The 139214-nt window shown below is 36.7% G+C and overlaps 17 protein-coding genes, 2 long non-coding RNA genes and 3 pseudogenes across 26 annotated transcripts; 8 read left to right on the forward strand and 14 right to left on the reverse strand.

Moving 5' to 3' along the window:
• Positions 1 to 2489: 2489 nt before the first annotated feature.
• On the reverse strand, positions 2490 to 4395 carry LOC137725228 (CBL-interacting serine/threonine-protein kinase 12). The gene is made up of 2 exons (XM_088693819.1): positions 2694 to 4395; positions 2490 to 2591 (listed from the first exon to the last, which is right to left on the reverse strand). Exon 1 carries the CDS (start codon positions 4190 to 4192, stop codon positions 2714 to 2716), a length of 1479 nt encoding a protein of 492 aa, XP_088549945.1. The 5' UTR covers positions 4193 to 4395; the 3' UTR covers positions 2490 to 2591; positions 2694 to 2713.
• A 3858-nt stretch (positions 4396 to 8253) lies between these two features.
• Positions 8254 to 10072, reverse strand: LOC148696575 (uncharacterized). Its single transcript, XR_015962287.1, has 4 exons — positions 9836 to 10072; positions 8900 to 9666; positions 8662 to 8741; positions 8254 to 8441 (listed from the first exon to the last, which is right to left on the reverse strand). It is a non-coding gene; the product is annotated as an uncharacterized LOC148696575 (long non-coding RNA).
• Positions 10073 to 10587: 515 nt separating this feature from the next.
• Positions 10588 to 11345, reverse strand: LOC148696576 (putative glutathione peroxidase 8 pseudogene; annotated as a pseudogene).
• A 4162-nt stretch (positions 11346 to 15507) lies between these two features.
• LOC137726381 (calmodulin-binding receptor kinase CaMRLK) lies at positions 15508 to 18907 on the forward strand. The gene is made up of 2 exons (XM_068465302.2): positions 15508 to 17242; positions 17958 to 18907. Exons 1-2 carry the CDS (start codon positions 15817 to 15819, stop codon positions 18614 to 18616), a joined length of 2085 nt encoding a protein of 694 aa, XP_068321403.2. The 5' UTR covers positions 15508 to 15816; the 3' UTR covers positions 18617 to 18907.
• Positions 18908 to 20789: 1882 nt separating this feature from the next.
• LOC137726369 (uncharacterized) lies at positions 20790 to 24645 on the forward strand. The gene is made up of 7 exons (XM_068465289.2): positions 20790 to 21812; positions 22186 to 22425; positions 22776 to 22977; positions 23345 to 23476; positions 23651 to 23751; positions 23847 to 23965; positions 24151 to 24645. The coding sequence occupies exons 1-7, from the start codon at positions 21453 to 21455 to the stop codon at positions 24215 to 24217; spliced, it is 1221 nt and encodes a 406-aa protein (XP_068321390.2). The 5' UTR covers positions 20790 to 21452; the 3' UTR covers positions 24218 to 24645.
• Positions 24646 to 29385: 4740 nt separating this feature from the next.
• LOC137726187 (nucleobase-ascorbate transporter 2) lies at positions 29386 to 33779 on the forward strand. Of its 2 annotated transcripts, none has more exons than XM_088693817.1 (13): positions 29386 to 29837; positions 29943 to 30040; positions 30507 to 30683; positions 31074 to 31174; positions 31264 to 31339; positions 31464 to 31523; positions 31697 to 31881; positions 32141 to 32237; positions 32315 to 32460; positions 32535 to 32626; positions 32719 to 32796; positions 32987 to 33147; positions 33271 to 33779. In XM_088693817.1, the coding sequence occupies exons 1-13, from the start codon at positions 29747 to 29749 to the stop codon at positions 33481 to 33483; spliced, it is 1575 nt and encodes a 524-aa protein (XP_088549943.1). In that variant the 5' UTR covers positions 29386 to 29746; the 3' UTR covers positions 33484 to 33779. The 2 variants fall into 2 exon arrangements, with proteins under 2 accessions (XP_088549943.1, XP_088549944.1); XM_088693818.1 differs by having other exon boundaries at positions 33059 to 33147.
• Positions 33771 to 37187, reverse strand: LOC137725159 (uncharacterized; annotated as a pseudogene). Its single transcript, XR_015962285.1, has 3 exons — positions 36766 to 37187; positions 34429 to 36437; positions 33771 to 34333 (listed from the first exon to the last, which is right to left on the reverse strand). The product of XR_015962285.1 is annotated as an uncharacterized LOC137725159 (transcript).
• Positions 37188 to 42141: 4954 nt separating this feature from the next.
• Positions 42142 to 45487, reverse strand: LOC137722347 (O-fucosyltransferase 8-like). Its single transcript, XM_068461332.2, has 10 exons — positions 44758 to 45487; positions 44571 to 44660; positions 44376 to 44475; positions 44214 to 44284; positions 43995 to 44083; positions 43733 to 43853; positions 43514 to 43657; positions 43083 to 43417; positions 42736 to 42976; positions 42142 to 42655 (listed from the first exon to the last, which is right to left on the reverse strand). Exons 1-10 carry the CDS (start codon positions 45145 to 45147, stop codon positions 42347 to 42349), a joined length of 1890 nt encoding a protein of 629 aa, XP_068317433.2. The 5' UTR covers positions 45148 to 45487; the 3' UTR covers positions 42142 to 42346.
• A 966-nt stretch (positions 45488 to 46453) lies between these two features.
• Positions 46454 to 51605, reverse strand: LOC137723222 (uncharacterized). Its single transcript, XM_068462386.2, has 6 exons — positions 50863 to 51605; positions 50637 to 50708; positions 50462 to 50533; positions 49995 to 50354; positions 47399 to 49411; positions 46454 to 47096 (listed from the first exon to the last, which is right to left on the reverse strand). Exons 1-6 carry the CDS (start codon positions 51434 to 51436, stop codon positions 46729 to 46731), a joined length of 3459 nt encoding a protein of 1152 aa, XP_068318487.2. The 5' UTR covers positions 51437 to 51605; the 3' UTR covers positions 46454 to 46728.
• Positions 51606 to 52826: 1221 nt separating this feature from the next.
• On the reverse strand, positions 52827 to 58575 carry LOC137723232 (uncharacterized). The gene is made up of 6 exons (XM_088693805.1): positions 57944 to 58575; positions 57385 to 57445; positions 56904 to 57274; positions 54699 to 55463; positions 53456 to 54625; positions 52827 to 53360 (listed from the first exon to the last, which is right to left on the reverse strand). Exons 1-6 carry the CDS (start codon positions 58458 to 58460, stop codon positions 52972 to 52974), a joined length of 3273 nt encoding a protein of 1090 aa, XP_088549931.1. The 5' UTR covers positions 58461 to 58575; the 3' UTR covers positions 52827 to 52971.
• A 6578-nt stretch (positions 58576 to 65153) lies between these two features.
• LOC148696577 (uncharacterized) lies at positions 65154 to 65344 on the reverse strand. Its single transcript, XR_015962286.1, has 2 exons — positions 65242 to 65344; positions 65154 to 65211 (listed from the first exon to the last, which is right to left on the reverse strand). It is a non-coding gene; the product is annotated as an uncharacterized LOC148696577 (long non-coding RNA).
• On the forward strand, positions 65254 to 68885 carry LOC137724454 (shaggy-related protein kinase eta). The gene is made up of 12 exons (XM_068463196.2): positions 65254 to 65372; positions 65836 to 65925; positions 66114 to 66173; positions 66260 to 66532; positions 66608 to 66682; positions 66802 to 66858; positions 66955 to 67095; positions 67201 to 67251; positions 67325 to 67420; positions 67647 to 67730; positions 68008 to 68109; positions 68277 to 68885. Exons 1-12 carry the CDS (start codon positions 65358 to 65360, stop codon positions 68367 to 68369), a joined length of 1137 nt encoding a protein of 378 aa, XP_068319297.2. The 5' UTR covers positions 65254 to 65357; the 3' UTR covers positions 68370 to 68885.
• A 514-nt stretch (positions 68886 to 69399) lies between these two features.
• LOC137724453 (Leucine-rich repeat protein kinase family protein) lies at positions 69400 to 73640 on the forward strand. 4 transcript variants are annotated; one of them, XM_088693814.1, is made up of 12 exons: positions 69406 to 69521; positions 69663 to 69706; positions 69820 to 69952; positions 70242 to 70313; positions 70777 to 70920; positions 71032 to 71103; positions 71194 to 71253; positions 71406 to 71488; positions 71567 to 71713; positions 71798 to 72136; positions 72484 to 72875; positions 73090 to 73640. In XM_088693814.1, the coding sequence occupies exons 3-12, from the start codon at positions 69831 to 69833 to the stop codon at positions 73408 to 73410; spliced, it is 1752 nt and encodes a 583-aa protein (XP_088549940.1). In that variant the 5' UTR covers positions 69406 to 69521; positions 69663 to 69706; positions 69820 to 69830; the 3' UTR covers positions 73411 to 73640. The 4 variants fall into 4 exon arrangements, with proteins under 4 accessions (XP_088549941.1, XP_068319295.2, XP_088549940.1 ...); XM_068463194.2 differs by having other exon boundaries at positions 69402 to 69706; XM_088693816.1 differs by lacking the exon at positions 71567 to 71713.
• Positions 73641 to 77779: 4139 nt separating this feature from the next.
• LOC137726702 (RING/FYVE/PHD zinc finger superfamily protein) lies at positions 77780 to 80637 on the forward strand. Its single transcript, XM_068465637.2, has 2 exons — positions 77780 to 79242; positions 79990 to 80637. The coding sequence occupies exons 1-2, from the start codon at positions 78500 to 78502 to the stop codon at positions 80207 to 80209; spliced, it is 963 nt and encodes a 320-aa protein (XP_068321738.2). The 5' UTR covers positions 77780 to 78499; the 3' UTR covers positions 80210 to 80637.
• Positions 80638 to 81365: 728 nt separating this feature from the next.
• On the forward strand, positions 81366 to 83207 carry LOC137726109 (large ribosomal subunit protein uL5). Its single transcript, XM_068464979.2, has 5 exons — positions 81366 to 81506; positions 81607 to 81714; positions 81822 to 81864; positions 81969 to 82164; positions 82833 to 83207. The coding sequence occupies exons 1-5, from the start codon at positions 81504 to 81506 to the stop codon at positions 83029 to 83031; spliced, it is 549 nt and encodes a 182-aa protein (XP_068321080.2). The 5' UTR covers positions 81366 to 81503; the 3' UTR covers positions 83032 to 83207.
• Positions 83208 to 83322: 115 nt separating this feature from the next.
• LOC137726107 (Rho termination factor) lies at positions 83323 to 85108 on the reverse strand. Its single transcript, XM_068464978.2, has 3 exons — positions 84688 to 85108; positions 84020 to 84331; positions 83323 to 83736 (listed from the first exon to the last, which is right to left on the reverse strand). Exons 1-3 carry the CDS (start codon positions 84788 to 84790, stop codon positions 83387 to 83389), a joined length of 765 nt encoding a protein of 254 aa, XP_068321079.2. The 5' UTR covers positions 84791 to 85108; the 3' UTR covers positions 83323 to 83386.
• Positions 85109 to 86815: 1707 nt separating this feature from the next.
• LOC137726361 (receptor-like protein 51 pseudogene) lies at positions 86816 to 88409 on the reverse strand (annotated as a pseudogene). Its single transcript, XR_015962288.1, has one exon. The product of XR_015962288.1 is annotated as a receptor-like protein 51 pseudogene (transcript).
• A 2746-nt stretch (positions 88410 to 91155) lies between these two features.
• Positions 91156 to 96983, reverse strand: IRX1 (cellulose synthase family protein). Of its 2 annotated transcripts, none has more exons than XM_088693820.1 (13): positions 96617 to 96983; positions 95979 to 96055; positions 95829 to 95883; positions 95593 to 95743; positions 94796 to 95062; positions 94195 to 94540; positions 93906 to 94043; positions 93659 to 93784; positions 93358 to 93570; positions 92981 to 93245; positions 92693 to 92892; positions 92202 to 92555; positions 91156 to 92017 (listed from the first exon to the last, which is right to left on the reverse strand). In XM_088693820.1, exons 1-13 carry the CDS (start codon positions 96792 to 96794, stop codon positions 91430 to 91432), a joined length of 2958 nt encoding a protein of 985 aa, XP_088549946.1. In that variant the 5' UTR covers positions 96795 to 96983; the 3' UTR covers positions 91156 to 91429. The 2 variants fall into 2 exon arrangements, with proteins under 2 accessions (XP_088549946.1, XP_088549947.1); XM_088693821.1 differs by having other exon boundaries at positions 95829 to 95880; positions 96617 to 96898.
• Positions 96984 to 97961: 978 nt separating this feature from the next.
• On the reverse strand, positions 97962 to 101247 carry LOC137726312 (Transducin/WD40 repeat-like superfamily protein). The gene is made up of 11 exons (XM_068465224.2): positions 101010 to 101247; positions 100818 to 100914; positions 100675 to 100736; positions 100520 to 100582; positions 100358 to 100417; positions 100225 to 100281; positions 99956 to 99998; positions 99344 to 99421; positions 98659 to 98977; positions 98446 to 98590; positions 97962 to 98371 (listed from the first exon to the last, which is right to left on the reverse strand). Exons 1-11 carry the CDS (start codon positions 101109 to 101111, stop codon positions 98282 to 98284), a joined length of 1116 nt encoding a protein of 371 aa, XP_068321325.2. The 5' UTR covers positions 101112 to 101247; the 3' UTR covers positions 97962 to 98281.
• Positions 101248 to 102570: 1323 nt separating this feature from the next.
• On the reverse strand, positions 102571 to 103378 carry LOC148696578 (uncharacterized). The gene has a single exon (XM_088693230.1). The coding sequence runs from the start codon at positions 103283 to 103285 to the stop codon at positions 102773 to 102775; it is 513 nt and encodes a 170-aa protein (XP_088549356.1). The 5' UTR covers positions 103286 to 103378; the 3' UTR covers positions 102571 to 102772.
• Positions 103379 to 108983: 5605 nt separating this feature from the next.
• Positions 108984 to 109900, reverse strand: LOC137723268 (uncharacterized). Its single transcript, XM_068462426.2, has one exon. The coding sequence runs from the start codon at positions 109837 to 109839 to the stop codon at positions 109132 to 109134; it is 708 nt and encodes a 235-aa protein (XP_068318527.2). The 5' UTR covers positions 109840 to 109900; the 3' UTR covers positions 108984 to 109131.
• A 27686-nt stretch (positions 109901 to 137586) lies between these two features.
• On the forward strand, positions 137587 to 138481 carry LOC137723303 (uncharacterized). The gene is made up of 3 exons (XM_068462467.2): positions 137587 to 137739; positions 137833 to 137979; positions 138077 to 138481. Exons 1-3 carry the CDS (start codon positions 137653 to 137655, stop codon positions 138347 to 138349), a joined length of 507 nt encoding a protein of 168 aa, XP_068318568.2. The 5' UTR covers positions 137587 to 137652; the 3' UTR covers positions 138350 to 138481.
• The last annotated feature ends 733 nt before the right edge of the window (positions 138482 to 139214 follow it).

Here is a 139214-nt window from a genome sequence, read left to right on the forward strand (position 1 = left end):
CCTGTGGCGGTCAGTCACTACCATTCCTAGTAGATTCGCATGCGTAATAGATCGGGTAAAATAGTTAACTAATGTTTTTGCCAGTAGATTCTAGATTTCCAATCTTAACTATATTAAGTAATGTTTAGTTGTTTGTTTCGATCTATTTATGTAATGGCAAACAATATATATAACATCTCGAAAGTTTCTCCAACCAAATAAAAATAACTACTTAAAAAAACACTTTTAGTTATCTATCAATCGGGTTGAATACAAAAACTTGATTTTTAAAATGGTAAAGTTGTTCGGTTCCTAACCTAATTCAAACTACCAGAGAGGGAGTGTGACGCACATCTCTAATCAGCCAATTTAACTAGACCATTATACGCATTTACCGCTATTGGTATTATTTTCTTTGTCTTGTAATCAAAAGGTGAGTATAAAAACTAGAGATGTGATGGTTTAGTGTTCAATGACCAAGGCTTTTGATTGAGAGCTCTTCCACCGTAAAACACAAGATTTGAACTAGTCAGCCTCACTCTCCACCAAGTTTCAGTAAAACCCAAAAAAGCAGCCGACCCTTTTCCATTTTCTTAGCAACGTTTATTTTTGTCCATGCAAACAAGATGATTATCCTAATACTCTTTGTAATACGACTTTGTGACCGGCTTTCACTTTGTACGGTGAAAAACAAGGAGGCCCCAGAAGTCAGCCGAACCCCAATGCCGACAAGAAGTTGTTCATCAGCATCCATGGTGGTTGCCAACTTGCCACCACAAACAAACGAGATAAAAGTGGCAAAGTTAAGGAAATTAGTAGAAAAAAGGCAGGGGCTCCATTGGCAGGTGCATCAATATCATGTCGTTTTGTCAATAAAATACCCTCCATTTCCTTGTTGCCGGGAGCATTTTCGCGCTCTCTTTTTCTTCTTTTATAATATTTTTTTAATTCTTAAGCTTAATTGAATAAATAAAGAAAGAACCAAAGAACAAAAACAAGAGAAGTGCATAAGAAAAAACTGGAATATGAAAATCATTACATTTTTGGGGTGGTATTATTCACGTACATTTTTTATCTTTCACACATCCCTTTTAACTTCTGTCCTTTGATTTTCATTAATTTATTCAATCCGACGGTTGAAAGCTGAGAAGAGTGTGAAAGATAAAATAGAAGTGTGTGGATAACAACACTTTAAAATAACCTCCACTTCGTATTGCCATGTAAGGATTTTTTGACGTCACATGTTGTATACAATCACATGTTTAGTCAATAAAATAAAATCAAGTGATCATACATGAATGTATACAAACGGTGATAGGACAAATTATCTCATTATCTTTCTCCATTCAAGTATAAAATCCATGACATTGATCATGAACTGCACCTGCCTTTTTCCAATCTCATTCATTCAATATCCCCGCCACTTACTCAACACATCAAACAAACAACCACCTTCGATGGTGCATAAAAATGCAGATCCAAAGTGGTCCATGGCTTCAAATCCTAACATCCTTTCTATCCACACCATTTCACCTAATTTGGGTGATGAAACTGACCTCTCCACTTCATTGCAGAAAATAAAAGTTTGACCTAAAGGTGCAGCCAAAAGAGGAAGGGAACTGGGCAATCCAACAAAATGCGACTCAACTAGGTCGAAACCAGATGCCTATATAGGGATAGTGTGGACAAAACATCCGCCACAATGGCGTATCCAGTGTACGCAAGTCTTTCTCGTGTTTACAGAGAGAGACTTACCCGAACTCAACGTTGTTAACTCAAGATTGCAGAAAGCATCAAAGAGTGCAAAATCAGTCGCAAAAACGAAATTATCTATATGCATAGGTATGCAATGTATTGCTCAACTGGACGATTAGATTTAACTGTTCAAAAGATGAAACCATCGTATCTGACAACTTAAAAGATCCCACAACACAATGTATGCAAAACATTAATGCCAATGTTTTAAAAGGCAAAGGCAAAGCCAAGACGTTTCACGGATACACCCGCCTAGGCGAAAGTCTTGAGGCGTGTGACCTAAAATTATTAATATATATATAGCTATATATAATGTAATCCACAATACAGTCGAAATCAAACATTATAGAAGAATAATCAACAATCAAATAAAAAATTTCTTCACGGTAGGTGAGAAACCCTAACCTTAAAAATAATAATAATAATAATAAAAAAAAAAAAGCCCCAGCTGACGCCTCAGGCGCTTAGGCACGCCTCGACCATGCTTAGGTGAGTTCAAGCCTACTCCCGCTGGACAGAGGCGTTTTCCTCACCGCCCTGCCTCAAAGGTTGCCTAGGCGCACCTCAAGGCTTGTTTTTTAAAACACTGGTTAATGCATTGTAGAATTTTTGCGCAAAAATAGTAACTACTCATTTAGGAAGGACAAATGTCATCAAAATCCACTGCAATTATGTTATAAGAACAAAAGAGTATTGTTTTGGATTTTTTATATCATATACACTCATACATTCAGCCACCACAAACACATCCAAGGTATGAATTGAAATTTTGTATTCCATTCTCTGTAATCTAATCTATAGCTTTCTCGATACAAGAACAGAGCATACATTACATAGCAAGTATCTAACAGCTCCACCTAATTCCCAAAACAAAACCATAAGAAACTGAAAAAAAATCAATGAAAGATGAACCTTTACATTAGCCTCAGAAAATCAGAAAACAAGGGATTGAATCGTACCGATTTCCCATTCTTCTTCCCTACTCAGTATCCGAAGGTAGATACGGAGCGGCAGCGGCAGCGGAAGCGGCAGCACCGGCAGCATTCTCCTCAATCATCAAGTTCTGCAACCCCGGTCTCAATTCGGTATTACAAAACTGCTCGTACTCAGCTCTGTCCCCTGCTTTCTTCTTAACCTCCAACACCACCAACTTAGGCGTAAGTTCGAATATCTCAGCCGCAATTGTCAATGGCCCCTTAACACCTTCCCTAGACCCTTCCAAGCTCACTCTGCAATCCTTCTTCCTCACCGAAAAGCTCACAACTTTCGCAATCTCCTCCAATTTCGATATGATGGTCGAAACAGGGGCGCCTGACACAAACCTCGGCTCCTCTCCCCGCTCCTCAAACAACCCGGACAAATCAAACCCGGGGGAAAACGAGATTATATCAAACGCATTCAGGCTAGCCGGTCTGGGTAAAGATGTAATCTTTCTTCTGGTCTCAAACTCCGCCTCAGATTCCGACATACAATCTGAAACAGAGCTCACATCACTAAACCTGTCCTCCTCATCATCATCAACAACATTGCAGAGCCGATCATCGTGATCAATGTAAAACTTGATGTGCTTAAAACCCTTTTTAAACCACCGATTCTCCATAACCTCCGGGATTGTAATCCTCGACTCCGGATTCGTGTCGAGAAGGCGGGTTAGAAGCCTAACAAGCTCGGCACTGAACCATCTGGGGCATCGAAATTCGCCTTTGTAGATCTTCTTGTACATCGCCATAACATTCTGGTCATGGAAGGGTAAATATCCAGCCATGAGCACAAACAAAACAACACCACAAGACCAAATATCCACCTTCGCGGCGTCGTACCCTTTCCGGCCCAAAACCTCCGGGGCGACGTACGCCGGCGTGCCGCAAAACGTGTGAAAGAGACCATCTTGTCGAATTTCATCAGAAACCGCGCTCAACCCAAAATCTGAAACCTTGAGGTCTCCGTTCTCGTCGAGCAATAGGTTCTCCGGCTTCAAATCGCGGTGATAGACGCCGCGGGCGTGGCAGAATCCGACGGCGGAGACTAGCTGCTGGAAGTACTTTCTCGCCACTTCCTCCTTCAGCCGGCCCTTTGCGACCTTGTTAAAGAGCTCGCCGCCGCGGACGTATTCCATCACGAAATAGATCTTGGCTTTCGTGGCCATGACCTCGAAAAGCTGGACGATGTTCGGGTGGCGAACGCGGCGGAGGATCGAGATCTCCCGCTTTATGTGAGCGATCAAACCGCCCTTGAGGATCTTCTCCTTGTCGATGACTTTGATTGCGACGCTCTCGTTGGTTTTGACGTTTTTGGCGAGGTATACTTTGGCGAAGGTGCCATGGCCGAGGAGTTTGCCGATTTCGAAGCGACCAAGAAGCAGAGCAGGGCAGTTTTTGGATTTGCTGGTTGTGCGGGTTGGGCTTGATGGGGTGGAAGTGCTGCCGTGGTCGGTGGTTTTGGGGTTGAGGTCTGCCATTCCTTTGGGAATGGACGGCCGGTCCTCTCTCTCTCGATTTCTCAAAGTAGGGGTTTTTTGTGTTATTGTTTTTATTGGTGATTTGAATGATTGAATTTCTTAGGCTTTTTGTGGAGTTTGGGAATTGTTGGGGATGTGGGTTGTTGGTTTGTTGGGAGTTTGTAATTTTGAGTGGTGGGTGTAGAAAGCAGACGTTTTATATGGATTTGGAGACATGGTTGCTCTCATAGGGTAGCAGTATATACCCTCGACCCCCACTCCAATATTTTGCATTTTTTCTATTTTTGTTTTTATTTTTTTATAGCTTAAATTTTAAAATTTAAATATGTATGCGCGGCGGTTTGGGGTATACCGCTTAGGCACCTAAGCGGGTCTGGACAGATTAGGTGGATTTAAGTAAATTTACTATATATCATATAAATGAGTGTCTACTTATAATTTAAAAACATATAATTTTATTAAAATTCATAAACCGCAAAATAGAGTGACATAGATTACAGCATTAGAAGATAATGAAAACATGATAAACAAGCATACAATGTGTGTTCATCTAAATATTCAATAAGTCTCTTAAAATTATTGAAAAAATAAATAAAATGCAAAATGAATGTTATTTATTTTTTGTCTGAATGAGAGTCTGGACCTAGGTGGGTTTGAACGGTCTAGTCGCATTTCTTAATTTTCAAAAACCTACAAATTAATCGGGAACGATCTCCAACCACCTAATGCCTAGACGGGGCTAGGCGGGAATTTCATTGTTGTCTTTTTTTTTTCTTTTTTTCTTTTTTTGTTAGAAAAGGCTAAAGCTTTGTTGTAACGAAAAAAAAAACGTTAAGTTTTTGGTAGCAACCGACCCAAATTCCAAAACGCAATCGCATGTCAAATGTTTCCCTCCTACAATCGCATGTGACAAATATATTCTCACAAAACAATAGGAGTCTATTATATTAATAAGTTGGTGAAAGATACGTAACAATATTGTTATATAACAAGTTAAAAGAAATATATCATTTGATGGGAAGTAGGCGTCTCTGAAATAACCATTCATTTACTGTCAAGCATCACATTGCAAGTTCGCAAATTGAAGTCTCAAAAAGTCGGTACCGTTATTTCACGCGGAAGATTACGAGTCAAACTTTTATCGGAAATGTTGATATACAACTACAAACTTTTTAACTAAAAGAGAAAATTATTTACCAAAAAGAGAGATTCAAATAAATAATAAAAATGCCTACGGAATTTGCTCAAAGATCAAAGCAGAACATGCTAAAAACATAAGAGCGGCAACTTCCATGGTGAACGCCTCAACCTAAATTAATTTGAATCATATTATTGTTAATTGATTGTCATACTACGTTAATTTTTTTTTTTTAACATAGATAATATCGTTTATTAAAAAATATAAAAACATATATTAATCTGGTAGATATACATACAAAGTTTAACGACTCTTTCTGTGTTGGAACAGTCAATCGTCTCAGGATCCCTTCAAACAAGATCTAGAGGGAGACGTGAGACCTGGCTAGCGCATATCCAACCAAGTAATATCCAACCACCTTCTGGCTAACTAGTGTGTTTTACACAATGATGCTAACTATGTCACACCTAGGGCCTAGGCAATCTATTTCTTACGTAATTCATAAACGATTAACTTATAATAGTGTCACAAATGCGTGGATGTTGTTATTGTGATAATATGTGGCACAATACGATGACACAACCTCATCATGGGATGAATGTAAGACTCAATATCTATATGAAAGAAATGCTAAAAAAACTCTCAATGTGAGATTATGAACTCTCTGTCACTTCACGTTTTTACACAATATTTTATACTGTTGGTACAAAAATTGTGCCAAAAACTTGAGGTGAGGAAGAGTCTATAGAGAGTCTCACGTTTGAAAGTCTCCTTAGCATTTCTCATGTATGTGATTAACACTACTCAACTAATTGTATATTAATTAACCCTAATTTGTCTCATTTACTTGTTTCATGTTTAAAGAGTACTACGAATTATTGTGTATCGTAATTTATTTTGTACAATTTTGTAAATCGACCACTTGTGGTTGGACATAAACATGAGACGAGTACACATGTATCAATCTAAACATGACTTTGTTTGTACACGACATATTGTAAGTAAGTTTCACACCACTTAATGTCTTAGACAAGTTATTTTTCTTTGATACAAGTAACATAGATGCATAAGGGTACGCTTTAAAGTTTAAACCACTTAAACTACAAGTACATTGCTAAACAATTTTCAATGAAAATGCTAAGGTGACAATCTTTTTAATTATATCACAATTATAAACCACCTTATGTGACAAGTGATGTGGCATGCCAAGTCCTTTAAAGCAATCCAAGTGTATTTTAAAACTTTCAGTCTCCTAATTAAACTAATTACAAAGCATCTCTAAATAAGATGTTAAAACTGCTACTTTGACATGCAATAGTAAAAAATCTCTCAAACCGAGCCTTAAATTTCTTACATGAAGTTGAGTCAATTGAAGGCAAACCCTTTGCTATCATTTTTTTATATCTGATGTCAAATTGATTTAATAATTGTTCAATAGGTGTGATGCAATTCATAATGAACAAATCATGTTGTGTGTTATAAGTATTTGATTAGTTGTCTCAATAATTAAACCGTACAAAGAGATGGAAAAAATTATATACTGACATTTTTATTTAACATATGTAGACCATACCTAATTATAAAATTATAGAATAACATTTTGTCTCAATACTTCAATAAAGCAAAAAATTGTATAAAATGTCAAATTACCACATAAACTATCAAATATCATAGATTTTTAGTCAAATTATTACTACTCTAATTGAGTTAAAGTTAAATAAACGTTGCTACAATTTTCTCTTAACTAATTACATCGTCACCGTGTAAAAATTAAATCTGGTCACGTGCTTTTCTAAGCTTCAACTGCATGGTATCGTTTGCTGCCCGTAGTTCTAGAGGAATATACAAGGGGACTTATTCAGCACGGCACGACACACGATACTCAATCGACGAATTTGAAATAGGGAAGTTGACGACTTAATGATGAAGTAAGTCATCTTGATGGTCGGCGCTGATTTACACATCTACGGCACGCAGCTGTTACAGAATCTTCAGCATTGCCGCGTCTTTGACCATTTTACCCTTTTATTTAATCATAATGATATTGGGCCTCCATAATTTTATGATTGCAGTCCACGTGAGTGGAAGCCCTGGGTAGGGTGGTGGGGAGGGTTTTAGCCGTCCATGATGAAATATTCAAGTGGGTAAAGGAAAAAAGGTGCCACCCATCAATCCATGAAAAATAATTTATAATTACCGATGAGGGTTGGCTTAGTTGGTAAGATCCTTGTTTTGTTTGTCGTTCTGCCAAAGTTTAAGCCTTGCTACTAGCAGTTTTCGTTAGTGCACGATCTGTAAATTCTTACCTAAATCCATACCAATGACAGCTAGTACCACTCGTAAGTCCCTCCGACTCAAAGTTGTGGGAATACCCTAATGCTGATGGTGAGAATAACCAATCTCTTACTAAAATTTTTGTACCAAAAGAAAAAATTACAAATTTCGGTTACCAAACTCTTAGGGAAATAACTAAATATTTGAAAATTAATAGCCAGATATGTAGTATAATTCCTGCAAGACAGCTTCATGACTACCGGGCATTTCTTCTTTTTCTATAGCTACCGTCAACTAAAAGAAATACAAATTATGTTTCTTGTTGGATGAGCCCAGCTTACAACTTCTAGCAGATCAAGTGGAATCTAAAATGTGAAGGTCCAACGAGATTCTTTGACATCAAATGGCCCAGGTTTCAAGCTCTAGTTTTCCATGAATGGTAACAATTTACTTATATACGATCAAGTTTCCTTAAGCTGAAAAACGTGAGCGTAGCTACATTAGCTGGATGGATGCGCTCACTCTACGTGCTCAAGTTCAATTCTCATCCTCGCTGTTTAGATTAATTTAAAGTAGAAAGTAAGTACCATATTAACAAAGTAAAATATACAAAATACATACGATGTTGAATTGATTGCTATGTCGAATTAATATGCTAAGCACTTGCAGTTGCTGAACAATTTTAAATGAGCAGAAGTTAGAGCTCCAAGCTTCAATTGACTGAATAAAAAGTTCTGCAACATAGCAGAAGAAGAGGATTTTTCAGGTTATGTCAGGAAAACTATTTGCAAAACAAGATGGCTCATCTTCTGGTCTACAGGCTGGGAAATGTTCTTCCTGTCCAACGATACGAACAGACGGTGAGAAACTGATCAGCTAGGTGAAGAAACAACTTGCTAAAACAACAAGAGAAAATTTTATGCAAGCGCACGTCCAAACTGTGATACTTCTTTCATGTAAGGGGCGGATCGAGTATTTGAAATGAAACATCTCAGACATGAATAACGCAAACACAAGCTGGGAGAAGGGAGAGAGAGGAAGAGATTTAGGCACAAACCTGCAGCCTTCTGGCTCGGAGAAACCGTACGACTATTTGATAAGGCGATAAATGATCTTGGGAAAATGCTGAGGTCTCCCCTATTAGTTTTTCCCATGACAGAAGAAGAAAGAAACAGAAACAAAACAACAAAACAAAACATTATAAGTCTACAAGATTAATTCATAATTCTTGGAAACAATTTGCTATAAATAACAGTGTAAAGGAACAAAACCGACAGTAGAGCAACAACACAAACCTGAAAATCCAGTCACGCCACTAAAATCGCCAGGGCTTATACAGGAATAGAACTTAGAAAATTCAAATTCATCCATCTTTAATTTCTGCATGAAATAAAGGAAAAGATTTATAACTCAATCACATATTAATACAAATTATTTAACTTCTCCATGACCAAAAAAGAAGGCAAGATGCAAATATTCAACATTGTGTGGTACTGGTTTTTACAGAAAGAGGAGCAAACAAAATTGTGAGAGATCATCAGCCACAATTTGGACTTTAGAGCTACCACCCTGTAAATCATAGAAGAAACGCTTGGAGTCGGAGGACGACATTTTGTTCAGTATTTGCCCTAATGGAGGGAGAAAATTAAGTTATTGCTCAATTCAACAAAAACATAGTGAAATTAAGTGGCAAAAAATTAATCAAAATTTCAACCCTAGGTAATTATCAATGGATCACACATCATGTTGGTTAGGTCAGTTGTGTGTCCGTCCCTTTTCACCATGTTCAAATCGATTTTCCCCGCAAATAGTAGAAGTTTAGAATATCCTCTAATAAAAAATAACTAGTTTTGATACCATCCAAGGATACTGTGATGTTCTCTCTAAGCTCCCCCTTGTTGAGGCGGCCTCCATACTCCTTTATGTAATGAGCGATCTTCATTGAAGCAGAGAACCCATTGCGATGCTTATTAGGGTTTGGTTTATGATTCGTCTTCTATTGCTCGGCAGCTTCTCTCTTCGCGGCATTTTGAGGCCTCACGGTGGACTTCATCTCTTTGCCCTGTGTAAAATCTTATCAAATGACTGAGAAGTAGAATTGGCCAGAATAATTGTATTGATATTAGTCTTCTACCTTCACACAGAGATCGAGTTCCCTATATACAAAAAAAGCAGCTAATCCTGCACTACTGCTATACAAGAAAGGAAGCAAAAATATACAGATAAATTACTGATTGGTTGAGAAGATTGTGGTGGCGGCAGCGATAATGGCTCCTTTTCTGATGTTGTAATCTCAGAGATAAGGATTTTGAGAAGAAGGTTAAGGTGGTGGATGATACGGTGGCGTTTGGCCACGCTCTGGAGGTGGCGGAGCTCTTCCAAATCCAACGTCAACTCCTCTGCCATATTTCCTCCCTCTTTGATGCTACAAGTACGAGGTTGAAGGTTCACACAGCGGATGGATTCTGATTAGGGGTTTTATATATTTTTTGTCACGTTCGGTTTGTGTCTGCGATTAGTAGGGGTGGGTTCAAAAAACCGAAAATCGAAAAAAACCGACAACTGAATCGGACCGAGGTCGAAAAAAACCGAACCACTAAAAAACCGAACCGAATCTGACCAGTTCAGTTTCGGTTTTTGAGGCTCGGAAACCGAACCGATATATATATAATTTTTTTGAATATTTATAAATAGTTTAGTCATACAATCATAACAAAATAGAACCTGTTGCCAAGTTGGTTTCAGTGAAACTTTACAAGCAGGAGGCTCCAGGATTTGTGAGATTATTTTTAATTTTTTAATTTTTTTAACAAAACCCTTAACTGTAACGCCGCCGGTGTATGACTGTAAGTTGTTGTAACCCTAACCCTCCTCCTCCTTATTTTTCATTCCCCTGAGCCTCTTCTCTTTAGACTCTCGTTCCCTCCCTTCCCTGCCTTCAGTTCTTCTTCTTCAGTTCAGAGTTCTTTCATGAACCCTAGGCCTAAACCCAGTAGTAACCCTCTCGCAGTCTCGCGCAGCCTGAGGCCCTGAGCCTTCTCTCTCTCTCCAGTGATTCATTAATAGGGACATAGTCACTTTTGGGAAAAGCGATTATTGCCTCAGAAGTGATTATAACCCCTTCTAATGACAGCCTGAGGCCCTGACCGACAGGTTTCCCCTGCTGGTCAACAAGAAACTTAGCAAAGTTCCACTGGATATCGTCATCGAAGAATCCCCATTTGCCTAACTTCAAGAACTTGTACAACGGAGCAGTATTAAACCCGTTTACTTCAATCTAACACAAGAACAAAAATGGTAAATTTAAAAGTGTGCAATAATTACAAAAACGTCCAAGAACACATCTACAACTCTTAACCTACAAAATTCCTAACGGGAGTTATAAATAAGCACTGATATAGAACAATTATACATATATGAAATTCTAGAAGTTTAAGTTTGTTAGCATGCGCATAGTTACAATGCAGTTGTTCGTCGTTTTACAAAGACAATGCATGAGGCATCCAGTCGAACAATCTTCTGGCTTGCCTAAAAGTCTAATATGTTTACACTGTTGGAACGCAGATGCAACATAACCTAGTGTTTCGATTCTGAATCTACCTTGTTAAAAATAAGGAATGCTGTTTTGAAACGAGTGCAGGCAAACTCTTGAATCTGTTCATTACTTCCTGGTTCCTGAGCAGCAAACTGGTTGCACGGAAATGCCAGAATCTCCAAGCCTGCGCCGCACCCCTGGTACATGATACAAAGGAGAAGAAGTAAAGAGAATAGTAGAAATATTTCTGTAACCTTTTGACCTAGTAATTGAGTTTACGACGAAAATGTTTTTTCATATTACAAAACTGAAGGAATTCTTGTTCTTCTCGTAAATATTAGACTGTTGCAGAAGCAAAACGGAATAAATTTAATTACTAGAAGAAAAAAAACTTCATCGATCGATGGCAGCTCAAGACTAAATTTTCTAGAAACCTGGTTGTTACAGTTAAATTTTTTAATGGTTGTTAAAATGGCAGGCATGAAAAAATAACATCAGCTCAGAATCCATACCTTTAATTGAACTTTGATTATAATTGAACTTTGAATTGAATGTTTATTTTCATTGTCTTTGAGACTATGATTATATTAGAAATTTGGAATGCTTATTTTGAGTCTTGACGATTATGTTGAAATAGGACTTATTACAAAATGGATGCAAATTGTTTTCATATATTTTTTTAAGCTACTTGGAGAAAGAAAGAAAGAAAAAAAATAATAAATAAATAAATAAAAAACCGAACCGAACCAAACAGTAATTTCGGTTCGGTTTCCGGTTTTCGTAAAAAACCGAACCGAACGGAACCGAACCCACCCCTAGCGATTAGGGTTCAGTATGTGAATTGCAGTCGTAGTGACAAAGAAATGGGTCGGGCGGCAAAATTCATAATCCATGTAGAAGGCCCACTTTCCACATAAATTCGTGTCCATGAACAAGGAGGGTCCAAGATAAAGTGTCATCCTCGTAACCCTTGTACCCGTGCAATTCCTCATCGAATTTCCTATATCCAAATTGGTTATAGATTTCCCCAGCAGAATACAGTTTCACTAGAAAAAAATGTACATTTTCAAAATTCTTTGTATTTTGAAAATTTTTCATAATTAATTGAAAATTGTGATAAAAATTCAATAGTGATTTATGAAAAAAAAAAACACTAAAGTTAATTAGTATTCATTGGTGATCTAAAATATCTCACTAATTTTCGGGCTAGTTTAAAATGTTTTTTCAATATTCACTTGTGCTTTTACTAAAAATTAATTTCAAAAATATTTTCACCAAAAGTGTTTTGTCATTTTAAAAAGCATTTTCAAACAGACCATATACTAAAATAAAAAAATAGAGATAAAATGGAAGGTGTGAATTAGGGGATAGAAATTGGGCTGATAACCCATGATAATCAAAATTATAACCGAATTATATACCTGAAACTTTTCTACCGCTATCAAATATTTGAAGCCACAAGTTTGAATCACTCTCTCTACTTCATTCATGTACTTGTAAGTTGTAACGTCAAAGTCTTAGTATGGGCCATGGGTCATACCATATTGTCCAACTTGATTAGAATTATGTATGAAGAAAAAATGTATATATAATTTGATGTTGGAGTGTCGGGTTTGTTACCTTAATTATGTTTAAAATATTCCCAGATCTTGGTTGGTTTTTGATAATTCCAAACGTTGTGTTAGTTGTCATTCGATGGAAGTTTGGTTTGGAGTTTCGTGTGGATTAGGTGATACCTTGTATGCATATAATAAACTTGAACCTCCAAATGTTTCAAGTATAATCTATTTTATTCACCAAAAGAAGAAACTCCCAGCAGAAGTGAGCCAAATATCACGTGCCAATAGAATTTGTGAGTGGATTAAGTTTGCTTTTGCCGCCTTCCAAATCCACAGGAATTATTCTGTGGACATCTTTGATGCAGAATTTGCAGAGTGCAGTAACTATATAAGTTTGATTAATTGCACTCCACTTCCTGATGTCTTGTTTCAAATGGGAACAGGTATTAGCTGGTGTGGATTGAAGAGGTAGTGGAATCAGATCACATTTGCAGTAGTTTGAAATTACCACAGATTAGGACTCGTTGACGGAGGTCAGAGGCTGGTTTGACTAGGGTTTTTGGGTCAAAGGTCGATGAGTGGCATAATTTTGATTTGTGAGTGATATTCATATATGATGATGAAGTATATGTGAATTTACTATCCACCCAACATTTGATGCAAAATGTCTTCAATCTACAAAATGGTTCTACATAGGATTGAGATTATTTCTGGATTTCTATTTTCGGAGCAAATAGTCTCGAAAATTTGGCCATGAGAGAGAGAGATCAGAGCGTGAGTTTGTACTAGTAGTGGGCTAGTGTGATGAACTAATGAGAGCTGCATGGTTTAAATTAAATATCCGGATTTCCAGGTTCGTTTACTCCAAAGATAGAGATCCAGAGATGATGTCATTCCTAGTTTCATACTTCACATCATCAAATATCAGGGTGGCACTATAAATACAGTCATGATTTTCTTGGCAAAGTATGTGCTTATCAAAACGAATGCAATGCGTTGTTCTTTGTTTGTTGTGGATTGAAAACCTTATTTGACAAACCATGCATGCGTGCAGTATAGTCAGGAAGGATATTAGGGTAATTCGCTCGGCATGTGGGCTTATCCTAGCCCTTCATGCTTGTTCCCGCGTGGCATATCAGCAGAACATCCCAATTTTGACAAGAAGCTCTCTAATCCAAAATCTTCAAAAGGCCAAATATTCACTGCAGCCTGAGATTTTTGCCACTTCCGTTGAAATTTGCATCCCCTTCTGGACAAAAAAATTGACCCTCTGTCCCTCTCACTTGCAAACCTGTAATTAGCTTGCTCCCACCAATCCTCTGTTCCCCACCTAATCCTGCGCTCTAATTATTTCATTCTTAGAATATTACGTACAAGTTATCATAAATGGTACAGTTGACGCGGAGTGAAGCAGCAGTACTTTGAAAGATTGCTGTACTATTTTGTTGGTCATTTACAAATGTTCGTACTTAATATACGATATTTATAGCTTAGAAACATCGTAATAACCAAGCTGGTAGTAACAGAAAACCCGAAATTATTTAATTTCTGAGAGCTTTGGGTTCCCAGGTGGCCAAGTCTTTTTATCTCGACCAAAGAGTCCCCTCCCCTCCCCTGCTAATTGATTTAAAAGCACCAATGACCATAAGCTCATATTTGGCTGAGGATAAACGAATCCAACCAATACAACAGATGACCGAATATTGCCATTAAAATAAGAAAAAAAAAGAGGCAAAAGAGCAAGTTCATATGAAAACCTCTGTCGTTTTGGAATTAAACCGTGCAAATGAAAGAAACTTCGCAATCACCGCATCAGTGACCGGCGATATTTCAAGTCAGACTCTCGAAGTCGTCAGTCAACCAACCAAATCCAAACGACTTCCATTATCCATCAGTTTTTCTTCAACTGTTACAGTTGCTCACCGCGTTAGATTTCCCCCTCATACTTAAACACCTTTTAGCTGTGATTTGAGATTAATCAAAATGGATATCTGACAATGCTAGTAAACGAATAATGCTAAAGAGATCACATTTATATTTGACGATAAGCTCTAAAACGGTGGTATAAAAAGGTCATACAAATAAATATGGTCTCTTTAATATTTTTTTTGTAAGTATTTATGTATAGGAGAAGCTTTTCGAAATAGAGTTCTAACTGTTTTTGACAAAAAAAAAAAATTAAAAAATATTTTTGGTCATATAAGTGATATTTGGAGAAACACTTGTCAAATACTTCTTAAGAACTTTCAAGTTTTTTTTTCTTTCAAAAAGCACATGAATTCAACATATTTAAATTAAAAACTTATAGTAAAATCACTTATAAGCATAAGTGTTGGGGTCAATACAATTTCTGTTGATGAAGCTTTAGCCTTAAGAGATGCTTTGTGGACTGTAAAAATGAAAGGCTATACAAATGTGGATGTCGAGGGAGATTCAAAGTTGGTCATTGATGCTATAACCAGGATTAGCACAACACCTTGGGGGCTGAAGAATATTATTAAAAACATCGAGTGGCTGGCAAATTCGTTTGATTCAATCTCTTAGGAGTATGTATTTAACGAAGTAAATTTTGTGGCCGATTTTGTCACTAGTGTATACTTTAAAATTACAAACCTATGTATTTGGGATAAGTATTTGCCGTCTTTGGCAAGTAGAGCTATCATGTTTGATTGTATTGATACTAATTGTAACCATGGTCATTCGATCTAATTTATTTTATTTTTTTTTGAGGAAAAAAAAGGTGTTTTCTCATAATATAATCCTAAATGAGCCCTTAAGGTGTTTTCTCTCACATTCATTACATCAAGAACGCTTTGTTTCGAAAACTTGTCCTTGTAACAGGCTTTTTCTCTGTAGAAGACTTCTTCCGAATAGCATAGTGGTCCTATTTTTTCTCGTGCTCTCTAAATGGACATTTCCATCTTTACTTGTTAGTTTAGCTTTTGGTCAATCACCACACTATACTAACTCCCCTTAACATTTACTAGGCCCCCAGTTTCCTCCATTACACCATTTCATTTATTCATTATATTCTCTCACCCTCTTTCTGTTTCTCTCTCTCTCTCTCTCCTTCTCTCATGGAATTCGAAAATTAAAGCCCAGTTTTGCAGGGGAACAAATGAGAATCCTGCTTAGATATTCACTTCTTCTGGTGCTGATTGCAGCAGCAGAAGCAGAATCCACCTGCAACAGCACAGACCAAGCCCAAATCTTCAAGGCATTCAAATCAGTCTCCGGTTTCAACCTCTCCTGGCTCCAAAATTCGAAGCGACCCAACTGCTCCAACCCAACCATCACTCAAATCAACCTCCCCTCCAGAAACCTAACCGGAATAATCTCATGGAAGTACCTCAGAAACTTGTCGAATCTGCAGGCCCTCGATCTCTCTTCCAACAATCTCAAGGGCTCCGTCCCGGGCTGGTTCTGGTCCCTCCCGAACCTGGTCCGAGTCAATCTCTCCAAGAACCGGCTCGGAGGGAGCTTCGGGCTCGAACACACATCCGGAAACGGCTCAGTTTCTTCGGTCCAGGAGCTCAATCTCTCGTATAACCGGTACACCAACTTGGGTCAGCTGTCTGGGTTCCCGAACCTTACATTTCTCGACCTTTCCCACAACGATTTGGGCACTCTGCAGCCGTCTGCTTTCTCCAACCTCAACAATTTGCAGCACCTCGACATCTCCAGCTGCAGAATTTCTGGGAGTCTAAAACCCATCTCTGTTTTGCACGGATTGAAGTATTTGGACATTTCGGACAACAAAATCAACGGTTCTTTCCCTTCGGATTTCCCTCCGCTAAAGGGCCTGAAATTCCTGAACATTTCGCTCAATAATCTCACCGGCCGGGTCGGACCGGAAGAGTACCAGAAATTCGGGAAAAGCGCTTTTATCCACGCCGGAAAAAACCTCACTCCTTTCGACAGTTCCAAAACCAAAGCCCCAAGCTTTCACACTTCCAATGCAAACCCACCTCACAAAACCCTCCAAAAACAAAAACCCATGACCCAAGAATCCCCCCACAAAGAACCCAAGTCGCAAAAATCCCATAAGATTCTTGTTCTGAGCTTATCCTGCGCATCCGCACTTGTAATCCTTCTGTCCATAAGCACGTGCGTAGCTTGCATATGCAGGAAAAAGTACTTTGCCAAAAAGCACAAATGGGCTATTTCCAAACCGGTTCAGTTAGTCCCGTTCAAGATCGAGAAATCGGGACCGTTCTCTTTCGAGACCGAGTCGGGGACGTCGTGGGTCGCGGACGTCAAGGATCCGACGTCGGCTCCGGTGGTGATGTTCGAGAAGCCGTTGCTGAACTTGACGTTTAAGGACTTGATCGCTGCAACGTCGCACTTTGGCAAGGACTCCCAGCTCGCCGAGGGAAGGTGTGGGCCCGTCTACACCGCCGTGCTTCCCGGCGACCTCCACGTGGCTATAAAGGTGCTGGAGAACGCCAGGGACGTCGATTACGATGACGCGGTGCAAATGTTTGAAAATCTTTCGAGATTGAAACATCCCAACCTGCTGCCTCTCTCCGGTTACTGCATTGCAGGTACTGCGCATTTCACACACTCACTCTCTCACGATAAATTTTTAGTTGGGACGAAAACCAAATGGTATACCATGTGTTTTAACAAGAGTGATAAAAAATTTTATTTTTTAAATTATTAACATTTTAGCACATATATCATATTATTTATATAATGACATGTTGTGGAGTATTATGTATAACGATCGGACTAAAAAAAATCTCTCCTCTCTCGCCCGCCGGCACCAGCCGGTCGGTCATTGGTTATCTCACCAAACGACATAAATGCGACACACGGGTTTTAATTGCAATGTCGTAAATGACAAGGGTCCGTACGTACGAGAGACTGTTTTGTCACCGTCGTCACGTACAATCTAATTTAGCACACATGCTATTGGTATGATTTTGTTCATAAATTTTCACGTGTTTACTGAAAATTTGTTTGTCCTCGCGAAATTTAACAATGTACCGGTATATAAAATGCATTAAAATATTGAACAAGTAAATTGTATGTCGCCCAATTTAAATATTGAACAATTAAATTGTATGTTGCTCAATTTAGAGGTTTAAACAACGGTGCATCTCATACATTGACGTTTAGGGGCTAAGTTCATGTCATTCTTTTTCTTCCTCATTTTCCTAATCCGGTTTATTAGATCATAAGTAAGTACACATTTCACTTAATCATATTTGAAACTAACTAAACATGTCATTAAACCCTATATATTTTTCTCTACAGGGAGAGAGAAGTTGGTATTGTACGAGTTCATGGCGAACGGGGACTTGCATAGATGGTTGCACGAGCTGCCCACCGGGGAGCCCAACGTGGAGGACTGGACTAGTGACACGTGGGAGCAAAGCTTTGTTAATGGAGCCTACTCGCCGGAAAAGAAAGGGTGGCTCACGCGCCACCGCATTGCGGTTGGAATAGCCCGTGGACTGGCGTACCTCCACCAGGCGGGGTCGAGCCCCGTAGTCCACGGTCACCTCGTAACTTTCAACATATTATTGGGTCCGGACTTCGAGCCGAGAATAGCCGATTTTGGTTTGAGAAGTATCGGGAGTCGGCGGGAAATTGGCGGCGGAGGTGAAGGCAGCGGTGCAGAGACGGATGTGTATTGTTTTGGGGTGGTGTTGATGGAGCTGTTGACGGGGAGGATGGGGACGGCGGAGACGGTGGTGTGGGTGAGGAGGATGGTGAGGGAAGGACGTGGTTTGGACGCGGTGGACGAGAAGTTGAGAGAAAGTGGGCAGTTGGAGAGGGAGATGGTGGAGAGCCTGCGAGTGGGGTACTTGTGTACGGCGGAGTCACCTGGGAAAAGGCCCAGCATGCAACAAGTCCTGGGTTTGCTCAAAGACATACATCCCAGTCCCACTGCCACTGTGGGCTTTGGCTGACTTCACTTCATTTCACGCCCCGTGAAACTGCGTGCAATTAGAAAATTAGAAATGAAAATCGAAATCATTTTTCATTTTTCGTTTTTCTTTTAGAATATCCGCGGTGCAAAACTCTGCTGCACATTCATGTTTATTTTTAGCCTTTATTGTCAACTGAAGAAGAATAAAGAAAGAAATAAACATAAGTGTGCTAAAAGAGAAAAAGAGTGCGGATGTTATTTCTCATGTCGTTTTGCACTATTCTGGATGTACATGTTCGCTTCAGTGCTTATAAAAAAAATGACTTATGCACGTTCAATTTCTCATTCCGCTTATTACTGTTTGCTTTTATGCGTTGATTTATTCAATTATAAGTTTAAATAAATATGGTGTGCAGAAAGAGAGAAGAGTATCGAAAATTCCTCTTATAAATAAGGAATACATGGTGCTAATATAAATTCTTTTTCCTACTTCCAAATCAAGAGTGAATGAATGGGACCACGTTTTGTTGTCTCAAATTTAAGAATTGTATAATCTTTCTTTTAGAAGATAGTGATGTGAATGCAAAAATCAAAAGAAAAAAATAAAATAAAAAAAGTTTGAGCCCATAAAAGTATGGAGAATGGGAGAGATGGTGGGGGGAGATGTTGAAGTTTAGGTGAGCAGAGAATCCCACTTATTGCTTGTCTCTTGTGAAGGATTCTCATCACCACCACCTCCTTTTCCCCCTTTCTTTTTGTTTCTACCTGCGACTCTGCTTTATTCGTTCATCTTTCTGGTGATTTATTATTTTAAATTTTCAAAAGAAAAAAGATAAATTAAAGAAGATTAATGAGACGTACTTTATAGTCGGATGGGCAGATCAGATACCTCTTCCTATGCATGAAATATGACAATTACGTGTTTGGTTTTGCAGGAGAATTTTCTAGTGGAGGGATGTTTGGCCGATGCCAATTGGCTGTATGTTTAATCTGTACATGTTTGGTATTGTTCAATGATTTTCACACGACGATGTTCAACGTTTTTGGCTATTTATGTCTGCAGAATCAAACCCGTGTGCTCCTTTTTGAGGTATCCTGTTATCATATGGAAACGCTAATTGAAATGGTCCATACATTGCATGTGTGAGCTATTGTCATCCATTAATGAAAGTGAGTCTCGTAATTTAACAATAGTTAACAACTCCTACTCGTTGATAGATGTTAATCTCATGCCTTATTAGCAGTTAACAAACAGACATGTATATTAACGATTATCGCTAACACAGTTCAATTGAAAATCCATGCGATAGTTAATATTGCATGTCATGGTTAAAGCAAAAGTGGAGATATTTCTGAGTCAGAAATGGTGTACAGGATAATAAGTCGTCATTGTCCAGCTTGATTAGTTTGAAGTCATGTCCTTGGAACTCCAATACCGGGGTGGATCTCTCTCCAGTCATAGCAGTGCAGGTAAAAGTAGAAAAGTAAAAAGCTGAGGTGCTCGTCCATTACTTATCAGTCATGATTAAAATCATGCATGTCTGACCGTCATCCCTAATGTCAGTTGCAACTTGGAAGACTGGGAAAGCTTGTGGGTGCATGCAAGGCGTGACCATAGCCAGCACAAGTTAGAACGAAATACACAAAAGCGAAAGATAAATTGTGTTTTCTAAAGCAAGACAACGATGGAGAGAAAGAGAAAGCTCATCAAGAATTCCGTGCCCTTTTTGGTGTCTTCATAATGAACGCTTGTTTGATAAGAGTACACTGTTATAATGACGTTCCGTGTCAATAATACAAGAATATGTGTTCGTTTTTTTATTTTTAAATATCTTTTCATCATTAATACAAAACGTCACTATGATAAGAGTATTGTGACACAAGTTATCTCTTTGCCTAGACTCATCATAATAATTGGTCTAACGACACTCGATCAACGAACACTTGCTATATACTTGGTAGAGTCCAAGTAACCAAATGTTTGAAACGTTAATTTCGTTGTCACATACATCACATCATCGTTGCCTCAACGATACGGCAAGAACAACGTTCTCACATGCAACCACAGGCCAAGTCTACTTCATGTAGACATCACAATCTCGCATGGATTAATTTTAGACGACACAAATTTGAAGAGTATTTGTGAAGTTTGGGTCGCATTCTTACCTTTGGATCATTGGATGTCAACTCTTCTCCTCATGCATGCTCCACTCAACCATACACATTGTCTTGTGGTATTTGGTTTATTCTTTGCTTGCAAACTATGTTGAGAGCTGAACTTTGGTGTCATTTGTACTTAAATTCAACTTCAATAATTTGCACAATCATTGACGTCCTTGCTTTTACTAAAGTATGATTATTCGAATAATTCAAATTCTCGACTTCCCATGTGTTCATAAACACAAATGAAGTTAAAATAAAAGAAAGGGGGTTAAATTCCACCTTCTAAATCCAAATATCAATATATGAAATATCATGTGTAAACTCGACTAGGGTGACCAGTTGATTCCACTCCATGTCTTCTTTTTTATTGCGATCCGTGACTTCCTCTGGTGACATTTGAATTTAATCCATCAAGGTAATGATTGAGTGTCACTAAACCAAAGAAAAATCGACCAAAAACCTTCGCTTCCTTCACTTTCTTTTCCTTATGTACCCCACCTTTCCCAGCCCTAATTCTTGTGGGCTTTGATAATGAGATAAGGCCCAATAATGTCATTAAGGCCCAAGTGAAATTGAACCAACAGGCTCCACTGCAATTTGGGTTTTTTCCTTCCGCCAAATCATTTGCTTTGCCAACTTCAAAAAGTTAGTTAATTAGTTAGCGCAAACCCAGAAACCCTAAATCCCTAATTTATCTCTGCTCCCCAAACCCCATGGCATCGAGGAAGAAGCAATCCGATGCCATAGCTCTCCTGCTTTCCAATTACAACGACGAAGAAGAAGATGAAGACATGGAGGACGTTGAGCAGCACAACAACAAAGAAGAAGAAGGAGATGATGAGCGACGAGAACGGAGAGAATTCGACGATTACGGTGAGCTGAGAGGCTCGGGAGATGCTGCAATGGCGGATGTGGATGGAACGGTGGGTGGTGAGTCTGGGAACGATGATAGCGCACCGCCGAATGCCGGGGATAATGAGGTGGCTTCGGATGGTTTGAATAGAAGAAGAAGAGGGGCGCTTACGATTGTGGACTACGGGCATGATGAAGTTACTATGTCTCCTGAGCCTGAGGTATTCTTTTTTTCTCTTTTTTTTTTTTTTGGTGGAAGTTTCTTTATTTCTGAGAAACTGAATGAAAAATGATTTGGGTATTATCATGTTCTTCTGAACTTGATTGATTTTTTAATGTTAGAGTCGGATTCTTGTTCCAGTTCGATTGAGAGTGCGCAGTTCATGTTTTCAATTGCAAAGGATGATACTTTGAGTTTGAGTATTCGAAAAGCAGTAATCATGTTAGGTTTTGCCCTGCCAAATGTAGATCTTTTCCTTGATATTGGATATTGAACAATGCTCCGTGTTTATTCATACATAATTAGGGTGTTTGGGAGTTTGTTATCATTGCTGACCTTATTAGTATGTTGTTTTGGGTGATGCTTGATTGCAGGAGGGTGGAATAGAAGGGATTGGTCGTGTTCCTGGTGATTTCCATGATACGACATCTCCAGGAACAGTTCGCACTCCACAATTATCTGAACCGTCAAACTCTGACACAATGAACGATACTGTACTTGAATCTGAGGGTAGACATGCTGCTGAGGCTGTTGCAGAAGAGCAGAAAGATATTGGTCCGTTGGATAAGTTTATCCCGCCACCGTTAAAAGCAAAGTGTTCAGAGGAACTGCAAGTAAGTTCCTTTTAGATTCTGATTTCCAATTAGGTTCCTATGGGGTTATAGAGTGTAGAACTGTTCATCTTGGAGATAGCCTCTTGTTCTTGATATTTTCAGGATCAATTGATAAAGCCTGATCTAATATAACTTCTTAAGTCGTATATGTTGAGCTTATTGTTCTATGGTTACACAACGTTTGTATTTGAATCTCGGAACTCTTTTGAGGCTTTGTCCTTTGCAAGCATCCAAATCCAATAATTTGTGGTTTTCACTTTGTAAAGATGATGCCTGTGTGCCTTTTCTTCACTTGACAAGTCATTTCATGTTGTGTATTTGTTTAACTTTTGAGTTTCTTCTTACTGCAGAGGAGGATAAATAAGTTTCTTGAATACAAGAGAGCTGGGAAAAGCTTCAATGCAGAAGTACGTAATAAGAAGGACTATAGGAATCCAAACTTTCTGGTGCATGCAGTGAGGTATCAAGATATTGATCAGATAGGGTCTTGCTTCAGTAAAGATGTATTTGACCCTCATGGATATGACAAAAGTGACTACTGTGATGAAATAGGTTACTCACAATTCTTTCAACTCTCTTTCTGTGTATTTCCTGTCATGCATCAGTGCGCTGTTTAACTTGTAACATTGTATATAATATTTCGTATTTCACGTAAGTGCATTGTCAAGTTAACTATTATGGTTAGTGATGCTTTTTGAAATTTTCTCTGATAGACTATTTCGTATGTAGAGGGTGGTATTCAAGAAATTTTAGTAGGACTTATGTATTCTAAAAATAATTGGATAATCTGCTGCTATCACAAATACGAAATTCATGGACTGTAATGAAGAGGACACTGTCATGTTTTTCTGTACAGAATTTTGTTTTCCAACCCTGTTAGTCTTTCTTCTGCTTATGTTTTGTATGTTTTGGTAAGCAGAGGCTGATATGAGGCATGAAATGGAAAGGAAAGAGCAAGATAGGAAGAAGAGTCAAAAGGTTGAATATGTTTCTGGAGGAACACAGCCTGGAATAGCCGGTGTTGCACCTAAAATTAACATACCTTATCCAGGTTTGAAGCAAATTTTAATTTTAAACTTGGGTAGTAAAGATTGATTAGGCATGTGCAATTCCACACAACTTTATCACCTGAGCCAAGGCCTTGGCCCATCGGCTTAGTAGTTAAATCCTATCTTTCTCTTTCATTTTATTCTCGTAAGTTCTCTTATACCGTGTCATTCTGCAGGTGTTTCAACCATGGCTGCTACTGGGTTGAACTCCTTACCGCCTGCAGCTGATGTTATCCCTCGGGAGGGTAGACAGAACAAGAAGTCAAAATGGGATAAGGTTTCAATCTATGGATATGAACTATTACTTCCCTATAAATTGTGAGAGATATCAATTGATTGATCAACTGTTTTAAATGACGTTACTTCTTTCAGGTCGATGGTGATCGAAAAAATCCTCTTCCCTCAGGACTGCAGGATTCTATGTCTACTGTGGGGACTCACGCAACACTCTTATCTTCTGCCAGTGCTGGTGCTGGATACATGGCTTTTGCGTATGTTTTGTTAACAACTTTTGGTCTTATTTTACTCATCCATCGTAAATTCCTTTCCTATTCTTAGTGACCATCATGATAAGTTTTTGTTTCTTTTTTCCGTCCATTTTAAATTTACTTGTGTTCTTGTGTTGCCAATCCTTTCCGACTTCTCACAAAATGACCACTTCGCTCTAATTTGGCAGGCAGCAGAGACGAAGAGAGGTGGAGGAGAAACGATCAAGTGAAAGGAAGTTAGACCGACGATCTTGAGCCGTTTCTTATATTTCTTCCTAGCAGAGGTAAAGTCATGGAGAGAAGTACAGCCATCATATACAACAGATTTCAAAATTTCAAGAGGAGAAAACGACTCCAGGCAGCACTATTTACGCCTAGATGCACTGCAACAGGCCTTGTAACTTTTGCTATCGATTTTACATGTGCATGTTCGGAATGATAATCCACTTGATAGCACACAATTCGAGGGAGCTCAAGTCGAATTTTCCTTGGATAGAATCCAACTACAGAGGAAAGAATCGAGTCGACATGATGCAGTGGCTATAAAATTGTAGTTGTTGGAGTGTATTACGGTTAATTTCCACCGATTAAGGGTGTCCTTAGGACCTTGTCTCCAAGAATCCTACAATATTTGCGTACAAAAGTTAATGATGTCCAGTTTTCGGTCCCTTTTTGGGGCCCTACCCTTTTTGACTCCCCGTCTTTTATCAAGATAATTAAATCACAAATTTTTAGGCTAATATACATTACTAGTCACTTAACAAATTGTGTTTTTTGGTACCAATATTTAGAGTTTTGGTTGCATGCAAAAGTAAATAATCTTAACCACTTGAGTTGCAAGTCTTAGCTGTGTGTATTATCTCTAAATTGTGCAAGTTTCCGTTGTGTGTATTATCTCTAAATTGTTAGGGAATGGACCGTAAGAGGTCCATAGTAGAGTTATCAGTTAACGAAGTAAGATATGAATAAATAAAGTAACCGATAATAGTCACTTTAACAAAGATTTAAGGAAGGATTGGTTATTAGTAAAGCGATCCATTTGTATCGTCTTTTCTTGGATGTACACATCACCTCTAGATGTACATTCCATGTTCTAGCCGAAAGTAGTCCCTTATGTGCAAAGATAATGCAAAGCAAACAAGTCAGTGAGGACAACCCTACCTCATCTCATCTCTTTCACACTACGCCTGGGTTACAAGAAACTTTCTCCTTTCACACAGACCCATTACTTTTGTGGTTGACAACTGATTTGACATGGTTGTCATTTAACTGGCATCCTACTCCCATTATTCTACAGTCGTTCTCTTTTTCCTTGTAAAAGTTGTAGTTCCATTGGTTGGTTTTCCTCGACGACTGAGAGACTAGGCCATCGTCAAAAGTAACCTGTGGACCCTTTCGACAAAATCATCCATGCCTCCACTCGTTCTTAATTTGTTCTTAAACCGTGCTCGACCTTGACTCTCCTTGTACAAAGGATGCTTTTGTTTGCTTTGACCAGGATAATCATTCTTCTCTTGCGATTTACTTATCATTATGTATGTAGGCTTCCTTTACATGCTTTAATAATACATATGGTTACGTCATCAGATTATGAACCTCAACTATCCATGCATGAATATTTGAGCGATCAGTATCTCAAAAAAGAAAGTAGATTAAAGTGAGCTTTGTGGTGAGTAGATTAAAGTAGGCTTTGAGGTGATTATACCACTTGAATGGATATACATTTCCTGGCGTCAAAGCTATTTAAGCTATGTTGCGCAAACGCAAACACAAATAAAGAGATACGCGACAATGATAGTAGGATCTAGGATGGGCTTGGGGTAGATTCTAGGCTTTATATTTAATAAAAATGAAAACTAATGAAAATAATTTGAAAATTTTGAGTTTTAATGATAAGGACAAAATAAAGGTAAAGTGAATAGTATCATGATTGACTTTTTAATGTAAAAATATAATTTTACGTTAAATTGAACAGTACCGAAATTTTTTCGTTAAAGTTCATTTTATAAAAATATTTACATGATTCATGTTTTAGCATATTCTCTAGATTCATGTTTCCTAGATAACATATATACAGATGAGTCCATGACCAAGGACATATATATATCCTTTAGATAATTCCTCGGAAGTGGTGATTAAACATACAGCTTTTGTTCTCCTTTTTACTTTTGGAAAAAATGGCTTTAACTTTGCATATGCCTTGCTGCTGGGTATGTCTATGCAAATTACACTCCGCGCAAAGACAATATGTTCTGCAATCTTCACCCCAAACCGTGAGGTATTTATATCATTGACAACTGACAAGAAAAGTAGAAAACCACGTGCGGTGCTTGCACGCATGCATGCCAGATGTGCTCTGAGGAGATGCGAAAGATGCAGTTGCATAGGGTTCCAAATTTGAAAAGGCTTTCAAAATTTGTCACATAATATTTATATGTAATAATATTATATTTAAAATTACATTTGTTATGAAATAATGTTCTATATTCAAAAATTGATTTTGTTAGCACTTTAAAATCTTATCTTACACTCTTTATAAGCGTAATATTTTTCCTTTCTAAATATAAAAATTTAGAATACAATAAGAAATTTTAAGTGCCAATAATACACCATAAAAGACGGTATTTTTTTCAATATTATTATGTAATAATGTTACATATTCAAGTGAAACTTTAAAGTTAGAGTTTTTGAAGTTTGTTTTCTTGTTTGGTTGTTTAAGATTGAACTGCTTGTGATTGTTTAGTGAACGTTATATTTGTAGCTCTTTTTACTTATTATTAATGGTATTTTTAAACTTGCAATCAGTGAGTGCTAAACTTTGTTTTGATTTAAGTGATTGTCTTTTAGCGTCAATACATTGTCCTACATTTGTTAAGACTATCTTAAGGAGGGGAGCTTTTATAAATTTCGCACAGGACCCTCAAAATCTTAGAGACGCCCCTAATGCATTCTATTGCTAACGACAATCGTTTACGCATGCAGCTGGTAATTGTCATCAGTCCATACATTGCAAGATCTAGTCACCAATGTCCGTGTATGGATAACTATCCTAGTAACATTATCAGAAGCGAAGAATGTCACACATCAAAAAGTTAAGGAACCTTATGATTATTAAACGTTATTTAAGATTTCTAATGTGTTTTTGGATGAAATCTCAAACTTTTTCATAATATTAGAGTAAATTGTCTCACTTGACGGTGACGCACTTCACACGTGAGGAGGTGAACCTTGAACGTATGGCTTATATTTCTATATGTATTCTATAGGGTCCTTTTCTTTCTGAAAGTTGATTAATGGTGGTAGGGTTTTGGGTCTGGGGAGGTCAGTAGAAGGTGGTAAATACAAAGGAGATGATAGATGTAACCCTTTGCTGTATATACAGCAGAGAAAAGGGAAAACTCGAACTGTAGGTACAGGATATGTATTACGTACATACACATGCACAGAGTGCATTATTAACACGAAAGAGATGACAGATTGATCAGTTGGGACTCCCATTTCCAAGCTGCTTGTCTTTCTTTCTTAGCGTAGTGAAGTATGAAGTATGATTATCTTCCTTCTTAGTTTTTCTTATCTTTCATCTCTTTTTATTTAAACGGTTGCGATTACGTTACGTCTATATCTTGTTTTGAATTTTTTATATAAAAAATAAGACAAAAGGAAAAATATGAGATGAATGAATGAAAGAAGATGGTAATAAAAGAAGAAAGAATCCTACTCGGTGAAATATTGACGTTGGAGATTTGGAAAAGTGTCTTCGCACGTTGAGGTCTAGTCAGATTACTTCTTTCTTTAACATAAGAAATTAGCCGACTGCATCTTCACGTACAAATACTTTGTCGTACTACTTCTTTAACACGATAAATAAACAAAACAAAAGGGCTTTAGGATTTGTTTACAGTCAACAAGAATTTTCGTTTAAACATTTATTTCCCCTATTATTTGGAATAATTATATCAACTATGGTTTCTTATTTAATTAGATTCTACTTGTTTGAAAACATAATTAATTGGGGAGGTATAAGTGTTGTTTTTATATTTTTCATCGCGTACTCATCACACACGTAATGATAAATATAGCACAATGAGATATATACAAGGTTAAATGGTTAAAATTTTAATTTGTTAGCGTTTTGGATTGTTGTTTATGTAACATATAATATGTTTTTGGCAGTGTTAACCATAAGATTATGTATATGGGACCATAAAATTGCAAATTAAAGTTAAAGTTTTATTTTCATATATTGGTGCGATCATTTATTTTATGAAGGTCCACATAGGTGTCACATGAGTTTCACATAGACCCTACATAGATACGCATAATTATGGGAATGAGATCCAGTTCGGATTTCTGTGTCTAGAGTTTGAAAATTGTTCAAAAGAGAGAGAAAGAGATATGGGTCGTTCAAGTTTTTGGGTTGTTGTGAAGTGTGCTAATAGGATGAGCTAATGAGGGTCGTAAGATTGAAATTAAATGGTTATGATCTCTCATTTCGCAGGCTTAGGACACAAAAATTTGACGCTAATCTCAATCCATATTTATTATATATTGACAAATCACATCCATGCAATTTCAACAATACATTGATTCTAAGAATATGCAATCCCACACATAGAACTTTGTCTATAACTATTTGCTTGAGATAGTGCGATGAGTCATGTGTTTTACACTTACTTTAAGCATCACACATTATACACCATGTATACACGGAATGAGTGTGAGGGAAATATGTAATAACCTAGCTAAAAAATAAAATTGACAACATTGATAAGAAAATATTCAAATTAACTAGACAATACTAAGGGTAGTCGTACATGCACAAATTGACAACTCCTAACGATTGATGCAATGAGGCTCCAACATACATGATACATTTACTATTAAGAGTCAAACATCGTGTATAGGCGACTAACTGAGCTCAAAAGGTCATACCGTGGTTTTTTCTTTCATTCTAAAAGTTGTAAAAGTCCAAAGTACTGACCCAACTCAAAAATTCATACTGTGATTTCTTTTTCTTTATTAAAATTCTAAAAGTCCAAATATGAACTCAAAAGGAAAAGTTATTAGTTTTGCATTAGTATGTTATTCATAGTTATTTTTTTTATTAAAATATGTAAGAATAACTCCTAAGCTTATCTACGCTTTTTCTCCTTTTAAGGATAAAAATTAGATTTGCAAAGATAGGATTAAGAAATTTCATTTATTAAAACAACAAACAATTTGAACACTAATTTATTGTTCTACCTTTTTAGGTAATTAGAATTCAGAATAATTAATAAAATTAGGTTGTAAAAATGTTTTGGGAACAGTGTGGCAGGCAACGGTAACATCCAGTTTGGAAGTTCCTTAAAGGGCAATTTCGGAATATGATAAATTTAACGGAAACCTTTGTTTAAAACCTACCAAAAGCAGAGAGAGAGAGATATAAACCCAAAAGGCCACAGCAAACTCAACAGTGGGCGCCAAGTGCACATTTTTTCTCCTCTCTGTCACTGCTTTCCAAATCTCTCTCCTCAGCATTAAACTCTCTCTCTCTCTCTCCTCCCTGCCTCTATCCTCTCTCTCTCTCTCTCTCTCTCTCTCGTCCTCCTCTGCCTCCATTGTCATTGACTTTAATCTCTCTCTTTCTCTCTCTGTCTGAATTGGTACAAGTAAATTCCATTTTTGCATTCATTGAGCAAAACCAAGAGAGGATTTTCTCCCAAATCGGTGTTCTTTGATACATTTGGTAAAAGTCCTTTTGGTTTTAGAAGGAAATTAAGGGTTTTGAATTGGGCAGAAGCCATGGCAGCTCCTAAACCAGAAGAGATAAGCCATCCAGCAATGGACCAACTCCAAGGCTTAGAGTACTGCATTGACTCAAATCCCTCTTGGGGTATGTTTATTTTTCATCATTTCTCAAACCCAAATCTCCAATTTTTTTAGGTTGGGTTTTTTTGCTTTCCCAATTTTGGTTCTCATTTTTTGTTTCTGAAAACAGGGGAAGCAATTGCTTTGGGGTTCCAGCACTACATTTTGGCTCTAGGAACTGCTGTGATGATCCCATCATTCCTTGTTCCTTTGATGGGTGGTGATGATGTGAGTTGATTTTACATACCATCTTCATTGAATTCTTATTTTTGTGGCCTTTGTTTGAAGAGAAATGCTAAGGCGACTCTCTCAAAAGTGAGGCTCTTCGTGGACTCTCTGTCACCTTATGTTTTTGACACTATTTTATAATGTTGGCAGTGGCACGAGTTAGTGTTAAACTGTGAGGTGACAAAGAATACATCGAGTCCCACTTTTAAATGAAACCCCCCTCTTGTTTGATTAAATTCAAGTAGATTTTCAATATTTTTAAATCTTGCTAATTTCTTAAGAAATAATAGTGTAATTTCACATAGCAAAACTGGTCAAGATTGATTTTTATTTTTATTTTTATTTGTGGCATATATATGGATTGATATGGATGATGAATGTGCTCCTTATTTTACTCACATAGCAAAAGTGGTCAAGATTTTATTTTATTTTTATTTTTAAGGTTTGTGTATTTTAAATTGATCAGGGTGACAAAGTGAGAGTAGTGCAGACTCTACTTTTTATTCAAGGAATCAACACCCTTCTACAAACATTGTTTGGAACCCGATTGCCAACCGTAATTGGAGGGTCTTACGCTTTCATGGTCCCGATAATATCCATAATTCATGATTCACGGTTGATGAAGATTGAGGACAGTCATGCGGTAAGTTCAATTATTAGCTCACTTGTGCATTTGATTTGGTTTTGTGCAACTAGAAATGTGTGTTATTTCGTTGATAACTGATAGAAACTGCTCTGAGTTCTTTCGTTGACACTTGATAGAAACCAACCGAGTCCATTCTTTCCCCTGCACGAATGCACGAATAAATGTTTTAGTCTTTTAGATTTGAAGAATTGTGACTGCGAGCGTGCGCTTCTGTATACATGATTTATTTATGAATTTCATGTAGTTGTATTTAGCTGCCAATTACTTAGTTTGCATTCCTTCATGATCATATTGTAGAGGAAGTTTCTCAAACTGCTACCTTGCTACTAATTTGGCTGTTTATGAAACTTTGGATACAAAAGCTAATGACATTTCATGTATCTCTAGAGATTCCTTGACACCATGAAAGCAGTCCAAGGTGCTCTGATAGTAGCTTCAAGCATACAAATTGTTCTGGGATATAGTCAAATTTGGGCCATCTGTTCCAGGTACAAATTTGATCTCCATATCAACAAGCAAGTTTCAATAATCTTCTTTATTTCATATTTAATGAGGGAATCTACATTACTCCGTATAGGTTCTTCAGCCCGCTTGGAATGGTTCCGGTTATTTCCTTGGTGGGTTTTGGCCTGTTTGATAGAGGCTTCCCCGTGGTATAGTGAAAACTACCATTGCCATTATTCTCAATTATTAATTTTCTCAAGTTTTGAAAGATGAAAGCAATTCTCTTTCCGTCTCACTTATTCCAGTTCCCTGACTTCACTTAATACCTTTCAGGTTGGAAAGTGTGTAGAAATTGGCATTCCCATGCTTATCCTTTTCGTAGCTTTCTCTCAGGTATTACTAATGTTCCTTGTGTAATAACATATGATATGCTCTGTTTAGTGCTTACGGAGAAAGGAAAGGGCAGATGTTAAGAAAGTAGCTTTGTATAAAACCATTATGGTGTACTTGTTGAAATTCATACAATCTTCTTAATTGTGCTGTGTTTGTCCTGTTGGTGTAAACAGTACCTAAAGAACTTCCATGCAAGACAGCTACCAGTTTTAGAACGATTTGCTCTTCTTATATCAATCACAGTGATATGGGCATATGCACACCTCTTGACCGCCAGTGGTGCATACAAACACCGCCCAGACATAACCCAAGTCAATTGCCGAACTGACAGGGCCAACCTCATTTCTTCTGCTCCATGGTTGGTACCAAAACTAGCTTTTAATTGGTTGCACAGTCTGCATTAACTTGCAAAAGAAATGGTTAAGATATATTCACCCCACCCAAAGGTTTCTGTAAAGTGCACTTGAAAGTACTCAAAATCACGGTACCAGAGTAGCTTAACATTTAAAAGCGTCTTTGTTTCACCTTTATCGTTCAATTTGTAGTGCATGGAAATGTGATACTGTCATTAGGGCACATTCAATTTTTGAATATTTACAATTTCTCCTCCTAAACAGGATAAAAGTACCTTATCCTCTTCAATGGGGTGCCCCAACCTTTGATGCTGGTCATGCTTTTGGAATGATGGCAGCTGTTCTTGTTTCATTGATCGAGGTATAACCCAGACAGACTTGGATGCCACTCAAGAATAGATGATATAAGTCAACGTAAACTAATGCTTACTTTTACAGTCAACTGGAGCATACAAGGCTGCATCGCGTCTAGCAAGTGCCACAATACCTCCAGCTCATGTTCTTAGCCGTGGAATTGGCTGGCAGGGGATAGGAATCCTACTTAATGGACTTTTTGGAACGTTGACTGGCTCAACAGTCTCTATGTAAGTAGTGACGCTTCTTGCTCTCGGATATCCACTTGATGGAACTGAACTAATTTTTTTCGGAAACATTACAGAGAAAATGTGGGGCTTCTTGGGAGCACTCGTGTTGGAAGCCGTAGGGTCATTCAAGTCTCAGCGGGTTTTATGATATTCTTCTCCATGTTAGGTTAGTCCTGGACAAACATATGATTTTTTGTTGCCTAGTATCACACTTCCAATTCGTCTTCCACTTTTTAACTCAAATCATTGCTCTTGCAGGTAAATTTGGAGCTCTGTTTGCATCAATACCCTTCACCATATTTGCTGCTGCATATTGTGTATTGTTTGGTCTTGTCGGTAAGTATCCAATTTCACTTTCACATTTATTTTTAGATTTCTTCACCATATTTGCTGCTGCATATTGTGTATTGTTTGGTCTTGTCGGTAAGGATCCAATTTCACTTTCACATTTATTTTTAGATTTTATTGAGCAATTTATCTCAATCGTTTATCTGCATCCAATTGCCAATCAATTATGTGCTCTCAGCTTCGGTGGGGTTATCCTTTTTGCAATTCACAAACATGAACTCGATGAGGAACCTCTTTATTGTTGGTGTAGCGTTATTCTTGGGTTTGTCTGTTCCTGAGTACTTCAGAGGATACACTTTGAAGGCTTTTCACGGTCCTGCTCATACCAATGCAGGATGGGTGAGTTACCCTTCTTTAAACCTCAGAGTCTTTTTCTTATACAACGAAAAATAGGTAAACTTAAGTTATACCTATTTAAGGGGATCATCATTGTCACTGACTTTCTGTTTCTTTGATGTGCAGTTCAACGATTTTCTGAATACCATCTTCTCCTCATCTCCGACTGTGGCCTTGTTTGTTGCTGTTTTCCTGGATAACACACTTGAGTACAAGGACAGTGCAAGAGACAGAGGAATGCCATGGTGGGTCAAATTTCGGCAATTCAAAGGGGACAGCCGCAACGAGGAGTTTTACACTCTCCCTTTCAACCTCAACCGATTCTTCCCTCCATCTTGAAGTGGCACCGTTAGTAGTCCATTACCCGAAAAGATGGTTAGAGGAAAAACATCTTTTCCCATAGGGATTAGATCAGTTAGGAGCACAGTGGAAGCAAAGCCAGACAATGCTCATACATGTTCTCTGAAATGCAGGGAAATGACAACAGTGCTTCTGCTGCCCTATAATTTTAATATTTATATTTTGACTCGGATTATTCGGGTTTAATCCAATATGTATAATTAGTTCAGTTTTGTTCATCCTTTCTTGGTGTAATTTTTTGAAAGTCATTATTCATCTGGTTAATGTTTGCAAAATCCGTCTGGTATCATTCTATGCATATAAATCGGAAAAAGAGAAACTTTACAACTAATCCAGCGCTGCGGCCACACTTTCATCAGCCAGATAAAAGGTGAAAGTTCCGCTCCGGTGGGAGGTGAGTTTCCTTGGCAACCAAGTTAGGGTTGAGGCTGGTGAAGGAATTTATCCACCTCCTCAACTTTCTCCAAGTTCTTGACTCTACTTTCCTCCATTGGCCTTCAAAAACTTAATCTTGATTTTATTGAGTGTGGCTACAGCATCTGGATTAAACCCGAAATTCGGCAGAACAACCTAGAGCTAATCTCAGAATGGATGATAAACAATCCCCCTTGCTCGAAAAATCACGATCTTCCCCCGTTTGAAGTAAGCTGCCATCCACAACTTCAACAATTACATCTTGAAATAATGAATTTGAAATCCATTGCTTTAAATTCATTTCCCCCAGCAAACATCTCATTTGTTGGCTTCCTTTTTGTGAACGTTTCCATAAGTACAATACCAAAACTGTACACATCCCCTTTCGTGGAAACAATTCCATCCATGCCATACTCTGCATGTAACACGTAAACTTATCATATATGAAGAAAAGAAATCTACAAGTTAACCTTCTTAAAAATATAGACTGAAAAATAAACTAATAATCACCTGGAGCCATATACCCAATCGTCGCTAGGGTCATGGTTTGTGTGAAAGAATCTCCTTCACCCAAGAGTTTCGCAATGCCAAAATCAGCAACATGTGCTACCATATCTTCATCTAGCAGTATATTGCTTGGCTTCATGTCGCAATGCACAACAGGTGTCGGATAACCATGGTGAAGGTATTCCAATGCCAATGCGACATCCATCATTATGTTCAACCTTTGAAGGATATTCAAAGGAGAGTTTTGAGAATACAACCACTTCTCAAGGCTCCCATTAGGCATGTACTGGAGTACCAGGGCTTTGAAATCAATTTGACTGCATCTACTGATGATTTTGATAAGATTCCGGTGACGAATATTGCTTATCACTTCACATTCACTATCAAAACTCTTGAAAGCCCCTTCTATCTGTAAATTGAAAACCTTTACAGCAACATCCATCCCATCCGAAAGTGTTCCTTTATATACGGAGCCAAAACCCCGTTGCCAAGTAAGTTGTTTTCGTTAAATCCATTTGTCGCCCTTACAAGTTGCAGGTGTGAAACTCTTCTCCAATGAAATTGAGGTGACAAGACCATCTCCCTTCCAACTTCCACATTCCTTTTCCTGCGTAATATCAACATCGAAACAGCGGCCACGATGAGCAGTGCTGATAAGACCCCTGGAATAATATATTTCAGGATGGGTGCTCCAGCTTTCCTTGAATGCGGTTGTTCTGTACCTTTTTTGCATGTTGGAACTTTCAGTCGGGGTACGCCACAAAGTAAACCATTCGAAGCAAATGATTGAGCTGAGAAGTTTTGGAAAGGCCCGCCCATTGGAATTTCTCCTTGGAGTTTATTGGAAGACAAATTTAGATACTTGAGGTGTACAAGTGCTTGCAATGACTTTGGAATCATTTCAGACAGATTGTTGTTTGATAAATCTAAAAGTTCTAGGCTAAGTAAGTTGCCACATGAACTAGGAATAGGGCCTTCAAAATTATTGTTTTGCAAGGAGAGATTAACTAAATTTGTAAGACCCCCAATGCTGCTTGGTAGACTACCTGAGAAATGGTTGTCTGATAAATCCATGTCAACGACAACTCTCAGTTTTCCAACGTCCTCTGAGAGTGATCCAATTAGAGAGTTGAATGACAAGTTCAGGTACAATATATCAGCAAGTCCCCACAAGGTAGATAGTATTGTGGGAGTTAACAAATTCGACACCAACGATAGACTTCTTAGAGCGACGGCCAGAGTATCCAAGCAGGAAGGTATAGGACCAGAGAGTTGATTACCGTCCAATACTGCATAAGCTAGGTTCTCTAGTTGACAAAGTTCAGATGGGATGAATCCTTGCAATCTGTTATTGTTCAAATATAAAACTTGGAGATTCCGTAGCCTTTCTAATGAAGTTGGAATTGTTCCACTCAATTGATTCTTATCCAAGGCTAATGCTATCAAGCTGCTCAAGTTTCCAATATCCATGTGAATGCTTCCCCTTAAGTTGCAACTGCTTAGATCAAGGTACTGAAGGGATGGAGAGAAATATTTCCCAAGAGATACCGGAAGCGTGTCATTTAATGGATTATTACCCAAGTATAATGTTGTCAAATTTCTTAGGCTAGCCAAACAAGAGAGAATGCTTGCTTCTGGAGTAGAAGTATCAATCGTCAAATTATTATGGTTTAAGCTAAGCCACTGAAGGTTTCTTAAGGGACAAAGTGTGCTCGGAATAAACCCCGTAAGCGAGTTTCTCTTCATGTCTAACTTGATGAGCTTAGAAGCATTGGAGAAGTTGGGGATACCTCCGCTGAAGTTGTTTGATGCTGCATAAAGGAATTTTAGGTTTGGAACCCCAATGCCTATGTTTGCTGGGAGGCTACCTGAGAGCTGACCAAAAGAAAGCCCTATTTCTCTTATCATGGATATGTTGAAGATTGTGGATGGGACGAGGCCATTGAGATTATTAACCCCAAGTGTCAAAGTCTCTAAATTTTTAAGATTGCCAATCTCATTTGGTATTGTACCTGCCGAATTGAGAAGACTTATGTTTGAAACAAAATTGATGTATAAATGCATGTCTTTATGTATATGTATATGGTTTTTAGTAATTGTAGAGGAGATGAAGATATATGCATATGGTTTATAATATGAGGATACATGCATTAGTGGTTCTTTTTATGAGCTATAAGGAGAGTTCAATCTTGGAATCTCATTCAACATTGAGAAGAGAAGTATCACTAATATGAAGTATGCTAAACTAAAAATTTCTGGTTAGAAATGATGATTTATTAAATAATGATAAATCATTGTGGGAACAACAAATATAAAATGTGACAAAAAAAAAAAATTTACCTGTCAAATTGTTGGAGCCAAGATATAACGCTGTCACCTGGGTCAAGTTGCCAATATTTTTGGATATGGTTCCAGTGAAATTGTTCTCCCCCAACAACAATATACCAAGCCCTTTGCATTGCCCTAATTTGGAAGGAAGTGGCCCAGAAAACTGGTTGCTACCCAAATGCAACACCTGAATATTTGGAAGGTGCTGACATATATTGTCTGGAATACTTCCAATCAAGCTTTTTTGGTATACAGTTAGAGTGGTCAAAGTAGATATGTTGAAGACAGCCATAGGAAGAGGCCCCTTCAGGGCATTGAACTGCACATACAAGTCCTCCAACTGATCTAAAAATCCCATCTCCTTTGAAATTTCTAAAATTCAACACATACATATTAAATTCATGAGTCGAGATTCCTAAATTTATTTAAACCACTGTTTCAAGAAAGGGGCCAATCAATGTCTTTTACAACAACAAAGTGGAGTCATATACCTATGAATTTGTTGTTGTCAAGGGATATCGCCTTGAGCATTGTTAAGTTTCCAATTTCTCTCGGTATGCTACCACATGGCATAATAAGTAAGACAAATAAAGAAAAGGTTTTTTTAGCCGTAATGATCTCTGAGATTAACTTCTTATTTTGGTCTCTAACAATGAAAATTCATGGTAAAGGTTCCTGAATTTGTCTACCGTAAATTATTTTGGTCATTCTGTGAAAAATCTGTCAATATCCTCATTAAGGGTAAGGGTTGATTTAACCAAAATATCGTTGAAAAGGTGACCATATGGCCATATACGCGACAATTTAACTAGAATATCAACAGAATTTTCACGGAATAACCAAAATGATTTGTAGTGGACAAATTCAAGGAACACTTCTATTGATTCTCATTGTGAGAGAACAAAATGAGAAATATATAACAATCTTAGGACCATTTTGGCAAAAAAAAATTAAAAAAAAAATAAATAAATAAAAGCCTAAAGAAAGCATATCCCTAAAATAAATCTTATGTTTCTCATAGTTATAGATTCAAAAACATGTTTAAACCTAAGGCTCGATCAACAAAATATTCCTAAATATATAGCGTATAGATGAATAGGTACCTATATATATATATATATATATATAGACACACACACACACACACAGAGACACTGATAGTCAGTTATTGCTAAGATCAATTCCTTGAAGTGAGTTGAAGATAGTAGTAGGTATCGAACCAGAAAACTGATTACCATTCAGTCTCATCCTTTGAAGTTTAGATAAGCACCTGAACCATGATGGGATGGTCCCAACAAAGATGTTGTTGGCGAAGCTAACTCTTGTCAATCGGCGCAAGCGAGACAATTCTTGTGTTTTGAGGGTCACTAGTGACATGGATCAACCAACGGTCCAAATATATCAGTTGTCTGATGCAAATTAGGGCCGTTGGGCTCCTGTAGGTGGCCGATAGCTACCCTGATAGTGGCCCCCCCCCCCACCCCATGTCGGGCGTTGAAGGTTTGATGCCACGTGGGGAAATTGGGGCGAGTGGGTGGGCTGCGACTGGGCTTTTTTCTAATAAGTCCACTCGCATTTGGGCTAATTTATGGGAGGAATTTGGCTTTTAGCTTTTAACCCATATATTTAGCATGGGTTGGGTTTTGGGGGAGGGAATAAAACCTAAAAAATAGCATTTAGCCCAGAGTTGGGTTTGGTCTAAGAGGCTGGCCCAAAGCCTAAAAAAATAGGCTGGCACCCAAAAAAACCCCTACATCCTTAAAAATAGGCCAGCCCAAAGTCCAAGCCAATTTGTAGGCCGGCCCAAAATAGGCTGAGGTAGAAACCAGCTTATTTGGCGTCATGCTAACGCCAGCATGACGTCAGCGGACTAAACAAATTTTTTTTGCATCAGGCGCGTGGGTGTGCATCCCCGACACTTTAGGCCCGCGTTGTAGGCGCACTAAAAGGGCGCGAGACATGGCCCACGTGGCTAAGCCTCGGCTGTTGGATTTCCAACGGTAAAAAAAATTTGAAATTAAAACCAATGGCTAGTGACGTGGCACAATCTGGATCATTCGATTTTCAGATCAACGGTCTAGATTGTTCAGCCAAAAAATTAAAAATAAATAAATAAAATGTTATAAATTAATAATTTTTCTTATAAATAAAAAAATGTCAGAAATTAAAAATAACATAATTATTATTTTATTATTAAAAAATTAATAATAATTTAATAAAATGGACTAAGCTATTTAGTTTTAGGGGTGAAGATGCATTTGACCAATTACTATTCATTTGGGTGGATTAAATGAACTTTGGGTCAACTTATTTTTTAGAGGTGGAGTTGCTCTAAACAAGCAAAAAGCCAACCTTTAAGTGTGTGGTCCCAAGGAGAAGTCGACATGGCATCTTCCCAACCATTCAACAAATATCTAAACTAATCTAACAAATATCTTGTCTTAGCCAACATGCATTCATGTAATGGTCATTTGTAGAGCATTGTGGTCTGGTATAGAGATGGTCTGTTTGGATCTCTAGTTGTCTAATTAGAGCACTCTAGTTTGGTGGTCTCGGCCTAGAATCCTCCTGGAGATCTCGATAGAGCATATTTGCCCAGCACTACATGCCTAACACATTTGCCTAGCATTCGTGTGCAAAAGAGTTGTATCCTTTTAACTCCTAAGGTTTTGGTCTTCCCCCCTTCCTTTGGGCCTTGGTCTTCTCTTCTTTCATGGGCCTTTGTCGGGCTTCCTCTTGGCCTTGCACTACTCTGGAGGCAGAAAAAGACTCAACATTAACAAGTACAAATTATAAAAGAAAACATATGGTACAAAATTTAGTAACAAAAATAAATAAATCAAATGTGACATTTCTAAGACTAAGTGGTTCTATTTGGAAATGATTAAATAACATTAATAATAAACTTAAATATGTTAACATCAATATTCAAAGGACCTTAATCAAAAATTAAAAAAGAATAAAATTTTAATCAATAAAAAAAAAAAAGAAAAGAGGAATAAAAACCTAAATTCTCTTAAAATAAAATAAAATCACTATTTATTGTCTAGAGGCTTTTTGCAAATCTATGGCCACAAGTTGTAGACAAGTAGTGTGATTAGTAGTAGTAATAATGGGTTGCTAGCCTGTCTATAAGAAATCTTGGGAAAATGATCATCGTCGGATTTTTTTTCTTGATGATCCTAAGGATCTCGTGATTGTAATCGTTCATTGTATATCGTGCAGTCAGTTTTCGTCAGGTACTATTTAAATTTAATTTTAAAATGATTTCTGACCGCACAATGTACGATGAACGGTCACGATCACGTGATCCCTAGAATCCCCAGGAAAAGGATCCGACGAGAATCCTTTTCCGAAATCTTGACAATAAGCACCAATAATTTGCATTAAAAATAAGGATAATATTAGTGAGATCAAATTTTTTTTAACTAAATTTATAAACCAAATGATGTGATTATTGATAATTGGATAATTATTTAAGCATTGATTAACGTGCTTATTTTTATTGGTGATATATCATTTGGTTTGCAAATTAAGTATTTATTCCTACCAATATATTGTAATCTCTCTATTTAAAGTACTCTATATGTATGTTTGAGGGGACTTGAATGAATTGAAAAATATATTTGTGCAATTGAAGTGAATGAGTGTTTTCTCATTCTCAAATTAAGTGTTTGGCTTGATTGTGTCGAGCGAATCCACATTTAGCGACAAGGGAGCTCCATTGCCCCTGGTTGAGTGATTCTCAAGTTTTTTATCCCTTTGTCTCCCAGAGACTGCATGGCTTGCCCTGCATCAAGTGGCATCAAAACGGGTTTTCAGATTTTTTTATCTGAAAACCTGGTGGAGGTTGCACACATAGTCTGTGTTCGTCATCGAAACTAACTCAGTTTCCGTGATTTCTGTCTTGAGAGTCATATTTCACTGGAAAGATGTGGAAGTTTAGTTTCTAGTGCAGCGGACGGTTGTCAAAAGGAATTTCATGTCAAGATTGATTCACCAAATATCGGTGTGTCTGTGCTGCTAAGGAAACATAATCAGTTCAGTTGCGGGGTGATTTCGAGTTCTTTAACCTGTGTTTGTATTTTTGAATCTTACATTTATGGAAAGCCCTTGCAGTCTGCTTTTCACATCTTCAAGTTCTTCGTCCATCCATTCTTTCTACAAAAAGAAATTCTCAGTTTACTAAAGCATGTCGCTGTTGTCAGTAAATGAGGTTGGATATGATTTAGAAACGAAAGTAGAAGAAATGGCTATCTCATTTTTCAGGCGACGAGTTTCTAAAACTTGGCCTTCCTCTAAAGTTGATCGTTGTCTGAATAGTTCTTATGATATTTGTTGTGGTATATGTTTTGACGTTGAAGAATGTTCGGGCATGGAGTTTGGCACGAAAGTGAAACATATATATTGAGTGCAATGATGAAGTTGATAATTTTGACAAATGGGATTCCGCCCAAATCTTTGGTTCTTACGAAAGTGATGGGGATATAATTGCAATGGCTGAAGGTCTTTATGTACAACTTCATATAGAGGTAAAAGATTTGCACTTGTACGATGATTATGTTTGAGAAGATTTTGTTGCTCGGGGATATCAGGAAAAAAACCTTTGGAGAACAAAAATATTATTCTTACCATTTATTTATATCATTATTCGTACCAGATCTATATAGAGATGAGATCCACATGAGTTGGCATACCTTATCTCTATTAAAGAGATGATACAAATAAATGGTAAGAACAGCACTACCCTTCGGAGAATATAGTTGCTGCATTTGATTGTAAGTTTGTATTATCCTTCCAAGATTACTCATCTTAGAAAACAATTTGGAAATCATATGTGCATGATTTGAGGTTGATTTCTAATTACAAGGTTGGACTACGGTGTACTTGCTTGGGAATAACGTGGAAGTGGAGTTTACTTGAATGTTGGGTTTGAAAACTTTAACAACTCAGAATTTCCTTTTGATGTGGCTGCTATGGAAATGTTTGAAAGGTCATCTATATGATCGAGGGAAAAAAAATCAAATGAAACTCGATGACGAGTTTTTTACGAGAAGAGGGGTATATATGATGCAGTGCACGACAATAAATATAGTTCTTATATTAAATTTTATCATTTGTCGCTTCTCATCTTTCAAATCTATGTTTTATTAGCCGCCTAGTAACTATAGTCTTAGTATTAAGTATCTACCCTGTCAATGTATTGTAATCTCTCTATTTAAAGGACTTTCATATGTATATTTAAGGAGACTTGAATGAATAAAAAATATATTTGCTCTGTGCAATTGAAGTGAGTGAGTGTTTTCTCCTTCTCAAATCAAGCGTTTGACTTGGTTGTGTCGAGCTACTCCATGATTAGCAACGTTGAGCGAACTCCATTCCCCGTGGTTGAGTTATTTCAATGAAAATATATGATTAATGTTTCCAGAAGCGTGTTATTTGAAAGAGAACCTTTAGAACTAATGCATGCAGCTGCCGCACTTCATATACCACTGCCGGGAAGAACATAAAAAAATAAAGTGTTAGATGACACAAAAAAATAGAGGTATCAATGACTAAAGAACATCCGAAGGGGTTGTCTGATCGAGCAAAGTTAGCGCGATTTGCACATGCACTGCGGGCATCTTGGCTGCCGATAAATGCTTCGACCGAACCTCCTCACATGCACCCTTTGGCCTTCGTCAATCATCTTTTTTATTCTGTCTTCAAAGCTGTTCCACCCTATAGTACTATTCTCAGACAAAATTGCTGCTAGCCTCTTCTTGTTTGGCCGCAAAGTAGGAGCACCGCCAGCACCATAGTAGGTTCGAAATCCAGACACTAGGGAGGATAGTTGGCTCCCAGAGTCAGTCATAGCAAACACATTGGCTGTTGAACAGGCAATGAAGTCCAATGCTGCTAACTGCACCAGAAATCACATTGTTGCAATATGAAGGGTATATTACAATTTACTGGTGAAGGAAGTAGACAGTGATCATTTACCTTAGAAGAGAAATTTTGAAAAGGTGCAAGTTCGCTCGGTGTGAGGAGAGTTTCCTTGGTGACCAAGTTAGGGTAGAGGCTAGTGAAGGATTTCATCCGAGAGCTTCCACCGTATATCTGAGAACCAGCTAGATAAATGTAAGTTACATGCTTAAAACCTAAACCAGCAAGAACAAGTCCGGCTTCTTCTGGTGCCAATGGACACCTCCCCAACATTCTCAACTGTCTTGGAGAAACTGCCCTGCAAGTTTTGGTAGCACAGAGAAAAAGCATCGGTTAGAAAAAAAAATTGTCTTCACACGAAATTAGAGAAAATAACAACTAAAAAGGCAATGGAAAATAAATACTTTGAGTTCTTCAAGCGCTTAATGAGCAGCGGAAAATGGATTTCCCTGTAGGCTTGGAGTTCCTTTTTCTCACTTTCCCCACCTCCGAATTCACACAGGGAGTAGGCCACCATGTCAATCTCAAATCTCAAGTGTAGAGCGAGATATTTCGTTGGGCCTCTTGCAGCAACATGTACCTTTGAGGGAGTTTTCTCCATGAAATTTCCAAGCAATTTTTTGTCCAACATACTCAAAGCAGCATCATAATTCCTTATCCTTCTAACCAACAGAGAACCGACTTGTTGGATTTTGGGCACAAACTTCAAAGCATGAAAGTTACATTTGCATCTTAATCTCTGCAACAGAGATTGGAAAATATGTTACACTGCCATTTCATCTAGCCAACAATGTCCTCTTCTTAAATGTCTATTTACGTGTGGTCAAGTTATAACCTGAAGCTCAGAAGGCAACGGATCAAAGCCTAGTCGATTTCCATATCCGAGGAAGTGAACAACTTGATTTCGCAAGAGAAGAGGAAGTACAATTCTGATATAATCAATTGGTTTTGCCTCCTTCACAAGATCTGCATCAGTAATCTGCGAAGAGGAAAAGGTACTTATTTTACAAATTTGCTGCGGAAATGAATGTAACAAAATAGGAGGATGACGTACAAAGCTACCAATTGCTTCAACGTCTAGTGTTTTCAAATGAGAAGGAAGTTCTTTGACTATGTTTACTTCATCCTTCAGTACATCTATAAAATACTGTTCTTGGTAAATATCTTCAAATTGGCTGTAATAACATGAACAAACTGAGCTTATCAGTACGCCGCATAAATCAGTGAACTTATGCATCAATGGTTTTTTTCAAAACTGCAACATCAAGTTGAAGCTGTTAATGATATTTGAAGATGATCAGATAATTATCTCAAACCTTGGATCGTTCCATACATTGCTGTAAAGAAATCTTGGAAGAACAAGAGTAGCATTAAGAAGAGATGCCACAGCAACAGCATTGCAAATCTGTAATCATCATAAGAAGAATATGTACGTAAGTTGAATTGAAACACTCATCTAATGAATGAACAACCACCTTATTAATTTTACACATGCATTTAGATAAGGATTAAAACCTCATCACAAGAAGACTTACAGCAACTCGTTGTTGATTGAGACCGCCATTTGCACTGACTATTATGTATCCATTACTTTTCTTGTATCTCCCTGAGAGGGAAGATCAAAAACTAAATAACTAAGTAACAGGGAAAGGGTTTTAATTTTAGAAAACAAAATTGCGAAAAAACTTGACAAATACCTAGGCTTGTCAAAACTTTTCCGTCTGCACAAGGTTTCCATGCAGCAACCTGCTTATATGGTTCCTCCCATAAAGTTGACGACTCTGGCTTAAACTCTTTCTAAAGCAAAAGATTTACGTGAGTAAAAAGAAAGATCCAGTATACAAACTTAACAAGCTTATCTGAGTCAAAAGATCATAAGTTAAGAAGAAAACCTCTGCAATGGCATCTTTCGCTGCCTTTAGAAGCTGGTCATACATATGTACTGGTGATTTTTCTTTCGTAATGTAGGCATCCCTGTCCTCCTTCGGAAAAGAATTGAAATACATATTACAGACGTTATGAACATATAATATAGGATGACTTGAAAATTTTATAGCAAGAATTATGTAAGGTCTTTACCTTAAGCCCCTGTGGATTTCTTACATAATAAGTTGAATTCTGAAGAACCATCGAATAAAAAATAGACACTAGAAAAGAATCAAGTAGGAGAAGGAAACCCATCAACGCAAACACAATGACGATTGATCGCACATCTTTTCGAAGCCACAAATGCTTTTTCCCCACGAAGCTCCCTTTACAGGTACCATATTTTACAGAATCACTTCTCACAATATGAAAATGGTCATTTTTCAGACCATGAAGGAACAACATTTTGGAATTCAAATGGTTATCTCCTCCTGACATTCTCCTCCCAACATTAGAAGGATCATAGTCTTTAGTCCCTGACGATAAGTTATCGTCAATCTGTGGCTCGGGATGTGGACTTCTCGGAGACCCTTGTTTCCCCATTAGACTGTATGATCTTTCAGTAATACTTCAATATAAGCAGCACACAATTTTCTTCACCATCTCTAGTTTACGAAACGATCAAGAAATTTCTGCCAATAAAGTAACTGAGAGCAAAAAAATACTTCAGGAAAAAACGCTGGAAACAACTCTAGAAGCTTGAAGTTGCACCACCACCCTCTAAATCTAATAATCTATGATATTTTTGTTTTCCAAAATCGACCCACCAACCATTAGACCCTGTAACGAAAATTCAGGATTGGTGTTACACATTGACATGATGACATCAAGGATGAGAAAAGTATAAGGTCGGAGCAGGACATTGAAGGTATGAATTCAAAGTGAAGCTAAGAAGTAGTTGAAAGTGGCAACATAAGCAGATGAGTGAAATGCAAGCGAAAAGTGAAAACTCAGCAACACCATTTTTCTTTTTCTTTTTCTTTTTTGATAAACAGCAACCATATTTAACAAACCAAACTTGTAGACAAAGAATTTTTATAAGTTATACACACACACACACACACACACACACCAACAAAGGCTCAAAAAACAATTGGGACTATAACCCTCTACTAGGAGAGGTTTTCAGTATGTCAGAAATACGAGGCGTAATACCACACGTCATAAAATAATTGGAGGGACATGAAAATAAAAACTTTCCATCAATTATATATTAACATGTAGTGTTTTGCACCATGTTCCAAACACACCGAAAAATCTCTCATTTGTTAGAATGAAATTTTCTAATTTGGGCTTATTTATGATTAGATGAGCACTACATACAGCAAGAGGAGTCAGATACATCATTAGAGCATCTATTCAGATGTTAAATGTAAAACATTAAAATGATATTTGATGAATTATGTGACGATTTGATATTGTGTATTATTTTTCGCTCCATAAAAATACCATTTTATAATTTTTTTCATCTCTTTATGGAGTTCAGTTATTGAGACAATCAATCAAATAATTGGAACACACAACATTTATTATGAATTGCATGACATCTATTAAAAAATCATTAAATGATTTTGCCTTCAATTGACTCAACTCCATGTAAGAAACTGAAGGTTCAATTGAAAAGAATTTTGTTGCCATTTTTATTGTTATTTATTTATGTGGTAGTTTTGACATCTCCTCCCAACCACCTATTTTGATTGTTTGTTTTCATTTGCAGGAGCCCAGGTAGTAAGTTAATTAGAAAAAGAGTCTTCATTGAGGAAAATATTTTCCGCACTCTTTTTCTCTTTTCTCATACTTTTATTTATTTATGTCTTTGATTCACATTTGATTTATTTAATATAATAACCACAAGAAAAATCGAGAGTATACTGATGATAAAACGATTACAACCAAAACAGATAAAAACTTGATCCGAAACATATGAACAATTAGACAAGTCAAACAATTGATAATAGTAATAACTAATTGTCGCTTCTTGTTCTTATAGTGTGACATACTAGAGCATGGTACGAAGAAATTAGAAGAAATCTCTGAGGAAAAGTAAACAACGATGACTTGAGGAATGTTGATTAAATAAGTACACTTTCACAATATTTGGGAGAAACAAAGATGCTAACACTACTACACAGAGTCTCCTGCAGTATCCTTCAAAAGCTTGGTCTTCATTTTACTGAGGATGGCTGCAGCATTACGCATAGTTATCCTCTCTTGAGGTGATTCTCTACAACAAGCTAGAGCTAATCCCATAACGGACGATAAAAAATCCCCCTTCCACACAAAATCACGATCTGCCTCTTTCTCGAGTAAACTGGCATCTACAACGTCAACTATTGCATCTTGGATTAACAAATCTGCAATCCATTGCTTCATATTCATTTCCTCAACAAACATCTCATCTGTTGGCTTTCTTTTTGTGAATATTTCCATGAGTACAATACCGAAACTGTACACATCCCCTTTCGTCGAAACAATTCCTTCTCTCCCATACTCTACATGCAATATGTATATAGTTAGTAAAATATAGAATGCGAATAGTACATGAAAAATAGGTACGTGTATTATTCTGCAACTTCGTGAAAAAGATAACTTTTTAAAATTCATGCATTTTTTAATTTTAGCATTAAGAAATATACAGAAAATGAAAGTATTTTTGAAAAAATACATATATACGTGTATGATGATACGCCAACTTTATATGCAAGTACCTTTATACATGTGATACACTAGGACTATAAACTAAGGACAAGTGCATCTATAAAACTTAAAGATAAACTATGGTTAGCAACATCACCTGGAGCCATATACCCAAGTGTGGCTAGGGTCAATGTCTGGGTCATAGAATCTCCTCCTCCCAAAAGTTTTGCAATTCCAAAATCAGCGACATGTGCAACCATATTCTCATCTAGGAGTATGTTACCCGGCTTCAAATCACAATGGACAATAGGTATTGGATATCCATGGTGAAGGTATTCCAGTGCCGATGCAACATCTTTCATTATATTCAACCTTTCTAGGATACTCAATGAACAAAACTTTTCAGAATACAGCCACCTCTCAAGGCTCCCATTAGGCATGTAGTTCAGTACCAAGGCTTTGAAATCAACTTCGTTACAACTATTGATGATTTTGATGAGATTCCGATGACGAATATTGCTCAGCATTTCACATTCACTATCAAAAGCCTTGAAAGCCTCTTCCAGTTGTAGATTGAGAACTTTTACTGCAACCTCCATCCCATTTGAAAGCGTTCCTTTATATACAGAACCAAAACCACCAGTGCCAATTAAGTTGCTTTCATTAAACCCGCTTGTCACCCTTAGAAGTTCTTGGTATGAAACTTTTCTCCAATGTTGGTCAGGCAACAAGATAGTATCTGTTGCAACTTCCTCATTCCTTTTCATGCGTACTATTAGTAACGTTATAAAGGTCCCTAGGAGCATTGCTGACAATATCCCTGGAACAATATACTTCAAGACATATTTTCTAGCCTTCTTTGAATTTGGTTTCTCTGTACTATTTGTGCATGGTTGAACATGGAGTCGCGGGGCACCACAAAGTGCAGCATTTGATGCAAATGATTGAGCAGAGAAGTTTTTGAAAGGACCACCTGTTGGAATTTCTCCTTGGAGTATGTTGATAGATAAATTTAGATACTTGAGCTGTAACAATGTTTCTAGAGACTTTGGAATCACTCCCGACAGATTATTTTTGGACAGATCCAAGAATTCGAGGCTTAGCATGTTGCCAAATGAACTGGGAATGTGGCCATCTAAATTATTATTTTTTAATGAAAGACTAACCAAATCCTGGAGTCCCCCAATACTATTTGGTAGAGCACCAGATAATTGGTTATTTGATAAATCCACATCTGTTGCAACTGTAAGTTTTCCAATGCTTTCTGAGAGAGGTCCAGATAGAGAATTGGTTGACAAGTTAAGGTGCAAGATATATGTGAGTTGCCAAAAGGAAGGTGGTATTGTGGAACTTAACAAATTGGAAGCTAATGATAGAGTTCTTAGAGTTGCAACTAGATTACCTAAGCAGGAAGGTACAGCACCAGAGAGTTGATTACCACCCAAAAGTAATTCAGCTAGATTGTCGAGTTGACAAAGTTCATATGGGATGTATCCTTGCAACTTGTTATTGTTCAAATACAAACCTTGAAGATTCCCTAATCTTCCCACAGAAGTTGGAATTGACCCACTCAATTCATTGTATCCCAAGTCTAAGGATGTCAGCTTGCTCATATTTCCAATATCACTTGGAATGTTGCCCCTCAAGTTGCAATTGCTTATATCAAGATATTCAAGCGATGTAGAGAGATTTCCAAAGGAAACCGGAAGAGTGGTGTTTAATAGATTTTGTGATAAAAGGAATCCCCAAAGATTTGTAAGATTAGCGAAACAAGAAAGGATGTTTACTTCTGGAGTTGAAGTATCAATCGCCAAATTATTTTTGCTTAAGCTAAGATACTCAAGGGTTTTCAAGAGACAGAGCTTGGTTGGAATAAACCCATAAAATGAGTTCGTTGACATATCTATCCTTGTAAGCTTAGAACCATTGGATATAAAGTTGGGAAATGGTCCGCTGAGTTGATTGTCTGCTACAAAAAACTTTTGTAGGTCTGGCACCCCAATACCTATGTCCGCAGGAAGGCTGCCTGAGAGTTGATTTCCAGTAAGAGAAATTGCTACGATCTTGGACATATTGAAGATTGTGGATGGGATGGGGCCATGGAGATTATTAACATGGAGTCCCAAACTCTGTAAATTTTTCAGATGACCAATTTCATCTGGTATGGTACCTGCCACAATTCATTTTCTTAGATGCTACAAATCACTACATATATAAATTAATCTAATATAACAGCAAACTCATCTTACAAGACTATTAGTTAAAATGTCGCATTTATAGTATTGATCGATTCACTAGTTTCACCAAATTATTAAAGAACATATAAATAGAAAAGGATCCTTATTTGTTAAAAAAAAAAAAAAAAAAAAAAAAAACAACAACAACAACAACAAAGAGGGCGAAGATGGGTACATATTCAGCTACATAAAACATCTCGAATTTTGTATATGCTATGAAATTTCTTTATGCTAAAGACGTGTCCTTTGTATTTTTCTTTTTAACTCGGGCTTCCTTTCGCTCTTCATGTTGAACATGATGATTTCAATTTTCAATAGAATTCTCATTAATCATATCCCCAAGTTACGAAAAGCATTTTTTTTTTTTTCTTTCTCTTTTTGACAACAGCAAGGTGAGAGAGACTTAATTGAGTACTTAAAAAATTATGAATCATTCATGAGTAAGTAACTATGACCCCACATTTAATAAAGAAATAATCATGATTGGAATAACAAAATACGTTACTTGGAAGGTACCTGTCAAGTTGTTGTAGCTAATGGAAATCTCTGCTAACTGGGTAGAGTTCCCGATACTTTTTGGTATGCTTCCACCGAAGTTGTTATAGTCTAATGAGAACTGAAGAAGCTCTTTGCATTGCCAAAATTTGGATGGAAGTGGACCATCAAGTTTGTTGCGAGCCAAACTCAAGATCTGAATACTAGGAAGATGCTGACAGAAATCGTCCAGAATACTACCAGTCAAGTGGTTTATTGTTAGAGCCAAAATTTTCAAAGAAGACATGTTGAAGACCTCCAAAGGAACAGGCCCTTTTAGGTCATTAACCTGCACGTACAACTTCTCCACCTGATCTTTACTACCAATCAAGTTTGGAATTTCTGAAAAATCAGTACATACGTGTTTAAGTCATCAGCTGGTCCTTATATAAGGGTTACATATAAATTAGTTTTCTTAATGCAATACTGCAATGACAAAGTTTAGCTACCTTCGAACATGTTATAGTCAAGGTATATGACCTTGAGCATGGTTAAGTTCCCGATTTCTCTTGGTATGCTACCTGTTAATTAGACAAAATATGTGAATGCCGGCCTATGGTTAAGAAAAGTACCAAAAAGTAGGTTGCATAATCACTAGAACAAGTTAAGCTGATCGAGTCATACCTGTGAAATTGTTGTGTCCAAGTAATATCTCCTCCAGCATTTTTAACTTCTCTACTTCTCTTGGTATGCTCCCTATAAATTCAGGAACGCATAATATGTGTTCCCAGAAAGAGAATAGGGGAAAAGAAATTAAAATACCAGATAAATAACAAGCATGGTGTTACAACTTAAAACACAAGTAATGATCACCAAGAGTTCCATATAGCTTTGTTTGATAAGTACATACCGGATAGCTCGTTGTTTCTTAGATCAAGTACTTGCAGTGCAGACAAGTTGAAGATAGCATTCGGTATGAAACCTGAAAATTGATTACCATACAAATCGAAGGTTTGAAGTTCAGATAAGGATCCGAACCATGACGGAATGGTTCCTATAAAGTTGTTAAAGCTGAACCTAATCAACTTCAACCTCCGTAGACGAGACAATTCCGATGGCAAGGTACCATGGAAACTGTTGTTTCTGAATTCCAACTGAACAAGAAATGATAGGTTTCCTAGTTGAGGAGGAATAGAGCCTGTGAGACCCATGTAAGAGAGATTCAAGGCTGTGACTCTAAGGTGGCCTACACCGCAAGTAACGCCAACCCAGTTGCAGATATTCGAATTCGAGGTAGACCAGTTGGTGGTCAATATTTTTTGAGGGTCACTGGTGATATGGGCTTTGAGAGCAAGAAGAGCAGCCTGGTCTGTGCTGATGTTGGTTTGAGCGGCTACTGTGCCTATTAATGAGTTCGGCATATACATACAACAGCTCAGGACGAGCAACAAAGTTAACGACAAGAGGGAACGAGTTCTTTCCATTGTCCTATACAGCAAACACTTTCTGAAAACTAAGAAGACACAAGTGTCTGCAATTCGAAGACTGCTGAAAAGAAAATAATTTATTGACTACAAGGAGCCAGATGTATTTTATGGAATTTAAGGAGTGGAAGTAATGCCTTCGTTGATCCAACTAGCTAACATATACTGTGCCAAAGTGGACTAAATTAGCAGCTTCCGAAGTGGAGTGGACTCAATTATCAGCATCCAAATGCCGGCCGAGGCGTCCTTACCATTCCCAAGATACTAATTAATAATATCTTTGACTTTAGAATCGTGCTCACCTGAGCAATGACGACCCTTTGAACTTCTTTTCTTGGAGATCTTAGGAATTTTATGATAGTAACCGTTTATCATATATATTACGGTCAAAATTTATTTTAAAATTTAAAATTAAATATAAATAGTACATAATAATTTTTTATCACATGATGTACGATGAACGGTAACGATCACGAAATCCCTAAAATGTCAGGAAAACAATAGGTTCCCTTTCCCTTTGATCTTCATGGTACTCTAACCAATTGAAAAGTGAAAATAATAAAATAAAAGATTTTTTTTAAAATTTTGGTGAATATCTAATATGAACACATATATATATGCATCAAATTCTCAAGCTCTATTGAACAACAACGAGATAATTATATTGCGGAAATAATTGAGTAATCCAAATTTGAGTTTGTGGAGGAGAGATCAAATGGAATTGATAATTGACAGTCTATCAGCCTAAGTGGTCATTTGGATTACTTGCGTCTAGTTTCATACTTGTTTTTCTTTTGCGTGTATTTTCATAATTTTTTAGATTTGATTGTGTCAAGGGTGAAGATTTAAGAGTTTGGATGATGAGGTGGAATGGTTGATAGCGAAGGACGTTCAGCCGTGTGGCTTCGAAAGTTTATATATATTTTTTATTTTCATTACTCATTGATTCTTATCTTACTCAGTTATTGACCAAAGTTTATTATACAATCACATTCCTTTTACCAAACACTTACAAAAAAATGGTTCGACTTTTTGAACAATTTCCGAACCCATCATTAAAAAAATGAGAAATCAAATGTAAGTCTCAGTAAAAATAAAAAATAAAAAGTTGACATACCTCTCATCTAGATTTCCCCAAACGACGTTTTCTTCATTTATTGTTTGAAAGATTTGTGTCAATACGTCAAAGAACCAAAATACAGTTGAGTCTTTAAGTGTTTGGAGGGAGTGAGTCGTAAATCTTAAGTAAGATTTGTGAGAATTTTGGCATGAAATGGTGGCCACTTTGCAAAAGGAATTGCAAGAACTACTGACCAATTTGGTGGTCAAGGTTTTTGAGGCCATTTTTTATATGGACTAATTGTGCAGTAGGCAAGTCCTTTGGAGAGAGTGATACAATTGTTCCATGAACAATTTTTATTAAATCACAACAATTGTTCCATGAACAAAATACTCAACGAACACACCAAACTCATTTCCATTTAAAATTTACAGAAACAAAAACTAGTATGTTCTGTTGGAGAGAATGATAAAATTTATCCAACCCAGACAGGAAGCACTGGAAGATTTAACCGCACACCTCTGGCAGCGTTGTCCAAAATCTTCATCTTGATTTTCTTGAGTGTGGATACAGCTTCCAGCATGTTTATCCTCTCTTCCGGTGATTCGGCCGCGCAAGCAAGGGCTAATCTCATTATGGATGATAAACAATCATTACAGGTCTCAAAGTCATGATCTTCCTGATGCATCCCAAGCAAATTAGCATCCACAACTGTAGATAATGAATTTGAAACCCATTGCTTTAAACTCATTTCCTCAGCAAACATCTCATCTGTTGGCTTTCTTTTTGTAAATGCCTCCATGAGTACAATACCGAAACTGTACACGTCCCCTCTTGTCGAAACAATTCCTTCTGTTCCATACTCTGCAATAATTTAAGGGAAAAGTAATTGATTTTTTTCTTAGTTAAGGACAAGATATACAAAATTGAAAAATAAACTAGCTGCAACAATACATCACCTGGCGCCATATATCCAATTGTGGCTAGGGACATGGTATGGGTAACATAATCTCCTCCACCCAGCTTTGCAATGCCAAAATCAGCAACATGTGCAACCATATCTTCATGTAGGAGTATATTGCTTGACTTCACCTCACAATGGACAACAGATATTGAATAACCATGGTGTAGGTATTCCAATGCCAATGTAACATCTATCATTATGTTCAACCTTTGTAAGATATTCAAAGATGAGTTTTGAGAATACAACCACTTCTCGAGGCTCCCATTAGGCATGTAGTTTAGTATCACGGCTTCGAAATCAATTTGACTGCAACAGCTAATGATTTTGATAAGATTTCGGTGGCGAATATTGCTTAGCATTTCACATTCCATTTCAAAACTCTTGAAAGCCCCTTCCAGCTGTAAATTGAAAACCTTTACTGCAACATGTATCCCATCTGAAAGTGTACCTCTATATACCGAACCAAAACCCCCAGTGCCAAGTAAGTTGCCTTCACGAAATCCATTTGTCGCCCTTACAAGTTCTAAGTGTGAAATGCTTCTCCAAAAAAATTCAGGTGACCAGGTAGTACTTGTTACAACTTGCACATTCTTTTTCCCACGTCGTATCAACATTGAAGCAATTGCCACTAGGATTATTGCTGAAATGAATCCTGGAATAATATATTTCAAGATAGATGTACCAGCTTTCTTTGAATGTGGTTTGAGGTCTGTACGACTTTTGCACAGTGGAACTTGCAAGCGGGGGACACCACAAAGCAAAGCATTTGAAACAAATGACTGAGCAGAGAAGTTCTGGAAAGGTCCACCTGTTGGAATTTCACCTTGCAGTATGTTGAAAGACAAATTTAGATTCTTGAGATGAGAGAGTGCTTCTAGAGACTTTGGAATCACTCCGGAGAGATTGTTTTTGGATAAATCCAAGTGTTCTAGGCTTGTCATCTTTCCAAGTGTAATGGGAATGGGGCCTTCTATACCATTAGTTGACAGTGAGAGTTTAAGCAAATTCTGAAGTTGGCCAATGCTACTTGGTAGAATACCAGATAAATTGTTGTTTGACAAATCAACAATTGTCACAACTTTCAATTTTCCAATATCTTCTGAGAGAGGTCCAAATAGAGAATTAAATGACAAGTTTAGGTACAAGATATCTGTCAGTTCCCACATGGTACAGTATTATGGAAGATAAGAAATTGGACTGCAAGGATAGAACTCTAAATCTTTTGGCTAAATTACCTAAGCAGGAAGGTATAGAACCAGAGAGTTGATTACCACCCAAAAGTAGTTCAGCCACATTGTCGAGTTGACAAAGTTCATATGGGATGTATCCTTGCAACTTGTTATCATTCAAATACAAACCTTGAAGCTTCCCTAATCTTCCCATAGAAGTTGGAATTGACCCACCGAATTCATTGTCTCCCAAGTCCAAGACTCTCAGGTTGCTCAAGTTTCCAATATCGCTTGGAATGTTACCCCTCAAGTTGCAATTGCTTATATCAAGATGTTCAAGCGATGTAGAGATACTTCCAAAGGAAACCGGTAGAGTGGTGTCCAATGGATTATTTGATAAATAGAATCCCCGAAGATTTGTGAGATTAGCGAAACAAGAAAGGATGTTTAGTTCTGGAGTTGAAGTATCAATTGTCAAATTATTTGTGTGTAAGCCAAGAAACTCAAAGGTTTTCAAGACACAGAGCTTCTTTGGAATAAACCCATAAAATGAGTTCGCAGACATATCTAGCCTTGTGAGCTTAGAACCATTGGACATAAAGTTGGGAAATGCTCCAGTGAGTTGATTGTCACCTACCAAAAACTCTTGTTGGTCTGGGACCCCAAGACCAATGTATGCAGGAAGGCTGCCTGAGAGTTGATTTTTAGTAAGAGAAATTGATCTGATCTTGGACATATTGACTATTGTGGATGGGATGGGGCCTTGGAGATTATTAACATGCTGTAACAATCTGTGTAAATTTTTAAGATGATCAATCTCATTTGGTATGGTACCTGTCCCAATTCATACTCTTAGATAATACAAATAACTATATATTTAAACTGATAATATATAACAAAAAATATCTTTAAGACTACTAGTTAAAAAGTCGCGATTATAATATTAACCGATTCGCCAGCTTCACCAAATCACTATAAAGAAAATATAAATAGAAAAGAATACTTATTTGTAAAGAAATGAGGATGAAGAGGATGGATTATGGCCAGCATTGTAAGCCACGGACCTTTTGATATAGGCGCCTCAGTTTTGAATTTTTTAAATCAAATATCCATGTCTTTTAGTGATTTGATTAAACTTTTTTTTTTGTCATAATTTGGTGCTATATGCACATTATATTGTAACAAATTTCCTATAATCTAACATTTTGATTACACTTTCCTCTGTTAGAGATAATTGTAAAAAAAATAAAAAAATTGTTGGTTAGATTCAATTTATTTTCACAAGAATGATACAATTTAGCAATAATCATCTACGATTTAAGATATTTTCTTTCAAAAATAGTTTAAAATATTTTTAAATCCCTCAAAATCAAACTTACTGAAATAAGTTTTTCTTTTAGTACTTTAAGAGAAAATGGGATTGAGAATAATATAAACATACCAATACACAATGTGTATAAAATTAAACGTACCAAAATAAAAATAATGTACCAATATTAACAAATGTATCAAATCAAACGTACCAAAATTGTAAATAAACGTATCAATTAATGATTTTTTGTAAATTCAAACGTACCCGCAGATAATATATACGTAATGTATTGTACCTAATAATAATTCGTCAACAACTATACTTAAAAAAACAGAAAAAAAATATAATTTCACAAAAATTTTGAAAAAATTACACGGAGCTTTTATGTTGATCACCAACTATTTGAAAAAGAAAAAATCATTTGGAAAAAGAAATAATATAGTTTAATTACTAATATCTCTACTAAATGGAATAGTGCATCATGCAGATAAAATGATAAATTCAAAAATTATTTTAATTTTAAAAAATAGAGATGACTATTGGTCAAAACACTTTAATCAAATTTTAAAAAGGCACATTTAATCTAAATAATTTTAAAAACATTCTAATATTCTCTTTTGTTTATACATATTCAGCTACAGAAAACATCTCAGATTTTGTATGTTCTATGAAAGTTCTTTACGCAGAAGATGGGTACTCTGCATTTTCTTTTAACTCGGGCTTCCTTTCGCTCTTTATGTTGAACATGATGATTTAAATTTCAAAAGAATTCTCTTTAATCGTATCCCCAGTTTAAGAAAAGCAATTTTCCCCCTTTTTAACAACACAACAGCAAGGTGAGAGAGGCCTAAAATTGAGTAGTTCAAAAATTATGAATCATTCATGAGTAACTACCACCCCACATTTATTGAATCAAGAAATAATCATGATTGGAACAAAACAATATGTTACTTGGCAGGTACCTGTCAAGTTGTTGTAGCTAATGCCAATCCCTTCTAACTGGGTAGAGTTCCCGATGCTTTCTGGTATGCTTCCACCGAAGTTGTTAGAGTCTAAAGATAACTGGAGAAGCTCTTTGAATTGCCATAATTTGTATGGAAGTGGACCATCAAGTTTGTTGCGGGCCAAACTCAAGATCTGGATACTTGGAAGATGCTGACATAAATCGTCCGGAATACTACCAGTCAAGTAGTTTGCCGTTAGAGCCAAAATTTTCAAAGAAGACATGTTGAAGACAGCCAAAGGAACAGGTCCTTTTAGGGCATTAGCCTGCACGTACAACTTCTCCACCTGATCTTTACTGCCAATCAAGTTTGGAATTTCTGAAAAGTCAATACATACGTGTTTAAGTCATCTGCTGGTCCCTATGATAAGGGTTACACATAAATTAGTTTTCTTAATGCAGTACTGCAACGACAAAGATTTCCTACCTTCAAACATGTTTTAAAGTCACGGTACATATTGTTCAGCATGGTTAAGTTCCCGATTTCTCTTGATATGCTACCTGTTAATTAGATAAAACATGTGCATCTCAGCCCATAGTTAAAAATGTAAAACTAATGAAAATGGCTTGAAAATTTTGAGTTTTAACGATAAGGACAAAATAAATGATAAAGTGAATAATATCATGATTGACTTTTTAGTGTAAAAATGGTTTTTTTGTTAAAGTGAACAGTACTGAGAGTTTTTCGTTAAAATTCCCTATTAAAAAAAAATACCAACAAAGTAGGATACATATATAATCACTAGAAAGAGTTAAGCTGATCAAGTCACACCTATGAAATCGTTGTGTCCAATTAATATCTCCTTCAACATTTTTAACTTCTCAACATCTCTTGGTATGCTACCTATAAATTTAGGGAACACATAATATATGTGCAGCGGAAAGAGAATAGGGCCGGGGAAAAGAAATTAAAATACCAGATAAATCACAAGCATGGTGTTTTAAACATAAGTAATGATCACCAAGAGTTCCAGATAGCTTTGTTTGATAAGTACATACCAGATAGCTGGTTGTTTCTTAGATCAAGTACTTGCAGTGCAGATAAGTTGAAGATGGCATTTGGTATGAAACCTGAAAATTGATTACCATACAAATCAAAGGTTTGAAGTTCAGATAAGAGCCCGAACCATGATGGAATGGTTCCTATAAAGTCATTAAACCTGAACCTAATCAACTTCAACCTCCGTAGACGAGACAATTCTGGTGACAAGGTACCATGGAAACTGTTGTTTCTGAATTCCAGCTGAACAAGAAATGAGAGGTTGCCTAGGTGAGGAGGAATAGAGCCTCTGAGACCCATGTAAGACAGATTCAAGGTTGTGACTCTAAGGTGGCTTACACGGCACGTAACGCCAACCCAGTTGCAGATATTGGAATTCGTGGTAGACCAGTTGGTGGTCAATATGTTTTGAGGGTCACTAGTGATATGGGCTTTGAGAGCAAGAAGAGCAGCTTGGTCTGTGCTGATGTTGGTTTGTGCAGCTACTGTGCCTATTAATGAGTTCCGCAGGTACATACAACAGCTCAGGACGAGCAACAACGCTATCGACAAGAGGGAACGAATTCTCGCCGTTGTCCTATACAGCAAACACTTTCTGAAAACCAAGAAGACATACGTGTCTTCAACTCGAAGTTTGTATATATTTTTCATTTTTAGAAAAATTTATCTGATAAAGACTGCTAAAAACAAAATGATTGTTGACTAAAAGAAGCCTTATGTATCTTGTAGATTTCAAATGCCGGGTGTCATTTTCAGCTGCATTTTTTTGGATTTCATTGTGATCCTCAACTATTTTTTATGTTTTTTTATGACTCGGTTTACATTATTCGCTGATTTGCATTGCTTTCGTAATTTTTAATTTCAAGAGAAAAAATTTTAAGCATAAAAAATATCAGAAGCTAGATGGTTGACTATTAGATAAAAACAATAGCATTGCGCAGAAGCGTCAATTATGAAACCAATAAACCAATATGAAAAAATATGACAAGTCAAACAATCCATGATTTATACTGATTTGGCGTAAGCTTACGTCCAAATTGGAGACAACGAGGAAATTCCATTAATATCAAATTTGAAAATTACAAATAGAGTTTACTCTCAAATCTCAAAACCCTCTCACTCAAACAAAGAACAAATAGAAAAGATGGAAATACATACCAAATCCCTTCTCACCCAAAAACCACAAAACGTAGGACCAATATCATTGACACAGTGATTATCCACAAAGGGGAACATTTCTTCCTCTTTTCTTCGTTCAAAATGGAAACAGAAAAGGCGAACAGGAATAAGCCACAAGGTAAAAGGATGTTCGTCAGATTCTTTTTCTGGGATCCTAGGGATCCCGTGATCATGATCGTTTATCGTACATTATGCGGTCAGAAATCATTTCAAAATTTAAAATTAAATATAAATAGTAACTAACGAAAACTGATCGCACGATATACGATGAACGATTATGATTATGGGATTCCTAGGATCCCCGGCGAGGATCCTTTTCCGGTAGGTAGCTTACCTCTCAAAAATTCCCAATGAGAAATGTGGTTAGTGTAATTCAAGCACACACTTCTTCGAACAATTTCAGCACTGCTTGAAAAGAACAAGGTTTTATTATTTGAGTTCGGACCCATTCAAGATTAAAAATTTGTTATTTACAATTTCTTGTAACGATGCCAAAAGAGAAGCACCGTTTGATTAAGATTACGAAGAAACGTCATTTGCGGGGAATGGTGGCTTGTTTGGTTTTGTTACTGTAGCTGCACTTGGAAGAAATCCTAAGTTGCCTTTATATCCCCTTTTGAAGAGAATGAAACTCGTAATTCAGTGGAATTTTGGTGATGGCCATTTGGATTTGGCTCTGGAAGTGTTTGAGGCGAATTTGGTCTAGGGTATGTCAGATATTCGTTTGAGTTGGATTTAGTTTCGGACGAGTTAAAAATTCTGTTTTGATTTAATTTGGTGGATATAAAGAGCGTGGTTGTATCTATAATTTTGTACTAGATTGCCTAGATACTTTCTTTGTGAGAGATCAAACCACGTGTAGTTTAGATTTGGATGTGTTTGGTTGTGTTTGAGATTGTGTTAGAATTTGGTACTATATTTCCCACATACTCTCTTTGTGAGAGATCAAGTCAGATGTAGTTCAGATTTGGATTTGAGTTTGGTTGTATTTGGTACTAGATTGCCTACGTCCTATTTGTGGGATCAAACTAACATAGTTCATTATTTAGAATTTGGGTGCAGCTTTGTGCTATTTAGGTTTGAAGCAGCTTTGTACTATCTTGACAGCAACATCCATCCCATCTAAAAATGTTCCTTTGGTATGTTGAGTCGAAGCTCTAAAAGCCAAGTAAGTAGCTTTCACTAGTTTTTTAACGACGTTCACTTGCTAAAAATTGAGAGTTTCTCTTAAATATGCTCTTGCACCAGTGGTCCAGCCATTTTTTCATCAAATGGGAAACGTTTTCTTTTTGCATTGGCAAAACAAGCATCCACAAAATACTGCAAATCCCCACACCAAATCAACGCTACTTCTTCCTGCAAGTTAACAACCTCAGACAAGCCCAGGTTGGCCCAATCAATGCCTCATGCTCACGGGCCACAAGCACTCCAACCCATCAACTTTACAGATCCCAGAAATGCTGTAACCTCATGGGCATAACTGTTTCTTTTCGAAACCATCACATCTCTTTGAGTATAGTCAAAGCCCAACATCAAGCCATCTCCCTGTCGCGACACGTGATGCTTTAGGGACCGTGAGATTCATCCGCCCTAGTACCCTACGGGCACTGCAGTGGGCTCCCCAGTAGCAGCAGCAGCAGAGGCCGCAGAGTTCAGACGACGACGACCGACCAGGCTTCGACCAACACATCTAACTACACAGTTGCCATTTTATCCAGTTTTGACCAAACGTGTGAACACTGTTCCTCCACTGACGACCGACGCTACAGTTTATGGTAGTAACTATTTAACCCACTTTCTTCTCATATTTCTATGAAACTAATTTGAAATTGTTTGTCTTATTTTGCCAACGCATTAAATAAATAGTTTTATATGAAACCACAATCATTACCATGATGAAAGTTATTGTTATAGTTTTGTAATAAATTTTTGTTTTTTTTTTTTTTTTCGGTGATGTTTGTATATTTTTCGTCACAGGTCGATAAAGTTCTGTTAAAATGTAAGGGGTGGTCTTTTGAACTTGGATCCATACGATTGGTCATTCTATTAAAGTTGAAAGTGAGAATATTACAAAGAAAATTTACGTTGAATCTAAAAATTATACATATAAAAATGTAATATAAGAATAAGAGAATGGTAAGAATTCTTAAATCAGATGCAAGACAGATTATAAAACAAAATCATCTATTGCCGTATTTCACTCGAGATAAATATGTCTAAAAATGAGAATTTTACTAAGAACAAGAATCAGATATCCACTAAAATATAAGACATTCTTCGTGAAATATGAATCTCATCCAGAATTGCTTGTTTAAAATCTTTAAATCACTTTTTATATGATGACTCGTTCAAATTTCATATGAACGAAGAGCTTGTTTGAGTGCTAAATAACTTTAAGTACGTAGTCTGACTTATATCAACAGTTACAATTTTAGTAAATTATGATCAAATAAGTATACAAAACTAATGGCTTTTTAATATGAAAACACACTTAAAGACCTACATATTTTTCGGTTAGAAGATGAGTCTATAGGACGAAGACTCAAGGTAAAAGGAGTAAAGGAAGACACATAAAGACTTGAAAATAGATTTTAAGAAAAGATATAGAGTTCTTAGAGCTAACCCAAAATATGGCGCAAAACTGAAGAGAGTAACGTTCTATGATTCATGCAGTCAACCCCGTTTAGTAGCTAAGCTTTGATTATTGGTGTGGTGTTCTAACAAAAATAAAAAAATTGTTAAGGAGATTTTTTCAAAGTGTGCCTCGCTATAGTCTCTATGTTATTTTATATTTTTAGCACAATGTTTATAATGTTAGTACAAATCGGAAAAAGATATTATTCGGATTCCTTTCACCTAATCCTTCTTATCAAACAATTCGAGCCTTTGAAATTTGATCCAACTGCTAAAAATAGAGGCCCACTTTAAAAATTATAATAACTTTATCTGTTGGATCAAATTTCAAGGAACCGGATTGTTTGATGAAGATGATTAAGTGAAAGAGATCCGGAGAGGGTTATGCCTATAACAGTTCCTAAAACTATTAGAAAATTATATTCAAATGTAATAGTGGTCAAAACAGTTGTTCAGACAAAATGATTGGGCATGCCCTTTTCACACTTTGGCTAATGACTAGGCTACTAGTCATAAAGAAAAATGTCCAGGGCTGTGAGATGAGCTGAAACAAAAGTGGAGTTTGTGTTTTCAAGGTGAATTCAAATAAATCATTTTTCTTCTTGTCCAACAAAAAGAAAGGAATTTTCATTATAAAAAAAAAAAAAAATTAATGAAAATGTTTTGAAAATTTTGAGTTTTAACGATAAGGATAAAATAAAAGATAAAATAAATAGTACAATGATTGATTTTTTAATATAAAAATGTGGTTTTTCGTTATAGTGAACAGTACCAAAAAACTTTGCGTTAAAGTTTCTAAAATTAAACTTGGACTATGCATGATCCAAAAAACAAGCAATTTTCTTTTGATGAATGTAATCATTTTAATTTACATGCGAACCACAATTTTGTTGTGCCTTTTTTATGAGTTATTTGCATAAAAATGAAATAAAAATTACTCGTTGATTGTTATTATATAGTATTGATGCTCACAACCGTTTTAAAAAGATGTGTCGGTGAGTAAAAACTCAACCTATTATTTTATATAAGTAGCGGTCATTAAAATTCACCCATCATTTTAGTGGCGATAGCAGAAACTCACCCTATTTTATGTACTTACTTATGAACCATAATTCCACTTGTATGTATAATTTTTCTTAAGTAGTAATTGAATGAGTTATTCTTGCATATATATATATATATGTGTGTGTCTTCGATTTGACAAGAAAGATGAACCCAATATATTACATATACGGTCCGGTACATTAAAAGTAATGATACAATTGGTTAGAAACTTATAAAAAATTCAAAAAGTAGTATTGTTACACTTAGTTTACTATGTTGTGTTCTCAATATACTAAAAATTCTCTGGTTGAGATGGAGCCAACCAAAATACTAACGGTTCTATGAGTAATTAATTAAGATTAAGAAATATTATAGTAACTTTAAACCTTTTTCTTTCGGCTAATCAAGAAGTAAAGATTGTATGATTATGTAGTGCTTTAGTGGTGTTGAATTGCGATTATAGATAATAGTAGCGTGAAATTTTGAATAAGAAAATGCATAGGTTAATAGAATAATGGGTCAAAGAATAATAAAATATGGAGGTTTATGCAAATGGTCAATGCATCTCTCTAGTCTTTGAACACTGCGAAAAAGACAATCTAACCTTCAAAAAATTATAGGATATATTGTTCAGCTTTCCAACTTGTGAATCACTATGCTCGTTTAATTATTCTTTCTTTTATATTATATATTTTGTGTAAGTTTTGTATTAGTTATACCAATCAAACCATTAACCGCCTAATCTACATGCCAGAGTTTATCAATGGTACATATGCAATTCAATTTAACTTCATAAATTCAATAAATTTTTTCAATGTACTGAGAACGCGGTTCGATACATCAAATGTCATAATACAATTGGTTGAAATTTTTTTGTTATCTTTAATTGATTATATTATTATAATTGGTGTACTAAAATATAACTCGACACACTGAAAAATATGTCTAGAAACCCTACGTACCATTGATTTTTCTTCGGTGCATGCAACTAAGCACCAATACATTATTAATTTTTTTTTCCAGTTTTAATATATAAACTACCTATTAACAAAATATTTTTTGATTAATTAAAAGATAAAATTATGAGCAGTAATATAATATTGATGTTTTCTTTAATCTCACTCACATGTAAGAAGATAATAACAATTCTATATGGAAACTGGGTTGCACTGAAATTAAATCGACATACCATGTTGCCATCGGACCACAAGGGTTGCAAACACTAGGAGTGAGCAATCTTGTCAATTCTTATTGTCGGAACAAACATAAAATTAGCTACTTGAAAATTTTCATTGGATGAAGCCACAAACGTTTAAAACGTTGGACTAGCATGCGAACGTAGACAAAATAATATTGGTAAAAAATTGTGTTTAATTAGGCGTACTTTATCTGCATTATATTTAGTTTAAGATAGAATATCTCTTACCTTTGGCACATAAAGCTTGCGCTTCTGGTACTTTTTGACATGTCGATGTTTGGGAGTGTTTGCCCTAAATTTGTACGCATGGATGGTTCATATCATTTGATTGGATTAGCTGTTTACCACAACAGTCACAACTTACATATATAACAAATTAACAAATAATTCATGGGGAATTGTTAGTGTGATTCTTACAGTTTATTTTTTTGTTTGTTTTGATTTAAGAAAATAAAAATAGGCAAGGAAAACACGTTCAGAGATCTTTATTGGCGGGAGAAAACTCACATGTAGTTGTTGTTTATATAGGTAGGTACATATAACGGAACATCTAAATTTATTTTATTAGAGAAAATAGTCACCGTAACTAATTATCTAATCACGTGATCAAAGATAAAAACAATAATCATAACGTACAATTTTATTATTTAAGTTTTGCGATGATGAGTGAATATAACGAAGTATGCTAATTGTATACATCCGTTAATAGTAACGGTATGAAATAACAATCATTACGTACTATGTAACTAATTGTGTACGTCTGTTAATATAACCGAAGTATCCAAAGTTTCTTCGACGTGTCCAAATGAGATAAACTCATCGTTTATTTAGTCATATGATAAGAAAGAAAACGTAACCCACAAAAAAATGACAATAAAATTTGAAAAAGGAAATTGCATAATTGCAGGGTGAGGAAATTTAAAAAGGTGAAAGAAAGACAAAGGTGAGAAATCGGGCAATTGACGACGTTGGCGGACGACAGAAAGAAAAAGGCGGGGCAAAGTCGTAATTGGAGGCAAAGACTAGACCAGAGGGCCCACTCCGTTGGGTAGAGAGAGAAAGAGAGGAGAGAGAGAAGAAGCAAAAACTGAAAGAAGAGCTGGAATCACATGGGGGTTGTTGTTCGTCTAATTCCTTTTGGCTACACCAGACACCTCTAATTCCTCTCCCCTCTTTCTCTTCCTCTTCTCTCTCAGCCACCGCCACCGCCTCCTCCACCTCCACCTCCACCGCCTCCTCCACCTCCACCTCCACCGCCATGGTCTTCTCCTCCTTCTTCCCCGCAGAATATACAGTCTGATTATCTCTCTCATCTTCCTGTTTCTCTTTTTCTCTCTCCTCTGCCTTCTTCTCTGAGCATGGCTGACGATAAGGTACTCTCACTCCTTCATTACTTTCTCAATATTTTGTTTGGTTTCGAAAGGAAGAAACTATCTCAGCTGAGCAACAGTTCTGTTTCTTTTTCTCTGATCTGGATTTTGGTATAAGCAAGGGTTCTTCAAATTCTAGGGGTTTTTTGTGTGACTTCCAGTATTAGCTCAGATCACACTGAGATAAATCAACTGGGTTTGATTAAAGTCTGAAGCTTTTGTATAATTTGGGTTTGATTTGCATTTATTTAATCTGCATCACAATTGCCTGCCGATCTGTGAAAAAGGGGAAATTTTTTGTCGATGATTTCGGTGAATTTTCAGGGATTCTGTTTCGTGAAGTTTTCGGGGGTTTTTTCGTGATCTGCGGTCGTGTTTTGTGTGTTTCTGGTGGTTCTAATTCGTGAATTTCCTATGTTTTGTGGCCAATTTGTTTACTTCAAAGTCTGAACTTTGTGCTGTGCAGGAAATTTCTGCTCCTGTCGTGGACGGTAGCGATCCGACCGGTCACATCATATCCACAACCATTGGAGGCAAAAATGGAGAACCAAAGCAGGTTGTTATTATTCTTTGAATTTGCCCTATTGCCTGTGTTTCGTTGCTAAAGTTTGCCTCTTGATTGTTTTGGATTGTGAAAATGTAATTGTAAATCCAATTTTGGAGATCTAGATGTTTTTATAGCTGATCGGGTTTGTTTCCTCTCTTCGGAAGTTGATTTGTTTTGGTATAATGCTTCTTTTGCAGACCATTAGTTACATGGCGGAGCGCGTTGTGGGAACTGGTTCATTTGGAATTGTTTTCCAGGTATGTCACAATATCATCTTTGCAGGTATTGCGTCCCGGTACCGGTTTATTTGTCATGTCAGGAGCGGTTAATTCTTTTCTCTCAGGCAAAATGCTTGGAAAGCGGCGAGACAGTGGCCATAAAGAAGGTGTTGCAGGACAGAAGATATAAGAACCGGGAACTTCAATTGATGCGTGTGATGGACCATCCAAATGTGGTTTCTTTGAAGCACTGTTTCTTTTCCACTACCAGTAAAAACGAACTCTTTCTCAATCTGGTTATGGAATATGTCCCGGAGACTATGTACCGCGTTTTGAAACATTACAGCAATGCAAACCAGAGAATGCCACTGATCTATGTCAAACTTTACATGTACCAGGTAATATATAATGCATCTTTCGTATGTTGACTTGTTTTATATTCTTCGTGGTACTAATTTGGCGAGGCATTCCAGATTTTCAGAGGGCTGGCCTACATACACAGCGTTCCTGGAGTTTGCCATAGGGATCTGAAGCCTCAGAATCTTCTGGTATCCTATTCACTTTTTCTCTTAGCAATGTATATGGTTTAATTTACAGTGTCATACATGCTTGCATATACCCATGTATGTAGTTCGGATTTTCTAAAGCCACCCTTGGCTTCCTACAGGTTGATCCTCTTACGCACCAAGTTAAGCTTTGTGATTTTGGAAGTGCAAAAGTGCTGGTATGTCGACTAATTCTTCAGGCTTTAAATATTTTTTGTATTTCAGTCTCTCTATGTAGGGTTTAGTTCACTTATTGTAAATTTTCTTGTGTGCAGGTGAAAGGTGAAGCAAACATATCGTACATATGTTCGCGTTTCTATCGGGCTCCAGAACTTATATTTGGTGCCACGGATTATACAACTTCAATCGATATCTGGTCAGCCGGTTGTGTCCTAGCAGAGCTTCTACTGGGCCAGGTTAGTAGCTCTTTATAACATTCAATGACATTAGTTGATTGTGTTTGCCTAAGTGATTTTGTTCCAACTACAGATGTGCTCATATATACTCTTACTGTTTTGCAGCCATTGTTCCCTGGAGAAAATGCAGTGGACCAGCTTGTGGAGATCATCAAGGTGAGTAGTGATCAATGCGTAAATTGTGTGATTCTTATAATCACGCGTCATCATCTGACATTATGTCTTGCAGGTTCTTGGCACGCCAACACGTGAAGAAATTCGTTGTATGAATCCAAATTATACAGATTTTAGGTTCCCCCAGATAAAAGCTCACCCCTGGCACAAGGTATTTGGTGTGCTTCCTTCCATTACTGCACTGATCACATTAATGTAGAGGAACATCCTCGTCTATTGGCTTTTAGCGATAATCTGTTGGGGACTTGAGGCATTTTTTGTAGAAGTTTGCATTATAAACATATTTTATCTTGCTTTTGTTAAATCCATTCTGATGTTTAATAAAAAAAGATACTTGTACTGGATTTATAAATTTCCATTTTGTTACCTTGATTTAGGTTTTCCACAAACGGATGCCTCCAGAGGCAATTGATCTGGCTTCCCGACTGCTGCAATACTCACCAAGCCTTCGCTGCACAGCTGTAAGTTCATTTCATTTAATTTCATATGGTTGTCATTGTGTATTGTTTCAGGATTCATTTTTGTTTTATAGTCGCTTATGAATACTCCATCCGTGTTTGTTTTTGCTCTTCCGTGTGATTCTCAATACTCATGAGTTCAGTTTTGGTCACTACCGAGAAATGAATTTTCTGGTTCAAAGGTTTTATCTTTCGTGTCTTGTTTTACATGTGAAGTTGTCCTGTTTTCATCTCTGTTTTGTGGCTCTCCTGTTTGACTGTTACGTTTTTGTCTTTGCAGCTAGAAGCGTGTGCACATTCGTTCTTTGATGAACTTCGTGAGCCCAATGCTCGTCTTCCAAATGGACGCCCATTTCCACCTCTCTTTAATTTCAAGCAGGAGGTATGTTATTTTTTTCCTCGTCTTCAAAAAAAAAAAAAAAAAAAAATCTTCATGTTATCGGGTTAAGGAGCCTGAGCATGCCTGTCCAAGAAAAAAAAGAAGCATGAATACACATCAGGGTCTTTATTATCATTTACCTAAATACAATTACCTAATCCTCCTTGCAGCTGTCCGGCGCCACCCCAGAGCTTATCAATAGGTTGATACCTGACCATGTGAAACGGCAGATGGGTCTGAACTTGCATCCGGCTGGCACATAAATGTGGATAAGTTAATATGTTCTGTTGATGTGTGACACAAAGGTTTTACTGTCTTTGTGGGTAAATCACCACGGATTGAAGGCTGACGATTGTCATTTTGTTGCTCTACCAAGAAGAGTACACAAACCGCGGCGGGATGGATGGCTTCATGTAATGTGCTATCGTTTCTATGATTTCCTCCCTTTTCCCAAAATTCCTTTTTGTTCCTGTACATGTTTGATAGTAAAAGATATTCGGAGATGGACCGGACTGGTAAGAAAGCTAGTAGAAGAGGAAAAGCTAGGAAACTGGAAAAATGTATTTATATAGCTAGGAAAGAGGGCTCTCCTAATAGAGAAAGTTGGTTGGTTGCTGCTGGATGGGTTTCCTCTGCTTTAATGTTGTTTCTTATTTAGTCCTGCGGTGGTTTGTGGTGGCTCGCTGACTTGAAATTCCGGACAAATATTGTTACTTCCGCTACTGTTTGTGCAAACTTTTTAGTGTAATGCTGTCTCGTTAATGTATGGCTTATGGCTCCGTCTCCTCTCCCACCCCCAACTTTCCTATTGTTTTATGCGTCGCATTTCCGATAGGAATGCTCTATTTGATTGACTTTCTGCAGAGGTACCATCAGAGTATAATTTACGAAATGAACAATTTGGTTACCACTGAAGTGGCCAGGCAGTAGCGGTTTGAGGCTTTGAGCATTCTCCAAATAAACATTGAAGTAGCAAGTGATGAATTATCCCGAATTGATACGATCTTAATCTTAAATTTATTTCGTCGCGAGTTGAAATTTGGTAATTAATATTTTAAAAAGAAATGAAAATTGGTGTGGTAAAGGGTAAAAGACAAAGAAGTATACAAATCCAACGGTCAGAATACAATCAGATTTAGAAAACAATTCCAAAGCCAATCACAGAGAAGCCCTCGGCCATGTCAATTTGGCAGACAACCTCTGTCGCTTCCCAAATCTCGAGTTTCCCTCCCCTCCTGGTCTTACGATCCTAAACCAAACTTTATCTTTTTCCTTTTTTTAATCATTTCACTCGCAACGGTTTTCGAGGTAAGCAATAAGCAGAGATTCCAAACCGAGAAGAGACTAAAGAAAAGAAGAAAGAGAAAAGCAGAAGTTGGTGGTGGTGGTGGTGGTGGAGCTCAAATTCTATCAACGTAATCTTTCAGTCTCTGCATTTTGCACTAGTAAAAAGTTGCTTTTGTCTTCTCTCTTTTCCTGTTAAAAATGGAAAACAACTGTGTAAAAAAGCTGCTTTTTGGCTTCTGCTTCTTCTGTTTGTGTGTGCCATTGGCTAGTGCTTCTGACAGCCTTCTCTCCCCCAAAGGTGTCAACTTTGAAGGTACGACCCCTCGAGATTCAAAACCCAAATTCCATTTTTTCGATTTGCTGAGTTACTTGAATTTTAATGGTGAAATTGTATGTGTGATGTTCTTGTTTTTGTTGGGGTTTTAGTGGCGGCATTGATGTCGGTGAAGAGAGATATGAAGGATGAGTTGCTTGTGATGGCCGGTTGGGATATAAACTCCGTTGATCCTTGCACTTGGAACATGGTTGGTTGCTCCACTGAGGGCTTTGTAATCTCCCTGTAAGTGTCCCTGTAATTCTCCGTTGTGTATTGGTTTCTGTTTGTTTCTCGAGAAAATGCTCTGGGAAAATATTGGTGTAAAGCATTGGATGGTACATTGCGTTTGTGTTATTTGGAAATCAATGAAACAAGAAAGAAACAAAGAACGTTTCTTTGTGAGCATCTGTTGAAACGAGAGTGTTTTCTACAGTCTGTTTCCATTGAAAGCTATGAATTATCCTATTAGTAGCCGTAGCATGCCTTTGTGGCTAAACTCGAAAATGGGGTTTAATGTTATTACTTTTGCCAGTGCAATGGTCAGCACGAATTTATCTGGGATGCTCTCGCCGAGTATTGGGAACTTGAGTCACCTTCAAACACTGTAAGCCACTCCAACTGTATTCTCTATTGTGAGACAATTTGATTTGTATTCAATCATGTGGCAAGCACTTCTTCATTGTGTCATTCAGTACACACTACACAGTAATGCTGAAAAATGAAGTTATGGGGTGTGTCCAGCGAAAAATCGACGAATTATTTCAGGCCGGGGAAGTAGATAATTGCCTTAGTGCGAGTTTGCACTTCTGTGAATTAACATGAGTAGAACACAATAAATTCGTTCAATCACGCGCCATTTGGAATGAGATAATCACAAGTGTGTAAGGAGGCCTTGTTGTAGGATATTTTGCTAACTTTACTCTGAATCTTGTTGATTGCTAATGTGAAAATGAAGTACGGTAACCATCCCGTGAACCTTGAAGTGCATTCCTAACCTGGGAAATCAAAAGTTAAGTTCTTGTAGTTTATGACTTGTGAATTTATATATATGGTTTCTATGATTGCAGGTTGTTACAAAACAATCAGTTATCTGGTCCAATCCCGGCTGAGATAGGGTGGCTTTTAGAGCTTCAAACTCTTGACCTCTCGGGTAACCAGTTTTCTGGAGACATTCCGAGCTCTTTAGGGCTTTTGACTCATCTAAGTTACTTGTGAGTAGGGTTCAATATTGATGGTATACTAATATTTTGATTTCTTCTAGCTACATGTTTGCTAGTGATATGTATTTGTATCTGAAACCTTTTCCATGCCAAGCATTTCAGGAGGCTGAATAGAAATAAGTTGAGTGGTCATATTCCCAAACTTGTTGCCGATCTCACAGGTCTTTCATTCTTGTATGTGTTCCTCTCATCTCTAATTGTGTATTCTTATTTCTGTATTGATTAAAGCGACTCTAATATTTGTTTCCCAACAATATTACACAGGGATTTATCGTTTAACAATCTTAGTGGTCCTACACCAAAAATACAGGCAAAGGGCTACAGGTGAGACCATCAGCAGAAATGTTGTTTGAGAGAGGGAAATAAAAGTTCTTTAAAAAAAATGAATGAGGGTGGGATGGTAATAAAATTTCAATCTGTATTAGGTTTGTTTGAACACCTTAACTTCAGCTAAGAATTTTCTTGTTTTACTGCAGTGTTACAGGCAATAGCTTTCTTTGCAATCCTTCATCACCAGACTCGGCACAAATCTGCACTGGTGTCTCCAAACCAATAAACGGTAATTCAACCTCTCAAACCGTTTTTTATTATACTGTTCCTTGGGTATGGTTTCATGCTCATGCATATTTACATGTAGGGAGAGGTTCACCACAGAAAGTCAGCAGTCACCACCGATGGGTGCTTTCTGTTGCTCTAGGCATTAGTTGTACATTTGTCATTTCCATAATGCTGCTTGTTTTTTGGGTGCATTGGTTCAGATCTCGGCTTCTCTTTACATCTTATGGTACTTCCTGATCTACACTGACTTATTTTATTGAGCACAATATATGGTGGATATATCATGACATACTCTGGTTCATATTTGCAGTGCAGCAAGATTATGAATTTGATATTAGTCAATTGAAGAGGTTCTCCTATCGAGAATTGCAGATTGCTACCGGCAATTTCAGTTCCAAAAGCATCCTAGGGCAAGGTGGATATGGAGTCGTTTATAAAGGATGTCTTCCAAATAGGACAATGATAGCAGTTAAGAGACTGAGAGATCCAAATTTCACCGGAGAAGTGCAGTTTCAAACTGAAGTTGAAATGATTGGCTTGGCTTTGCATAGAAACCTTTTACGTTTATATGGATTTTGTATGACTCCAAACGAGAGGTTGCTTATTTATCCTTTTATGCCAAATGGAAGTGTTGCTGACCGCTTGAGAGGTCCGTCTACATTTCGCTGCGTGCATCTCTCTCTCTCTCTCTCTCTCATAAAATCATTACGTTGCTTTACTATTTTGCGGTTTAATTGCAGAATACTGATGCATGCTATATGTCTCTACTTTCTTTCTATTAGAGAAAATCTCTATCCAATTGTTAATCTTCGTGAGGAATATCAATCACATTTCTATACTTTGACTAGTAAGGCATTCTATATGTTTTTCTCGGTTCAAGCAGTTTAACAGTTGTTCATGTCACATTCATCTTGTTAACTTTGAAAGTATATCCAAGTAGCTGATCCGTTTTACATCTTTGTTAGTTGTTCCTTATGATTTGATTCTTACCAACAGAGACTGGTCGAGAAAAACCATCATTGGATTGGAACAGAAGACTGTGTATCGCCCTTGGGGCGGCCCGTGGACTTCTATACTTGCATGAACAGTGTAATCCAAAAATTATTCACAGGGATGTCAAAGCTGCGAATATTTTACTTGACGAAAGTTATGAAGCTGTGGTTGGGGATTTTGGTCTTGCCAAGCTGTTAGATCGGAGGGAATCACATGTCACTACTGCAGTGCGGGGCACTGTAGGACACATAGCCCCGGAGTATCTCTCAACTGGACAGTCTTCTGAAAAAACTGATGTTTTTGGATTCGGCATACTGCTTCTGGAACTCGTAACTGGGCAAAAGGCATTAGATGCTGGAAATGGTCAAGTTCAGAAGGGAATGATTCTTGATTTGGTAAGTAATAATTTCACATGTTTTTTCGTGTTGTTTATCTCATGTAAAATTGTCTGTCTCATTCTTCGTGGGGTTGGTTCTCGGTATATAATTCTTCCTTATGAAACTTCTAAGCCACATAAAATTGGATTTATTCTTTCAGATTACCTATTTTTGCACTGTTCTATTGTTTTCGTGTATTTTCAAACATTTCACAGATTGTTGAATTTTGCAGGTTAGAACCCTACATGAGGAGAAAAGGCTCGAAGTGCTAGTAGACAGAGATCTTAAAGGATGTTTCAATGCAATCGAACTGGAACAATGTGTCGAGTTAGCTCTTCAGTGCACTCAATCAAGCCCCATCCTCCGACCAAAGATGTCAGACGTCTTGAAGATTTTGGAAGGCCTTGTTGGGCAATCAGGACATACAGAGGGATCACAAGGCGGAACCAACCTCTTTGAGGCCAGGGCTCATGATTTCTCCAGGACTTGTAGTGATGTGCATCAAGAGTCGTCTTTCATCATTGAAGCCATGGAACTTTCAGGACCTCGGTGACAAGAAAATATCGAGTTGTAGAATTAAAGTGAAACTGTAAATGCAGACGTGGATTAGGTCAGGTCGCCAGGGCCGTTTTTCCGCCCTCTCGCAGCTAAGTTCAAAAGGAAAGTGCAACTGTAAATGAATCTTACATTTTGTTGTTGGGATAGAGTTGCTAATTTCCCTTAGAGTTCTTTCCTAATCAAACTAACATGATTACTTACAAATGAGAACTGGAATTAATCTGATTTTTCTGCGTTTATTAAAACATCGGTGCTAGAATCATTTCAAGTCTGCACCATTTCAATTCTTAACTTTCCATGTGATTATTAGTAACAGATATAGAACGGGAAAACATGCGGATTCCACCTTAAACTCCATAATCCAATGCCTGAAATTTTAGGAATCGGATCAAGTAAAGAAGACTAGTTCTATTCTTTCTTTCCGTTTCGTGATTAAAATGGTGGCACAAACAGATGGTAGACAGCACATTCAAGTGGGAAAGAACAACCCAATTACCAATGATTGAGACCTTTTTTGGACAAGAATCTTAATGCACTTTTGTCAGTTGCAACCAAGTAAGATTGGTTCTGGATACTGGTTGGCAAATCACCATCACCACATGCTAATGGCCTAATGCCTTGCCTTTTTTTTAATTTTTTTTTTTTTTTTAAGGGAACAATTGGTGGCAGGCCACGGTTATCCATCATTTTCAGGGGGTCAGGAAGACTCACAGAGACATTTCAACCTTCCTCTGGCCACAAATATGGCTTCCACACCAGCAGCGGGTTTCGAATCCGAAACCTCCATATTTTGGTTTTAAGGAAACATCGTAATCTACCTTTTACCACTTGATCACCAGCTCGTGATTCCTTGTTTTCTTTCTCAAGTTCATAGTCTTTTTCTTAATTAGGGTATACATGTGTCTGATTTACACAGGTCCCATAAGGACGAGGATTGTCTGCCCTCCCACTTCCGGTGCCCTTCCGTGCCCTCCTGTTTTGTGTGGTCACGGTTAAGCCACGTCAACATTTTATATTATTTTTTTTTATAGAGATAATAAGACAAAAATGAATAGTAATATAAAATGTTGACGTGGCTTAACCGTGACTACACAAACAGAAAGGCACCGGAAGTGGAAGGGTAGACAATCCTTGTCCGTCCCATAATTCACCAGTATAATTTTCATGGCCTAGGACCTAGGTGAATGTATAAGGCACAGTCACGTCACGCGGGCAAATTAACACATATAACAACGTGTTATTGTTTCATTAGTGTTTCGGACATACATAAGTTAAAATCAAATAGTTGAGATAGAGAAAGATTTACATGAAATGAGTTTATCGTTAAGTGATGTCTCTTGTTTAATAATGTATTGTCATGTACAAATTTTTTTTTACAAGGCAATGTATTATTGAATTAAAACGTCACTCGACGATGAACTGGTTTCATGTAAGGCGTGAGATAATATATTTTTGGTACATACAAAGTTGACTGAGTTATATCTGCAATTATTGCAGGGGCCTTGTGTATCTTAATCATAAAATGTCCCTTTAGGAACTATTAATATTATTTCATACATTTTCTTTCTTCAAATGAGAATAAATAAAATATTATGAGGTAAAATTGTTTGTTTAAACGATTAGAATCTACGTATGCACCTATACTAAAAACAAAGAAAAAAGACCAAAATTTCAAATCCACTACATTTCTTTTCTTTCAAATTCCTCCATCCAAATGGGTTTCTTTATTGCTATGAGGACAAAGGATTATAATTATATTTGATTTTTATATATTTTTAAAGAATATATTTATATTGATGCTTATTGTTTTGCGTATAAGTACAACAAGGGTCTGATTAATTCTAAGTTAAACAAATGATAATGCTAATTGTTGTCAATTAGTTAGGTAACTTGCACCATCAAGAAAATAACTAATCCTACTTAACTTGTTTCCTAAAAGAGAAATGCTAATGAGACTCTTTGGAAAGTGATACTCTCTATGGACTTTGCCGTATCATGTTTTTAGCACAATGTTTCATAATATTTGCACATAAATTAGCGTAAAACTATGAGATGACAGAGAGATTCACTTTGAAAGAGTCTCCTTAACATTTCTCTTCCTACAAATCAACTCCCCTAATTTCCCATCACACTACCTCGCTACCTTATATTAAAGTATTTTATGCTTTGACCTCCTTGAGTTGAGGAATTTTCATATATAATTAGAGACTGATATCAAGAATAAGAGAAGTTGTTTGCCGTCCAAGAAAAGTAAGCTCATCCAATTGGTTAATCGATATTCAACAAATTATAACTTCGGATCGCATTTGAGGTTTTGTTTATCGCGTAATTTCTGTTTGCCTTGAAATGTGCTCTAATATTATTTACGATTCAATCTTAAAAGCATAGTTTCCAACCGGGCTAAGTCTTACATCCACTATTGTAATTCTTGAGTCAATCAACAAAACTTTCTTCATATTCAAAGGAAAAATCACATGCAATATTTATGAACTTATATTTCGTGATAAATACACCATAGCTTATTAGTTTTATATGCATTATTGTAAAGGAAAACTAATGAAAAGAGTTTGAAAACATTGAATTTTAACGATAAGGACAAAATAAAGGGTAAAGTAAATAGTATTAGGATTGACTTTTTAGTGTAAAAATGTGATTTTTCGTTAAAATGAACAGTACTGAAAACTTTTCATTAAAGTTCCCTTGTTGTAACCCTAGTAATATAATTTGAGTTTGAGCCAATGACAAATTAAGCTTTGACAAACAAAAATGACAAATTTAAGAATCCAACTCCTAATATCTTATATTTTTAAACAGAGAAATAAAGCCTTATATCACTGAAGATAGAAGCTTTGGAGCATCAACATATTTTTGTCAATAGGGTAGGGTTGGTGTAAAGAAAGTTGAGGTTCCACCATAAAATCAATTATTAATATGAGGAGTATCTCAACCTTTTATAAGCCTATACAAGGTCCCTCCTCCCATTAATGTGGGATTCATTTTCACTATAGTGCACCATTTTTAGTATTTTTATTCTAAATTTAACCAGGCATGACGAATCGTGAATCTTGTTCTTAACTTGTAAACCAAAAAAAGAACAAACCAAAAAAAAGAACAAAGGGAAAATTTACCTAGATTTCCGTGTTTAAAATATCGATATATGTGAAAATATCGATATGCAAATTTATAGAAATATCGATGGATGTATATATCGATATTGATATCAGTTCCCTTCGACATAAATTACAAAAATTTGCAATAAGGTGGGTATATTAACTCATTCAGATTTAGTCAAAATTAGAGGAAAAAAAAAATTTCAAAAAAAGGTTCCAAAGTTCGAAATTTGCAATGGGGTTTCGACTAGATTTATGTAGCGAATCGGTAAATATCATCGATTCATTGATTTTCTTATACCACACTAATAAAAGGTGAAGTTTACATTTCACCCATATTTCCATAATGATCCTTATTTTTTTCGGATATTTCAACGAAAATATCAACAATTTCATGGATAATTTAAATATTGGATCCAAGTTCATCAAGAAGTAAGACCTCACTATAGGATTCGAGAGTTATACACATCTTATTGTCAATCTAGCATCACTCTAACTACTATACATAGCGACTTATTGTCGGTATCCTAATGAAAAAGGAAAAATTGACCTAAATGATCCAAAAGAAATTTTCCTCAAAAATAGTAGCCAAGAGGCATTGAGACCTGACTACAGAATTCTACATCAAGAGTTATACACGTCTAATTGTCAGGAGTACTTGGCCTTGCCAGTAGGAAGAGACATCACATCTAACCAAACATTGAAAGTAAATCCGAAACAATTGAATCTACCTGAAGACTTCCTTCCCACCTTGTACACTCCTCTGGTTCCTCAATTCGCGGAAAAAATAGTCTGACACAGCACAAAACGCCATCACACAACAGTTTACCCATCCAAAACGCAACTCCAAGCAATTTCTGCCAAATCGAATTCCTGTCCATTTGGTCTTGAAAGCTTCTGGGTAATAATCAGTTTTTGGTCTCGTTGTTTTGGCATGTTGAGAGTTGTTTTGAAGATCTTGACAAGGGAACTTAAGCATGTCTACAGAAAAAAGAATTTGTAGTAGATAGTTTAGCGACTTATTAGCGATCTATAAACTTATAGTCATGATTTAGATTTGGGCAATTTTACCTTAATCCTATGTGTTCAGTTAGTTTTATTCATGAAGATCGACTTGAGATATCTCGGTCTAGATTTATTACTGAATAGTTCTATTTGAAGTTTTTGTATTTAGCCCCGTTTTAAAAAGAAAAAAAAATTCAAATTCCTGTCCAAATAAGAATACATTAAAAAGAATTTTAACAAAACATTCTCATTATTGTCACTTTTAATTAAAAAAAACATCTTTTTCCCAACATTAAATTCCCACAACTAGCAAATTAAAAAAAAATCTTTTTGATTAATTTTTTGCACATTCACCTCCAACAAAAAAAGAAATAAATCTCTGCACTTCCAACCAATCCAAATTCAAGGGTTATTATTTGTTCATTCCCTCAACCTTTCTATGTTCTTTTATCCAATTTATATCTTTTGTTTACATTCTTCACCAACCTCCTACTCTTTCCTGTGTGCCTACTATATAATTTTATCGAAACCCAATTCCTAGAATTTGAAATCACACACTTGGTGGAGTTGGGATCGTATAAAATTAAAATCCCAGATCTGAAAGTTCCCATATTTTAGTTTCTGAGGATTAAAGTTCTGTTTTTTGCAGCTACTTTTCTGGGATTGAGCAGGCGTGTACGGATAAAGGTTGGATTTTTCCCTGTTGGGATTTTCTAGTTGTTTTAGTTTATTCATCGATTATTTTATGGTTGGAGATTATATATACACACGCATGGAGCGCTTTTTTATCACATTGCTTATGGTTTAGAGAGATAAGAATGTTATGTGAACGTTGGTTGTTCAATTGGATTTGTGTGTGAACTCTTGGAGTTAGTGTTTTTTCTGTGAAGTTTTAGGATTGGGTGTTGTTTTGCTGGGGGTGTGAGAAAGTTGGTGTCTTTGGAGGTTAGAGAGAGCTTTTGTTTAGCAATGGATGCCGGGGCATGTGATTTGCAGGATAGGAGTGAGGTGTTGGGTGGAGTTGATCAAAAGGGGAGCGAAAAGTCGAAAGATTCTGTTGTTTGGTCGGTTGTTGAGACTGTCATTGTGATTGAATCCGAAGAGGATGTTCGTGTCAACGGGAAAAATGAAGGTTTGGACACATTGGGGAGTGAGCTGGGGTCTGATAAAGCACTGGTAGAAGGGCTTGAGAAGCCGAATGATAAGGAGGCGTGCGGACAGCGTAGTAGTGATGAGGTACCTATACAAGTTGAGCAAGGAGATGAGGTACCTAGTCAAGTTGAGCAAGGAGCTAATAAGAATTCAAACAATTTGGTTGATGGGAATGTGTCTGAGACTGTTGTTGTCATTAATTCGGGTGAGTCTGCGAGCGTAGTTGGAGATAATATAAGATTGGTTGCAAAAGTTGAGGAATTGGAGTCGAGTAAGGTATTAGCAGAAGATTCAAAGAAGAAGGTGCCTCAAGCAGAAAAGGATTCATGTGTGATTGATATGAAGTGTGGGAGTGGTAAAGGCTTTAGTGATAGATGGGATGGGGAAAGGGTTTGCAGGATTTGCCATTTAGGTTCTGATATCTCACCGGACAGAAAAATGGAAACTGCTAATAGTTCTATCACAGCGGATTTAATTAATCTCGGTTGTGGGTGTAAAGATGAGCTTGGCGTTGCTCATGGTCATTGTGCCGAAGCATGGTTTAGGCTAAGAGGAAACAGGTAACTCTTTCCTCGTTTCCTTTTAACAATACATGTCTTTTGACAATATGCTTTAAGCTTCATGCACTTTGTGCTTGGCAGCACTGCCTGTAGTTTCTATGGTTTTCTTATTTTGGATCTCGTGTTTGATGTTTCTGAGCTCATAATGTTGGGTATGTGATCTTAATTTTTATTTATGCCCGTTAAAATCTGGACTTCAGACGAAGGTTCCCGATAAACAAGTTTTCATCAACTTGTTACTAAATGTTCAACTTAGTTGCTTGCTGGAAGAACGATGGTTTTTATCCTTTTCGGAATGTGGAGACAAACTGAACCTCCATTAAGTGTATGAGTGAAAACTTATCAGATTTCATTTTGTACAATAGATTGCACTACCGCTCTTCCTTTCAATCCATTTTTGTTTTCCAACTAGGCGTTTTAAGTTAGCAAATCTCATGTCAGTGTGGAAGTGTTGCGGCTCTGAAATGTTAGTTGTGTGAGAAAGTAAGTTTCACAAGTGACGATGTCTTCTGCTATTTTATAATTGGTGGTCTAGAACTTAATTTGTAAAATGGTTCCTTTTCCGTTTGGAACCCCGGTTTATAGTTCAAGTCAATACACCATGGAATAGCGGTAAGGAATCTCACGAGGTAGCAGAAGAGGGATAGAGAGAGGGTCTTCATTTCCAACAACTAAGCAATCCTAGTTGATTTTAAAACTGTTTTTGTTACAATTTATGCAAAATCCCTTCTCATTTTATTCATGCAGGACATGTGAAATATGTGGTGAGACTGCGCAAAATATTACCGGTCATGGGGATAACGGATTTATGGAGGAGTGGCATGAAGCAACGCTTGCTGATATCGGTAATAATTCATTGGAGAGGAATGTATCATGTTGGCGGCGACAGCCATTTTGCAACTTCTTAATGGCGTGTCTGGTAATAGCTTTTGTACTTCCATGGTTTTTTCGTGTGAATATGTTCTAGCAAAGGGATGTGAATGAAATCTCAAGGTTCCTCTGCCGCATTATGTTTCAAGGCTGTATGTGTATCGTGCATCGTGTGGAGTATTGTGACATGTTGCTTTTAATCGGATTGTTTCCGGTCTTCCATTCACTTGTAAAACAAACTCTTGTGGTTTCTGCATACACGCCCTGAAGACTAGAGGTCTCACGCTACATGAGTTGCCGTCTTGGCGACTAGCAGAGTGCAGTTATTTGCTGCTTTCTTGCAGTGTGACCGGTGATGTTCTTAGATTGTTTTTGTGGGATTTGGCATAGATTTTCGCGGCTGTAGCTCGAATATGAAAACGAAAAGCTAGGACGTGAAATACAAAGGGAAAAAATTGTCGTTCTTTGTTTGTTGTAGACTCCGTTTGTTCAAGTGATTGAATTGAATAGACATGTTTCCATGAATTCTGCACTTTCAGTTCAAATGGTAGGTTGCGGAGACTTATGATGCAGCATGACTTTTGTGTGTAACTTTGAAAGAACAAGCATACCGGGAGAGAAAGCGACCGTTTTGTTTCTGTTTTCCGGTATCTTTGCCTCCACGTCACGCTACTTTCAGCACAAAAATCATGAACTCGAGCCCGTATTTTTTACAGTTTTACGTCAAGAAACACGCAATCATGGATTCGAATCATTGACTAAGCGAGGTTTTTTTATCTATTTGCTATGGTGACAGTTTTCACTTAAAAATGAGAGCTTGAATTTCGTAAATGGCGAGTTTGATATCAATTTATTTTACCGTCCTAAATATATCGTTATAAAGAGGAAGTGATTTTCACACTCTTTAAAATGTCAAAAGTGCCAAGTAGATATTCAACGGTAACAAAAAGCAACAAAACTGTCTCCAACCGATGCTTTATATCTGACATGGAATGGAATAACGTCTAGGCCCTTGCTGCCTAATTTGACGTAGCTACCAAATTTTGTTTTTGATTTTTTTAATAGATGGGCTCTCATTTCAATTGGACTCCTTCTTTAGAGATGCTTAGACACACATGAGCAGTTAACGATGGTGTGTGAAAAATTATCTCTAATAAAAACGTAAACATTTATTGCTGGGCCAGAAAAAATCCACGAGCGCAACCAAAGTGTTGGGTTAGATTATTCACTTCCGACCCGAAATACTGTCGGGTTGAAGTCAAATTAGGGTTCCGACCCAGCCCAAATGAGAAATAAAAACCCTAGCTCCCTCATATTGCCTCTCATTTGTACTCCATCTTCTCCAACTTCCGCTGCTGCTCCGCCTTCTCTGCAACACTCCTCATCCCACAATGGTCTCTCTCTCTCTCTCTCTCTCTCTAACTCTCTCTCTCTCTCTCTCATGGTAGTATGGATTTCTGATGAATTTGTTGTTTTTGTATATTGAATTATCAGGCGTCGGAGAGCAAGCTGGCGAATCCCATGAGGGAAATCAAGGTTCAGAAGCTCGTCCTCAACATCTCCGTCGGAGAAAGCGGCGATCGTCTCACCAGAGCCGCCAAGGTTTATCCTTTTTACTTACTTCTCAACCTCCCCCCAACCACCCACTCAAAAATAAATCTACAATCGTATACTGATATTTCCATTTCCTATTTTGCCCCTTGCCCTAGGTCTTGGAGCAGCTCAGTGGCCAGACCCCTGTCTTCTCCAAAGGTGAGATTTGATTTGATCAGATTAGATTATCTCTGATATTTTTTGTGTGGTTATTTTTGTATTATTTGTTCGTGTATTTATTTGGGAGTTGTGATTCTGTGCAGCTCGGTACACTGTGAGGTCCTTCGGGATCAGGCGTAACGAGAAGATTGCCTGCTACGTGACTGTCCGCGGCGATAAGGCAATGCAGCTTTTGGAGAGTGGACTGAAGGTCAAGGAATACGAGCTGTTGCGCAGGAACTTCAGCGACACCGGATGCTTTGGTTTCGGTATTCAGGAACATATCGATCTCGGAATCAAGTTAGTGCTTCTAAAATTTTCATCTTGCCATATGCCCTCGTTAAAATTGTCTTTGCAGAATGAATGTGTTTGATGATTTTGTGGAATGACATGTAGTACTCTGGTTGGTTTTGTGTTCGCGCTTTAGATTATAATTTATGAGATTGGAAAAAGTTATTTAGCTTTTGTACGGGATTTGGATATGATCATAAACTTTTGAATTCTTAAAATAAGTTCCAACTACGTATTCGATTACAACTAGGCTGCCGCTATTCAGTTTACATTTCAGAATGAATGGTATGGAAAATTTGTGCAGCCTTGCGTATCAATCGAGCTAGATCCTTGTGAACGGAAAATAGCATTTTCGCGAAAGCTAGTGTTTGATGTAATTTGGATTATCTCGGGTTTGCACGAGGCCTTGCGTGAGGTACTATATACCTCGTGTTGGGAATGATGTGCTTACCTTGCCCTACCTGTGGTTATCTCGGATTCCCTTTGAACATCTTTTTGTCCTAGTTATTTTTTCTTAATCATGTTTATATCTTTCTAAGGTGTTAAATTTCTAGAAATTTAATACCGCTGACTTTGTGTTACAAACGATATTATTTTAGATACGTGTTGAATATAATGTGCAAACATAGGCGGTGTATGATTTCCAATCTCTAACCAGTTTGTTTTTCTTTCATCAGGTATGACCCTTCTACCGGTATCTATGGTATGGACTTCTTTGTCGTTCTAGAGCGCCCAGGGTACCGTGTGGGACGTCGCCGCAGATGCAAGTCGCGTGTTGGCATTCAGCACAGGGTTACCAAGGAGGACGCAATGAAGTGGTTCCAGGTCAAATATGAAGGAGTCATCCTCAACAAGTCCCAAAATATTACCGGCTAGACAGATCAACCACAATCCTGGATATTTTGTTTTAGGTTTGGCAAGTTGTTGCTACTATGTGTCAATTTTTATGTATCAGGAGCTAGTATTTTTCTAAGACGTGCGAGTATTTTTTATGTTTAGAGCTATGCTCAAACTCGTTTTGCTTATATGGGAGCGTATTTTATTTCTTGTTACAGTGCTTCCTTTACAACCGCTTTAGCTAAATTTGTGATTGCTGTTTTCGGGTTAGAAAACAACCCCGATGTTTTGCTGTTTTCGGTTTATCTGCTTAAAACCTGAAGAGAAAAATGTGAAATTCGATTTCTTTCATACACAATGCTCTGATACAAATGTTTCGGCTTTTTACGCTGCCTTATGACTTGAGCAGTTTCACAAGCTCCCTTTTTTTAAGTTTTGGGTAACCTCTCATTCCTCTCGACTTTGCGAGCTCTTTCAGCTCGGGGAGTTTCATTTCTTCCACCCTCACTAAATCTAATTCCTCTGCACCGGACCTTCCAGTCGCCGAAGGTGTTGCTCCGTTATCCAGCTCAAGAAACTGTGATCTCGGGGTCGATGGATGTGGAATCGGGGATCGTTTCACAAATTTTGATGGCGGCCGTGTCAACTTGAACTCTGCAACTGGGGGATTACTCTGCATTTGCTCCTCTCTCGTATCGGTTCTCCTTGTGAAAACCTTCTTCCCGTCCTTCTCATCAGCTTTGCCTGCAGTAATTATAATTTGATTAAGAAATAGTACGTGAAAGATGATAAACCTAATCATCATAACTAGTAACTAATCACTTTAAATTGCTTCGACTCCTCTTTGTTGCAAGCAATCGATATTCTAAACTACTTTGATCTACGGGGATAGAAATCTAAACTCAGGTGGAACGAGGTAGGCACACTGCAATCGACACCTAAACCTAACCATGAAAAATGAGCATGTCTAAGTTGCAAAAATTGTGCATGATGGAACCAAACAAGGCATTCATCTCATCGACATTACCTTTTGGATTCCTTGACCCATGAAGAGCGCGAAGAATCGAATCAGAATGCGGCCTATCTTCATAGTCATCGGCGCTAATCTTCTCGTCATCCACAGACCCTTCTTTTGAGATCGAAGTCTGAATCCGTCTGAATAGAGAAATGATCTCTTCCTGGTTTGCGTTCGATTTTCTGGATCCCCGTTTCTTGCTTCCGTCCTTGTTGGCTCTTTCTGATCGTCGCCGAGGAGGTTGGTCTCTTCCATTTCCTTGAGATCCAACGCTGCAGGTGACTGTTAAGTGAAGCTCCTTGCGCTCAAAGAGTGAGGACACATCTGCAATCTCAGCCAAATTAACAAGCTGCATCATCAAATATCCGAACCTCTGTTATCAAAACAGGAATGATGATTCAATAGCTACTAAATATTTATTTTTTTCAATTTAGTCCTCGCACTCAAGTTGAATCCCTTTGTCGTAGATCAGAGTAGTTTAAATTATCGTTTGAACTCCTCTTCCCGTCTCCCGTAAATTAGAGCAGTTTAAAATATCGCAACGTCTGACTAAAAATGGTAAAACATTGTAGCAATTCCAGACAAGAAAATAGGCAAACCAAGCTAAGAGATCTGTTTTAAACAGTTACGAGAAGAACCCAATTGCAAAATTTAAGGTGGAATTGCAGAAAAGTGAATACCTTTGAGAGAGAAAATGGGGTTTCCCAGCTTGGGCTGCTTGCTGAAAGAGAAGAAAGTCGGAAACCGAAGCACAGAATCGTATTGAAAACCACTCGCACCCATATTTTCCCGGAAAATTTTGGGTTTCTGAATGCGGAAAAGAGATTTTCCCGGAAAATTGTTGTCGAATATTCTGAGTATACAAACGGATTAGATTCTGACACTTCTTTCCCCTCGCTTAATATTTCACTACAAATTTTCTCGTCCACAACTTCTCGAGGGGTATGTAAACCACGCGTCAGTATTTATTTGTCTATTTTTGGCTAGTGTTGTAGTTTGGGCGGAAGAACACACGCACATGGGCGCCCGACGCATCGACACTATACGTTTGTACAGTAAGCGAAGTAAGCAAACGCATCGAAATTCAATTGTGACCATCACTCACACGCGCGTGGACGACCGACCATATTATCGTTCTTTGCTCAATTGTCGCTTTTGGTATCGAAGTCATCTTTCTTTCACTTGCCACTTTCCGAAACAAACTGCTTCTAATATGATCGTTCCTATTCTCCTCCACCAGCCGCGGAAGGTATTTTTTGAATTATGACGTGCTATGCACGATTTACATATTTTAAATGTATATATATGTGTAAATTGATAAAAGGAAAGTTAAATATTTGAAGTAAATGAATAATCTTAGATCATGCTAGAAGAAATCTCTCATAAACCAATTAAAGCAGTTGAATTCACATAAGAAAATCGGTATCTATAAAATTTACATTAAGAATAAAGAAAATAATATTTAATAAAAATTTGATTGAATTACATTATTGCTAGTTCATTGTGAGGTTAAGTCCACTCCCTCCCCCTTAGTGTAGATAATATCATTTGTTAAAAAATAAAAAAAAACAATCATTTAAGAACTAATTTAATTACATTATTATCTGCGTGCAAAAGATTATTATTTTTTTTTTATAATCGGCATTACATGTCTCTTAAGATTTTTTGAATGTGTTTAAAATAGAGAAAATAATATCTAATAAACAACTGATTGAATCACATTGTTGCTAGCCCATTTTGAGGCTAAACTCACATCTCTCCCCCTTAGTATAAATAATATCGTTTGTTTAAAAAAAAAACATTTGACAACTAATTTAATCACATTATTATCCGCGTATGAATGATTTTTTTTTTATAACCTGCATTATACATCTCTTAAGATGTTTTGAATGTGTTTAGAAAGAGATAAATTGAATCAAATTATTGCTAGCCTATTGTGATTTACTAATTAAAAAAAACCACAAAATAATTTAATTATTAAAAAATAGTATTAAAATGACGAAAATACCGCTACCTTATTTGATGCGTTATTTTGAAATGCCTTTGAAATTTTTTGTTTTGAGAGCATTTTTATCTAATTATTTTTGTTGGCTTGGTGACACCAAAACACTATTCACATTTTCTTCTCTTTTTATATATAATAAATAATTTTCCACTTGGAGATCAATCATAAGTCATAACCAACCCACCATTGTCCTCTTCTCTATTCAAGCAGAAACAGCTGTAAATATTTCTTTTTGTTCTTGGCATCATAAAAAGGAAATCCACCGTTTTAATACCGCAATATCCTAAACAACTTTAATGTGGAATTCATATTTTGGGTGTTAGGCGAGCGGAAATACTGTCTTGGCCAACTGACCGAACGCATGCATCTGGCATCAACATTATTTGAATTCCAAAAGAGGCATACAAGGATCATGACTTAAATCAACTAAGAAAATACCCAATTGTACCAAAACCAAAGTAAATTTAAGCCAATGCTTGTGGCAGAAGGAGGAAATAATACATAATTATATTATATATATTTGGAAAACACATGAAAAGAATAATAATACACCCAAGTGGCCACTTGCCAAAACCTATCAGAAAATAATGAAAAAACCCCACTGCTCTTTTCTCTCCACAGCAATCCATCAAAATTCATCTCTTAATAACCAATTTGGCCTAATCTAATCAACTTTAAGCAATGAAATTAAAGGAAATGTTTTCCGCACTCTTTTTTTTTTCCTCGGGACTCTTACCATTATTTTTCCGGCCTTGGATTGAATAAATCATAAAAAAACCTATCGACAGAGACGAGGAGAAAAATGATGTGCAAAATTACTTTCCCTAAAATTAATCAACAAAACAATGCAATTTCAAGCTTGATCAACTTTCAACGACAGCATTTCGAGAGAAGAACCAAGAAAATAATGAGGAAGACAATAGAAGAAAGTCCAATGGCCACACCAAGAACAACCTTATTCGGACCATGATGTCGATCCTGCTTCTGATCATCCTCGTCAGTGTCGTCGTAGTCCGAATCGCCGCTGTTGTCCGCCGACGAATCAGCTTTCGCCGGTGGCGGCGACATGGGCAGTCCATGTTTGTCGCAGGGAGAAATTCCCAGCTTCAGTTTCGACGACAGAACAGAGTGGTTGTAGCAGAGGTCGCTGTTCCTGCTAATCTTGAACACTTGCAATCTGCTAATGAACGATACATTGAACGGCACGACACCGTGAAATTTGTTGTTTGCGAGATTCAAGTGCTTCAAGCTCTTCATCTCGGAAAGGAATTTCGGGATTGTTCCGTTGAGCTGATTCGAGCTCAGATCGAGATGGACTAGGCCCGGGATTGCTGAAATCGACTCCGGGATGGCGCCGGATAAAGAATTTGAAGACAAAGACACGTTCTTTAAAGAAATCAGGTCCCCGAACGAAGTGGGTATTGAGCCATTGATGGAATTGGAGGAAAGGTTTAAGGTTTCGAGGTTTTCCAGGAGTGTGAGGCCACTGGGTATCTTCCCCTGAAGCTTATTGCCGGAAAAATCTATGTGGGTAAGGTTTAAATTCATGTGTTTCGGAATGCTGCCGGTTAAATTGGCGTGGGAGATGGTGACTGACCTGAGGTTCTTCAAGCTTCCAAGGATGACGAAGGGTCCTGAGGCATTGACTTGGACGTTGGAGACGGTGAGATCGGTGAGGTTTTGGAGGCGGGCGAGCCAGACGCCAGTGAGGCGGCGGAGGGAGTTGATGCAGGTGAAGGAGTGGAGGGAGGCAACGAGGTCGGCGGGGAAGCGGATTGGGGCAATGGGGCAGTTGAGGAAGTGGAGGGACTGGAGGGTGGAGAGGGATTTGAGGGCGGTGAAGGAGAGGGCGACGTCGTCGGAGCAGTTGGCAAGGCGGAGGGAGAGGAGGTGGCGGAAGGGCTTGGAGGAGTCGCAGATGGTGGTGTTTGGGGGGAGGATGGATGGGTTTCTGCAGGGGTCTTTGGAGGTGGGAATGTTGAGGGACTGGAGGGCTCTGAGTTGCTTTGGGTCAAGTGTGCTTGAAGATGGTGAGGATGGTAAGGTTGGGGACCTTGGGGTGGTGGTAGAATTCGGTGGGGTGGGGGAGGAGGTGGGAGATGGGGTTGGGGGGAGTGGTGCTTTGGCTGAAGGTGAGGATGGTAAGGTTGGGGACTTTGGGGTGGTGGTAGAATTCGGTCGGGTGGGGGAGGAGGTGGGAGATGGGGTTGGGGGGAGTAGTGCTTTGGCTGAGAGGGCGGTGGCGGAGAGGAGGAGGAGGAGGTGGAGAAGCAGAGTCAGAGACAGTGGTGGTGGTTCCATTTTTTTTTAGAGAGAGAGAGAGAGAGCTTTGGCCTTATGGGGAAGAGTGTGAGTGTGTATTTGTGTGAGGTGCTTGAGTATGTGTACAGTGACTGACCAGTGAGAGAGCTTGGGAACGATGAGATGAGATTTAGGATGCTGTGTTGTCTCTTGGAATTACTTTTATGCCCTTCAATTCTTGCAAAAATTGCACAACGGGACTTTTGTTTTCGTTGTCCAGCTGGTATTCCTCCTGCATTTACATGTTTAATTTCTAATATGCTTTAATTCACTTCATTATCAAGGTATGAACATGAAGATGAACTCACCTATTCGCACGTCTAAGTTTATAATTCGTTTCATACTTGTTTTAAAACTAATGTTCTGTGCTTGTTTACTATTTATATTTTTCCGCTACACTTCAAAACCATGATAAATTCTTAGCTTATTATTTTCGAGCAATTATGATAGGCTAACAAATGTTATTTGAGTTTCATACTCATCTTATTAATGCTGGTTGGTACTCATTCATTGTTTATATTTTCTTACTACACTATAAACTAGAGGTGGAGCCACCAAGGGATTAGAATGGTTTTGGGCCTATTTTTTTTTTTTTTTTTTTCTCTTTCTTCTGCTACCATAACATATTGTTTTTGTTGCTTATTAGATGAACCCTATCAAAATTCAAGTGTGCCTCTTCTCAGTCCAAATTCTCTTTTCCTTTACGGACCTCCTTTTTCACCCATCTCTCTTATTTCAGTGTAGATTTCCCTTCCCCTCATTTTGCTATTAACTTTTCTTTGTATTTTCTTTAGTCCTTTTGTCATATTTTTAAATTTTCTTGCTTAACTATTTACCTCATATTCAAGCGTTTGAGTTTCTACAATGTTTTTAGTTCACTGAATAGAATTCGATGGGTCTTTCAATGTTTGTGCAACATGCTCTAATTTTTCATGTTGTAAGGCCCCTCCTCATATAAAATTCTTGAATTTAAAATTTTTCACTTCCAACGTAGAGAAGATTATTTACTATGTAGTAGTCTTAAGTGACAACTTTGAACTATCAACATAGTAGTTGATTAATTTTTTTTTTTTTCCAAGGAGTAAAGTAATTAGTTAATTTGAAGTTTAATGATGATTTGCAGTTGATAAACATAAAGATTTGTCATGATGATTTTTACCATCCTTATTCGTTCCTTTAATTTGTCAAAAAGGTGTTGAATTAATCAAGTTGGAGAAATTAAACCAGCAGCAATTAACACCATTTAGGCAAACAAAATAATAATCTACCAACTTTTTCACCTTTGTCTTTTTGCAGCATTAATTATGGAAAATAAAAGAGTGGTTGCCTGTATGAAAAGACTGGCCTGGTTGAGTGTGTAAATAACGGATAAAACCAGGGGCATTCTTATGTGGCCACACGTGTACATTCTTTGAACATATGTGCTGCTGTTAAATACGGAAAGGATCATCTCCAAATCCCTTTTCCGGACCGTTGAAATTTGATCCAAAGGGTTACAGTTATTATCACTTTTAAAGGGTCTCTGTTTGTAACCGTTAAATCAAATTTTAACAGTTCATATCCTGAACTAGGTGGATTATGTGGAAAGGGATTAGGAGAAGATCCTTTTCCATTAAATACAAGAACATGGGTCAAGGACTCATATTTGGATCACATCCGGATTTAAATTGTGGGAATTCTAAAGTTCCTCATATTCTAGTTATCCATCGTATATTGTGCGGTTAGAATTATTTAAAATTAAACATAAATAGTACTCAATGAAAATTGATCACATTATATACGATGAACGGTTAAAATATGAAAATTCTAAAGATCTTGACAAAGAAAATCTAAAAATCATTCTCATCAGAAGGACTCTAAGGCAGATTTCAGCTTTCCAGCTTTCAACAGGTTAATTAATGGAGTAATTAATTAAATAATAAGTAAATGGCTTATTAATCCGACAAATTTCTTTTAAATATTTAGCCTTCCGTTTAAGGCAAAGGCCAAAAGCCCAAGGGGATTTATAATATAAAATCTGAAAATCCAATATTTTTTAGTTAGAGTTGAGATATTCTTTGAAATTTTGTGTCTAAAACAACCTATTACACTGGCGTACTTTACAGAAAAATGAAGTTTTAAACGGTTATGATCTCTTTTTTGAACAACTTGAATTTCTGAGTCTGTCTGCTCAAAACACAGAAATTCAGAAAGAATCTCAACTGAACTTTTGTCGTGTCCAGCTTTTTTGCCTCACGGTATACTCTTTTTAAAAGAGAGAGTGCAACATAGAGGTAGAAAGGGTTGAGGAATTTGGTTGTGAAATAACGGTAAGATTTCTGGTTCTGAGACCATGCGAGGGAGAGTGACCATTCGATCGGGAGTGGGGGCCGTATTCTGATGCTCATATTTCTGCTTTTCCATCAAGACAAGGTTACTAATAAGAAAATATGTGTTAGCTAGCGTACGAGAAAAGTCTTGTTTAGGGAAAATGTTTCGGTACAATCACAGATTACATCATTCATTCGACCTTTCACATAAAACAATGTTATTTTATGTTTTGTTCGGCACAACTTCACACTAGTCTCAAACTCCTAGACCTTTGAGGCTGCTGCCCTATACGGTTGGTACCACCGAGTCCATTCCATTGTGAGTGTAACTCCGTGGGGCAACTTTATCCATGATCTATTCACATTGTTAGAGGAAAGCTTCGATAAAAATGCTTAACTATGACAGCTTTCATATTGAATCTGACAAAAATATAGAATATCCCATATTTTACTAAAATTGTCTTACAAATCATGTGTTAAGGGTCCCGTACACAAGTTTTTCTTCCCAACGTTAACGAATTTAGAACAAAAAATAGACAAAAATACATCACTAAGTGATGGTGAGACATGATCCAAATGCAATTGGAAGGGACAATTACAACATCTTCTTACACTGATATTGTTGGACAGCAATGCTTAAATCTTTGCACACTGATCGTCAAAATCCGAAAGAACAAGGAAAAAAAAAATTTCATTACAAATCTTTCTAAACTACAAAGAACTCACTTCTGATTCCCAGAAATCGAGTTTTTCCTCGCATTCAAACTATAACGAATTCAAAATCGTGGAAAACTTTCGTGTAATGTCTCAGCAGTCTATGGAAATGCAGCTTTCAGCAAGCGTTGAGCTGTCCACTTTGCTCACAAAGGGATTTATCTTCACCCAAACAAGAGAGAAGACAGAGGCCAAGAGCACTGACCACAAAACAACGATGGTTGGAGTCCGGTTTTGGCGTCCCATGAGACCTTTGAGGAAGGGATAGAGATGGAGAATCACCCAGAAGGCGAAGAAAACCTTCCCGAAAAGTGGCCCCCAAGCTTCGTATCCCTTGTTAAGGGCGTCCGAAAATCCAGCTACAACACCAACCATGTTTATAATGAGGAGTGTAGTGGGGGGAATCAAAAGTGTGGTCCATTTGATCAGATAGAGCTCTCCGAATTCTGTGTCCTCGGCTGATTTGGTTGTGACGGTGAAGTTGGTGTCAATTCCGGCCAACATCTTTAAGAAACCTTGGAAGACGGCGAAGAGATGGGCTGAAACACCCCCGATCACCCAGAACTGCTCGTTACGCCATAAGTCCTCAATGCGGACTCCACTCCACCGCAACTCAAGCACACTTGTAGCAATGATGGAGATGAAGAGGCCAAGAAACAGGGCACTTGCCAGGTTTGTAAGCTGAATCAAAGATCAAAAGAATTATACTTAACTCGATTAATGCAGTGGCCAAGTTTCTTGAATATCAAGAAACACATTCAACGATTCTAAAGTTTAACATTATCGATGTGCTAGCCTTTCTGCACGTGCGAGAGGCGTTTTATTATGTCTGTCTCATAAGACAGAGAAGGTAGAAAAAACTTACCGTTGGGATGATGAATTTTCCTGTGAGAAGGCATATTGCAGGGAGTGTACAGTAAGCAACGAGAGGGAGGGATGTGAAGGGGTAAACAATAGTGTTGATATATGCCATTCTCTGAAGCAGTTTGAGGCGGCCTCCTGCAAACCCGTACCAGAGAGGACAATGTCTACTGAGGAAAATTTCCACTGAACCAAGTGCCCACCGAAGAACTTGGTGCAGTCGATCAGAAAGGTTAATGGGAGCTGACCCCTTGAATGCAGGCCTCAAGGGCATGCAGTAAATTGACCTCCATCCACGGCAATGCATCTTGAAACCGGTTAAGATATCCTCCGTGATTGATCCATATATCCAACCAATCTGTGGAAAAAATGAATATAAACCATTTGGATAGAAGAACACGGTGATTATTAATGGAAGCCATAATTCGTTTACAAGCTTCTAAAACTTCAAGATTCCAATCAAATACTTCTACAAAAATTAGAGTAGAATCCTACTTCTTTTCCCCACGCGGTCTTCTCTTCATAACCGCAACTAATGACATGAATTGCCTCCCTGATCAAAGTTGATGGGTTGGAAGATTCGGCCACTCCTCCGTTCTCCATTAGTGTAGACTCTATGAATACAGATGATAATCCAAAAGTTTTCTCAAAGCTCGTCTGCGAGATCAACATTGACCTCTCAAACTCATCATAGTCTGCATAAGAAAGCGCAAATAATTTATATACTGAAAGCTCAACAACAATTTGTCTAAATCCAGTTTCAACGAGTGATTAGATACATACTCTCAATCTCCCGGAGGTTGAATATGGCAGCATCAAGCTCCTCGCGTTTTGCATCTCGGTAAGCCTCTGACAGATCTTTTGACGGCTTCTTAGAGGGGCAGCAACAAGAGCAGCAACCACACCATGAGCAGGAGGATGAGGAAGCAGCCTTGGGTAAGTTGGGCATAGAAGGAGGACCGTAGCCATAAAGTGCTTGCCTATTGAAACAACATCCTGTCCCCACATATACTGGACCTTGAATTCCATCCAGTCCTTTCATGTTAACCTGCAAATTGAGATTGAGAGATATTCAAAACTTTACTAATTCGTTTCAATTGTGCAGGAAATGTAAGGCTACTGTCAAAATGTTGAGATCTGTATGATAGCTTCAAACTCACATCAAAGAAAACTGTGTTGCGGTTGGCATATCGATCACTGCGATCAATGCCATCAAACCTCTGAGGAAACTGCACATAGCATACTTCTCGACCAACTTGCGGGTCCATCAAGAAACACATTGCCTCACGAATTGCCTGGCTATTGTTAACGTAGTGATCGCAGTCAAGATTGAGGATGTATGGGGCATTTGTGAGAACTGCAGACACCCTTACCTGAACCAATCCAATCAATCAAGTTATGTATGTATATATACCAAATCATGAGGTAGCAATTTATCACTCTAAAACCATGTATTTATACCAGAGCATTTTCAGCACCAGCTTTCTTGTGATGTGGATAGCCGGGTCTCTTCTCTCTCGAGACATAAACCAATCGAGGAAGTTCATTTCCCTCAATGTCATAGGCGCCACTGTGTCCCAGGAAAACCTGAGAAGGGTAAACTATCATGTGTCGATAGTTGATCGAAAACAAAAGCAAAAGAAAGAAGAAACAGTGTTCACCAAGGTTATCATTATTGATTAAAATGAATCATAGGGTATCTATCTACCTGAATCATTCCGGGATGGTCACGTGGGTTATTTCCTGGCCAAGGTGTTCCGTCTTGCATAGTCCATCCTTCTTCTGGTGTTTTTTGAGCCTTTGCAACTAAAGCATTCATTCGAACTTTGAATTCTTCATAATCTCTCTGTAAACAAATTATGAAGTGATTATTAATGAAAGCTTTCTGATATTTAGACAAACAACTAGCACATTTGCTTCCATTTAGTTTTGATATCAAATTATCATGAGTGATATTCAGTTGCAACTAGAAGAAGCTTCGGCCATTAGGTACTTACTTTCATCGCTCTGCGCTCCTTCACAAAAGATGGTTGCACTTTATCCTTCAAGTAGTCAATCTTTTGTGAGAAGTAAAACTCAGGTGCACGTGGTTCAATCGAAAAATTCTTGCAGAATGGTACCCACTTCCTTGCAAATTCAGATGTCTCGGCAAGAGATTCAAAAGTAAGCATGGCAGCACCATCATCAGACACATAGCAAGAAACTTTATCCACGGGGTAGTCTACAGCAAGGATAGAAAGAACAGTATTGGCAGTGATCAGGGGCGGTTCTTTCAACGGATCAACTGTACTCACGAAGAAATCCACTGCAGCAAGCTCAGAGGGCTCACCCTCTCTTTCAAACCTGGCATAGAAGTTTATACAACCATTTCATAAGTACATCCATTGCGAAAACTTAAGACTATGTTTAAAATCCAATTCAGAAATTAGGGTCATTTGTTTCCTCCCCTTCACTGGTTAACAGTTTTTAACAACTCAAACTTTGCTCATACTTTCTTTTCATAATCTTCCAGTGAGCATGAAATTAAGATTCGAAACATCGATAACTAATATTGGTAACCGGTTGAAAGCATAAGAAAAATCAATTGAAGATGCATACCTGGCAGATAACCTATCAGTAAATGTAATCCGATTAACTGGAGACCACTTAGGAAACTGATCCAACACCCATGAAAAAGCGAACCAGATCTCACATATGATAGAAGTGAACCATAGACCATAAGCGCTATCAACAGGATTTGTTACTCGATAATGGAAGAAAAGGGCAAGAATGATCAATCGCATAATTATTACAGTTCTGTATGGTGTGATTCTGTTGGGTGGGAGTGGAACAACAGTTGAAAGTGGTTCCGCAGCCTCTGAGGAACTGCATAGAAGGCCATAATTCAATTAACACACTAGTTTGCGTAAAAAGAAAGCGTCAAATGTTATGAAATGGATATGATCCAAAGTCCAAACACATCTAAACTCATACATGCATAATATTCGCCCTTTTTCTTTTGAAAATTACACTGAAACTTCCCAAAATATTAACATGCTTTTAATCATTTCATTAACTGTGTTTATGAAGTACTGTTAGGATACTGATATGCATTTTTCTACTCTTTCGTGTCCAATATTTGGAATCGCAGGATAACTATAATGAACATAGAACACCATCCAACATGAAATAACAACATACGAGTAAAAGTCATCTCGTCTAAGCCAAAAACAATTTTTCCTTTCATGAACACCTGAACCTTTGCATGACATAGACAACAGCGTTATGGAAAAGACTCAAAAACATGGAGCCTAATCAGAAAACTAGCACCGCAAGGCCCTTATACGTTTGAAACTGCTTTATCATTTCTGTTTTAGAGTGTCCTCTACATAAACCCAAGTTTTAGTTGTACTTACTATTCCTCTGTCATCTGCTGCTCAGGTGGAATTTGAGCCTCCTTTTCCCCCTTAGGCGTATCCTTTTTCTTCTTGTTCTTTTTATCCTTCTTATCCTTCCAACTCTCCACTCTGTTCTTCCAAATTGGATTGCCATATTCATCGTTTAATTCTTCAAGGATAACGAAAAAAAATGCAAATTGGTAAAAATGAGACAAGGGGGCAAAAATCATGTAAGGAAAAGAAGTACGACTCACCACTATCCAGTGTAGACACACTGCTGATATGCCTAGCATGAATTCCGGTATCCTGCTGAAACAAGTATGTGGCAAACTGTAAGAAACTTCACTCATCTCATTTCACATAGAGTACCTATAAGTTACAGCATTGTAGATACACATTTGTACCTGAGAACTATTCAGGTGAGCCTCCATTGTGGATCGAGTGCCAGAGACCTTTGTTTCATAGTCCGCCAACGAGCTATCTGAAGAATTTAACAGCCAATATCATAGCTTAGGAATCATGAGAATCACAAATTTGATTATGTAACGAGCCGTATAAATGATAAATGTCACATTATCAATCAAGACAAAAAAAAATGAGCCCTTTTTCAATCTCTCTCCGAAACTCAAAGGGACTCAATTTCAGAACGGTATTTCACCTATATGCACACTTGGTTTCATTACTCTCGTCGCATCATTTCCAAAATCCAAAATCCAAATAGCACATGGAGAAACCGAACTTTGAATATGCAAACGCACACGATGAACTTGCCCAAATCAGCTTACGAGAAAGAGAAAGTTCGATCTTAATCCATCATCAAGTGCGTGCGTGGGAACTTAATCAGTATCCTAAAGATTTTGTTATAATGTGATCAACCAAACTATTTCTATAAATTTAAAATGTACATAATTTCCAATTTCATGTACAAATAAGTACAATTATCACAGAATGCTGCCAATATAACCAAATAACAAATGTAGACATACACCAAAGCATCTGAAAACACAGACATGGTTCAGAGAAATCCAAGAACAAGACATACCGTCATAGGGAATGCCACACTTTAAGCAGAGTTTACGCCCGGCCTTGACATCATCATCGAAACAAGCCTTGCAAACGGGGAAATTACACTCGTGGCACGCCACGAAAATCTCCCCATTAGCATCAAGCCCCACCTGCTCGCCGCAGGCATTGCACGGAGGAGCAACAGACTGCATCATTTTCGACAAAGTCGAAGCCTTTCCTCAATTTCCAGAGAAACCCAAAATTCCAAATGATCCTTGGAAGAGGCTGTTTCACTCCACTTGCCAATCTGGGACTTGTTGCTGGTCTTATACAAAATGCCGAAACCACATTTTTGCAATGTTGAGAAGGAAGAGGTGGATGGAGTGTGGTAGTTGGAAGGGTGTGGAAGTTGGGGTGTTGGTGTCATTGTTTTTGCACAGAGAGAGAGAGAGAGAGAGAGAGAGAGAGAGAAAGAGAGAGAGAGGGTGGTGGGAAGCTTAAGCTACGCATTGTTTTTCCTTTGTTTTTTGCCAAAAGGAATGAGATTTGAAATTTTTGCGGGAAGTGTAAGGAAGGTTTCGGTTGGGCAAGTTACATCCTTGAACCCACCAAAAACCTCAGAACAAACGAGGTGGACTGGAGTTGTCTTTTACGTTTTACCTATACCTGGCAAAATAAAGGCCCTACAAGCATGCCTTATAAAACGGCTTTGGTAATTATGTTAAAGACTAATTAGGGCTTTTACTTACCCTACCTTTAGGAAATTAACCAGGAATCTTCGTGTACTTTCTATTAATCACAAGCGTCCAAATTTGTGTTATTACAAACATTTTGACAGATAACACTTTACTGCAATAACGGAATACAATTATACATATGCACTCTGGTGTGGATTTGATTTTCATTGATCTCTCCTCCTAACAACTAACAATTAGCCTAACACCATTGTTTGTATAAATAAATTAAAAAAAATTGAATTTTGTCACACATTGATGATTATGAAAGAGTTAGGAACATATCTCCACTTTGGAAGAGACGAGAAAACTACATTACCATAAGTCGGATAGAAACATGCAACTTCCTATTCGGTGACAATTTCACAATTAATACGTTACACAGTTGGTCTTCATCCTGCAGGTTTATTGGGTAAAGGTTCTCAAATCTCAAGTACATCCTTCTCCTTTCTACTTGTGAGACGTATAAGAATTAGCCAAGTACTTAGAAAGGTGCGTGTTAAGAGAGGAACTTGTATAGAAGGCCATTTATCGTGACGTTCTGAATCACTAATACAATGTCACATTTAAAACACCCTCTACTAAGCTCTGTACGTGACATTGACAATAAACCCGTTCCACAGAAGTCACTTGGTGACGCACAAGGTATTGAGTCAACATCGCTTCAACAATATTATCATATCATGGATTACAACGGTATGTGATATTGCATACCAACCAAAACTCCAAAAGGAAAACAACATAACATGTGATACCAGCAGTGACATGATAGAGTTACAGACTAGCATCTGATTTCCCAACTTACACATAGGAAACGTCTACAGGTCAGCAGAAGGTTGCCGGGTCAAGTGCAGCAAGCTGATTATGGCGATTAAGGATTTGCAGATCAAGGCACAATACGCAGAGAGTAAACAAGTTTTCAGATATCTGAGAATGAGTTTGCCAGTCATTGATTGCGCGGCTTTAATCTAGGCAACAGAATAAACCTTTACCACCTTTGTTGTATCACAAACAACTAGGTTTTCTGTATCAGCCGGAGTGGTACAGAGCCAGTTGACCTGCCAAGGCAATCAATTTCATGATGAGAAGATAAAATGAAAAGGAAAGAGGCGGTAAAGCAACGGTAACTCACTTTTTTGCTGTGGTTGATATTCAACTGTAGAAGATCGCTGCTGCTACCTTCATCAATACACTTGGTCCAATCCCAGACCTTTACCAACTTATCATTTCCACCTGATATTATAAATCTTCCTCTATCTCCAAATAACGAAAATGCCCTGAATAACATGTACTAGTCAGTGTGTGAATTAGGTTTCTTTGAACTGCATTTAAGTCTATTACTTACACGCAAGAGACAGCAGCAGTGTGACCGCCGGATGAGTAATCCAAATGCAACCTTTTCCTTCCTTCTTGATCTGGGTTTTCTAGATCAGTACCTTTCGATCTTGATTGAGATCCTTTCTGAGGTTTTTTAGAACCTTTTGACCTCAGGTGAGCAAGTTCAGCTTCTAGATTAATTACATCAACTGCACCATCACCCCTAGCCACAATGCAAACCTTGTCTGATTTGTCTAACATATCCATTTCTGGAACAGCTATTGAGTGAACAAAAGCAGGATTAAAACACTGTTCCTTGGCCTCGCCATTATTTGCATCAGGCAAATCTGCAGTGAAAAACAGCAAGCACAAATTGTATAAAAAATCAATCCAACCACTGACCCGCAATGATTTTAAATTTATATGTTCTTCCAAAAAAAATCATCAAAATGATCATTTTAGTAGAAACGAAATAAAGTGCATCAACATGTTGAGAGGAGGACAAGTATGAAATAAAAATGAAAAAAAAAAAAAAAAAAAAATCATATTTTGTGCCAGGCAAGAGAAATGGTTAGGAAGGGTTCATGTGACTACGATTTCTTAAGTGCGTGATAGGCCTGGAACCCATTCCAATTTTGATTTAATGTCATAAGGGATACGGAAAGCAACAAATTAAGGAAGAGAAAGTTGTAGATTACAAAAGATAGTTTTACCAAAGTTCATAATTTTGTTCGGGCGCCCCTTGGAGAAATCCCACATTACAAGCTTTGAATCAAGACCTCCCGTGATAACTGTCCAAGATACCCCAAGATAGAAGTTGGTAGTCAATTATCTGTGAATAGAAGGAGATGAGATTTTACTGGATTCTTCAGCAAACAAACCCACACAATCACACTCATATACCATGTATGCTCCATGTGCCTTGTTCAAGTAAATCCTAAGATTTTTGTAAAATATATTAGCACAGCACCAAAACATGATAAGAGGCCCTCAAAAGTTCCGGTTGAAAGCCCCATTCTGGATTAAAAACGCTTAATGGAAGCCTTTAATTTCTTTCATCCAACTAGTGCCAACTAACATTATCAATTCAGGTACACATATTTTGTTATTCTCTTAGAGTGAATGTAACTATTAACTTTAATTTATGGTAAAGATATATTATTTTTTGTTTCTTTCCACTTTGTTGCAAACTTAGAGTATGCTTGGGTGCACCAAAGGACTTGAATGACTCTTCTCTCCAGTTTATAAATTGAAAAAAAAAATTCCACGATGGAAGAAAGCAAGACCAAGAAGGAGAGAGAGCAAATGAAATCCTGCAGACATACCTTCCCAAGGTTTCCAAGGAAGGAATTGCGCGGTGCTACAAATCTACAGTGTATAGTTAAGGTGATAGAATTGCAAGAGTAGGATAGCAAAAACTTCAAAGGAACAGATCATGCTGGGTACTAAGCAGTTGAAATTTAACGAAAGAAAGAAGGAAAATGAAAAGATATGCAGCACAATATTTTGTTCAAAATCCAACGCTGAATCACATTCTTTGTAGAAGAAGCAAAAACGGAAGTGCTTGAATTATCTACAACAGAAAAAAGGATACACTTGTATGGCCATCTCTTAATGTTTTGTAAATTCGTTTCTGGCGAATGTCAATAATCTGCCACAATGATTACAGTCAGCCGTTTATGAGATAGACATTCAATTACATATGAACGGAAAAGATCAGTAGGGACCTTAATTTCACCGCCGTCATCGGGAGCAGCAAGAAAAGAGGACTTAGAGCTGCAAGCAATCTGCAATCACAAACATACATACAAATAAGCTCCAGAAATGGAGCACCTGAACTCAAAAGTAAGCAATCGAATTCGAAACAATGTCTACCTCAACTCCAATACCTGATTTATCTCTTCTTTGTTATAATCAAAGCTCTCCAGGGGCTTCCACGAGCATGAACTCCCCTTGAAAATGGAATGACAAACTCTAAACATTCAACAAGTAAAAACATCGAAAACACGAAAACATAGAGTGAGAGGGGAGGGTTGATGATTACCAGACGGACATCAAAGCTCTTGACTTGCTTCCCGGATGCAACATATATCATATTTTCATTTCCTGATTCAACCCACAAAAATAAATTTCCTAAATTTTCACTCTAAAAAACTCAAATACTCAAAACTTTGTTAAACATTTTACCTGGCCTGAAACATAAGGATGAAATGGGTTCCTCTCCCACCTCCATGATATCAATCGCATCTTTGCATCGCATATCGAACCAGCAAATGCAGCCATCCTACAAAGTTTCGATTTTTCCATTTCAATACCAAAAACATGCAAACGCCACAGAATGTTGAGTTTTCAAATTTGAAATTTCCTCCATAACCATACCTCGCCTGAGGAGGCGACGAGGCCGGGTGTAGCGGCTGAGGCGATGCAGCACGTGGCGGTAGCCTTGTGACCCTTCAGTCGCCTTGGTTTCGGGTCCGCCATCTCCTCCTTTACCTTTGTCACTCTTCGTTTTAGTTTGGTCTTTCGTTCGGCGAGCGCGGTGGTGTTGGCGGTGCTGCTGCTCTCTTGGGTTGGGTAAGGTTTGCCGCCATTTCAAGCCCAGCCCATTTTTCTGACACTTGGGCCCAGCCCAGTCCAAATTGCAATACCCAAGAAAAAAATTAAAGTTGGAAAACTAGTCGAACTGATGAAACAAAAAAATTAAAAACTGATCATTAACCCAATTTTAACATAATTAGTGTACTAATACTTCCAATCATGGCAACTGAAGACGTTTCATCCTTAAAGCCCTCCGTTTAACCAAAATTGCCTCTAACAAGGTAACAATTTTAGACACAACACGTTACACGACTTGAAATTTGCGTGAACTTAAGACACAATTAATACAACTAGAACATGAACACAATGCATTGCCTCCTACCTGTAGAGTTTAGACTATGGTACGTTTCATCCTGAAGGCAACGCTAGTCAGCGGCCCACACATAATAAATTAACCGAAGAAAAAAAAAGAAATAATACAAGTTCAAATCACCTCACAAATTAAAAGATAAAAAAAATCTTTTGGAGTAGAAATTGCATTTCCTTGTGGGACAAAATCTTCTCCGGTGGAATATATTCAATTGCAACAGCATTATGCATGTGATCCCTTTCTTTTTTCAAGCACACGTGAACTCAAAAGGTATCTGCATAAAATCGACAAGATTTGTTGAATAGAAATTTCCCTGTGACTCTACTTTGGATTTTTAGTGACGGAGTTTCCCAAAAGCGCTTCTAAATAAGCCACAGCTTTGGCATTTAACTTGTGTACCAGGGGAAGCTGACACCCAAGGCTGCTTGCTTGCTGAAAAAGCATCGTTTCACAAGAAAAGGACGACCTATTTGTTGCATATATATGAAGGCTGGTTAGTGTTAGAATTCCTCTGTCTCACATTGACCAGCAGGTTTGAGAATAAACCCTTTAAATAGAATTACCTCACTCTAACTAACACGGAGGTCTTTTGTATTAAAACCCCACACCTGACGGATTAAGCGGGTAGCCAAGTGAGGACAGTATTGATGTTGTTGGAGTGGGCTCATGACCTGTCTACTACACAGCACCCCTCACTTGAACAGAAATTGAGATTTTATTGCATATTAAATAGAATCTTCGGGTAATAGTTCGATTATGGAACGAACATCTGTTTTAAGAACGATTAATTGATAGGACCAAATACATTGCTTAAATTTTCCACGCACGTTAGAATGTGATTAACAAGAACCTAAGGCTGTTTTCAAGGAAAGGAGCAGCCAACCATGTTCCTTGTCAATATGTTATCGATATTGTAATGATGTCATAGCTACTAAATTAAAGCTTGCTGACATGTTATCGATAGGGCCCTGACAGGCTGACACAAAACTAATTTGTTTAATCAAAGAATGACAGATGATGCAGAAGAAGAAGGAAGAAGAAGCAACAATTTTAATTCATAATTAAATTGGAATCAAATTAGTACAACCTTAATCACATATCAGAACCATTACATTGTCAAAGGAATGCCCAAATCAAACAACTTAATCAGTCACATATGAAATCATGTTGAAGTCTGCAATTAGCAATTAGAGAGTCTAAAAACGAAACGGTTATCAAACGGACGCGCTAAAATTTATCTGACAGTGGAAGCAACAGCACAAGCCCATGACTTCAGGTGCTCTTTCATTGCCATATTATCACTGATTGAAGGCATCCCATAATTTGCATTCTGATATTCTCCAAACCTCTGATTGTTAAACCCACAATTCCCCTCAGTCGTCCGATTAAATGACCAAGAATTCCCATTACCCACTTCCTCCGCACGATCATCAAGAACCAATGTATCTAGCTCTCCAAGAATCTTCCTCTCTCTCTGCAGACCCCTCTTCCTCCTCCTCCTCCTCCTCTTTGCCTTCTCCGTTGACCTTTGACTTGTGGAATCATAATATTCCACCACCAATTCCAAGGAATCTGGCTCCACAATTTCTGGTTCGTCGCATTTGGGGCACACTGGAGTTGAAATTTCAGCCCTTGGTGGCGACTCCGTTCGCCTATTTTGAGCAACGGGCGACATGGGTTTGGACGAGAAGACGTTGCCGAAGAACCAGAGCGAGTCAAAGCTCTCCGCGACTCGCGAATCGTCCATGTGGAACGACGCCGGCCCGAGTCACAGAATCACAAAGGAAGGAGCAGAGAGACCGCAGAGCTTTGTAGTTGGGCGACACTAGCACTTTCTACTTGGACTGACCTCAAATATTCTCATTCTATGTTCTGGATTGACCAAACTGACCTTACCCACCTGAGAGATTCTGTGAGGAATCTGTGAGGGTATTTACGTCATTTGAGCAGCAAACAGTGGGCGGCAGGTTTACGTTGTTCGAGTGCGGTGGGCTGAAAAATTAACCAACGGTCGAAAATAACGTGGGAAACGATATGATTGCATTAATAATTGTTTTTTTTTTTTAAACGAGATATTATTGACACTCCAAAAATCTTATTTTACACTCCTTATAAGTGTATTTTTCTTTCCTAATATATAAAGTTTGGAGTGTAGAATAAGATTTTTGGAGTACTAATAACAATTTCATTTTTGTAACAATTTCATTTTTGAAACGGCTAAGTCTGATTTCGATTTCTCTCTCTTCTATCACAGTCACTGATCTCTTGTTGGAAAATATTATTATTTAGATTTTCTTTAATGTTTGGTATTTTGAGCTTAACCCGTTAGTATTAGGGTTTTGTTTCCTTGCCTATTAGGGTTAGGTTAGTTTTCTATATATATGGTACTTTGTAACTTTATAGTATAACAAGTCATTCACAATGTAGTCTCTTGGGATTCGGTAGCCATTTCGGCATTTCGTTTGTTTAATAATATTCTATTTTTGTAATATTGTTCGTCACACACTCTGATATTCAACTCTAACCTTTATTCTCCAAAAATCCTAGATCTCAAAGCATTATAGCCACCAATCAACTTGGGGCCGACGACAGCCCTTCCTCCCGTCTCTCCTTCCCTTGTTTGCCACCACGTCGCCCCTCTCCCTCCTTTTGCCCGGCACATTACCTTTGTTTCCTTCTCCTTTTTCTATTCCTTTGCCCGCGCCTCAGACGCCCTCCTTGGTGCTACCTAGCATTCCATCCCCCTCCTCTCATCCTCTCTCCCACTTTTTTGCATACAACCCTCCAAAGCTTTTTGGAGTCTTCTTTCCAAATCTGGTGTGCCCTTGACTTTGACCTTGATTAGTGGTTGTAGGTAAAATTTGTGGTTTTGGTTGGTCGGATCCACCTCCTACGACTCGATTTTCATAGTGGTTGTACGCTTCTCAGCCAACCCTCGGCTAAGCCGCCATACAGATCTTTGGTGTCTTTTTGATGGAGGTGACAAATCTTTCTAGAAGAGGTGTAGCCCTCGGTATGAAGATGAATTGATTGCTGATTTCATTCATTTGAATATCGAGTTTAAGAATGGGATAAATGAACAAACTTTGAAATAAAAAGCAAATAACTAAGACAAGTAACACCAAGAATTTACATGGTTCGGTTATGCTTTTACATTCACGGGGTAGCAACAACAATATTTCACTATATAAAGAAGGAATACAACAAATAATTTTGACAAGCCTCTAGGATTAAGACTGACAAAAAACTTGAAAAAACAAGACCAAGAATATACAAACTCCTATCTATTTTCTTTTCCCTTGCACACACTTTGTCATCACAATTTTCTCTCACTTTAACTCCTTGAGTAGTATAAAACTTATCATTTTGCTCCAATTCAAAACTAGTGCAATAGTTCGTTTATATATACATAATAAAAGTCTTCTTCAACAAGGATTACTAATCCTCATTGGAATCTAGTTATTAATCCTTCTCCAATTGAGAAACCAACTCCAATTAGGAAACCCACTCCAATTGGGAAAACAACTTTAATTGGGAAAACACTTTTATCTTCTAATAATATGATTCCTCATAGACTTAGGAGAATTCATCATGGGCTGGAAAAACCGAACACCATTCTCGGATTAGCTAATTATTGTTTTGTGGTTGCTTAGGCAATTTTTTGGCCTTGTTGTTTTAGCAATGGTTGATGTAGCCTCACTTGTTTCAACGATGGTTTTGTGTGGACATTCAATGCCAATCCGTCGTGTCTATTGTCTTTGCGTCGAATTTGCATTATTTGTCATTCGTGTTTGTGGTAGTTGTTAGTGGTAGCCATGTAGGGATTTATATGATGTGTTAGTTGTGCAAATTTCTCTGTGATCAAAGATTTGAACACTGGAAAATATGTAACCAGTATGAAACTGAACTTCAGAAAATGATGTACTCACAATCGATACAGGCACTTTGAAATTACAAGTCTTAAAATTTAATCAAGCATTGACATGTAAAAAGTAGAAAAGAAAATTTCCATTATTTATCAAACATATGAAAGCGAGATAAGCAAGCCTAAACCCCTAAAGAAAATTTTAATTTCCCATCCCTTAGAAAAAAACTACAAAAATTTATTTTACATGAATTTATTTTCGTATAACAAACATAGTCGTAGGTTAATTAAAAGCTTAACACTATGTTTGGATGAAGAAAATAAATTTGGAATTTTAATAAGTGTTTTTATCACAAATGGTCCCTGAGATTGATTAAACTCATCATTTTGGTCCCTCACTTTCAAAATCAATCAATGTGTTCCTGACATTCACTACCCCCATATCAATTTGGTCATTCTATTAAGATTCTGTCAACTATCCTATTAGTTTGCATGTGGGACCCATAAATCCAATGAAATGGTTACACGTGGATTACACAAAATAAGGGATTTTATTGCAAATGGTCCCTGACATTGATCCAACTTCTCATTTTGGTCCCTGAGTTAAAAAAACCGATAAATTTGGTCTCTGACTTTCACTACCACATATTAATTTAGTCATTTCGTTATCATCAATATTTTTTCGTTTGTATGCTAATGTGGTCTCACTAATCCAATCATATGGCTCCACACGGATTAAATATAAGAAACAATTTTTTTTTAAGAATGAACCAACGGGTGAGTATTCTATGCTGACATTTTTCTCGCATCCCACAAACCCAATTGGAAAAAAATTCAATCTAAATTTGATAAAATTGAATCCAAATTCAATTCAAATTTGTTAGGATTATAACCAACTAGAGAAAATGTGGAGTGAGCTTAGGAGGCCAAGTACTTTAGTGGTGTCAATTCTTTTCTTTTTTAGCATACCTTGATGAGGAAGAAGATGAAGATGACGATGACTATTTTATTCTTTTAGTTTTGGTATTTCATTTCTTGTTTTACTTTTAGTTTAAATCATTAAAAAAATAGTTTCTTGTAGTTAATCCATGTGGCACCATATGATTGGATTAATGGACAAATATTGACGAAACTTTAACGGAATGATTAAATTGACGTGTGCCATTAAAAGTTAGGGCCCAAATTTATCGATTTTTGAAACTCAATGACCAAAATGAGGAGTTGGATCAATGTCAAGAATCATTTGCGATAAAAACCCTTAGTTTGTCTAATCTACGTGTCACAATTTCATTAGATTTGTGGGTTCCACATACAAACTAATAGAATAGTTGACAAAATCTTAATGGAATTACGAGATTGATGTGTGGTATTGAATGTCAAGGATGACCTTGATTGATTTTGAAAGTGAGGGACTAAAATGATGAGTGTAATCAATCTCATGGACCATTTGTGATAAAAAAAAACCCTTTAATAAAAATTAGAATTTATAAATTAACACGCACCAATTCCAGTGTTTGGATTCATAAACATAAAAATTCTAAATTTCCACGTGAGAAAAAAACTTGAAATTTGAGACATTCAATTCCCAAGTTTAAATTCCATGCAAATATGTGCCATTTCTGAATTTTCATGAGTGTGAGAGTTTAAAATAACAAATTCCATCATTTTAAAATTCCGTTATTCCGTCATTTTAAAATTCCTTATCTTAAATTTCCTTATCCAAACAAAGTGTAAAAACAAATTAACAACGAGAAAACTATAGCACATCGCACAGGGGAGTGATCCTTAAATGTATATTCCCATCTCTACCTAGCACGATGTCTTTTGGGAGCTCACTGGCTTCGAGTTCCGTAGGAACTTCGAAGTTAAGCGAGAAGGGGGGCTAGAGCAATCCCATGATGGGTGACCCATCGGGAAGTTTTTGTGTGAGTTCCTAGAAACAAAACCGTGAGGGCGTGGTCGAGGCCCAAAGTGGACAATATCGTGCTACGGTGGTGGAGCAGGTTCGGGAAGTGATCCGCCTCGGGCCGGGATGTGACATTCCCAGTAAACAGAAAAATGTGGGAGGTCCCGGATTCAATGCTCCAAGCTGGTAAGTCTGCGTAATTGTGGCCAAGAGCATGGTGAAATTTCCTATATCCTCTCTAGACCCGGAAGGAATGGATAAACGTAAATTGCCACTAGTTATTCCCTACTAAACACATGAACCATGCCACTAGATTCCTTATGGATTCATTAATTCAATAAATTAAACCTGCACTTTAACTCACAGAAACCCAACTCATATTCAACAAATCTCTATCGCTCATCATCACGAACCCAGTACGCAGGTTTTTTTTTTTTTTTTTTTTTTTTTTTTTTTTTTTTTTTTTTCCAACGGTACGCAGGGTTTGAAATACGTAAAATCATTTGTGTTTTGATCGTTTTCTTCAATATCATGATCTAGTTCTGCTCCGATCCTTGATATGCGTAGTGTTTGATGAGCTTGGTTGTTGAACTCAAACCAGACTAAGACTCATAGAGCTTCATGACTTTATCTTCTGCCATCAATGGCGTGGCGGCTAAAGAGATATTAAGAGCAAATTGAGTTAACAAGATTTTTGCGTTTACAATTATTCAATTCGTATTAGGTAGGCTGCACATAAAATTTAGGAAATTTTAATGAAAAGCTTCGGTATTGTTCACTTTAACAAAGAATCACATTTTTACACTAAAAAATCAATCCTGATACTATTCATTTTACCCTTTATTTTGTTTTAATAGTTAAAACTCAAAGTTTTCAGGTCATTTTCATTAGTTTTCCTTAAATTTTAAGTGAATTAACTCTTTTTTTTTTTTTTTTTTCCTGTTTTGGAAAAGTAAATCAACTCGAGTTAACAAGACTTTTGTTATTTAAAAATCTGATACCCGTACATTAATGATGTAAATTACCTAGCTGACTGGGTCTCAGGGCCAAGTTGTCAAACCCTAAAATGCAAAACCAAACTCAACTAACTAAGCCCACGTGAATTAACACATAAATAAATACGATTAGTTTTTTATTTTGGACTGAGATTGACCGTGATTATCATATTAAACTAAATGATAACGATAGTAACAATGATTCTTAAGATAAGATATTAGATATGCATGAGCAGAAGTAGATATGCTTCGTGGGGGACTCGGTAGGTTAGGAATTTCAATGCTTTTTAACTTTTCTCTCCACTTGCCAAGATGTTTGAATTCTTATTCCTCTAGTTGGCTCGATTATGTATCATTTGACAGATAAGAGGGAAAATGCCCCGTCAAATTATGCTTCAAATTAAAGGTTCTTTTCATCACAAAAGGAATGGCAGTAGGGACTATTAAACACAATTTAACATTATGACATTTTGCAAGGTGTTTTGCAGCTCAGTTTGTTAAGAGCATTCATCAAAATATTATCGAGATTTTAAGTTCAAATTTTTTTTCTCGGCATTGTTCATATATAAAGTAAATAACAATGAATGCTCGAGAACAAATCGAAAGAAATTCTTATGTTGCATTGCTAAGGTTTTCCAAATTAGAATGCCGAGGAGGTTAAGCACGAGCATTCATAAGCTGATCAAGAAAAAGTTTCTACCTTTTATTTGCATTTACAAGATTGTAGAACAATGTTAATTGACATCTTCTGTATAAAAACTGTTGAACAAAAATTGAAGCCAAACAGAAGGAAAAAAGATACAAAAATCTTAGAACCAGGCTGTTCGTCATCTAACTGCAGAAGCAACAGTATGAGCCCACCATTTGAGATTGTCTTTCATGTCAATTTCATTCTCCAAAGCGGGAAACCTCCAATTCATCAATGGCTTCCCTCTCTTCCTCTTCTCCCTAACCTTCCAAGCTTCAGAAAGGTACGGCCTTGAAATTGCAGACTCATCAAAACTCTCATATCTGCTATCATCCTTCTTTCCCAATCTTTGCAGCCCAGGAATGATTGAAACCAAGTTCGAATCTTTATCTTCCTCTGAGAAAACAAAACCAAGATCCATAAACCCTTTTAGCTCTTCAAACTGAAGGTCCGTCAAGCTCTTGCTCTCACTCTTCTTCTTTCTTCTCCTCCTTTCAACTTTCTTCGGTGTTTCTTCTTCTGCACATACCTGTTTCTGGTTTTCGATTTCCCCGGCTTCTTTTCCGGAAAGAACAGTTGAGAGCTTCGGTCCGTCGAGGACAGAGTCCGGCGAGAGAGAGTTCAAGTTGAAGGTCGTTTTGGAGCTCAACTCGTCGCTCATGGATCTGGTGTGCCCGGTTGGAATGCGTAAAAACTCTGGCTTTGATGGTTTTTCTGGGTTTTCTTCGATTTCATGATCTGCGTTTTCTTCAATCCTTGATGGGATTGGTGAAATCGGTTGTTTTTTGATGATTTGGAGCTCAAACCAGAAAGAATCATATAGCTCCATTACTTCGTCTGCTTCCATCAATGGCGAGGCGGCTGAAAAAAATTAACAGTTTTTGTTTTTGTTTGTGTTTGTGCAAGTGCGTGTGTGCAAGGCCTCTTAAGTACACAGACTTCCCTTCAAAGTTACGTAATTGCCCTTGGTCTTGCCTGATATTACAGAAATAATTCAACATGTCATGACTCATTACACGTTTTCCATCCGAGTCTTTTCTTTCTTTAATAATTAGATTTGATTGATTTTACTTTTATTTGCCGAGTGTAGTGTGTACATTCATAAGCCATATGAACGTGTAGGGAATTAATGCGTGTCGTGAAAAGGTTTTTCGAATATGCTGGGCTCACGGCTCCTTGTGGTTGAATTTTCTTTCTTTTTTATTTTTAAGTACGTAGGATTCATGAGTTTTCAAATATCATATTATTTGTATTATAATACTTGCTGTATTAGATCGTGTTTTCAGCACATTAACAAATAAGTAATGCTAGGAAGTAGGAAGACTCAATTTAAAGATTAAATTTTGAAAACTAAAGGACATGAAAGTTGATGATTGATTTATTACTTAAACGTTGATAGACGTATTCATTTATATTGGTGACACATCATTTAGTTTGTAATTTTAATCTCCCTAGCATTACTCTTAAAAATTCCTCGTTGAACTTCTGTGAACATTGTGTGGAAGTTAGTAGATAAAACCCTAGATTGTGACAAAGTTGTTGCTTATGTGATATATGATTATTTGTCTGCGCTATAAACCACAACACCTTGTCAACGTAGTTTATAGTTTTACGGTTTAACCCGTTCTATCTGCTTGATTTAAAGAGTTTTTCAAGTTAGACTCACGTAAATTTTCATTCGTTACTTAATTATAATTGTGCAACTTGTTACATGCGCATTATTTCGTTGTAAAATTTAAAAGAAAAGCCGTAAATATGGTTGCGATATATATATATATATATATATATATATATATATATATATATATATATATGTTGGTGGCATGTCTTTCATGTTAGATGACATAAGTGTGCACCTAACAATGGCAAATCAATGATATGACCATATATAGCAATGATGCTTGCTTCTGAATTACACAAATCTAACTGCAGCTTTCATAAATAGGGTTCATGCGCATATATGTATCATAAAAGCGGCTTGGTCCAACATTTGACATGCACTTGCAACCATACAATTGGGTAAGAATTGTGTGCACCGATCGAGTTATCTATCTCCTATTCAAGTAGATAGAATCAAATTATTGAATTGGACAATCAGTGTATCGAAAAAGTATTACACAGACTATATATGGGGACTCTTTGTGGGAGCTTAAAGGAAAGTATGGTTCTGTTGAGCCAAAGAAAAAGGAAGCACATGATCATGAGATTGAGCACTCTTGGGACCATCTTTTTGGGGGATCCCCGCTACTTATGATCATGTGCTGAAGCCTGATCTTCTCATTACAATAATGTGATATATATATATATATATATATATATATATATATATATATATATATATATATAGGATGATACTATCCACACATTCATTTTTATTTTCCACACACTTTTTTTGTTAATTTCTATTCTTTTATCTTCTTCAATTCTTCAATTCTTCAATCTAATGATCATAAATTGAGAGGAGTGTGTGGAAAGTAAAAATACGCACACTCCCATATATATATATATTAGTATTATACTCATTCATGAAAAGCAGATCTTAATTATTGAATTAATGTGATGAATAGTATAATCGAACTAATAATGTTTCAATTTGTGATACATTAATACATTATGAGTTTGATTTTCGAGCAAACAAAATTAAGTATCACAAATAATTTATTCATAAAGGTATGGTCTAAAAGAGAAAAGCTCCGATCATGTGGCTTTAGTTTCACAATAAGCAACTACGGTTGCAAGGAGTGACAAGTTCTATGAGCTCTCTGCATTGGGTACGTGTGAAGAAAATGTTAGAAGTAGACTATAGCAAACTACAAGTCAATTAGGAGATATCATGTGAAGGTTGAGAACTTTGTGTAAGAAGATGTTTATTGTCTCTCACGTCAGAAAGTTGATAAATCTTACAAAATTTATAAATAGTTGGTTATTATTTTTATTATTTCAATTAATTTCAAGATAAAATTTCGAGTTTTTTCATGTTATCGTAATATCTCGGTTTATATGTAAAATCCGATTACTATATGTATTTCATATCACCTATAATATTTAATAACGGTTAGCTATGTGTTTGACTTTGAATCTCGGTTGTGCATTAACAAACTGATTAGTTTTAGAGTGTAATCTCAATGAGAGTACATAATATAACAATTAGTTTTATTACGGAGGAACCAGATTTTAAAGAATATTCTCGTACTAAGATGAATAAACCCAGCTGGCTGGATCAGTGAGTCAAAACTCATATGCGTCACGTTTTGACTAAATAATCCAAGTTTACACAGTTCACACTACACGTACCCCTCCAAACCCTAGCTCCTCCTCCTCCTCCCTCTTCTTTCTTCTTCTTGTTAATTTTTATCTCTTGGAAAAATTAGGTATAAACTAACCTTTGTTAACGAACTATTGAAGTCAGATTAAATGCTTATACAGATGTTAAAGAAGTATATACATATTTATTTCCCTTGACTGATCGATGCTTGATTATTGATTAACAAAAAAATATATATTCTTCTCAACTACGGAAGAAGGTGGCCACATCAAAACTGGTCAACCCTATTGTTTGATCATGCACCTATAAGTGAGTTATATAAGTTCAACGATGAATTTTACGGCACATGTATTCTATTATAGTGATATCTTATACTAATATAATATAATGTTACAGATAAGTTTTTTATTGCATATATAATAATGGCACAAAACTATGATCTACGCGCCGCATCATGTAGGCCCTTCTCATATATATAAGTTAGGTGATCAACCTAAACCCATGTGGTGCAACCAAACGCTTTTATTGCTTTTTTCGTTTAGGCTAGTTGATATCAAAACACATATGGTGCAATAAGAAAATGAGCTATGCCCTATATTCTCTGCATGTTATATCAAAGAACAAAAAAAAGTCATTATATACTAATCTCTTCAATATTTGTGAGCTACATTATATATACATACCCACCAGTGATGCGTGCATATATACATAACGTAGTGCCCTAGTGGGAGTAGTATATCCTTTCCTGCAGTTGGGACGTCTTGCATGAGTTGGAGACGATTCATGATCACATGCATATATGGCTGGGTTGGATATGAGTTAACTTGCATAGCTGATGAATTGCGGGGCAAATCTCCTTTGGCAGTGAGCACAGACTACGTTTAATATAATCATATAAACATATATAACTGTATAGTATACATGCAGGTAACCAACTGCCAAAGGAGTAATTGCCCAGTAATGCATCCATGCATATCCACCTTTGACTACTGACCAGCTCACTCTCTCTCTCACTCAATCTTTTTTTTTTTTTTTTTTTTTTGCTATTTATTTTGCCTCTTCTGTCTCCTGTGGATTATCTCACCCTAAATATTTAGGGAGAAGAGGTGGATACTATATGTATATGAGTACTAATCAAGGGCCAACAGTTGTGACTCGTGACTTGATTTGGGGAGGAGTACAGAACGGTTTCAACATGTTTATATACAGTCATATGGAAAAGAAAAGTCTGGAACCGGCCATGCATAATAGCATATCCTGAGCACATCCAATTTACCAGCTAGTTAGATTAGTTTGTTGAGTAGTGCAGTGAAGAGAATATGTGGTCCTGTAGCTTTTATTCCATCGCCACGACAACCTTGTATAGTTTGCCTTATTTCCCAGTACTATCTAGCTAATATGCACATACGTTTGAATAATAAGAAAAGAAAAGATTAGCTACTACATTTATCTTGTAGAAAATAATTATTTTATGGATTTATTTATCTACTAGAATGATGTGTGTGTGTGTGTGTGTGTGTGGCTATATATATATATATATATATATATATGTATGTATGTATATGTATATTTAGTCGACTAGTTTCAGTAAAGGATTTATTTATTGAACAGCACCACACGTGAGGATGTGGAGAATTGTTTGACAATGGAAAGCTTAGTCGATAGAAACAGAGTATTCATATACACTATGATGTTATGCCTGATTACTTGTGTCACATATGAATTACAGAAGAAGTAAAAAAAAAAAAAAAAAAAAAAAAAGGTCAAACAAGAAAACTCAAAATCCGCCCAAAAAAAGAAAAATACTCAAAAAGGACTTTGATGGAGGAAGATCCAACAGAATGTGCAAATCACCAGGCATGCCTTTTTTCCGAGTACGTATTGCTTCCGTAATGAAGGCTGTAAATACGTACGTATATTTGTATATACAGACTTTTGCATGTAACATGCATATGGACTAAAGAAGAGATTGATAACCGGAGCTCACAGCACAAAGATGGCTAAAATATTGAGATGGACAGGAGAGGAAATTGGTTTGGACCACAATCACATGATGGAGAAAGGGAACCTATTGCTAGCTCCAGGAGGAATATATCGACCCGTCCGCAGCATATGCGACTGTTTTCCTCAGCATATCCAATTACCCTTTTCATTTCTAGTGATTTCTGAATGTTGTTGTTTTCTTTCTGTTATTGACATTGTTTGAGAATATAAAGAAAGGTCAATTATTACAACAGGTGTAAAGTTTAGAGGCGTAATATGCTAAGTTAATAAATTTGATCGATGCAAAAGCTCCTATATGTCCTAAACCTACACATAACTTTATTGTTAACATATATGTACATATATGGTAAACCCTAAACCTATCTTACGTACGTTGTATACTTTAGGCAGAAGCCAGAGGACTCGACAATATTAGTTAATCAAGACAGATGAGAACAAACATAATGTGAATAGAAATTTGAACTAAACATTTTTGATATTTGTGTACATGTGTGGGAAGAGAATACACAACAGCTTTGTTAAGGGAAGGGGAAGGGGACCATGATAGCATATAGCAAGAAGACAAGCTCAATAGAGAATGATGCCTGGCATATACTGATCGTTCTCCACGGAATATCCATGTCAAATGTGCGAATCACACGATTCGTACCCTAATAAAAACCATGGCAAGCAATTCAACTTCCTGCAGCAACGCTCATTAAGAAGTATATATGCATATGCATATGCATGACGCATGGTGCACAGTTAATTAAGGACCGTGCTGAGGGTAGGGATGAATAACAGTGCAATTCTCCTTTGGCAGAAGTCATTCTGGTGCATGTACTCTTGAGTACTGTCGCTGGATACATATATATGCTTTCTGCCAAAGGAGAATTGCCCTGCAATTCAAAAACTCTACCAAGGAATATCCATGTATATATATATATATATATATATATATATATATATATATAGACATGTCTAGTCCAGCGACTTAGTATTCATGCACTTCCATCTATCGGTTTCATATACAGTAAGCACATCTTTGTCTTCTTGTCATCTTTATTTGTTGCTAGCTGTTGCTGTTAATTAATATTATTGCTTTGGCATGACGATGATGATTGTTTTTTAACAAATGTACTAGTAAATTAATAATGATCCGAGGAAAATATACATATTTGTGCCAATATTGAAATCGCAAAGAGGTGGGGTGGCGCTGCAAGGAAGGTTGATCTTGGAGTTAACTTGATGGGGTGGAGATCAGATTGTTTAAAAGACAAACAGGATATGCCTTACGTTATTCAACTTCAACTTGGGAAACTCGTCTGCATTATCATGTCACAAAAATGCTCATGAAAGCCTGATACAGATTGATAACTGCAAATTTGCAGTTTGATTTGTACGTACTAAATTTTGCGCAGCGCTCAAGAACCCTAACTAGACTTGATTCTTGGAAGGCTAGTGATTTCAGATGCTCTTGATACAACCGTTTAAAAAGTACTGAGATGATTCAAATTAAGCAACAAACACAACGGATGACAGAGAAGTACCACTATATTAGCATTGACATAATTACGTCTTTGATAGTTTGTATAAGTCAAGTGGTGCTTGAAGGCCGATCAAAATAAATAAAGAAATAATTAATTTTTTTTGTACAATATATTCATAGATGAAATTTCACTCAAGGAATTGTGAATAGTTGAAAACACAAGTAGTTGTAACACAAAGCCTAGAGGGGGTGGGTTGAATAGGCTTAATCCAATTTTCACAAACTTTAATTATTAATTGCGTTGATCAGGTATGCATCGAAAATAGAAATCAAGTTGTGATCAATAAGTGCAATGAGCGAAAGCAAATAACAATTAGACAACAGTACCGAAAGCAGATATCGATTCTGTTATATGAATAAATAAAGTGCAGAAAACCAAATAACAGTAAGTACACTGTAATTTAGCAAGGTAAAACTTCAACACATGGAGAAACATCCTTGTGTACACAACCCAGTGAAACAAATCCATTATGAAAAATATAACTTTATAAGACTCAACTATTGGGATTAGGCAATCACCATGACACCTTAGCCTAGCACGCAAGGACACCCTCCTACACTCCCGAGACTTGCACAGCCGCTACGTCGTCTTAATGACAATTTCAATTCACGACTCTTCTCCACTGGATCTTCCACTCACAATCTCAAGATAAGGAATTATGTTTAAACCCTAGCTAGAAAGATCTCAACCAAGGAACAAATCTTAGGATCATGATATGCACATGAACTCACTCAAAAATTGTTTACACGCATAAATAATTTCTCTCTAATGCATATGTGAGTTCTCTCTATTCTCTATAACTTTTCACGGTACCAAGCTAGCATATATGTAATATTTCATGTGTAAACCCTAGCACCAAACCTTCAAGTCTGATTAGCTTAATTAGTTGGGCTTAATCTTTGACAGCTTGAGTAGAATCAATCCTAACATCTAAGACTGGACTTAGACACAAAGGTTTAGTCTAGAAAAGTGCCAATTAAAATTGATATATATATATATATATATATATATATATATGTATATATTCCCTATATATAACCACTAACAATAGTTTTGAACATTTCAGATAATTAATTGATTTAATTCCTTCTCTACTTTCTAATATTTTCCCTATGTATAGTTTTGCCACAGTCGTATTAAAATTGGATCCAGTAATTGGTTTCTAAGTGGGCTACAAATCCACATTGGTTTCTGTGATAAAATACAAACCTAATTAGAATTGAATTTGGGAAACTTGATATAGGTCTAATTTTTTGAGCCAATAGTAAGAATAGTCCAATTTATTAAAATAAGTCAAATTCCTTAAATCTTATTATTTTATTATCAATAATTATCTCTTAAATAATAAGATTTATTATAAAAATCAAATTTCTTCCTAATTATCTCTTTGATTATTATTATTATTATTTTGTTTTTTTTGTTCTTGCTTGTTCTTTATCCCGTTTTAAACCCCATTTATAGATTTTATTTTTTATTTTTATAATCAACCTATATCACAGGTTAATTATATTTATCTACCTATATGATAGATTTTTTTTTATAATCAAGTAAGATTCATTTGTCTTGCTTGTAGATATATATATTTTTTTCTACCTTTTAGTTAAGTTTTATAGCTTACTTATAGGTATGATATACATTCATATATTTGTTACTTGAGTTAGGGTACAATGATTTGCAGATAAATTTATGCCAATATATTATTTTTTTTGTTATAAGATATTAATTATATTTTTTGGGGTTGAAAATTCATGATATTAGAAGATTTTAATTGATTTTTAATATTTTTAGAAAATAATAAAGTGAGCATTAAAAAAATAAATACATATAATTAGGTAATTGAACTCACTCCTAAAAATCATCTATGTTTTTGGACCTAGATCTAAAAGCCCCTTAGAATTTCTTCTCCTACAAAACTTGCAATTACTTGTAATTTACTTACTCTTTAAAAAAATCTTATTGGGAAATTTTATTTGAACCCATCTAACCTCTTTCTACACTCAACTTACTCTCTTCACCCATATTGTTTTTTTATTAAAGAATTAATCTCTTTAAACCCAAATTTATTACCTAAACTACCCTCTCAAATCCAATTCAAAATGTAAAATTTTCTTTACACACATTCTCTTTATAAAATAACATCCCTAATTGAATTTTTTATTTTTTATTTATCAAAGAGGCGTCCTTTGCCCCCTATAATTGCATATGCCGTATAGGACTAGCATTTCCATGGCTGTTTTTTTTTTTTTTTTTTTTTTTTTTTTTTTTCTGCTACCACATCCCATCCATGGACTTGGGATTCAAGAGATCATTCCATAGACTTGAAATTGCCAAGAGAATGTTATGCAATCTCCAGTTTAGTCCTTTTTAAATTGAGCATTTTCATGTACTTTTTAAGAAACTTTGAAGTGACATAAGGCTGGGTGTTTTGCTGCTATGTTAATAAACAAATAAACAAATTGGAGCTATTTTGAATAAAAAAAGGTGCAAGACATGCCACCTGCCAGTTCGTGGTTAAGGTTGAGCAATCTTTATGTGCACCAAGAATCAAGTTTTATATCTTTGCAGTACTAATCAAAAGTCCTTGCACTGGTGTTTTGGGGCGCATACAGACGACATAGAGAAACAAATACAATATAATATAAAAAGTATGAAATTTGATCCAAAGAAGAAGCAAACAAACAAAATATCCATAAATCGAGTCATACCTTAGTTGGAGGATTAAAAACTTCAAAATCATCATTCATCAATAGAAAAGCTTGTTTTTCTCTATTAGAGTTATTAGGGTTTTTGTCGGAATGAACGTAGGATAAACAAAGAGTGATGCTAGGGTTTAGTTATAGTATGTGGGTCTATTGATAAATTTGATTTTTATTATTAATTTCATTTTGTACTTAATAGTAATTATGCAATAGGGTAAAATAGACAATTAATATATAAAATTTAAGTTGGGTGTAGTGTAACATCCCACATCGGACAATATCGTGCTACGGTGGTGGAGCGGGCCCGGGAAGTGGTCCCACCCGGGCCGGGATGTGACAAATTGGTATCAGAGCCTAACCCTGGTCGCGTGTGTGCCGACGAGGACGTCGGGCCCCTGAGGGGGGTGGATTGTAACATCCCACATCGCCCAAGGGAGTGATCCTTAAATGTATATTTTCATCCATACCTAGCACGAGGCCTTTTGGGAGCTCACTGGCTTCGGGTTCCGTAGGAACTCCGAAGTTAAGCGAGAAGGGGGCTAGAGCAATCCCATGATGGGTGACCCACTGGGAAGTTGCTCGTGAGTTCCCAAAAACAAAACCGTGAGGGAATGGTAAGCCCAAAGCGGACAATATCGTGCTACGGTGGTGGAGCGGGCCCGGGAAGTGGTCCCACCCGGGCCGGGATGTGACATGTAGACTGTAGATAGAGGTTAGATGGATTTAAATAAAATTTCCCAATCTTATTCCTTGTACAAGGGCTTGTGATATATTCTCAATCACTACAAGAAAAACACTTCTAGCTACTTTCTATATGTGTTTATGAAGACACAACACGTGACTGGCCAAAATCTATAGAACAATATCGCCATAATTCGGTGATTTGATTGTTCCATTAGTGTTATTATATTGAGGGGTATGCTATCCACACACCTCATTTTCCTTCTCACACACAAAGTCAGCCCTGAGGGTGTGCAAAAGGTGCCACCGCATAGGGCCCCTGATTCAGAAGGGCCCTCAAATTTTCATTACATGTATACTAAGGCATATAAAATAGATCAGATGCAGAAGACAATCATATTTGTGGTTCTAGCGCTAGCGGTTTAGCTCTTCTTCCTTATTGCCCATGTGATCGGTTAACAAAAACGCATCCAACGTGTATCGAACCTAGGACCTTTGAAGGTAAGGAAAAAAACCTGGCCTATCAAACAACTTATTTTTGTTGCAGTAACTTGTAATATTTTAATTTTATAGATGAATAAATTGAAAAAAAAAAAAAAAAAAGAAATATAACATTAAAAAAAATGAAGGGCCTCCATCTAAGTTTTGCACAGAACCCCTAGAAACTCAGGTCTAGCCCTGCTCACACATCCCTTGATAATTTATGTCCGTTGATCTTCTTCAATTCATTCGATCCGACGGTCGAAAATTAAAAAAGTATGTGAGAAGTAAAATGGGGTGTGTGGATATCATACCCCTATATTGATATTTAGGGACAGAAATAAGGTATATTATATGTCCCCAAATTTTCCGTAAAATTTCACTACTCTCATTAATGAATAAAGCATCAAAATTCAATATAGGCATCATGATTTTTTTTCATTCAGAAACATGACTAATTTTGTGTGTCAAATTTGCCCCAAAAGTGCAATAGCGTGACTCGTGCCTTCAAAGTTTGAAATAAATTCATGATATAAAGTTACCTAAAAGTACTCAATGCAAGGAATTTTTTGTTCAGTTGATTAAAAGTATTTTCTTGCCCAAAGTCCTGAGCTAGAGTTCTACCTCTTTCGACACCACGTGAACATAAAACCCTACAAAGGTTTGTTTGTGCGCGTGTGTGTTTCTTTTATCGTTAATCATAAAATGCTAAATTTTCTCAAAATTTTCAATGGCACATCACTATCTATAGTCCCTTTTTTATTTGTGTATACTTATCTTCCTTGCTAGCTAGTAACTATCTTTATTATTTTATGATCTTGTGAAACATATTTTATTTAATCTAAAAGTTTGTTACTCCGTGATGTATATGTGTGTATATATATATAGCCAGCGTCCTGCCAAAAGACATGAAATAAGAATTGAATATTGTGTGAAACATCTACTGAAATCTAATAAGGTGACGATGCCATTTGAGTGTGTAGCAAATCTCCTTTGGCAGGAATGCATGAAGCCAACACATGCATCTCATAGTTGTTGTCTGCCAAAGGAGAGAACTGCCTTGTAATGCAACTGCAGCCAGCTGATCTTCATTCAGTACCGCAGAATGATGCCATGGAGACCAGTTATTTATACTGTCCAAGATGAGCAGATACATTAGAACAATGCTTTCTTCTCTTGACTCTGAAGTGATTTGGAATGCTTTTCATCACTTTATATTATAAGTACTAATTCCTTTTAATCTACGTTGAACAGAATATTATAAGTACTAATTCCTCTTAATTTACGTTGAAAAGGATTCTGTTTCGCAAATTGTATGTATTACACGGTTTTGATCCAGATTTCTTTTTGTTATAAATGAGAGTTTGGATCCCTGAATCTCTAACCTATAGTACCCATCACCTTACCCAGAATTCCGAATACTAGGGTAACCTATGGTACCCATCACCTTACCCAGAATTCAGAATACTAGGGTTTCTGACACTTGAAATATTCCTTCATGCCCTAAAATCATATGCCAGATATCACATCAATTTAGTTAACAATTTATTAGACGGGTCTTAATTTTTGTTCAGTGCATATAATTATCATGTCCCTACCTCAACCTGAAAGGTCACATATATAACGTAGCCTTCACACAGAATCAAATTTGAAGTAGTGTTCTGGTTTCAATACAACAATGCTTGATAGGGTTATCGAGAAAATGGGGAACAGATGAAAAAGAGAAAGAGAACAGATTTTTTATGGATGCTTGTGGAAGATCCATATTCCACAGGCATCTACTCCAAAATCTTTATCTTTTACGTACGTGTAAAGTTGCAATCTCAGTTCTCTTGGCTGTCGTCAACAGCCAGCAGATGGCCCTGAAAGTTATATTTGTGTGCAGAAACTCGAGCAAAGACGCACATATGATGACATGTTGTTTGCTAGCTAGGGTTGTATACAGTTGTGCTATTAGCTTAATGGATATTGACCACTCGAGCACTGACATGAATGATGTATGTATCAAGGATGTTTTATGGTGGTCAGAGTATATATAGGACATTTCGGGCATTCTAATTGTTAGATTTTTGGGCAAAAATACAAAAATCAATAACTAGCGGGTAAAGTAAGTGGTCCTTTAGTACAGTGGTGAAAAGGTGTTGAGCCCTTACATGACGGCGTTAGCTTGAATTCCGTCAATGGTTAATCTAACTAACATCTAATCTAACAAAATCTATTATTTGACCAAAAAAAAGAAAAACAGCAGTTAAAAGTTTAGAATATTTTATATTTTGAAGTACCATAAAATTTTCGGTATGTATTATAATCACGCATCCATATGTAACATGCATATGAATTTCCATACAAGAAATCTTACATGTGCACGATTGTTGGTCCAAACTCTCTTAGTGGAGAGAAGAAGACAAAGAAGAGAAAACCCTAGAAGAACAAGTTTAGAGTTTACATCCATACGGACAAACTCAACGTAAGCTAACATTAAAAGACAAAGCAGAGGAAACCCTAGAAGAACAAAGAACAAGTTGAAAAGTTTACATCCATACGGACAAACTCAACGTAAGCTAACATTAAAAGACAAAGCAGAGGAAACCCTAGAAGAACAAAGAACAAGTTGAAAAGTTTACATCCGTACATCCGTACAGACAAACTCAACTTAATTAAGCTTAGAAAACTAAAGCTAAAGCTTAACACAGTTTAAAGGGTTCTGCATGTCAACAGTAGTAGGCATTGTATCATGGTGCTGGTTTTTGTTCAGTTGCTTTGAATTGAACTGTAAACGAGTTCAAATATTAGACGTCTTAATTAAGAATGATCCCATAAATTCTCTTCTGTCAAATTTAAAATTTTATTATGACAAATTCGTATGAATATCATATTATTCCAAGAACATCGATGTACAAGCTACTAGAAATCATGGCATAGGGCACCATTTTAAAACTGTGCCAATTCCATCTTAGGCACCTTTTGAAAGTGCTCATTGAACATTAGGCACCAAATAAGCATACTACCATCATCAAGGGCGCCCTATAACTAAGTTCCTTATGATCATTAGCACCAAAGAGACTGTGGGCGTAATCTCAGCTGGGGTACCACTAAATTCAGAACTTCTGAAATCCTCGTCCGAGTCCCACTTTTATGTAGAACCGAGCACATAACCGTGCCCATGAAGCATGATTCTTTTTTTATACCCCCAACAAAAAAAAAAAAAAAAAAAAAAAAAAAAAAAAAAAAAACCCATTTCTACAGAATTTTTAATCATTAACAAATTAAGTAATGTACACATTATAGTATGTAATAATACCTCATCTAAAAAGCTAAAATTAAAGAATACACAGAATACAAAAAAAAAAAAAAAAAGACACAGAAAAAAACCAACATAAACATATTTCTTGAACTACATCTTCCCAAAGTCTTTCACCTCATCTCATCCTTCTGTTCAATAAGAAAATCATAAACACCGAGCTGTCAGATCTCAAAATAATTTTTCTTTTTTTTAACAAGAAACAACTCAAAAAGTTATAATCTCTTTCGTAAAAGTATCAATTTATTATAGTACTTCGCATACAGAAATAAAAGACCTTAAAAATTAAAATAAAACCTACCAAATAGGAGGCTTATTCATTCTTTGTCTCGTGGAGCTTCCCGGCACCCCAAGAACTTTGGGATCCTGAAGCCAAAATATAAAACAAAATTATGTACAAAATAAAATTAAAACAAAATAAACAATAACTCAGATCTGAAAAATATATAAACTCAAATCGAAAAAAGAAACACAAAAAATTCAAGTCTGGTGCGGTTTGAAAAACCCCATATTTGATGCACTTACAATCTCTTAAAATCAATTCCTCCATGCACTTTTACCTACTTAAATTTCAGCGAAATAGTTCGAAATTTTCCTATCTAAAGAATCTTGCATATGTCTATAAAAAGTTAGGTTTTGACAATTGATTTTATGGTGAAACCTCAGTGATTAAATTATCACAGCTTGAAGAGCAAATCTACAAAGATCCAGTAACCTGTGGCAAACTACCTGTAATCATATGTACCAGCAGCCATTAGCACACATAATGAATGTGTCTTGATTGGAAATTAAGAAGAGATTAAGTTTACAGCATAAATATGAAATAGCTACATAAATCATGTAGAACGAATTCAAACTCAAGTAACGACGTTAACAATCACATGTATAAGCACATTAATTAGGAGTACGGTATGTTCATGCAAATAGAAAGTACTGCAGTAGAATTGCTGAGCAGATCTCCTTTGGCAGACAGCCTTTCTCATTAGATCATGTGGCCAGACCACCATGTGCATGTATTCAATTTCGTATGTAGAAGATATAGGCAGTTTGCCAAGAGGAGACTGCTCGGTAATTCACCGGCACTGCATCAAAATGCTATGGATTTTTTTATGACCAATAAAACCAAGGAATTTATGGTTACAAGGAAATTTTATGCTATGGATTTTTAATAGCCAAAAGCCATAGTATTTATACAAGCGCTTCAGGTATATGTATGCTCAAAGAACAATACCTTTGAGCAACACCAACTTTATTCCCTTATCCGCAATGCTACAAAAGTATGAACAAGTAGATGCCAATACATTTACACCTATAAATTTAAAATAGGGATAAAAATTAAGGATTTTCACACCTAAGAGCATCTTAGGGACTTCCATCACCACCTTGGAGTACTCATTTAAAGACTTAAAGGGAATCTTTGTGTCTCTAAAGGAATATTGCCTTCAATGGGATAGTCCTTGTAGTAGAATCCCTAAACTTGAAATTTTATGATTTCTGTGATAATTTGATTAGGTGCATTTTTTTTTTTGTTTATGTTAACCTTTTTTTGAATTAATTAAAAGCATTAAAAGCTCCAATCAAGATTGTGAGCCGCGTTTTTCACTCAAGATTGTGTCCCTATACAATCCCTATATGTGGATACATACACTATGTGTCTGGTGACTATCTATATTTTAGGGACTCACTTTCCGATCCGTTGGACCTATATTTGTTTTTTTACCCATTTTATATTGTGGCTCCATTGAAAATGTTTTACTAGTTTTTTTTTTTTTTTTTTTTTTTTTGGGGGGGGGGGGGGGGGGTGGGGGGGTGACTTTAATTAAATAAACTAAAAGAGAATAAAAACAAAAGTAAAAATAAATCCATCATCCTCCCAAATCATCCATGATGGACCGACAACTATCAAATCCCCAATTATCCATTACCCTCCCCAGCAACAATTACCACCTCTGTGACATCTCACATTGCCCAGGGGAGTGATCCTTAAATGTATATTCCAATCCCTACCTAGCACGAGACCTTTTGGGAGCTCACTGGCTTCGGGTTCCATGGGAACTCTGAAGTTAAGCGAGTAGCGCGCGAGAGCATTCCCAAGATAGGTGACCCATCGGGAAGTTCTCGTGTGAGTTCTCAGAAACAAAATAGTGAGGGCGTGCTGGGGGCCCAAAGCGGACAATATCGTGCTACGGTGGAGTCGGGCCCGGGAAGTGGTCCCGCCCGGGCCGGGATGTGACAATTTGGTATCAGAGCCTAACCCTGATCCCGTGTGTGCCGACGAGGACGTTGGGCCCCTAAGGGGGGTGGATTGTGACATCCCACATCGCCCAGGGGAGTGATCCTTAAATGTATATTCCAATCCCTACCTAGCACGAGGCCTTTTGGGAGCTCACTGGCTTCGGGTTCCATGGGAACTCCGAAGTTAAGCGAGTAGCGCGCGAGAGCATTCCCAGGATGGGTGACCCATCGAGAAGTTCTCGTGTGAGTTCCCAGAAACAAAACCGTGAGGGCGTGCTGGGGGCCCAAAGCGGACAATATAGTGCTACGGTGGAGTCGGGCCCGGGAAGTGGTCCCGCCCAGGCCGGGATGTGACAACCCCAAGTTCTCGTGTGAGTTCCCAGAAACAAAACCGTGAGGGCGTGCTGGGGGCCCAAAGCGGACAATATCGTGCTACGGTGGAGTCGGGCCCGGGAAGTGGTCCCGCCCGGGCCGGGATGTGACAACCCCACTCTCACTTTCAATTCTGGTACTACCACCTTCATCCTCTCCTCTTTTTCCTCATAAACGAACAACGACGACAACCCATATTTTAAAATCAAAGAACACCCAATTCCATTTGGAATAAATCGATTTGGAGCAATCTGCCTCTGTATTGTAAAATTCTCCATGTGCTTCTCTCTTCCTTTCCCTTTGGTTTCTCTCTCTTTCCAAAGGAGATGCCGCCAAGTAGGTGTCAAAGGTTTTGGTTTTTGATGGGGGTGGGAGGAGGTTTTGGTGCTAGGGTAGTGGGAATTAAGGAAGCATGAAGGGTTTTTTTTTTTTTTTTTTTTTTTAACATATTAATATTATTGTTTAAAAAATTAGACATTAGAGGTTATTTTAGGAATAATGGTGGGTGGAGAAATAATATTTTAATTTTTAAAATTTTTATGGTGGGTGAAATTATAATGTGGGTGTAGAAATAAGACAATGGGGTGGGTCTAAACAATATATTAATGAGTGCTACTAGACTCACCCCATTGTCTTATTTTTCCACCCACATGATAATTTCACCCATCATAAAAAAATTAAAAAAGTAAAATGCAATTTTCCCACCCACCATTATTTCCAAAATAACCCAAATATATATATATATATATATATATATATATATAAATAACGCTAATATATCTTTAAATAATATTATAAATAAATAAATAAAAATAGAAAAAATGAAAGAAAATGCAAGACCTAAGACCTGGACATTCATCATGAGACCCCGGATCCCCAAACCACTCTTCTTCCTTTTTTGTCAAAGCCGTAGATCTCACACCCAAGTCTCTTTTTCCTCTATTTAAGTTTCTCGCCTTCATCTAGCAGTACTCATTCCTTCCTCCAACCTTTCCGTCGATTCTAACTCAAATCTTTCCCAACCTCTTTCCACCAAAGATATCACACCTCACCCTCCACCCACCATTATTTATTTATTATTTTAAATTATTTTTTGTTTTTTCAAAATTTTTGCACTTAATTAAATAGGGGTTTAAGAGTCTTCTTTTAAAAAGATAAATATGCTATTAACATTTTCATTAAGTGATGGGTGGGGATATAAGACACCGGGGTGGGAATATTAGCACTCTTAATAGAGACAAATCTATATTTCTGCTCCTAATAAAGATTAATAGTTAGGAGCAAATCCTTATATCCGCCTCTAATTCACCGCCCTAATAATCACTATTCTTGTAGCATATACAATTATTTCATCATGATCTCTAGCACTTGAATGAAAATTTGGGAATAATTTGCGGACTGTAGAGAATAATTAGGTAGCGTTTAATTTTCAAATTTTATTACTATGCTTCGACTTATGAGTAATGCATGTTTTTATGTATCATATTTACAAACCAACTAATTACCCACATGCATAGACAAATTCCTTATGTATGTGAATATTTAAATAAATTTCTTTAAGAGGTGGTAGATAAATTTGTGAATATTTTTGCTTTTGTAGCAATTTTTTATATTTAACAATATAGACACGTGTTAAGATCTTATTAGTTAGAAACTTCGGATCAGCTAATATTTCAATCACGTGGAAAATATTCTTCTATGTAGAAAGGTATATTAATGCATGACAGTATGAGAGAGATAAAAAGATGTATTCATTTGTCACTTGGTACTATGATCTAGTGGTATTCCTACGGTCCAGTGGTTTTCCTCTTCACTTGTAAATGAGAGATCTTAGGTTCGATTCTTACTGCCAAAAGCGAATTCAAACGACATTATTACTATCTCATTGTGAGGCTAAGCCTACCCTCATTTCCCTTAATGTAGATAATATCATTTATTAAAAAAAACATATTCATTTGTCTACCATAAAACGTATTCATTTGTCTACCATGGTATATGACAGTGGTCCAACATATGTCCCTGTCCATCCTTGGAAAACCAAACACATCCGAATATAGATATGTGGTCATTCTATTAAGGCTTTTTTATGGTACTGTATCCGCATCTCCTCTACAAGATAATGTACGTACAGTATAGAGAATGTGAAAAGAAAAGAAAAAACGAATATCCATTTTCTCTCTTTGTTGAGGCTTCCCTTCTATTTTACCACGGTCGGCAGTAGCTCAGCTCTAATAGAGGAGATGTGGATATAGTACCAAAATTGGTAAAGAACTGAAGATGTTGTAGGTGATCCCCAGCACTTGCCAATTCTTACTCTAGTTCTTGATATGCCTAGCCATTCCAAACATGTAAACGATATGCCGAATTGAAGTAGCAAATACTGCTGCTTTTTTCGATACAAGCACGTACCAACCTTGACAGACTGTTGATTAGGGTTTACAAATATAGTAGACTGAATAGAAAATCAGACTCCAAGACAATTAATAACATTTTAGATTAAAGCTTTTCTTCATGTCTGTCTCAATACAAAGGACCTAGGAGTTGAATTCATCTGCACGGCACTGCAGGCCATATTTACTGTATACATATACAGGATCCAAGTTTGCAACCGTATGGTATTGTTCCTATGATCCTGTCAAACGTGAACTACTCTATACTCACACATGACATGCATGTGAGATTTAGGATAATATCATGCACTGATGAATAGAAGGAGATAAGTTTATATATAACGTTTCTTCTAAAAGAAGTCATATTAAGAACAGTGCACACTTCTAATATATATAATAAGCTAAAAAAAAAAAAAAAAAAAAAAAATCAATCCTCCCTTCCTAATTCCTATAACAGCATAAATTTATTACCAGATCGCATGAAATATGTTACAATATTTAAGCATGATAGCTCGTTTTGGTAGTGCAGCAGGGTGGTTAGAATTTGGTAGGTAAATTTAGTAGTCTTTACTTTCTTTGTTCAAGTTGCCATGACTGTAGAAAAAAAGAATGAGATGCAGCGCTAACCTCTATGTATTGGTCTCAATGAAATAGTTCTGCAATACTGATTATTTTCAAACCCTATATTAAAATTTATTGCCACAATTAATTGTGTACAACTTTCACATGCATGACCTCAATCATCGTATACATAGGGTTTAGATTCAGAAAAATTTCAAGTGTGACGGAGCTTCAGGCTTCAGCAAACCTATGAAATGCAACGCCAGCTCTAAATTCAGACAGCCGCCTACACTTCTTTGCTGATTCCCTTCTTCGGGTTGTAGTACTCCATCACTGAAAAGTGAAAATTATAAAGGAACAAAAATGAGAAAGAAAATTGTCATGCACAATCAGTTTTTGAATCAATACCAAAGGGAGAAATTAAATGGTACCTGAGGCATGCATGCATAATTTAATTTTCTTTAGATGCATTAGTAATCACGCATACTGGATAATTCAAGTGCTAAATAAACAAAATTTAAGATTGTAGGTTTAATGTACACCAACTCGAATATATACGTATACCATTTTGGTATAGTACATTGTAAAAATTTAACAGACTGCGGTTGGGAAATGAATGAATGGATGAATCAATTTCAACTGCCAATCCTAACAGAGCAAGCAAAAAAGTGCAGAAGAATTGCCGAGCAAATCTCCTTTGGCATAAAGCAAACTACAAAAATAATGCAAGGCTGGCCAGTTTGTTCAGCCAGAATTAAGCATTTGTAATTGTAAGTGGCTACATGCCAGAGGAGACTTTGCTCTGTAATTTATGCAACTGCACAACCAAAAGCTTAAGTTGCGTAGTGTTGAAGTGGAGACTGTTATTTATGGCAACTCAGAGAGAGCATATGCTAGGGATCCTAAGGAACTGTGCTTTCATTTGTCTGTTGCAAAGTACAAGCTTCATCGACTCCATCCATAATTCGCTTCCGACTTTTTCACGGTAGAAAAACTTTGGTTGCACAGACTACTACTTTTTTTCGGTTACATGCTGTAAAGACTTCTTCATGAAGCTGATTTTACTGAATTGATTCGTGATTTTAAGTGGATTAAGTAATATGTTGCTGCACTAGAAGAGAAAAATAACTGCAACCAATCAAATTCACAGTACTACATCAGTGCCATATATACATGAGAGCTTAATAGTCTAATGCTTTTTTATCTAGTGTTCTTATACAATTATAATCCCTAGTAAATTAGCCACCGACACGGTAGTATATATAAACATGTAGTTTACTAGCTAGCTAGGACGTGAAAAATTAAAAGGACAGAGCTGAAAATCGTGAAAAGAAAATTTATGAGGGAAGATTCAGAGCATGTTCTCAAGATATCTTTTTTCTTCTACTTGTAGTCTTGTTATGTCACCTTCATCGCTTTCAGGACCAGCCAAATGGACCTAACAAAGGTTGATTTTGTTCGAGCAAAAATTCGAGGGTGCATTCACCCATCTGGTGTATATATACATTCGAACATACGTATCCATTTAATTTGCTTTTTTCATTATATATTTCCAGAGAACTATGTTGGCATGACATGAGTTACTATTTTAGTTAGGGGATTTTATTTTAATGATTTTTATAAATAGTCCCACTGTAATTAGCTAGCTAGGTTGCCTATTGTATTTTTAATTACTAGTAAAGTCCTCTTATAATTAACTTCCTATATATACCTCTACTTTGGAGAGGAATAATTAATACACCAAAAATTCCATAAACCCTAGACTTTATATTTTAGCAAAGTGCAACTGCACCTTCACGAACAACTGAACTCAAACATAAAGACTAAATTTTAAAGGGTAATAATGAAAAATCCGACAGGCTTCTACCCAAAGAAAACTAAAAAGAAAGACGAATATGTTCATCGATCTGCTGGAACACATAAGCTTGAGTGACTTATGAGGCTGCAGGATATGCCCTAGAACTGAAGTATATCCTTTAAATTACAAACACCATATGTGGGGATAAAATTCGAGGCTGTCTTTAATTTGACTCCCTTTTAACCAATTCCTTGTGTAACGTTTACACCAAATGCTAATTGGACCTCCAATATGTTTAGTTCATGCCAGAATTATGATGGAAGATGCTGGAGCATATATGATATGTGTGTGTGCTCATATATATTCTTTTTCTCTTGTCAACTCTCATTTCACATTATGCGGAAGTTCGAGACTGCCATTTACAACTGGTCCTTCTGCATGCCATTATGTCAACATACATATGCTTTTTTTTGGGTCAAATAGTAGAATGGTTAAAATATTTATCAAATTTAAAATTCTAATTCTAATTTTAAAATCATCGAAGTTCAAATATCGACCCTCCCTTCTTACTTTATATTTGTAGGCCCATGATTGAGGCATGGACCTTAATGAACGTGTAATAATAGATTTTGGGTTGTATCCGATCTCAAGTTAACATCTCCGCAGAAGCCCACATATGAATAAACGATTACATTGAGGGTCAGCCCAATTGCGATACACTAGGGTTGTAAACGCGTTGAGTCAAACTGAATATCACTCTTCTTAAGTTTATTTTGTTTAATTTATTTCGAACTCAAACTAAATTTGACTTGCTTGTTATACGAGCCGAGCTCATTAAATTTAAAAATTCGGGAAACATGTAGGGCTCATTTGGGAAATACTTTTAAATGGTTGAAAGTGAAAATGTTTTTGAATCCAATCGTTAGTAAAAATGCAAATAAATCTTGTAAATACTTTGATTGCTTCTTGCAAAAACACTCTAAGCGTTTTTAGAACTTGAAATCATTTTCTCTAAAGACACTTTTAGTCATTTACTAGTACTTTCCAAACAAGCTCATAACTCATTCCTATATTGATTGTTGAAACGACCAAGGGTCCATGCTATGTTGGCAAAACTAATGCATGCTTCTTCAACATTGACAAAATAGGATAAGAAAGACACAAAACAAGAAGGCATGGAATAAATTGAAGTATAATAGAGTGTAAAGGGTAACGTTAGATTTTGTGTAGAATTATATGGAACATTGCTAAAAGTAAGCCTATTATTAATACATGTTTTATAGTATGGGTGAATTATTTTTGTGTAGTTTCCATCTTAAATTATGGCATAAATAATTAGATACACGTATGGTTGGTGGAATCAGAAATCGAACCTTAATCATGTGTGTGGAATTTTAGTCAATTAAAAAGGAGTTTTGGTTGCCATTTAGTATTACGGTCTAATAATATTCCTATTTATTAGTAAGTAAGATGTTTTAGGTTCGATTCTCGCTAAAAGCGAATTTAAACCAGATTATTGTTAGCCCATTGTGAGACTAAGCTCACCCTCCTCTTAGTGTAAATAATATCAGTTCTTAAAGAAGAAGAAAAAGTAGTTCTGGTTAATTATTCTCTAGTACAAGCAATATTTGATTCACATCCCATACAATTAAAAAAGGGAGATTTTGGATGCAATCCCTAACTATGAAAATTCTTTGACTAAAACCTTGTTGGCTTTCAATTTTTGATTTAAGTCCTTGAAATTAATGTGATAATTTATTTCTATGTCATTACTATATTTTTTTTAAATTAAAAATTGAAATTTATAGTTGTTTATATTAATGGGATTTTAAATAAAAAATCATAATTTGTGGGATTAAAAATATTAAAATATAAATATACTAGTGTGTGTGTGTGTGTGTGTAAGCATGGGTACATTCATCAAAATTAACCAAAAAATTATTGTACCAAAACATGGGTACATTCTTCAAAATCACCAAAAAAAAAATAATATATATTAGGTTTAATAATATTAGTAAATTTCTTCGATTAAACTTAACATGGATACATTCTCAAATAAAAAAAAAGAAAAAAAAAAGAATGTACCTATATAATTTTAAAAATGGATTAGAAAAAAATTGAATAGATTTTATATAAAAAAAATGGTACATTTTATAACACACCCTGACCGAAATCAAGGTGTGCTTCCGCGTACACATAATGGTTTTGATGGCATTTGGGTAATAATTGATCGGCTTACTAAGTCACCGCATTTTATTCCCATCTCTACCTAGCACGAGGCCTTTTGGGAACTTATTGGCTTCGGGTTCCAACGAAACTCCGAAGTTAAGCGAGTTCGCGCGAGAGCAATCCCAGGATGGGTGACCCATTGGGAAGTTCTCGTGTGAGTTCCCAGAAACAAAACCGTAAGGGTGTGGTAGGGGCCCAAAGCGGACAATATCGTGCTACCGTGGAGTCGAGCCCAGGATGTGACATTTTGCCTATAACAAATTGGTATATTTAAGAATGAGTGCATTTTAAGATTAAAAATTTGAAAAAAAAAAAATTACATGAATGGTACATATAATTAGCATGGGTACATTTAGCAAAATTAAAAATGGGTACAAATAAATAAAAAAATATGGGTACAAATACAAATAAAACTTTATAAAATATGGGCACAAAAAGAAATTAATATATGGGTACAAATTAAAACTGAAAAGAAAAATCGAACAAATTAAAAAAGGGTTGCAAATTAAAAATGGGTACAAAATAAAAATAAAAATATATGATAAAAAATTTAGCCATAAATATAAATATATTAATTGTAACATTTTTAACATTAAATGAATATATTTAGAAATACAAAATATTTTATTATTGAAATAATTAATGATGTTATTAATACCAAGGATCTTGATCAAAAAATAAAAATGAATAAGGTTTTAATCAAATGAGTAGCAAAAGGAAGGGTGAGAACCTAATTTCTCTATTAAAAAATGATTATTGTCATTTGTTTTTAAGAAGCAAACACCAAAGACGACCATGTTTGAGACACGATTATTGACAAACAAACCTTAGTATCATATAAATCACCTAGTCTTAGCTACTTTTCAAAAATTGGATTGCGCTTTTGCTCATCATGTGAGTGCGGATTCTTTAAACGAAGTGATGAAAAGCAAAAAAGTTTCACAAGCAAACCTAGAAATTAAAAAGATGAATGGGATCAGATGAGCCATGCATTGAGCCTCCCTCCCCTTACCACTTGAGAACTTGAGAGAGATATGTCAAACACAAATGGACAAAGAGAAATGGAAAGCACAAAAATAAGGAGACAGATACCTCTCAGTAATCCGTCCTCTCTGTGACTTTCTGGTAGCTCACACAAGAAACGATTTACAGATGGCAGCCATACATTGGGAGAGTGATTTAGGGTGGTATTTACGTGCAACTGCATGCTAAAATCCATAGCGTGTTTTTGCCCAAGGTAGGGGTATTTTTGTCATTTTAACAGTATTTTTTTAATAATTAAATTTTTATGTTTTTTTATTTTATAATTAGTACCTCATAATATGCTACCAATAATGTGATTTAATTTTTTTTTTTTTCAAATATGTTCAAAACATCTTAAGAGGCGTATAATGTTGATTATAAAAAAGGCCATTCGCACTCAGATAATAATGTAATTAAATTAGTTGTCAAATGATTGTTTTTTTTTGTTTTAACAAAACAATATTATCTACTCTAAGGGGGAGGGGGTGGGCTTAGTCTCATAATGGGCTAGCAATAATGTAATTCAATCAGTTGTTTATTAAATATTATTTTTCCTATTGTAAACACGTTCAAAACATCTTAAGAGGCGTATAATGACGGTTATAAAAAGTCGTTCACATGCGGATAATAATGTGATTAAATTAGTTGTCAAATGATTGTTCTTTTTCTTTTTTTTTAACAAACGATATTATCTAAATTAAGAAGGAGGGGGTGGGCTTAGTTTCACAATAGGCTAGCAATAATATGATTTAATCAGTTGTTTATTAAATATTATTTTATCTATTTTTTAAACACGTTTAAAACATCTTAAGAGGCGTGTAATGCCGGTTATAAAAAAAATCTTTCGCACACGAATAATAATATGATTAAATTAGTTGTCAAATGGTGGTTTTTTTTTTTTTTTTTTTTTTTTTTTTAACGAATGATATTATCTACACTAAGGGAATGGTGTGGGTTTAGCCTCACGATGAGTTAACAATAATGTAATTCAATCAATTGTTTATTAAATAATATTTTCTCTATTTTTAATGTAAATTCTATAGAGACCGACTTTATTATGTGAATTCAGCTACTTTAATTGGTTTATGAGGGGTTTCTTCTAGCATGATCTAAGATTATTTATGTACGTCAAATATTTGACTTTCCTTTTGTCAATTTAAGCATATAAATATATTTAAAACGTGTAAGTCACTATATATGTACAAAGGTTGTCTTGGTGGGTTTGTGTGGTGGCAACGACATCATGTGACTAAGGTGTACGTTCATTCACATCGAGTTTCAGTGAAACCTCTCCACTACAATGAAGCACAAATCTAACACTTGGGAGGAGAAAAACTATGGTGTCACCGTTGCATATGTCCATTGTCTCACAAAAAAAATTCCGTGGTTGAGCCAAATAATAAGGAAAATGATTCTAGTTCTTGATTTCAGTCATAATTCTCAATGACTCCTCCTGAAAGTTATTTTTGTTTTACAACAGGGTGATTTGTCACAAAGATAGAGATCTAACTGGGGTGCAAGGAGATTGGCCTAATCACATTTGTCGCAAAGTAACTGTATAGCCTTCTATTGGTTGTAGTTTGCTAGTTGACATAGGGGTGTACTATCCACACACCTATTTTTACTTCTTTCATACCCTTTGTTAATTTCTGTTATTTGATTCTTCAATCCATCCGATCCGACAGCCAAAAATTAAAAGGGTGTGAGAGAAGTAAAAAAGAATGTGTGGATATCACACCCCGTTGACATAATATCCGAACTGTCTTTGTAATAATCTTAAGTTTAATTAATTTCTGTTTCTCACTCTTTTATTTGTTTGCACTAAAGTTTTACTTTGAAGAATGTACGAGTAAGTTTGATATATATTATTTTTGTTTGTTAGTAACAACCTTAAGAATTTAAGGTTAGTGATTGTTGTAACAAAATTAAAGATGAAAACGAAAAGCTATATATCTCCTCTTTTTTAGTAGCACAACAATCTTAAGTTTCGTATTTCACTTCTCTCCTATTTCATATATAAAATATTATAGCTAAATCTTGAATACGTACAATCAAATGCAAATCAACACCTTATGATAAATTGAGCATTCTTGCATTTGAGATTTCAAATATTTGAGTTTGCAACTTAGCTTGTATGTAGTCTAAAATATAATCCCATATGTTTAGATTGAGTGGCTCGTTATATCATTTTGTAAAGGGAATTTGGTGAGCCCTACTAAAGGGGAAAGAACGATAAAGAATAGGAAAGGGATCATCTCAGGATTTCTTTTCACAAAATTCATCAAGTTCGGGATTCGAACTGTTAAAATTTGATCCAACGGTTCAGTTATTATATCGTTGGATCAAATTTCAACAGCCTAAATCCCGGAACTTGATGAACTTGGTAGAAATGAATAAAACAGAAAGTATAGTGTCAGATTATGTGAGCTACGGCCAGTAGTAAAGGAATTAATAGAGCCAATCAACTGCACCTGCCAGCACTAATAATATACACTTTATGGGTATGGCCATGCAGTGTGGTATATATATTAAGGCAAGGGGAGACAAATCGAGCCAAACGAGAGGCCCGTGAATACGTACTACTGTTAAATCAGTGTTAATGCATGCCTTGTATATGCCTCTTCCTCCAGATTATTCGCTGGCTCAGTGTCTATGATGTACATACATGTGTCTTTGTTCTGACATATCAAACCCCATCTCTGCCGACTCATTTCCCATAAACCCTAGCCATCCCAATGCAAATTTCCCAACTGGAAAAGTAGGTGAATGGGACAATAACATAAGGGATGTGATATCCACACAAATTTTTTTACTTCTTACATACTCTTTTAATTTTCGGCCGTCGGATCAGATGAATTGAAAAAGATCAACGGACATAAATTAACAAAGGGTGTGTGAGAAGTAAAATAAGATGTGTTGATAGCACACCCCTAACATAATCCCATTCCTTCTTTTGTGGTTTTGGCACTTGATTATATAAAAATAGCTATTTAGCTAGAACTTGACTAGTTTAGTTTGTCCCCACCTGCCTTCTGTGCTCCTCTTAACTCTTTCAATCCTAATAGTAGTGAATAATTTGTCTTAATCTTCATGTCTTGGACATGTACCAATTACTAGAGTCTTGATCCCACCTCCATCTCATATTAGATAGTACTATATCTTAATATTTGAAATACGAAATTACAAATTCTTACGCAAACAAACTGATAAGGCAGATCCATGTTTTTAAACATATGTTGAAAATTAAATTACTGAAGTCATATATGGGTTATTATATAATATGAACGAGAAATTCTTACACACGGCCATAATATATCTCAATAATCCATAATGTTTCAGCAATCAAGTCATAAGACATTGTCAAACGTGATTGATTAACACCATATTAATGGGTGACCAACTCCCAAGTGAGAGTGACATTCATGTAAGGATAGAATTCACTCTATTTTTTTTAAGGAAAATAAAATTAAAGAGAAAAACCTATGGGGCATCTACTAGAAGAGTTATCAAAGTACAAGGCATTCCTTGCACAACTAGAAACAAAATTAGAATTCACTCTGTTTATTGTGTATGTTTACAATATTTAGTAATATTATTTCTTTTTTTTATCAATAATAAAAGGAAAAAAGAAACTTTACCATTTCCATTGGTTTTGGACTTATTTGATGTCTTATATAATTGCATACCATTTGATTTGTAGATTCAGGCTTAACTAAGTTGGTTAGAACAATGTGTTTTCTTCTTTCTACCTAAGTTCAAATTTTCTTTTCGATAAATTTGGTGTAGAATAATTTACTATTGCCAAAAAAACAAAATGTATGCCATTTGAATCATTTGTAAAACTTCTGTTGGATATACAGTTTTGCAGTACCTTTGCCTATTCAGATAAAAACAAGAGGAGAATAGTTTGGAAATTCAAAATTCCAACCCCCACTAGTCAGTTAAAGCGCTCTCCTTGCTCTTGGCAAGCTATAAAAGCCATCCCATCCCATGCATGCCACAAAATTATTAACTCAAATCCGAATACTAGCTAGTGTGCGTTTAAAAGTAAAAAACACAAAGAGAGAAACAGCCAAACAAAGAAACAGAGCTGATGAGAGCTATGGTCTCCGGGCTGCGGAAGAGTGTAGCATTGCGCCGAAAGCTTCAAATTCTAAGGAGCCTTACCAAGACAAAATCCGTAATTTCATCTGTTCTTTTGATTTCTTGGTACTAGCTAGCTAGCTAACCTATTAAACATTCTGTGTGTTTTGTTGGATGTTTATACTTAAAGGTCAAAAGGACCTCCATTGTCGTGGATGCTTTACCCCACATTTATATGCTGAAACTCAATCTCGAAGCAGTCCACAGAGAGTACTTGCATCTCATGGCTATCAAGACAGATTACATAAACCTAATCAAACATCTTCAAGTCCGTGAGGTCTCTCTCTCTCTCTCTCTCTCTCTCTCTCTCTCTCTCTCTGTACTTTATATATATTTATTAATTTTGTGAATATTGTATATGCATGGATGGGCAGGAAGTGAAGGTAGAGAGGATTGAAGAAGGGTTTCATGTGAGAGTGAAGTGTGAGAAAGCGAAGGACACTCTGGTTTCAGTTTTGGAGGTATTTGAAGAAATGGGTCTCAATGTTGTGCAAGCTAGAGTTTCATGCAACAACAATTTTTCCATGGAAGCCATTGCAGCTGTAGCTGATCACCAAAACCAAGAAAAGCTGGATGTGATAGTTGTGACACAAACAATACTTAGGGCCACCAAGATTAATCAAGATGGAAAGGAGACGCATGAATGATTTGTAGTTCCTCAAGTTAATAAATTTTAATTAGTAGTGTTGAATCTTCTCATCAATGTATAATGAAGATATTAAGACCTGGTTTGGTACTGAGGTGATTCTGAAAAAAGTTGGTATAAAAAAAAACTGGGAGCTGTTTTTGTGTTTGGTAAACATTCAGCTTCTGCTTTTTTTCACAGTTTTGGGTGAAAAAAAACCAAAAACAAGAAGTTGCAAAACCCAGCTTTGAAAAATCGGCTTTTTTTTCACATCTGTTTTACATAAAAGTTTACCAGACACTATAATACTGTTTTTTTTTTCTTTTCAAAAGCACTTTTACAAAAAAGTTTACCAAACACTCTGCTGCTTTATTTCACAGCCGCTTATTCTCACATCACAGCAGAATCAGCTTTTTTTCAAAGCACAGCAATACCAAACCAGCCCTAATTGATGTGTATGTAATATAGAAGTATTTTTGTGTCACTTCCACTTTGAACGTCTGAAAAAGGTATTGAAATCTGGTAATGAGACCAAAATTGAAACTTCATTGTGTTGTCTAATTTAGTAATTTTTTAATTGATTTCAGATCACTATTTTTTTTTTGTGCGTGATCAATATACGGCATATGGCAATATACGGCATATGGAAATCGAAATACAAGTAAATTATACATGCGTATGTTGAATAAAACAAATTGGAGTGAGACATTAATTTTCTGGATTAAGTGGAACTGTACATACACATTGGAATGTTACTACAAAAATTTCTTGTCTTCTAAGTTCTTTGCTCACAAGGAGTTTCGATGCAAGAGAACTAGCTTTTACATATATCGAAAAATGAATTAAAACCACTATTAATTAGCATCAATGGAACTTATGGCATCAGG

The sequence above is a fragment of the Pyrus communis genome, chromosome 5, assembly GCF_041283825.1.
Source record: "Pyrus communis isolate YQ-2024b chromosome 5, ASM4128382v1, whole genome shotgun sequence".
NCBI classification, from domain to species: domain Eukaryota; kingdom Viridiplantae; phylum Streptophyta; class Magnoliopsida; order Rosales; family Rosaceae; genus Pyrus; species Pyrus communis.

Excerpts from the sequence above, each read along its gene's own strand:
- LOC137725228 (XM_088693819.1), bottom strand. The coding sequence starts at position 4,192 with ATGGCAGACCTCAACCCCAAAACCACCGACCACGGCAGCACTTCCACC.
- LOC137726381 (XM_068465302.2), top strand. The coding sequence starts at position 15,817 with ATGAGAATCCTGCTTAGATATTCACTTCTTCTGGTGCTGATTGCAGCA. Across the intron at positions 17,243-17,957 it reads CTCCGGTTACTGCATTGCAG|GGAGAGAGAAGTTGGTATTG; the intron begins GTACTGCGCATT and ends TTTTCTCTACAG.
- LOC137726369 (XM_068465289.2), top strand. The coding sequence starts at position 21,453 with ATGGCATCGAGGAAGAAGCAATCCGATGCCATAGCTCTCCTGCTTTCC. Across the intron at positions 21,813-22,185 it reads CTATGTCTCCTGAGCCTGAG|GAGGGTGGAATAGAAGGGAT; the intron begins GTATTCTTTTTT and ends GCTTGATTGCAG. Across the intron at positions 22,426-22,775 it reads AGTGTTCAGAGGAACTGCAA|AGGAGGATAAATAAGTTTCT; the intron begins GTAAGTTCCTTT and ends TTCTTACTGCAG.
- LOC137726187 (XM_088693817.1), top strand. The coding sequence starts at position 29,747 with ATGGCAGCTCCTAAACCAGAAGAGATAAGCCATCCAGCAATGGACCAA. Across the intron at positions 32,238-32,314 it reads TTCTTGTTTCATTGATCGAG|TCAACTGGAGCATACAAGGC; the intron begins GTATAACCCAGA and ends TTACTTTTACAG. Across the intron at positions 32,461-32,534 it reads ACTGGCTCAACAGTCTCTAT|AGAAAATGTGGGGCTTCTTG; the intron begins GTAAGTAGTGAC and ends GAAACATTACAG.
- LOC137722347 (XM_068461332.2), bottom strand. The coding sequence starts at position 45,147 with ATGGGGAAACAAGGGTCTCCGAGAAGTCCACATCCCGAGCCACAGATT. Across the intron at positions 44,084-44,213 it reads TCAATCAACAACGAGTTGCT|ATTTGCAATGCTGTTGCTGT; the intron begins GTAAGTCTTCTT and ends TGATGATTACAG. Across the intron at positions 43,854-43,994 it reads AATGTATGGAACGATCCAAG|CCAATTTGAAGATATTTACC; the intron begins GTTTGAGATAAT and ends ATGTTATTACAG.
- LOC137723222 (XM_068462386.2), bottom strand. The coding sequence starts at position 51,436 with ATGGAAAGAACTCGTTCCCTCTTGTCGTTAACTTTGTTGCTCGTCCTG. Across the intron at positions 50,534-50,636 it reads TGGACACAACAATTTCACAG|GTAGCATACCAAGAGAAATC; the intron begins GTATGACTCGAT and ends TCTAATTAACAG. Across the intron at positions 49,412-49,994 it reads TAGCTACAACAACTTGACAG|GTACCATACCAGATGAAATT; the intron begins GTACCTTCCAAG and ends GAATTGTGGCAG.
- LOC137723232 (XM_088693805.1), bottom strand. The coding sequence starts at position 58,460 with ATGTACCTGCGGAACTCATTAATAGGCACAGTAGCTGCACAAACCAAC. Across the intron at positions 57,275-57,384 it reads AATATGTACCGTGACTTTAA|TGACTTTTCAGAAATTCCAA; the intron begins AACATGTTTGAA and ends ACACGTATGTAT. Across the intron at positions 54,626-54,698 it reads TGGTTCTATACCTTCCTGCT|TGTGGGAACTGACAGATATC; the intron begins TAGGTAATTTAG and ends AATACTGTACCA.
- LOC137724454 (XM_068463196.2), top strand. Across the intron at positions 66,683-66,801 it reads TGAAGCCTCAGAATCTTCTG|GTTGATCCTCTTACGCACCA; the intron begins GTATCCTATTCA and ends GGCTTCCTACAG. Across the intron at positions 67,096-67,200 it reads CAGAGCTTCTACTGGGCCAG|CCATTGTTCCCTGGAGAAAA; the intron begins GTTAGTAGCTCT and ends ACTGTTTTGCAG.
- LOC137724453 (XM_068463194.2), top strand. The coding sequence starts at position 69,592 with ATGGAAAACAACTGTGTAAAAAAGCTGCTTTTTGGCTTCTGCTTCTTC. Across the intron at positions 71,104-71,193 it reads CTCACAGGTCTTTCATTCTT|GGATTTATCGTTTAACAATC; the intron begins GTATGTGTTCCT and ends AATATTACACAG. Across the intron at positions 72,876-73,089 it reads AGGGAATGATTCTTGATTTG|GTTAGAACCCTACATGAGGA; the intron begins GTAAGTAATAAT and ends TGAATTTTGCAG.
- LOC137726702 (XM_068465637.2), top strand. The coding sequence starts at position 78,500 with ATGGATGCCGGGGCATGTGATTTGCAGGATAGGAGTGAGGTGTTGGGT. Across the intron at positions 79,243-79,989 it reads TTTAGGCTAAGAGGAAACAG|GACATGTGAAATATGTGGTG; the intron begins GTAACTCTTTCC and ends TTATTCATGCAG.
- LOC137726109 (XM_068464979.2), top strand. Across the intron at positions 81,715-81,821 it reads GTCTCACCAGAGCCGCCAAG|GTCTTGGAGCAGCTCAGTGG; the intron begins GTTTATCCTTTT and ends CCCTTGCCCTAG. Across the intron at positions 82,165-82,832 it reads CATATCGATCTCGGAATCAA|GTATGACCCTTCTACCGGTA; the intron begins GTTAGTGCTTCT and ends TTCTTTCATCAG.
- LOC137726107 (XM_068464978.2), bottom strand. The coding sequence starts at position 84,790 with ATGGGTGCGAGTGGTTTTCAATACGATTCTGTGCTTCGGTTTCCGACT. Across the intron at positions 84,332-84,687 it reads CCCCATTTTCTCTCTCAAAG|ATGTGTCCTCACTCTTTGAG; the intron begins GTATTCACTTTT and ends CTGAGATTGCAG. Across the intron at positions 83,737-84,019 it reads TGGGTCAAGGAATCCAAAAG|GCAAAGCTGATGAGAAGGAC; the intron begins GTAATGTCGATG and ends TAATTACTGCAG.
- IRX1 (XM_088693820.1), bottom strand. The coding sequence starts at position 96,794 with ATGATGCAGTCTGTTGCTCCTCCGTGCAATGCCTGCGGCGAGCAGGTG. Across the intron at positions 93,571-93,658 it reads CTGGTGCTGAAAATGCTCTG|GTAAGGGTGTCTGCAGTTCT; the intron begins GTATAAATACAT and ends GGATTGGTTCAG. Across the intron at positions 92,018-92,201 it reads GAAAATTCATCATCCCAACG|CTTACAAACCTGGCAAGTGC; the intron begins GTAAGTTTTTTC and ends TCTTTGATTCAG.
- LOC137726312 (XM_068465224.2), bottom strand. The coding sequence starts at position 101,111 with ATGGCGGACCCGAAACCAAGGCGACTGAAGGGTCACAAGGCTACCGCC. Across the intron at positions 100,915-101,009 it reads TCGTCGCCTCCTCAGGCGAG|GATGGCTGCATTTGCTGGTT; the intron begins GTATGGTTATGG and ends GAAACTTTGTAG. Across the intron at positions 98,591-98,658 it reads ACTGCTGCTGTCTCTTGCGT|GGCATTTTCGTTATTTGGAG; the intron begins GTAAGTAATAGA and ends CATGTTATTCAG.
- LOC148696578 (XM_088693230.1), bottom strand. The coding sequence starts at position 103,285 with ATGGACGATTCGCGAGTCGCGGAGAGCTTTGACTCGCTCTGGTTCTTC.
- LOC137723268 (XM_068462426.2), bottom strand. The coding sequence starts at position 109,839 with ATGGAAGCAGACGAAGTAATGGAGCTATATGATTCTTTCTGGTTTGAG.
- LOC137723303 (XM_068462467.2), top strand. The coding sequence starts at position 137,653 with ATGAGAGCTATGGTCTCCGGGCTGCGGAAGAGTGTAGCATTGCGCCGA. Across the intron at positions 137,740-137,832 it reads GCCTTACCAAGACAAAATCC|GTCAAAAGGACCTCCATTGT; the intron begins GTAATTTCATCT and ends TTATACTTAAAG. Across the intron at positions 137,980-138,076 it reads AACATCTTCAAGTCCGTGAG|GAAGTGAAGGTAGAGAGGAT; the intron begins GTCTCTCTCTCT and ends ATGGATGGGCAG.